General features: G+C 45.3%; 2 protein-coding genes across 5 annotated transcripts in view; both read left to right on the forward strand.

Moving 5' to 3' along the window:
- The first annotated feature begins 15,756 nt into the window (after positions 1-15,756).
- Positions 15,757-76,958, forward strand: ipo8 (importin 8). 3 transcript variants are annotated; one of them, XM_007898616.2, is made up of 25 exons: positions 15,757-15,997; positions 21,466-21,547; positions 23,058-23,214; positions 24,018-24,176; positions 26,042-26,198; positions 27,867-27,956; positions 28,766-28,860; positions 29,980-30,064; positions 33,632-33,766; positions 37,483-37,582; positions 39,108-39,184; positions 39,932-40,048; positions 40,877-40,966; positions 44,473-44,638; positions 50,513-50,673; positions 56,386-56,511; positions 58,024-58,090; positions 60,076-60,201; positions 61,384-61,481; positions 64,774-64,869; positions 66,775-66,995; positions 72,848-73,053; positions 73,514-73,723; positions 74,537-74,653; positions 75,982-76,958. In XM_007898616.2, the coding sequence occupies exons 1-25, from the start codon at positions 15,914-15,916 to the stop codon at positions 76,077-76,079; spliced, it is 3,120 nt and encodes a 1,039-aa protein (XP_007896807.1). In that variant the 5' UTR covers positions 15,757-15,913; the 3' UTR covers positions 76,080-76,958. The 3 variants fall into 3 exon arrangements, with proteins under 3 accessions (XP_007896807.1, XP_007896806.1, XP_007896808.1); XM_007898615.2 differs by having other exon boundaries at positions 15,758-15,997; positions 73,511-73,723; XM_007898617.1 differs by lacking the exon at positions 21,466-21,547 and having other exon boundaries at positions 15,949-15,997; positions 73,511-73,723.
- Positions 76,959-97,230: 20,272 nt separating this feature from the next.
- tmtc1 (transmembrane O-mannosyltransferase targeting cadherins 1) overlaps positions 97,231-144,179 on the forward strand; it is a 52,858-nt gene continuing 5,909 nt past the window's right edge. Inside the window, exons 1-15 of one of the 2 annotated variants that reach the window (XM_007898619.2) lie at positions 97,231-97,563; positions 112,244-112,421; positions 113,686-113,759; positions 114,137-114,313; positions 119,350-119,431; positions 120,295-120,398; positions 122,956-123,145; positions 127,708-127,829; positions 128,841-129,008; positions 131,175-131,288; positions 133,745-133,888; positions 135,978-136,086; positions 138,616-138,718; positions 140,368-140,503; positions 143,846-143,990. In XM_007898619.2, coding sequence (XP_007896810.2) covers positions 97,307-97,563; positions 112,244-112,421; positions 113,686-113,759; positions 114,137-114,313; positions 119,350-119,431; positions 120,295-120,398; positions 122,956-123,145; positions 127,708-127,829; positions 128,841-129,008; positions 131,175-131,288; positions 133,745-133,888; positions 135,978-136,086; positions 138,616-138,718; positions 140,368-140,503; positions 143,846-143,990 — 2,103 coding nt within the window. In that variant the 5' untranslated portion in view covers positions 97,231-97,306. The remainder of the gene's footprint in view (positions 97,564-112,243; positions 112,422-113,685; positions 113,760-114,136; positions 114,314-119,349; positions 119,432-120,294; positions 120,399-122,955; positions 123,146-127,707; positions 127,830-128,840; positions 129,009-131,174; positions 131,289-133,744; positions 133,889-135,977; positions 136,087-138,615; positions 138,719-140,367; positions 140,504-143,845; positions 143,991-144,179) is intronic. The other variant, XM_007898618.2, reaches the window with a different exon arrangement.

Genomic DNA, 144,179 nt, shown 5'->3' on the forward strand with positions numbered 1-144,179 from the left:
CTGGAGGCGAAGAACAACCCCAGGCTACTGTTTTCCACCACAATCCGACTCCTCCGTCCCCCCCGCCACCCCGCGCAGGTCATCTCCTCCAACCTTCACTGCGAGGAGATGCTGGATTTCCTTGAATCCAAGATCAAGGGAATCCGCTCCGCGGTCACTTCCCCTCCAACTTCCACCCACCACCCACCCCTTCCCTCCCACACTCCGACTCCTACCCATCCTCCCCTACACACCTTCGTACCCGTTTCCCCACCCTCTGTCACTGAACTCATCCTATCCCTAAAACCAACCACCTGCTCCCTTGACCCCATCCCCACTCCACTCCTTATCTCCCAGCTCCACTTTCTTGCCCCACATATCACTGACATCATAAACCTGTCCCTCTCCTCTGGCTCTGTCCCCATTCCATTAAAAACTGCCATCATCACGCCCACCCTGAAAAAACCCTCCCTTGATGCGTCGCAGCTATCAAGCTACCGGCCCATCTCCAACCTCCCCTTTCTCTCCAAGGTCTTGGAAAGAGTTGTCGCCTCCCAACTGCGCTCTTTCCTTTCCACCCATTCTCTTTTCGAACCCCTTCAGTCAGGTTTCCGTGCTGCCCATAGCACAGAAACTGCCCTGGTCAAGGTCACCAATGATATCCTGACCATCTGTGACCAGGGCTCCCTCTGTCTCCTCGTCCTCCTCGACCTATCGGCAGCATTCGATACGGTCGACCACGCTATCCTACTCCACCGCTTGTCCTCCCACCTCAACCTTCAAGGCACTGTCCTTGAATGGTTTAGGTCGTACCTTTCTCACCGTCTTCACTTTGTCTCGACGAATGGCTTCTCCTCCACCCCCCGCACTGTCTCATGTGGTGTCCCTCAGGGCTCTGTCCTCGGTCCCCTCCTCTTCACCCTCTATATGCTCCCCCTCGGTGACATCATCCGCAGACATGGAGTTAACTTCCACATGTATGCGGATGACACCCAACTCTACCTTTCCTCCTCTACTCTCAACTCCACGACCACCGATGTCCTGACAGCTGCCTGTCCGACATCGAGTCCTGGACGAGAGACAACTTTCTTCAGCTCAACGTGCGAAAAACCGAGGCCCTCCTGATTGGCTCACGTCAGCGCCTCCGCACCTCAGGCGCTGACACCATCAGCATCCAAGGCTGCACTCTCCACCTCTCAAAGCCAGTCAGGAACCTCGGCGTTTTGTTCGACCCTGAGCTGTCCTTTCTCCCTCACATCCGCACCACAACTGGCACCGCCTTCCATCACCTCCGGAACATCGCCAGACTACGGCACTACCTCACCCCTCACGCTGCTGAAACCCTGGTTCACGCCTTTGTCACCTCAAGGCTGGACTATGGGAACTCTCTCCTCGCCGGCCTTCCCGGCACCTCCCTCCACAAGCTGCAGGTCATTCAGAACTCTGCAGCTCGTGTACTGTCCCGCACCAGGCTTCGGGACCACATCACTCCCACCCTCGCTCGCCTCCACTGGCTCCCCATCCCCCAGAGGATTGATTTCAAGATCCTCATCCTCACCTACAAGGCCATTCACGGCCTTGCTCCCTCCTACCTCTCCAACCTACTATCCCCCTACCTACCTGCCCGTACCCTCCGTTCCTCTGGCTCCGGTCTGCTCCACGTCCCCCGCCCCAACCGCCCTACCATCGGTGGTCGGGCCTTCAGCCCCCAGGCTCTGGAACTCCATCCCCCAGTGCCTTCGCCTTGCTTCCTCCCTTTCCTCCTTCAAGGCCGGTCTCAAAACCTTTCTCTTTGACCGTGCCTTCAGCTCCCCTCTCGACTCTTCCCCCTCCTCGCTCCCTCCCTTCCCTCCCCTCACCCTGACCATTTCCCCCCTCCTCTCTCCCTCCCTTCCCTCCCCTCACCCTGACCATTTCCCCCCTGCTCGGGTCATGACCCAACTGACGTGAAAGGCGCTTTATAAATGGAATCTTGTTGTTGTTGTAGCAGTCCAGTTTATTTCTGCCATCAAATAATTGCAGCTGTTTTACCTTATGTCAGATGTGTGTTAAAACCAGGCCAAGTTCCACATAAACCAGCAACATATGGAAATTCCTGTGTCTAGAAATGGGATGTCACTTCCCATGAGGTTCAAACCCTGCTAACCAATTTCTAGTGTATTAAAATAATAATGCATTTGATATATTGTCTTATCACATCATTGTTGGAGTCTCAAAGGGCTTTACAGAAACCACCGTAAAATGATTGCCTGTGTATTTTGTGGGTGAAGTCAGTTTGCCCACATCAACATCCAACAAACACTCGTCTAAGAGAGTGAGAGAGAGAAACTTCTCTTTTCAAGTAGTGTCATGGGACCTTTATTCTCACCTGAATAGGCATTTGGGACTTCAGTTTAATGTCTCAGCCAAAGGATGACACCTTTGACAATGCCATTTTTTTGGTCAGCTAGATGTCTAACACATGTGGAATCCATTCTTAAGAGCATCCAAACCAAGCTGAGATTTCCATTCATCCCACCTACACCTGGAAATCCCAGAATAGATTGTTGGAATGTAATGCACACTCTCCCTGGAAGGATGCGTCCTGCTTACCTAATTCCAGAAAGTATTAGGCGCAGGTTGGCAAGAGCCAAGGCTTGGGGACCTCAGAATGTGTGTTGGGGTACTGCTGGAGACTAAACAGCTAAAACCACATAACTTGCCATTGATATTGCCGCAAGCTTTTCTACTGCTTGTCCAGCTAGGACCACCCTATCCGTTAGGCCTTTGGCTTGTAGGGTTTACAGGAGCTGAGTGGGATGACTCCCTGTCCCCAGTGACTGGTCTGCCCTTCGAGCTACTGCCAATAAGCTAGGCTGCCTGTGCTGTCATCAAGAGTGCCCTGGAATACTATGGATCTGCCTGGCTGAGGAACTGGACTAGCGAGACCCCCACAGAGCCATGGTTGGTTCGATTCTGACATTCCATCGCCAGGCATGTCACCTTGGAGCCAGTTCAGTGACTCAGAAACGAGAGCGTTTCCAATGAGGCAGGCTGACACACAGAATTGGTTGCAAGATGGGAGAACCAAGTCTTAGCGACCCGAGAGTAAGCATTGGTGTAATGTCACCTCATTCTAATAATATTTACTGTGTATAGACGGATTGTGTTAAAACAAACCGCTTCACTTTAAGCACAATTATGGTCCAGGACCAGAATATAATTTTAAACAGGCCCAGTCTTGATGACATAAAGTCTGTGACCTGGGTGACTTCCAACAGAAAATAATATGGGTATACATTAGGGCTGAGAAGTGTCACAGTACTGCTGGAGTCTAACCAGCTAAAATCGCATGACAACAACAACAACAAGATTCCATTTATAGAGCGCCTTTCATGTCGGGAGGACGTCCCAAAGCGATGGACAGTTGGGTCAGGACCCGAGCAGGGGGGAAATGGTCAGGGTGAGGGGAGGGAAGGGAGGGAGCGAGGAGGGGGAAAATGGTCAGAGTGAGGGAAGGGAGGGGGTGAGGAGGGGGTAGAGAGTTGAGAGGGGAGCTGAAGGCTCGGTCAAAGAGAAAGGTCTTGAGACCGGCCTTGAAGGAGGAAAGGGAGGAGGCGGCGAAGGCACTGGGGATAGAGTTCCAGAGCCTAGGGGCTGAGAGGCTGCAGTTGGGGCGGGGGATGTGGAGCAGACTGGAGCCAGAGGAACGGAGGGTACGGGCAGGTAAGTAAGGGGATAGTAGGTCGGAGAGGTAGGAGGGAGCAAGATCGTGAATGGCCTTGTAGGTGAGGATGAGGATCTTGAATTCGATCCTCTGGGGCATGGGGAGCCAGTGGAGGCGAGCGAGGGTGGGAGTGATGTGGTCGCGAAGCCTGGTGCGGGACAGTACACGAGCTGCAGAGTTCTGAATGACCTGCAGCTTGTGGAGGGAGGTGCCGGGAAGGCCGGCGAGGAGAGAGTTCCCATAGTCCAGCCTTGAGGTGATAAAGGCGTGGACCAGAGTTTCAGCAGCGTGACGAGTGAGGTAGTGCCGTAGTCCAGCGATGTTTCGGAGGTGATGGAAGGCAGTGCCAGTTGTGGCGCGGATATGAGGAAGAAAGGACAGCTCAGGTCGAACAGAACGCCGAGGTTCCTGACCGGCTTTGAGAGGTGGAGAGTGCAGCCTTGGATGCTGATGCTGTCAGCGCCTGAGGTGCGGAGGCGCTGACGTGAGCCAATCAGGAGGGCCTCAGTTTTACGCACGTTGAGCTGAAGAAAGTTGTCTCTCGTCCAGGACTCGATGTCGGACAGACAGACTGTCAGGACATCGGTGGTCGTGGAGTTGAGGGTAGAGGAGGAAAGGTAGAGTTGGGTGTCATCCGCATACATGTGGAAGTTAACCCCATGTCTGCGGATGATGTCACCAAGGGGGAGCATATATAGGGTGAAGAGGAGGGGACCGAGGACAGAGCCCTGAGGGACACTGTACGAGACAGTGCGGGGGCCGGAGGAAAAGCCGTTTGTGGAAACAAAATGAAGACGGTGGGAGAGGTATGACCTAAACCACTCAAGGACAGCGCCTTGACGGTTGAGGTGGGAGGACAAGCGGTGGTGGAGGATAGCGTGGTCGACCGTATCGAATGCTGCCGATAGGTCGAGGAGGACGAGGAGGCAGAGGGATCCCTCATCGCAGATGGTCAAGATGTCATTCGTGACCTTGACCAGGGCGGTTTCTGTGCTATGGGCAGCACGGAAACCCGACTGAAGGGGTTCGAATAATGCATGGGTGGAGAGGAAAGAGCGCAGCTGGGAGGCGACAACTCTTTCAAGGACCTTGGACAGGAAGGGGAGGTAAAAGATGAGGCGGTAGCTTGATAGCTGCGACGCATCAAGGGAGGGTTTTTTTAAAGTGGGAGTGATGATGGCAGTTTTTAGAGGAATGGGAACAGAGCCAGAGGAGAGGGACAGGTTGATGATGTCTGTGATATGTGGGGCAAGGAGGTGGAGCTGGGAGATAAGGAGTGGAGTGGGGATGGGGTCAAGGGAGCAGATGGTGGGTTTCAGGGATAGGATGAGTTTGGTAACATTGGGTGGGGAAGCAGGTACGAAGGTGTGCAAGGGAGGATGGGTAGGAGTCGGAGTGTGGGAGGGAGGGGGTGGGGGGTGGGTGGAAGTTGGAGGGGGAGTGACCGCGGAGCGGATTCCCTTGATTTTGGATTCAAGGAAATCCAGCATCTCCTCGCAGTGAAGGTTGGAGGAGATGACCTGCGCGTGGTGGCGGGGGGAACCGAGGAGTCGGGATGTGGTAGAAAACAGAAGCCTGGGGTTGTTCTTCGCCTCCAGCATTATCCTGGAGTAGAAGGACGACTTGGCCGAGGCTTGAGTGGAGCGGTAGATTTTGAGGAGGTCCAGCCAGATTTGTCGGTGGTCTGTTAGACCAGATTTGAGGCAGGTGCGTTCAGCGGCCCGCACCTGGCTCTTCAGTGAGCGGAGGTTGTTAGTGAATCAGGGGGAGGAGCGAGAGTAGGAGACAGTACGGGAGGTGATGGGGGCAAGAGTATCGAGGAGAGGGTGTTGTGGAGAAGAGGGGTCAGTGAGGGTTGAAGGCCAGAGGGAGAGGAGTTCAGAGGACTCCAAGGCAGCGGTTAGGGATTGCGGGGGTAACTTCTTCCAGGGGTGGTAGAAGATGGTGGTGGGTCTGGTGGAGGTGGGGAGGGGGTTGGAGGTGGTGAAGGAGATGAAGCGGTGATCGGAGACGGCCTTATCGGTAATGGTGAAGTGTCATTGAGAGCACTGTCTGGCAAGCTTGTCCATCTTGGACCACCTGACCAGTTAGGGCTTGGTTGCAGGGTTAACAGGAGCTGAGTGGAATGATTCCCAGTCTGGTCTGCCCTTCCAAGCTGATGAGCTAGGCTGGCTGTGCTGTCATTAGCAGATCCCTGGAGTACTGTGAACCAGCCTGGTTTCAGGAATCAGACTGGATGACTGGCTCGATTCCGACATTACATTACCAAAGAGACCCAAGCAGACTCTGCTTAAACTCCACCCCGCAATCACAACTGTTCTTTACCAACATGCTGATGGTGAGATGTGTCAGGGGTCGGTGGGGAGAACACGAAGCAAGCCAGCATTCATTGAATCAATCCACATAATTGGTCATTTCTAACACTGTTGGTCAAGGTTCGTTTGACATCTGACAAGCATCTAGGTTGAGCCCATGCTAGGTGGATGGTAGATACCAGGAGTTTCCTGCGAGCTTCCTTGTATTCCCTTGAGTTTAAAAGGTTGAGTGGTGATCAAATTGTGTTATTTAAAATGATAAATGGATTTGATAGAGTAGATACAGAGAAACTATTTAATCTGGTGGGGGAATCCAGAACAAGGGGACATAATCTTAAAATTACAGCTAGGCCAATTAGGAGTGAAAGGAAGAACTTCTTCACACTCTTCCCTCAAAAGGTTGTGGATGCTGGATTAATTAAAATTCTCCAAACTTTTGAGGCCTATAGATGTTTGTTAAGTAAGGGTATCAAGGATATGGAGCAAAGGCGGGTAAATGGAGCTGAGGTACAGATCAACCATGATCCCATAGAATGGTGGAACAGGCTCCAGGGACTGAATGGCTTACTCTTGTTCCTATGTTCATGGTCATGAGATGCTAAAGAACAGTGTGTCAAATAGGGACAAAAAGCTCAACCAAGAAAATAGGGCATTAACAAGTAGGGGAAATAATAAGAGGTCAAAATTAAGGGCGCTGTATCAGAATGCACAAGGCATTTGTAACAAGATAGACAAATTAAGTGCACAAATAGACATAAGTGGGCACGATCTAGTGGCTATTTTTGAGATGTGGTTACAGGGAGACCAAGGGTGGGAGCTAAACAAAGGTATTCGACATATAGGAAAGATAGGCAATGTGGAAAATGAGGTGGGGGGGTTGTAGCCCTGCTAATAAAGGATGAGATAAAAACAGTAGAGAGAAAGGATTTTAAATCAGGATGTAGAGTCAGTATGGGTGGAGGTAAGAAATAACAAGGGGCAGAAAACATTAGTGGGAGTAGTTTATAGACCCCCTGAACAGCAGTTACAGTATTAGGCAGGGTATTAATCAGGAAATTAGAGAAGCATATAGCAAGGGGAATACACTAATAGTGGGTATTTCAATCTTCATATAGGCTGGGAAAAATAAATTGGCCAAAATAAATTAGAGGATGATTTTATAAAATGCATTAGGGATAGTTTTCTAGAACAATATGCTGAGGAACCAACCAGGGAACAGGTAATCCTAGATCTTGTATTGTGTAATGAAATAGGGCTAATCAGCAATCTGGAAGTTAAGGCTCCTCTAGGGCAGAGTGACCATAACATGATGGAATTTAACATTAAGTTAGAGAATGATATAGTTGAATCCGAAGCAAGGGTCTTAAATCTAAATAAAACCAACTTTGCAGGTATGAGAGAAAATTTGGCTAAAATAGACTGTGGAATTAAAAATATGACGTTAGACCAGCAATGGCAAACGTTTAAAGATATAATACATAATTACCGGCGATCACATATTCCTTTAAAAAATAAAAATATCACGGGAACCTTGGCTAACTAGAGAAGTTAGGGAAAGTATAAAATTAAAAGAAGACGCCTATAATACTGCCAAAAAGAGTTGTAAATCTGAGTTTTGGGAGGGCTGTAGAGAACAGCAAAGGAAAACCAAGAAACTGATTAAGACGGAGAAAATGGAATATGAGGGTAAACTAGCTAGGAACATAAAGACAGGTGGTAAGAGTTTTTACAACTGCATAAAGAGAAAGAGACTATTAAAGGTGAATGTGGGTACATTGCAGGCAGAGACAGGAGAAATTATAATGGGGAATAAGGAAATGGCAGTCATTAAACAAATATTTTGCTTCTGTCTTTATGTTAAAATAGAGGGGAACCTGGAGGATAACGTTAGTGAGGAATTTAAAGAAATAAACATCAGTAAAGCAATAGTACTAGAGAAATTGATAGGATTAAAAACTGATCAATCCCCTGGCCTGCATCCTAGGATTTTAAAAGAGGTGGCTGCAGTGATAGTGGATGCTTTATTTTTGATCTTCCAAAATTCCCTGGATTCTGGAATGGTTCCCATTGATTGGAAGATCGCAAACGAAATGCCACTATTTAGGATGGGTGGGAGACAAAAAATGGGGAACTGTAGACCAGTTAGTCTGACATCGGTGGTAGGAAACATTCTAGAGTCCTTAATTAGGGATGTCGTTGTGGGGTACTTAGAAAATCATAAGATGATTAGGCAGAGTTAACATGGCTTTACAAAAGGGAAATCATGTTTAACAAATCTTATAGAGTTTTTTGAGGATATAACTAGCAGATTAGATAGGGGGGGACCAGTAGATGTGGTGTATTTGGATTTCCAGGAGGCATTCAACAAGGTGACACATAAATGGCTGTTGCATAATTAGAGCCCATAGAATTAAAGGTAATATATTAGCATGGATTGGAGAGTGGGTAATAGGAAGAAAACAGAAAGTAGGGATGAATGGGTCCTACAAGGAGTGCCATAGGGATCAGTGCTTGGGCCTCAATTATTTACACTCTATATCAATGATTTAGATGAGGAAATAGAACTTAACATATCTAAATTTGTGGACGTTATGAAGATAGGTGGGAGAGTAAGCTGTGAGGATGACACACAAAGAATACAAAGAAAAATAGACAGGCTAGGTGAGTGGGCAAGAAGGTGGCAGATGGAGTATAACGTGGGTAAGTGTGAAGTTATTCACTTAAGCAGTAAAAATAAAAAAGCGGATTATTTTCTAGAGGGGGAGAGATTAGGTAGCATTAGTGTTCAGAGGGATTTGGGTGTCCTTGTACACCAGTCAAAAAAGTTAGTATGCAGGTACACAAGCAACTAGGAAGGCTAATGCCATGTTGGCGTTTGCTGCAAAAGGGTTAGATTACAAGTGTAGGGAAGTCTTGCTGCAGTTGTATGTCTTGGTTAGACCACATCTAGAATATTGTGTGCAGTTTTCGTCTCCTTATTTAAGAAAGGACATACTCGCCTTTTAGGGAGTGCAGCATAGATACACGAGTCCTGTGGCTCAGTGGTTAGAGCACTCGCTTTGCAAGTGAGAGACCTGAGTTCAATTCCAGGCAGAGGGCGAAACCTTGGGCAAGTTTCCTTACTCCACACAGAGCCTAATAATAATCCCTCCAAAAGAAAACAATAATAAATTGGTCATTTTCAATCCATATGACTGTTTGTGGGAAATTGCTGTGCGCAATTGGCTGCCGCGTTCGCCCACAAATATACAGTCAATTCACTTTACAGTGTGTTCTGTGAAGTGCTTTGGGACGTCCTCCCGACGTGAAAAGCGCTGTATCAAATGCAACGATTATTATTATTATTGGTTCCTGGAATGAGGGAATTGACCTATGAGGATAGGTTGAGTAAACTAGGCCTATATTCTCTAGAATCTAGAAAAATTAGAGATAATCTTATAGAAATCTATAAGATTCTTAAGAGTCTTGACAGGGTAGAGGCTGTGAGACTGTTTCCCCTGGTTGGAGAACTAGGGACGTAGTCTCAAGATTAAGGTTCAGCTTTTTTGAACTGAGTTGAGGAAACATTTCTTCACTCAGAAGGTAGTGAATTTGTGGAATTCTCTACCCCAGAAGGCTGTGGATGTTCAGTCATTGAACATATTCAAGACTGAGGTTGATAGATTTCTAAAGGATAGAGGGATTAGGGGATTTGAGGATAGGGAGGGTAAATGGAATTAGGTTAGAAGATCAGCCATAATCTTATTAAATGGTGGTGCAGGCTTGAGGGGCTGAATGGCCTGGCCCTGCTCCTAAGTCTTATGGTGTTATGGTTTTAAACCAAGGTGCCGTCTGCCTGTTCAGGTGGATGTTAAAGATCCCATGGCACTATTCAAAGAGAGAAGGGCGATTCTCCTTGTGTCCTGGCCAACAAATCCCCCAAATGAAATTGGCCACTCACTCTATGGCTGTTGTTGGGACCATTTCTTTGTGCAATTGTGCTGCCGCACTTGCCTACCAATGCACAATCATTCCATTTCACACTAAATCCTGTAAAGGGATTTTGAGAGGTCTTTCATTATCATTATTATTAAGAATGAATCCTGTGAAATGCTTTGAAACTCCTCCAGACATGTAAGGTTCTTTGTCAACAACAACAAAATGACATTTACAGAGCGCCTTTTATGTCGGGAGGACGTCCCAAGGTGCTGGACAGTCAGGCATCAGGACCCGAGCATGGGGGAGTGATGGGGTAGGGGTGAGGGAAGGCAGAGAGGTGGGAGGGCGACTGAAGGCACGATCAAAGAGAAGGGTCTTGAGACCGGCCTTGAAGGAGGCAAGGGAAGAAGCGAGGTGAAGGTAACGATTCTTATTTTCAAATTGTCAGCCATAGATGCAGGTAAGTTGAGTTAATAATATTTCTTTGTACAGCGCCTTTCACGTCAGGAGGACACTTTAAAGCACTTCACATGATTTATTGTTCAGTGGAGTTACTATGTATTCTGTAGGCAAACGCGGCAGCCCAATTTAAGCACATCAGTGTCCCACAAACAGCCGTGCAATGAATGGCTAGTTAATTATTTGGGGGATTGTTGGCCAGGACACTGGGAAAGAGAAACTGCCTTCTCTTTGCTGCTTTCTGCTGCTCAGTGGTTCTCTTTGGTGGCTTGTGAATTTGGAACTGTTTCAGAGTGAATTATTTTGATGGAAGTTGTTAAGAGTGAATAAGGAGACCTCTGGACACCTCAGAGCTCAATTCCAGTGAGTTTTACCTCTATTCACTTGGATTTATTCAACGATGAGATTGCAAGCTACAGATTGTGTTGAGGAGTGGCTGTTGCCTGGATTAACCTTATTTGAACAGTACTGTATATGTACAGAACTGTATATGTACAGTCAGAAATAAAGTTCTGGAGATTTGAAAGGATTGAGTGTTTTGGTTTAATATTGCTGCTGATTTGACAAAAGTGTAAGTATTACATTGCTCTATATTATTGGAGGCACTGTTGCCTTTGAGTCAAAATGATGTGGGTTCAAGCCCCACATCGGGACTTGGAACCTAAATAGTCTAAACTGACAATCCAATGCAGTGCCATTCTTTGGATGAAACGTTAAACTGGACTGCCTGTCCAGGACATTTCAGGTTCTTTGGAGTGACAAAGGCAATGAGATTTGCAGTGGAATAGCGAGCTGTCATCCAAATGCCAAGGTTGGTTTACATCTTTATTCCCCACATTGCAAGCATCTAGGCCCCTTTGGGTGCATGCAGCTTTGAAACATGGAGGCTAGAAAAATGCAGGTTGAATTGCCTCTGACTTGGACATTCAGTGTGCGCGGGATATTACTGACAGTAGGTTGGAAGCCATGTTCAATCACCCTCCTTCCTCCCCCTTCCCTCAACTCTCCCCAATCCTGACCCTCAACTAGGGTCTGAAATACTGACTGTCCAGCTCCTTAGGATATCCTCCTGACGTGAAAGGCTCTATACAAATTTAATTTTGTTGTTGTTGTGTGATCCTTGTACAGTGAGTTATAAAAGCCTAGAGAAGACTAGTTTGTAAACTAACTAATTTTTATCTGTAAAATTGTTAACTTGAGCTTGTGTCCTGATTTATTCCTTTTTAATATATTTTGCCACATTAAACGTTTTATCAATGATTCTTATTCAAAGGCTTTATTTGCTTTTTAGTATATTTTAAGATTACAAGTTGCTAGTCTTGTCCAATGCTTCATTTTTTCCGTATTTATTCCCAAGTCTATCAGTTGAACTGTGCAAATGTTATCTTGGAAAGTATGTTATTCTTTATTCATTGACTGCATCTAAATATTGAATAAAGATAAGCAATTCAGCACTGATGTATGAACAAGGTTATGTAACTTTTGGGATATTTGATTAAAGACTATTGTTCATTTTGCTGTCTTATATCATGCCTTTTTCACTATTAAATGAACTTTGGGGTATATTCTCTATGATTAATTAATGAACAAGTTGAAGTAAGAAAATGTCCTCAGGAAATTGATCCCACCTACAAACATTTTTTCAATATTAAACAAACATTTCACAAAATTATCTAAAGTACAAGGTGGCATGCCCAAAACCTTATATTTTGAAGAAAAAGTCTTACTTGCAGAAAGAAAGGACAAAACATCTTTTATATATTACAAAGTAACCACAAGTAACTTGTGATCAGACACTATTTCAAATGCAAGGATTATTATTATTCTTCAAATGATATGGATTATTCAGGTGGACGTTAAACACCCTGTGACATTATTTGAAAACAGAATTTCCCTCTCCCGGTGTCCTGGCCAAATAAAACTCAGTCCATGCTGTTTGTGGGCGATTGCTGGGGGAAAATTAGCTGCTGTGTTTGCCTAGATAATACAGTCAATACATTTGACAGAAAATCTGTGAAACGCATTGAGACATTCATCTGATGTGAAAGGCAAAAACAATGGAAGGATTATTATTTATTATTAGATGAGTACAAAACCACAGGAGAGAAACGATTACCTGTACAAATTGGGACTGGCCCCATTACAAATAAGCAGACAGTGCAGATAGGTGAACATTACAGAAAATATATATTGACAATGTTGCGAACTAAAAAAAATTCTGCTGTTACTATTGTATAATAATAATAATCCTTGCATTTGATATAGTGCTTTTCACGTCGGGAGAACGTCCCAAAGCGCTTCACAGAACACACTGTAAAGTGAATTGACTGTATATTTGTGGGCGAACGCGGCAGCCAATTGCGTACAGCAATGTCCCACAAACAGTCATAGATTGAAAATGATCAATTTATTATTGCTTTTGGTTTTGGAGGGATTATTATTAGGCTCTGTGTGGAGTAAGGAAACTTGCCCAAGGTTTCGCCCTGCCTGGAATTGAACTCAGGTCTCTTGAGTTTGCAAAGCGAGTGCTCTGACCACTGAGCTACAGGACTCCAAATGGTACAAATGGTATCACGTGGTACAAATTCTCTCTCTGCCACTTTACAATCTTGCCTTTCTCTATTGTCTGTTTCAGTTTGCTTTTCTCTTGCTCTGTCTCACTCTTTTTCTTTCTCTCCCTTCTATCTCTACATTTGATCTCTTTCTAACTCAAACTCTACACTATGAAATACAGAGAATAAAGACTACCCCACGCAGCACTAACCTTTTTGCAATTGGAAAATACACCTGTTGTGGATATGTATGGATATGGCTGTGATTTCAAAGCATCTAGGTTATGTCTCTTGCAACCTCACATTTGCATGTACAATGGGATGGTTTTGCTTGAGGTGCCACCAATCTTCACCTTTATAATAATACGCAATTGGCTGCTGCATTTCGCCCACAAATATATAGTCAATTCATTCTACAATATATTCTGTGAAGCGTTTTGAGACGTCAAGAAGACATGAAAAGCATTATATCAAATGCAAGGGTTATTATTATGGCATCCTGGAGGCCCAAAATAACCGTACCACTCCCTCCTCCTTCCATTATTATTATTGTTACCACTCCCCCCTCCTTCCACTTCTTTGCCCCCATTTTTCCCTCCTCCCTCTCAACCACAATCACCCGCATGAAGTTCACCACCTGCTGCCTCAACCCGCTCCCCACCCAGCAGCTGGTCACTCAATCCCCCTTCTCTCCCCACTGCTGGCCGACACGGTCAAGCAAGCTCTCTCTTCAGGCTCTGTTCCACTCTCCCTGATACCACTGTTATCACACCAATCCTCAAAAAAACCCACCCTCAATCCCTCTAACCTCTCATACTGCCGTCCCATTTCCAACCTACCTTTCCTTGCCAAAGTCTTGGAACGCTTTGGTGTAGGTCAACTTCGGTCACACCTCTCCCTCCTCAAGACCCTGCAGTCTAGTTTTCGCCCTGCCCACAGCACAGAGACAGCGCTTATCAAAGTCACAAACTACGTCCTCTATCTGGGACGAAGGATCCCTCTGCCTCCTCATCCTCGCGGATCTCTCTGCCGCGTTCGACACAGTCAACAATTCCATCCTCTTCCACCGTCTTTCCTCCCTCATCCACCTTAACCAACCACCTCCATTTCATCTTGGCAAATGGTTCACCCATCTGGTCACCTGGGGGGTACCCAGTGCTCCATCCTTAGCCCTTTTCTTTTCCTCATCTATATGCTCCCTCTTGGCAGACATAGGGTAAACTTCACATGTATGCAGATGACACATAAATGCTATAGCTCAGCTCCTGTAGCTCAGTGGTTAGAGCACTTGTCTTGCAAGCGAGACACCTGGGTTCAATTCCAGCTGGGCGAAACTTGGGTAAGTTTCCTTACTCCACAAGCCTAATAATAATCCCTCCAAACCCCCCCCCAAAAAACCAATAAATTGGTCATTTTCAATCCACGACTGTTTGTGGAACACTGCTATGCGCAATTGGCTGCTGCGTTTTGCCTACAAATATACGGTCAATTCATTTTACAGCATATTCTGTGAAGCGCTTTGAGACATCTAGAAGACGTGAAAAGCGCTATATCAAATGCAAAGATTATTATAATTATTATTATTATTATGAATCTACTTTGCGTCCTCCAGTATCAATTGCAAATCCGCCGATGTTCTATCAGCTGGTCTGGCAGACATCAGAACCTGGATGAGGACAAGCTTCCTGCGGCTGAATGTGGACAAGACTGAAGCCATACTCCTTGGCTCTCATCAATGTCTTCACTCCTGCGGATCTGAGCTCCTCAACCTCCCTGGGGTTGGAGTCTCCCTCAGACGCACCGAACCAGGGCCCAATCTAGGTGTTCGGTTCGACCCGCAGCTGTCCTTCCTTCCCCACATTCGGTCCCGCCTTCCTCCACCTCCGCCACATTGCCAGCCTCCGACTGTATCTTACCCCAAATGCAGCCCAAACGCTCGTGCATGCATTTGTCACCTCCTGCCTGGATTACTCAAACTCACTCCTCGCCGGCCTTTCCAGCTCCACTATTCAAAACATCCAGCTCATTCAGAACTCTGGCGCCCGCGTACTCACCCGGCCCAAACTCCACACCCACATCTCACCAGCTCTGGCCGGGCTCCGCTGGCCCCCCATCACCGAACAGATCGACTTCAAGATCCTCAAACTCGTGTTCAAATCCCTTCACTCCCTGGCACCTCCCTATCTGTCCCACCTCCTCAATCCTCACTCCGACACCCGGTGCCTCCACTGGACTGGCACCCGCCGCCTGCTCGTCCCTCGTGCCCTTCACCCCACCATCGGAGGTTGCGCTTTCAGCCACCTCGCCCCAAAACTCTGGAACATTCTCGCTCAATCCCTCCACCTTGCCCCCTCTCTTCTCTTTTTCAAGTCCCATCTAAAAACCTTCCCTTTTGACCGCGCTTTAACCTTCCCCCCCACCCATGGGGCTCCGCCACTGTTAAGCACTCTGAGGTGATACCCCATGTGGAGAGTGCTATATAAGCGCAAGTGGTTCTTGTTGTTTTGACTGTTGGCAAAATACATATAATAAAACTGTTGAAGCGACATGAACCGTATTTTTATTGGGGTGAGTGAGTGGCCGATTACCTTTTTTTTTGCATTTTGCATTTGCTTTCCAATGATCAAAATTAAGCAGTTTTGCTGCTGTTGTTCTTTTTCTTGCCGTACAGAAACATGGAGGCGCCCTGGGGGGGGGGGGGCAGGTCGCTCTGTACGGTGCCTCGCCTTGGCTCTGTGGTTGACGCGCGGGCGGACGTGTCAGTTGTTTTATTTTGCACCGTACAGGAACATGGCGGCGCCTTGCGAGCACTCCGTTCCGTACGGCGCTCTGCCTTACATTGGCTGGACTCGACTCTGTGGTTGACGTGCGGGCGGCGTGCGGGAGGGCAGGGGAGAGGGAAAAAACCGCCGCCGCCGGCGCGAGGCCATCGAGAGAGAGAGAGAGAGAGAGGCAAAGGCGGCCTCGGGGCCGCTTTCCACAACATGGACCCGAACCGCATCGTCCAGGCGCTGAAAGGCACCATCGACCCCAACCTGAGGATAGCGGCGGAGAACGAGCTGAACCAGGTCAGGCCCGGGGTCAGGACGGGCTATAGGCTGTAGGCCAGGCCCGCGCTCCCGGCTTCTCTCACCCGGAGATCGAGGCCCAAGAGCAAGAGCAGCTCTCTCAGTGCATCATATTCCCCTCAGTATTATTATTATTATTATTATTATACAGTCAGGTCCATGTTGTTGAATGTTATCTCACAAGGACTGACTGACACGCGAGATTGCTTCAGGGATTCCCTTCCACCATCACTTACACAACTCCTTCCACAAACAAAGTTGAACCGTTGTAACAGGTCCTCCTCTCCCCCGGGGAGGACTTATAACATGTCCTTCCCCCCCAGAACCATCCAGTGGTGTAAGTTACTGGCTCACCCAGGCTTTGCTAGAAATTAAAAATCCTGTTTATAGTCACCGAATACTAACCCCCAGAGCAGCCCGATATCCTGCGAAACACTCTGTACTGCAACACTGGTAATACTTGCATTCAATGTCACGCCTTATCAGGTCATTGAGATGTTCTCGAAGCGCTTCACAGGGTAAACTGTAAAGTGGATTGACTGTATTTTGTGGGAGAAAGGCAGCAGCACAATTGTGCGGAGCAATGTCCCACAAACAGTCATGGAGTGAGTGAGCAATATTATTTGGGGGATTGCTGGCCACGGCACTTTGAGAGAGAAACTCTTCTCTTTTCAGATTGTGCCACAGGATGTTTAACATCCACCTTAACATGCAGGTAAGATCTTGGTTTAACGTCTCATCCGATGGACGGCACCTCTGACAGTGCAACACACGTAGAGTGCCATCTTAAACTATGTGATTCCCAGTCCCGACGTGGGACTTGTTGTGGGACAGCCTTCTGACTCAGAGGCGAGAGCTACCAATGAGCCAAGCTGATACACATGGGTAGCAGAGTGGCACGATTTTTAGGTTAGTGTTATTTTTAAACTGGATGAGAACAGGTCTTCAGCGACCAAAGCCTTTTTTTCATGCATGGTACAACAAACAAAACGCCCCAATTGGGACATAAACCCACCCAATCTGGCCACATTGGTTGCTGGCTGCATGATTGGGACAATAATAATTATATAATAATCCTTGCATTTGATATAGTACCTTATCACATTGTTGAGACGTCTCAAAGGGCTTCACAGCATTTAGTAAAACTCGCATAACTCGCCTTATCTTTATAAATCGTATAAACGTCCAAGTCGTACATTTCTCTTTGACCGAGCCTTCAGCTCCCCTCTCGACTCTCTTCCCCCTTCTCGCTCCCTCCCATCCCTCCCCTCACCCTGACCATTTCCCCCCTCCTCGCTCCCTCCCCTCACCCTGACCATTTCCCCCCTGCTCGGGTCATGACCCAACTGTGCAGCGCCTTGGGACGTCCTCCCGACGTGAAAGGCGCTCAATAAATGGAATCTTGTTGTTGTTGTACATCAGTTTCCTATCAAAACCACTAAGCTTTGTTAGCATTACTCGTTTTAATCACCTCCTAACCTGTAATGCCGCCCCCTGTCTTCCATTCCTCCTGCACTTACCAGCTGCATTGAATCACGGGAAGTGATGTCCTGACCCGTCGACACATGCGCGCTTACTAGCCCGTTACATTGAATCGTGGCAAACGTAGTCTTGATCCGTTGATGCAAAAGCAGAGAAACATTACTTCCAGGGATTTAATGTGATTCAGTGCTTGCCGGTAAGTTCCATGCGGTATTGGGTCAAGACGTATTGAATGGTGGAAAACGTCGTCTTGACCCCATGCCCACTTACCGGCTGCATTGAATTATACATGCGCGGTGTTGATTATTGATTAAATCGGATTTTACACAATCTATGCAAATTTGCCTGCATCTCGGACTTCATGTAAGTCATATTCAATGTTTTGAATGTCCCGACTGATATGACTTATGTGAGTTTTACAGTAAAGTGGATTGATTTTACAGGATTCACAATATTGCCAGATTGGGCGAGTTCACGCTCCAGTTGGGCAGGTTTTTTCTGTTGATCTGTGCCTTAAAAAGAGTTTGGGCCGGGTGCCTAATTAAAAAAAAATTAAGCCAGCCAACCGTTTCCCTCACAGCCACCCTTTTCTTACACAATTTCAAAAGCACTAACCTAAATCGGCCATTGCTATCCATATAGCAGGCGACCCATAACGTCGAGCTACTTTTGGGTTTGTGTTGGTGGATTTTGGCAACACATATTTTTAATTTCTGGTAACCCTGATTTGGGAGCGGTTTGGACACATATATCTTTCTTTCTCTTTGTCACACATACACACACACCTCTCGCTTCCTGTGTTTGTTGCTAATGTGTATTTTTTTGTGGGGGGCTGGAGGTAGTGGTTGTTGTGAGAGCTCAGCCGTAAAGCAGAGCCATGCTCAGAGAGCTGCTAATTACTTTGTGATTAGACTTATTATTATCATAATTCCTAGTGACATAACGATCACGAAGAGCGAAACCGCATCGAAACAAGCTGTTCGGACCATCTAGTCCTCGCCAGTGTGGTTTTAACACGCCACTTCACCTCGCCTTTTTCCTCTTAAATGCATGAATGCTCTTTGCTTCAACCTTAATTTCTGATAGTGATTGCCACTTTTTTGCCACTCTACTAACCCCTCTTAAATTCATCACCATCTTATATTTATGCCCTTCTCCGGAGCAACAAACAGAAAATGCTGAGGTGTTGCTTGCGTGAGCACTGGATGCCCTGCATGTTGTGCTTAGCGTGTCCACTGGGAAGATGCTAACCACAAGATCAATTGGTTGGATAACAGGATTGAAAGGAGAAAATGATTTTGATTGAAGATATGTGTTGATGTTATCTCATTTGAAGAGGACTGCAGTATTTTCACCTTTGAGATCACTCTGTCCTCTGTTGTCCTATAACCCCTGATACAACTGTTGATTATAATGGGCCTGAAGCTTCACCAGTTGCTCTCAGGCCTATTCCAGGGCGGTTGTACGGAGATTTACAAGAGTAATGCATTCAAGTGTTTTTCATTTACCGGGCAATCACCTTCCCTTATGACAACAACAACTTGCATTTATTTTAACACTCTTCAAGCAATGTAGCGTCTCGGAGTGCTTAAATATTGTGCTGTTGTTGCGATAGGTAACTGATTGCAGTTGTATCAAAATCCTTTCCACAGCTTGGTTGACAATGTCCCGTTGCCTTAACAGCAACAACAACAAACTACATTTGTATAGCACCTTTCACGTTAGGAGGACGATCCAAGGCATTGCCATCTGGTGCTCCTGGGAGTTAAGTTTCGTTGAAGACATTTCAGCCGGTTTATGGTTTGGACTAAGTTCTTTTTTTGAAACCGTTTCATCTACAACCTTCTGTTTCAGTTCAGAGGCTTTTGAGTTAGTTTGTAGGTATTTGTCAATATTTTCTTTGCATTTGTTTGTTTATGGAAACCTTTATGTTGCGCAGTGCCAAAGCTGTCTTGTGTATACATTAGCGAAAGAGTAACAAAGCAAGTTTATGAAAAATACGTGGTTGTTAAAACTTCAAAAAAGGAAATAAGCAGTGGCAGCTGGTGGACTGAGGTCTGTCTCAAGACTTTCCTCTTTGACTGCTCTTTCAAACATCTTTCCCTTCCCTATTTCCCTGGGAACACCCCTCCAGCTTACCCGGTCAACCAGTACTGTTAAGCATTTTGAGATGTCCTCCCAATGTGAAAGGTGTTATATAAATATTGTAATAAATAATCCTTGCGTTTGATACAGCACCTTATAATAATAATACTTGCATTTGATGTCTCAAAGCTCTTCACAGAATATATTGTAAAATGTAGTGACTGTGTATTTTGTCGGTGGAACGCAGCAGCCAATTGTGCACAGCAGTGTCCCACAAACAGTTGTGGATTGAGTGACCAATTTTTTTTTAAGCGCTTATTACCCCCCGGAAAGCAACCTGTCAATCGACTAACTGGGTTCCTACTTACTGCTAGGTAAACAGAGGCGTGTGGGGTAAAGAAACTTGTCTAAGGTTTTCTCTTTGACCGAGCCTTCAGCTCCCCTCTCGACTCTCTTCCCCCTTCTCGCTCCCTCCCATCCCTCCCCTCACCCTGACCATTTCCCCCCTTCTCGCTCCCTCCCCTCACCCTGACCATTTCCCCCCTGCTCGGGTCATGACCCAACTGTGCAGCGCCTTGGGACGTCCTCCTGACGTGAAAGGCGCTTTATAAATGGAATCTTGTTGTTGTTGTTGTTATGTAATTATAAATTTGTATTGGATGTGTTGCTGTCTTTGTGCATTATATGCCAGAAAGGGACACTTTAGATTCTTTATGTTTGTTAAATTGACTGTTTGGAAAGTCTTTCAATATGTAATGTTGGCCACAAAAATATTCGCTCATCTCCAGTATATGCTGGACAAAACAGAATGTGGAAATCTTTAGTGTTGAGTTTCTTCAAAACAAAGAATCTGAGACGATTGGATCCTTTAAACCTCGCAACAGATGGTCTGAGTACAATCTGTATTTTTTTTACATAAAAGATAAGCACAATTCTGTTGTCAGTCCAAGGTCTGTATTTCCATACACTATGGTGTATGTTGCTCTGTTTCTAAGTAAGAGTCAGCAAACCCTGGCAAGACCTGCCTTAAACTCAAGAAGGACTTGTAAAGACATTTACTTTGTTAATTGGTGCAAATCGACTCTCTGTTGCTTCAAAGCACAAAGCACAACCGAATCTGGTGCTGAGCTTGTCTCAGGTCAACTCTCAGCTTACCAATAAAGGAAATCTGCACCCAATAAAGGCCTCATTTGGAACCTGCACCAAGGAAAGCGCTCTGAGACATTCTCCCATGTAAATGCACTGAATAAATGCAATTTGTTGTTGAAAGTGCACAAAAACAACCCAGAAATCCCCCCAGAGGTCTCTCTCTCTCTCTCTCTCTCTCTCGATCTATCATTCTATTTCCCTTTCTGACATTCCACTTCTTTTTCCTCCTCCCCCCACAAGCACTTACATTTAAAACAGCAAAAAAACATGGGACCATTTCCATGCTAAATCATCCTTTACTACAGACTGTGAAAAGGTTTTGCCTTCCTTTGTTTTTCAGACATACAAGGAGCTGTTGAAAGCTCAGACTAATTGGGCCAAATGGCCTTGTCACTATGTAACTGTGAAAGCTTGGCATCATGATAACATTGCATTCCTTGTCTGGAGACTGACCGGTACCATTCCATTTGCCATCAGTATGATTTTAGAATAAGACAGATTTTATTGGGTCTTGATTTAAACACAGTTCCTTATACACATACAAGCTTCGAGTCGGTTCAACATACATTTGACTTTTTAAGCAACAGTGAGTATGTCAGCTCTGAGCTGCCTTTGAAGAGCTCGGGACTGCTTGCATTGAACCTTGGGCAATTGTCTTGTTCTGCAAATCCTTTTAATTTCTGCAGACAGTTGGTCGAACTTTTCTCTGCATTCATTTAAACTGGATTTCTCTTTTTCTTTCTCCTTTTCAGTCCTACAAGATCATTAACTTTGCTCCAACATTGCTTCAGATCATTGTGTCTGATCAGGTCGAATTTCCAGTCAGACAGGCAGGTATGTTCAGACTTTTGAAAATAAAATCTCTTGGCTGTCATTGTGGGAGATGTTCTCGAGGAGGATTGTGGACTTTTGTTCCACTTCATTGCTAATGTCAAGCTTTGTCACACACAAGCGATGTGGATAAAGCTTTCTCCATACTTTCCCCAGCAAAAACAATAATAATAATTGTTTTCTTTGAAATTTACCTATCCAAAGGTGTTGTGTCTCTAAGCACTTCAGAGGAAATTATCAAGCACAGTGACTAATTTTGTAGAAAAAGTGGCAGCCAGCTTTGAAAACAGGCCTGAATCCTCACACGTGTTCAAATCCCTTCACTCTGACACCTCCCTAACTCTCCGACCTCCTCACTCCCCAATCCACCATCTGGCACCTCCGCTCAACTGGAACCGGCCTCTTGCTCGTCCCTCGCACCCTCCGCTTCACCATCGGAGGTTGCGCTTTCAGCCACTACACCCCGAGACTCTGGATCACACTACCTCAATCCCTCCGCCTTGCCCCCTCCCCTTTTTCAAGTCGCACCTGAAAACCTAACTCTTCAACTGTGCTTACGGCCACCTCGCCCCACTCCCCGGCTCGGAGTCAGACTCCGCCACACTTAAGCACTCTGAATGCTACCCTACATGATATAAGTGCAAGTTGTTGTTGTTGAATTTAGTGATCAATTTATCTGGAGGAAAGCTTTGAATCGTGCCGTTTGGTCTTTAACATCCACCTGAACTGGGAGGCAAGACCTTGGTTTATCATCTCATCGAGAATACGGCGGGCAGATCTTGTTTTGTACAAAATGACTGCTGTGTTGGTCTACAAAATACACAGTCGCTACACATTTACGGCAGAATCCAGTGAAGCACTTTGAGACGTCCTCATAACATTGATGGGCTGTATGAAATGGAAAGATTATTATTATTTTCTTCTGAAATCCCACCCCCTTGCTACTCCTTTCCCATCAAAAGACATCTTACTTTGAGCTTTTAGCCACTTCCACCAGCTGATGTTACCACTATTTTTGTAAAGTGCTTTAAGATGAAATAAATGCTATATAAGCGTAACTTGTTTTTGCTGTTGGACGCTTTCAACTCTTGCCTGTCATTTCCACTGCTTCTGAGAGTGGCTTCTGAGAGTGGCTAAGTTATACAACAACTTGCATTTATATCTGGTTCTTCACTAGGGTAGTATTTCGGAGAGCTTTGCAGTTGTGGAGCATGATGCCGAGTCTAGGAGAGAGGGGAGGTGACTGAAGGCACAGTCAAAGAGGAAGGTCTTCAGATAGGATGTGGTGTGCACACACAAATAAACTTTTGAGCAGTGAGATGTGATGTGACATAAATGGTGAATTGTCCCTTTTTAGATTAAATCTAATAAGAAATGCATATTATGTATAAACAGTTTTACTTATGCATAAATTGTGAGAGATATAGTTGAATATCTCCAGACTGAGTATTGCGAGCTCTGCACATTTTCAACTGCTGCTTTGTCTATTTTTTTCTCTCCATTGATGGTGCAGCGGCCATCTATATGAAGAACATGGTGACTCAGTACTGGCCAGATCGGGAAGCACCCCCAGGGGAAGCTATGTTGCCTTTCAACATACACGAAAATGATCGGCAGCAAATCCGTGACAACATCGTAGAGGGAATCATCCACTCTCCTGATTTAATCAGGTATGGGATAGTCTAAAGAAGATTAGCTGAGCATTAGCATTTTTCTTTCGTGGAAAAAGTTTGTCTGCTGGCAGATAAGGTTTGTGTCGCTTCTTAAAGGATGTGAAATGCTTTATGGTGCAACGAGCCCTGGATGTGTGGATACACACAATTGGCAATTGGCTATGATGTACTCCACAGTCAAAAAACATGCTAACACACACTGTCCAGGCTCACAGATGAAGAAATAGTGATGTGCACGAGGTATACGAGCACTAATTCTTGTGAGCAGATTGCATATTAGCAAAAGAAAATAATAATAATAATCCTTGCATTTGATGTAGCACCTTATCACATCATTGAAACAACTCAAAGTGCTTCACAGAATATATTATAAAGTGGATTAACTGTGTATTTTGTGGGCGAATCGAGACAGTCAATTACGTGCAGCAGTGTCCTACAAACAGTCATTGATTGCTAGGTAAACAAAGACGTATGGAGTAAGGTGACTTGCCTAAGGTTCGATTCCCTGCTTGGGAACCGAACCCGGGTATCAGATCGGGATCTCTCACTTGCGAGGTTAGGGAGCGAACCATTACGCTATGGCACTAAAATAATATGAACTTGGTAGGAAATGAAGGGAATGTTGCCAATCCAGTGGGCATTGCATTTAATGTGGATAAGTTGGCGTGCTTGGAAATGTGACAGGAAATGTGTGTTTTTCACAATGCACTTTTTTTTGTGACTGGCCTATTTCTGTGGCACAATCTATCCAGGGGTCTGAAGCTTTTTTTTGATAAACATGATTTCTGTTGTTCTTGAAGGTCTCAGCTGGCCGTGTGTCTCCGTATTATCATAAAGTACGACTTTCCCGGACGTTGGACAACAGTTGTTGATAAAATTGGGTATTTCCTGCAAACTGCAAACAGTGGCAGCTGGCTTGGCAGTCTGCTTTGCCTGTATCAACTGGTCAGGACGTATGAGTGAGTATCAACTATTTATGGGTGTGACACTATTTTAAAAGTAGTCAACCCATTATGGCCATGTGAGTGGTGCGTGTGCGAGTTGTTTGTGTAAAGAAGGTGTGAGAGAACTTTGGAAACTTGTTATCTTCCACATTTCTCAAACTCCCCTGTTTATCCACTGAAGCCTCATACTGAGGTCTTCGCCTCTCCGCCCCCATCCTTTGGAACTCCATCCCACAATCCCTTCACCTCGCCCTCTCCCTTGCCTCCTTCAGGGGCCTCCTTAAGGCTCTCCTCTTCGGCTGCGCCTTTGCGTAGGTAGCGCCTTTCTCCTACCCCTATCCTCCTGCCCTCCACCCCTCCTTATCCCAAACCCCGCTCGGGTCCAAATCCCTGACTGTTCAGCGCCTTGGGATGACCTCCCGATTTGAAAGGCACTATACAAATGTATTTTGTTTTAATACACAGACATTAAAACCTGTTCCATGATCATTTTCCCAAATGCAATGACTAAGCTCTTTCACTTTGAATGATAGGAGGGGTTTGTTTGTTGCTTTCTGCACTGTGAAGAAAAAGTACCATTTTACTATGTTTTTTGCTAAGGATGAAGATTTTGAACTTTATTCTTTTGGGGAATGGGGAGCCAGTGGAGCCTTACGAGGATAGGGAAAATGGGGTCACGGAGCTTGGCGCAGGAGAGGACACGAGCTGCAGAGTTCTGACTGATCTGCAGCTTGTGCAGGGAAGAGTTGGGAAGACCAACAAGCAGGGAGTTAGTGTAGTCGAGCCTGGATGTGACAAATGTGTAGGTGAGGGGAGAGGCAGCGTTGGGGGAAGGCAGAGCGAGTCATGGCATGCATATGGGGCAGAAAGAACAGTTGAGGGTCAAACAAGACATCAGTGTTCTGGACTGGCTCAGTGAGTTGAAGAGCACATCCATGGATGATGCTGATGGAGGCACTGATGGGCGACAAGCAGGAAGGCCTCGGTCTCCTTTTCCAATGAAAGAATGAAAAGCTAATTTTTTGATTGGAAAACGAGGTGGCTTGGTGACAGGTGTATTTCTGTCAATTTGTGGAGACTGAAGGGATTTCCCTGTATTTTTCTGTCCTGGTAGGTTTGAGCTTGATCGTTTGTACCTATGTAATCAGAGCCTGCCAAAGAATAAGCTTGGAAGCATTGAATCTGAGTGGAGCTGAGATTCACAGTTGTGGAGCGGGGAGTTTGAGAGCATTTAGTAAAGGTGAGACAGATAATCGTAAATGGGTGACAGCTTTAGAGGAATTTATCGCTGGGTGGAAGGGAAAGTTTGTTTGTGGAGATTGAACATTTTTTACATCTTGAAGGAATATGAGTAGTGTGTAGAAAGAGAATAAATACCAAGACTCAGCAAAAGCCTTCTTATCAGCAACAGCTGGCTCTTTTGTAAGCAGAAGGAACACCAAAACCAGCTGAAGCCAGAAACATAGCACAGATATTCTTAGGCTGAATTCGCATTGGCGTCAGGCCTTTGGCGATAACGACTGCTTACAGGATTTCCTGTTGCGCATCACAGTGTATCACAACGAGTGGAATTTCGGCCAAGCTCTGATTTAATACATGGCTTGACTTGTTTGCTTCAGTCTTTAATATTGTTTCCACCTCAAAAAGAATTTTACAGGTTTCTGCTGCTTCTGCAGGACTTGTTTCATCCTGAGAAGCATCAGGGAGCTTTTGTTATATCTGGATGATGAAACGGTGATGATACAAAGTTTCACTCGTATCATCGCAGTGAGGCCTCCCCTTTAATTCACTTTTATCATTCACCGAACTTGATTTTGAAGGTCAGGTTGATTGACGCTTTGAACAGTTTTGCAGTGATGAAAATTATTTTTATTTTCTAGATTCAAGAAGGCAGAGGAACGGGATCCCCTGATTGCAGCCATGCAGATATTTCTGCCACGGATTCAGCAACATATTGTGCAGCTTTTGCCAGACGCATCACATTATTCAGTGCTGATTCAAAAACAAATCCTAAAGATCTTCTATGCACTTGTTCAGGTAAGAGGCAGCAGGGTTGATCAAATGCAGTTACGTTCTTGTTCAGAAGTAGCTTTTATATATTGTGCATCTCACCTGATTCAGTGGGAGACACAAATGAATGTGCGGCTTACAAGACGCTTACATTGGTAAGGTTTTGGAAGAATGAGAAAGAAAACCTTTTGATGGCAAAATGTGATTTATTTTTGTCTTCAGTTGTTTTGTCCTTATTTCTTACTGCACATCATGATCACTTTGATCATTCACCTCCTGCATCTCAGGAAAAGCACTGATTTAACAGAACATTCAAGATAAGGCCTTGTCTATCAGTTGTGTCCACCTGATCTGCATGATTCGGGAGCTTCCTGGGTGGGGCTGCCAATATCCTCACTGTTTCCAAGTCTTGTGTGTTGAGGCACATGTTCCCTTACTCCAAGTCTATCAGTTGAAGTTGAAGATTTGTGGTTGAGAGACCCCAGCCATCTCACAATTGTATATTACTACATTGTGTTAGCTTCCCAATGTAATGGCATTGTGATGAGCTCTGGTACAATCGTGGATTTACCATAGGCAGTTGTTTACCTTTTGCTGCCTCTTGCCAGAACTCTGCAGCCCGTGTCCTCTCCCGTACCAAACTCTATGACCGCATCTCCCCCATTCTCGCCCGGCTCCATTGGCTCCCTGTCCTTCAGAGGATCCAGTTCAAGATCCTGATCCTCACCTCCAAAGTCCTCCATGGCCTCAACCCACCCTACCTCTGTGACCTCCTAAACCCCTATCAACCCACCTGTTTCCTCTACTCAGCCGGCTCTGGCCTGATCCATGTCCCCCGACCTCCCTGCCCCACCATTGGCAGGAGAACCTTCAGCCACTCCGCCCCCAACCTCTGGAATTCCATCCCCCAATCACTCCACCTCGCTCCCTCCTTCAAGTCTCGCCTCAGGACCCTTCTCTTTGACCATGCCATCGGTCACCCGCCTTTCCCTCCCCTCCCTTCTCCCCCCCCTGAGCCCAGCCCGGGTCTGAAATGGTGTACACTGTCCAGCGCCTTGGGACGTCCTCCCGACGTGAAAGGCGCTATAAAAATGTAATCTTGTTATTGTTGTTGTTTGTCTTAGAGAGTGGGATGTTAGTCTGTCTTCAGCTGTTTGGGGGATCTCTGCTGCTTTTCCATTTTATTTTGCTTGTTTTGTAGTAGGATTGGCTCAGTTCTTTCTGACAGTGTTGCTTGGTTAGATGTGTTTCCAATCCAATGCACTGTGCTGATGAGTGGTTGGAAGCAGTTTTGCACCTTGACATGTTGTTGGAGGTGGAAACTGAAGGCAAGGAATTTCCTCACATTGAAGAGAAAATTTGAGCTCACTCACCCAACTCCTTGCTATTATTGTCTGGAGATGGTGGCTTGCCTTCCTGTCCCGGTCCAGGTTATGTGAAATTTTAGAGAGGGTTAAAAACAACTTACTCAAGAAAAAATCTTTTAAGTTCATCCTTTTAGCAGTTAGTAGTGGTGAGATTTTTGTTTGAATGAGTGAGAAGTTTGCCCTGCACTGTGTTATTCACCCCAAAACCCCACCATGATATTAACTTCAAAGCAGATGAGGTAACTGCATTTACAGTAAATGATATTTGTTTCATTTTCCTATTACCTGAGCAGCCTTCATCTGGGCGTCTCTTGTTTCTTTTTGCTAGTACACACTGCCTTTGCAACTAGTAAACAAGCAGACCATGACTCAGTGGATGGAGGTGTTTCGGTTGATCATTGATCGAGATGTTCCTCCTGTAAGTATTTTATTTTGCATAATCTCTGTCAGTTGTCAGTCAGGGAGTAGATGAGACTTGTGGGTGCCTTAGCCTCTGGTAATTTCATTGTACATTCTCTACAAGTTTCTACCTTTTGTGAATATTTGGCAACGAATAAAATAATAACAACATTTGTTGTAGCACTTTTCATGTCAGGTGGAAGTCTCAAAGTGCTTCACGGCAGTTAGAATAAATGATATTTCTTTCACTTTTCTATTTCCTGAGCAGTCTTCAATACATCAAAAGGACAACTCAGCTTTTTAAAAAAAATGTAATGGTCCTATTTTTGAACATTTAATCACTTAATTATTTAATTTCTTTCAATTTACAAGGGTCAGATCTCACCAACAAGGTCACTTCCTCCTCCCATTCCCAACTCCCTGGCTCAGTCTCTTGATACAGTCTCTTTGAAGTGCTCCGCGCGGTTATCCTACTTGAAGGGTATATATCATTTAAGTTGCTTTTAGTGCTTGGACGCATAATACAGCATTTTAATTGATACATGCTGTTTCACTCACAAGAACACACTTTATAATATATGCTGGGAAATGTGTTGAGATGTCCTCCCAATGTGAGGATTGTTATTATAAATGTATGTTATTTTTATTAGTCTTGTCTTCACTTGCCAGAAATGTAAAATAGTATGTGAAGCTGGTGACTTCTGTCTGGAGTAAAATATTACATGGGGGTTGTGTTTTGAAAACCAATTTCAGTTGTCCGTCTTATAGTTTTGTTCAGTGATTGGCTGCAGCTGGTGCATTCCTTAAACCTGACCTTGATACTTGCAGGAGACGTTGCAGGTGGATGAAGACGACCGGCCTGAACTGGTGTGGTGGAAATGCAAGAAGTGGGCTTTGCACATTGTTGTGCGACTCTTTGAAAGGTACTGTTCATTCTGATCTGTATGCTCCGCTCAGCGAACTCTGGCCTGCTCCATGTCCTCCACACTGCCTGCCTTCGGGCCTTCAGTCTTCTGCACCCATCTTTTCGAACTCCATCCCACAGTCCCTCTGCCTCGCCCCCTCTCTTGCCTCTTTCAAGGCCCGTCTCTTCGACCGTGCCTTCGGGTCACCCCCTACCCTCTCTGTCCTCCACCCCACCTGATCCCGATCCCCAGCTCGGGTCCAAGTCCCTGACTGCCCAGTGCTTTGGGACATCCTCCCAATGTGAAGGATGCTATACAAATATAATTTGTTGTTGTGAACTCACATTGATTAGGGATAAGTGTTAGGGACAAGAGAGCGGGAAGCACGCAGCAAAATACATCAGCCTGTTTTTCTCCTCCCTGGAACAGAGACTTTCTGTCTTTGACATTTGTGCAATTGCGAGCTTATTATCTCAGTTTAAACTTGCACTCTGGAAAAATTCCAGCTCCTGGTTATACCACATGCAATGAAAGATGATCTGACATTTTAGCCTGACTGCTTCCGGGATTTAACTCCTGTCCATTTTTCCAGCATGCGGATATGCTGTGTTCCACTGGTGGGGCAGGCGGTCCTTCAGCCTTTCTGCCCCACCCTCTGGAACTCCATCCACAGTCCCTCTGTCTCGCTCCCTCCTTTGCCTCCTTCACGACCCTCCTCTTCGACCGTGCCTTCGGTCACCATCCTACCCTTCTTGCCCTTCACCCTATCCAATCCCGACCCCAGATCGGTCCAAATCCCTGAGAGTCCAGTGCCTTGGGACGTCTTCCCGACATGAAAGGCATGATACAAATGTAATTTTGTATTGTAACTCGCCTGAGGATGTTTTGAGCCCTCAGGCAGTTCTCAAGAAGTGGTTCTTTGTGGCTGAATGTCCGAGTGTGGAAAATGAGGTGTCATCCTGCTCACATAAACTCCAGGGATCTTTCCAGTGAGCTATTGAATGATGACTGGAAAGAAGGTTTGGTACCGTTTGGAATTTTGTTTGTTGTGTGACAATGTGGGGTGACAATTAGAAAATGAAATGGAATAGGGAAAGCTCATCTCATTAGATCTTCTGTGTCTTGCTTTGTTTATAGGTATGGAAGCCCTGGAAATGTAACCAAGGAGTACATTGAATTTTCAGAATTCTTTTTCCAAACCTATGCTGTTGGTATTCAACAGGTGAGAGCACAAAGATTGACTTGCCAAGAGTATTTGGGATACTGTATTTCTCTCAGATGTGGAAAACTGGGTGTTCTTTGTCCAAGTGAAGCTCTGTTGAAGATCTTACCAAGTAGTAGTAATGTTAATAATAAACCTTGCATTTGCCTTATGGAGTCCTATAGCTCAGTGGTTAGAGCAATTGCCTTACAAGCTAGAGACTTGGGTTTGATTCCCGGCAGGGCGAAATGTTGGGCAAGTTTCCTTACTCCACACACCTCTGTTTACCCAGCAGTAAGTAGGAACCCGGTTGTTAGTCAATTAGCGGATCGCTTTTCCGGGGGTAATAATTCCTTCAAAAAAAAAAATTGGTCACTTCAAAACATGACATTGCTATGGGCAATTAGCTGTTGCGTTTCACCACAAAATGTACAGTCAATTCACTTTACAGTATATTCTGTAAAGTGTGTTGAGACTTCTTGAAGACATGGTAAGGCGTTATATCAAATGCAAGGATTATTGTCATTAAGATGTCTCACAGCGCTTCACAAAATATATTGAAATGACTATTTTGTAGATGAATTGCATCAGCAAATTGCACACAGCAGTGTCCCACAAACCGTCGTGGATTGAGTGATTTTTTTTGAGGGATTATTACCTCTGGAAAGCAATCTGCATAATGACTTAGCAATTGACTAATTTTCAGCAATAACAACAACAACTTTCATTTATATCCCACCCTTCAAGCAGGGTAGTGTCTTGGAACGCTTAACAATGACATAGTTTGACACCGAGCCATGGAGTAAGAGTGGTGAGTTTTGGAGAGCCACAGAGAAAGAGTGAAAGGAAAGTTTTCAGGTTCAATCTGAAGATGGGCAAAGAGGGGGCAAGGAAGAGGGATTGAGGCAGGGTGTTCCAGAGGTTCGGGTTATTGTGGCTGACAGCACATCTGCAAATGGTGGAGTGGTGGGGTCGAGGGACGCACTGAAGGCCGGGATTTTTTTTACATTTGTATTTGCAGACGTTTTATTCATAGAAAGCAGTTGCTTCATATCTTTGGGGCATTGTGATCATTGTGTTTTGATGAATGCAGTTTCCATAACTCGGTGGCTTTCTGTAAGATTTGGCTTTTGGGTTTCTGGAATGTAAACACAACACAACAATAGGGAAAAAAAGCACAATGTAAAACCAATATTAGCTGATCTCAAGTCACCAGAATTAATTATATAGTAATATAATAATCCTTGCATTTAATATTGTGCCTTATCAGGTCATTGAGACTTCTGAAAGAGCTTCATAGAATATGCAGTAAAGTGAATTGACTACATGTATTGTGGATGAGAAGACCAGGGCTTGTGCTTTTTTTTGGTTAGCCGGGTGTCTGACACATGCGGAAACCCATCACCATGTGTAAAAGTATCCAACCCAAGCTGCACCTACACATGGAAATCCCAGAGATAGATTGTTGGAATGGAATCCTCTTTCTGGAGGGACACATCCTGCTTATCTAATTCTAGGTATGCCTCTGCACCTCAGGCTCTGGCAGCATCAACCTCCATGGTTGTACACTTCAACTCACCAAGCCAGTGAGGAACCTAGGTGTCTTGTTCGACCCTCAACTGTCTTTTCTTCCCCATATCCAAGGCATGACCCGCTCTGTCTTCCCTCACCTCCGTAACATCGCCCGACTCCCCCACTATCTCACCCCTCAGGCCGCTGAAACTCTTGTTCATGCCTTCATCACCTCCAGGCTCGATTATGCAAACGCCCTGCTTGTCGGCCTTCCCAACTCCTCCCTCCACAGGCTGCAGATAATCCACAACTCTGCAACCCGTGTCCTCTCCCGCACAAAACTCTGTGACCCCATCTCCCCCATTCTCGCCCGACTCCATTGGCTCCCTCTCCTTCAGAGGATCTAGTTCAAAATCCTGGTCCTGACCTACAAAGCCCTAAATGGACTCGCCCCACCCTACCTCTGTGACCTCCTAACCCACTACCAACCCGCCCGCTCCCTCCACTCAGCCGGCTCCTTCCTGCTCCACGTCCCCTGACCCACCCGCCCTTCAGCCACTCTGCCCCCAACCTCTGGAACTCCATCCCCAATCACTCCGCCTTGCCCCCTCCTTAGCCTCCTTCAAGTCCTGCCTCAAAACCCGCCTCTTCGACCATGCCATTGGTCACCCCCCTTCCCCTCCCCTCCCTTCTCCCCCCTGACCCCAGCTCAGGTCTGAAATGCTGTCACTGTCCAGCGCCTCGGGACGTCCTCCTGACGTGAAAGGTGCTATACAAATGTAATCTTCTTGTTATTAGGCGAAGGTTGGCAAGAGCCAAGGCTTGGGGACCCCAGAGTGTGTGTTGGGGTACTGTTGGAGTCTTTCCAACTAAAACTGCATAGCTTGCCATTGATATTGCTGTCCGGCAAGCTTTCCCGCTGCTTGTCCAGCTAGGACCACCCTACCCTACATTTGAGCTTTGGCTTGCAGGGTTAATGGGCTGAGTGGGATGGTTTCCTTCCAGGTCCTGCCGATGAGCCAGGCTGGCTATGCTGTCATCAGCAGTTCCCTGGAATACTACGGACCCGCCTGGCCCAGGAACCGGACTAGTGAGACCGCCACAGAGGGCTGGCTCGATTCCGACATTCCATTGCTGGCATGTCACCTTGCTTCAGCTCTAAGAAGACGCTGCTTCCCTGGCCAAGACCGCTTTCCTCCACCTCCGGCACATTGTCCTCTTCCGTCTGTTCCTCACTCCAAAAGCTGTTGAAACCCTTCTTCATACTTCCATCACCTCTCATTTTGACTACTCAAATGCCCTACTCACTGGTCTCCCCTGCTCCACTATTCACAAATTTCAACTAATTCAAAGATCCGCCTCCTGCATTCTCACCTGCACTGAAATCCATAACTCCATTACCCCAGTCCTTGTCAAACTCCATTGGCTCCCTGTCACAGAGCGGATTGATTTCAAGATCCTCACTCTTGTATATAAGTCCCTTCACACCCTCCTATCTCTCCAACCTGCTCTCTCCCTACATTACTATCCGCTGCCTCCGCTCGACTGGCTCCGGCCTCTTTCCTTGGCCCTGGACCCTCCACTCCACCATCAGCCGCCACGCTATCAGCCACTACTCCTCAAAGCTGTGTAAATCTCTCCCTCAATCGCTTCGCCTTGCCCCCTCCCCATTTTCAGGTCGCGCCTGAAGACCTTCCTCTTCGACTGTGCCTACGTTCACCTTCCCCCTCCACTGGCTTGGCATCGGGCTCCTCCACTGTTAAGCGCTGTCCAGCGTGAAGTGCGCTATATAAATGTAAGTTGTTGTTGTAAGAGAATTTTGGTTAACCTCAGATGCCACTTAAGATAGACAAAACAGTTGGCTCTGAGGTGTCTGGCTTAAGCGGCTTCCATTGTAAATTTAAAAAATGTGTATGCTATAAAGGAAGCACAAGAAGACTTTATTACACAGTTTTACAGCTAACCACTAGGAGCACAGTTTTAGCTAGGATAAAATCCCAGCTTTAAACGAATTTATTTTGTGTGGCAAGTCCGTTCCAGTGCTATTATCATGTGTTGCTGTATCATTTGTTGTAGGTATTACTGAATTTAGTGGCTCATTTCCGACACAAGCAGTACGTTACCCCCCGTGTCCTGCAGCAGGCCCTCAACTACTTGAATCAGGGGGTTGGCCACTCTCTCACGTGGAAACAAATGAAACCACACATTCAGGTGAGTGCCGGAATACAACTTTACTGTGCTCTTTGCTTCAGTTTATTTTGTGATCAGAATTAACATCACAAAATACACACATCTGTGTGACCAGGGAGAGGGAGAGTCCGAGATGAAAACTGTTATTAACTCTGTCAGGGTTATTTTTCGGGTTTTCAAAGAGACATTGCAGACATGCCAAAAATACTGCTAATGACAGACTGAAAGGTCTCGAAGCTTCCTGGGAATTTGGGGTACGATGAGAGAGATTGGAGGGAATGTTGGGGAGAAAATGGAGTCGTCAGATGGTCAAGAACTTACACATTCCTAATATTTGATGCCTTCCATCATCTTACATGAAAGAGTCATTGCGTTTGAAAGGAAATTGGTTGTCATTTGTCATATTTTCAAACACGATTTGTTGTGGTAATTGCAATTTACCGTTTACCAAATTTGCAGCCAGCGAATCACAAAGGTTTTTCCAAATAGGTTTCCGTTCATTCATGAATTGAGGAAAGCAAGAGTAGGAAGTTTCTCAAATTGGACAGAGTATATTCCGAGCAACAACAATGACAACTTTCATTTATATAGCGACCCTTACATAGGGTAGCGTCTCAGAGTGCTTGACAGTGCAGGAATGTGATGGCGGGGGTCAGTGACCATAAGCACGAACGAAGAAGAAGGTCTTTGGGTGCATTGCTGTGATGTGGGAAGGAGAGAGCAAGGATGCATTGGGGAGAGAGTTCCAGAGTTTTGGGGCGTAGTAGCCGATGGTGGAACAAGGGACAAACAGGAATGTTGCTGCTCTGCCACTGATCTAACGACTGTGACTAATGACTGTGGGAATCATCGAGTTATTTGAAACTTTGTCTCCAGAAGTTGAGTAACTCTTTCTCATACCTGACAGATACTGTTGTTTCCAGCTCCAGACTTCTTATTACAATCGCATGTTTTACATATACAATTAGTGGTCAGGCTTTCAGCTGATATACGGACCTCCATCCAGAGTGGGGGCAGATCAGCTGAAAGCCTGACTGGAGGTATCAGCCTTTCAGCCTATCGCCCTCTGAGTCCCCTTCAAGACATAACTTTTTATCTGTGCTTTCGGTCATTTATCCCAAACCCAGCCTCCTTGGCTCCCAACCTAAATTGGGTGCCAAGCCAGTACATTCAAACGCCTTGGAACTTCCTCCCGAAGTGGGCGCTGTATAAATGTAACATTTGATTTATGTTTTCAGTTTCAAGAGGAAACAGTGGAATCATAAGTTTAGACATCACTGTAAAGTTTAACAAGTTCGCCCACAAATATACAGTCAATTCACTTTACCGTATATTCTGTGAAGCACTTTGAGAAATCTAGAAGAAGTGAAAAGGGCTATATCAAAATGCAAGAATTATTAACATTCACAATTTGGTTCTGGTGCTTCTAAATAAGGTTAATGGATCTGTCACCATTTTTCCCATCGCTATAATTTAGGGTAGGGTGGTCCAATCTTTTGGATGTCGAGGGCCGGATACCACATTTGAGAAACATTTGCGGGTCACATAAGCAATATTTTTCTTTTCCAGAAACTTAAAATAAACGTACAGAAATCCTATGTTTTAAATTGTGTGACTTTTACGTAATAATGATCATTGCAAATGGAAGTATATGCTTCAATTTTTTCAATAGATTAAAATCAAAACCACCAGATATCAACTCAGAGGTCAGAGAATGCTCAACAAAACCAAAACAGATTAATCCATAATTGCAAAACTAACTCTGAACTTCTTCAAGACAGATATTGCTTACAAGCAAACAAGGCAAACATTTTCCATTACTTTCAATAAACAAGTAATCCAACAGTGTAAAAAAACTTACACTGAAATCCGCTTGTTGGACAACCCTGATTTAGGCTATCAACCTGGCTCAGTTGTTAGGTCTGTTTCTTCTGAGTACTACGAAACAATTTATGTTTGAGCTCCAAGCTTCATCTTGGAAGTTTGCGCTTGCAGTGTAAGATGCCACTCCAGGGCAATGCTGGGGGAGTGCTGCATAGTCTGAAGTGTCAGCCTTTGGATGGGACATTAAACCTGTCTGTCTCCTGTCTGCCTGTCCAGGTGGACGTTAAAGATCCCATGAGACCAAAGAGAACAGTTTGTCCAGACCAAGAATTGCCCAGTTAAAATTCCATCCCAGAGCCTCTGCCTTGCTTTGCTTTTTTTCAAAACACACCTCAAGCCCTATCCATTTACCCGCCACTTGGGCCACTTTTCTTGGTGCTGGTCTCGCTCATGTCTGGTTACCAGCCATTGTTTGGTATGTCACACTTCAGACCTCAATGACAGTTTACAGAATATAGCGTTGAGTTGTAACCAAGTATTGGTTGAGGTTCCAATCCGTTCTTGAGCTGGCTCCCAAAGACTGTCCAACATCAAGCAACTTTATGTTGGTGTTCACTCATTGAGAAAGTTGCCAGAAACAGCTTACGGTGATGCAACTGGAGAGGAAAACATTTCAAAGAAATGTCAGCTCAGAGCTTTGCCAGTAGATGGCGGTGTTCTTTTGAAGCCTGGTTTGTGTTCACCATCATAGTGGGGAAATCATCGCTCTTAGATCTGCAGGACCTAACCATTACCCTGTTTTCCTTACATTTTCTTCCATTCTTCTTGTCTAGACATGCAGAAAGGAAAGTCAATGGTTACTTTTGTCTTCAGTGCCCGTATGGTGTTGAGATCCCTGCCATCAACAGTGTCAAATTGGGGTTATACTCTTCTTGTAAATGAAATGAAAAAGCTACATGTACTTCGGATATAGTAGAGAGAAGGGAATGTAAGGGTATCGGGGGAGGCAAAGGATGGGATTCACAGTCTTCATTTTGTTTTATCTCTTTTGCGTCTTGGGCATCATCCTGACATGAAAGCGCTATACAAATATAATTTTATATTTTGTATAGCTGGGAATCGAAAGAATAGAGCGTAGGTTTATGAGGAATCTTCCAGGGCTATCAGGTTACTGCTATCAGGCTGCACAGGTACAGAAAAACTCGTATAAGTCAAACCTTTATAATCGTATAATTGCCTAAGTCGTACATGCACCCGAGTCTCCTTCAGTTTCCTATTAAAAAACACTATTTCTTTGCGCTAATCGTATTTTATAAATCAGAAAAATGGCTAAATCATAAAGGTTTCTTGGTCCTAAACACATCCTAAATCCTTTGCAAATCCTCTCCTAACTCATAATGCTGCGAACGCACTTACTGGCTGCATTGAATCGCTGGAAACAAAATCTTGACCCATTGCTGCATACACGCTTACCAGGTGTATTGAAGTATGCATAGACTATTGATTTAAGTTGTATATTATTTGACTTATGCAAGTTTGCCTGTAACCCATAAATGTAAATCAAATTAAATGTTGTGGTCCCGACTGGTATGACTTAAGTATTCTGTACAAATGTAATTTTGTTGTTTATTGTTGTTTTACTGTATAGAGAGGAATAAGGGGATTTAAAAGACAGTTTAGGAGGAACTACTTTACACAGAGGATAGTGATATTGTAGAACCTGTTGCTTGAAATGGTGGTTGGATCAGATAGTATTGATGCTTTTAAGAGGAAGCTCGATGTTCACTTAAGGGAGAGGCGAATAGAAAGGTTGGGAGTGAGTAAGGAGTGGATGCAGACACATGCATGGACAGACCACGAATGGCCCCTTTCTGTGCTGTACATTCTTTGTAAATCTTTCTGTCTTTGTGCAGAGCATTTCTGAAGAGGTGATCTTCCCATTGATGTGTTACAAGGATGAAGATGAGGAGCTGTGGCAGGAGGATCCTTATGAGTACATTCGAATGAAATTTGGTGAGGTTTACAGCATTTCTCTAAACTTGAGATTTTGAAAGATCAAAGCAGCTTTTATTTTGTGACACTTGGATTTACTTAACCTCCTCCAACAAAAATTACATTTCAGTTGATGGTGAGGCCCAAATATTTTACCAGCAAAATATGCTCACTTCAATGCAGTTATTTTAAGTTGGGTGTGTACCTCATGATTGCTTGTAGAACATTGGGCAAAACAAAGTAAGCACCATGTTTGCCTGCAAATGCAATCTCTATATTTGGTATCAATCAAGTGCATTGAAATGTTTCAGCATTTTAGGCACTGCTGTATCTTATGTAGGGATTTTATTCTGAGAACTCTTATGTCACACAGAATAGTAAGTATATGGAATTCTCTGCCTGGGACCAGTGGTTGAGACAAGATCCATATTGGCCTTCAAGTGAGATGCCTTAACCAGAGTTAGCTACAGGGGTCTGGGGAAAATGCCATGCAAATGGACTGAAAGGATTGCTTTTGAGGGAGCTTTCACAGACATGATGGCCCAAATGGCCTGTGCCATAAATGTATATGCTTCTCCAAACCAGAATGTTATGGTTTAAAAGCTCCAGGTCAGCCAGAACTTATGGACTTGGCTAAAACAGTAGAGTGATGCATTGTTGGCGATGCTATCATTCTACTGATACTCTTGACTTCGGTCCCATCTGCTTGTTCAGATGGATGCTAAAGATTCCATGGCACTATTCGAAAAGAGAAAGGAGTTTTCTCCTAGGAGGAGAAAATTCTGATTGTTCTGGTCAACAATTCTCCCAGATAAAACTGTCATTTGCTTCATTTTTATTTGGTGAATTTGCTGTGAGCAGATTGGCTGCAAATTGACACCAATTACTCATCAAGTGCATCACGACATTTGAATGTTTAAGGTTCTGCATCAAATGTAAGTATTATTATACAATAACTGAGGTGGAATTGTAATCCTGACGCTATAGCATTTGGCTGTGAACAGTTTGAGACTTTTCAATGGTATATGCGCTTTACAACACAGTTTGTATTTTTTAGCGCCTTTCACATCAGGAGGATGTGTCAAAGTGCTTGACAAAGCTAGAGGGCACACATGGAGAGGGGCGGGACTGAGGATTGAGGAGGGGTTGGAGGCGTGGTGATCAAAAAGGTACATTCTGAGATGTGATTTCAACAAGGAAAGGAGGGAGAGAGTTGGAGGGGCTCGGGGATGAAGTTTCAGAGACCGGGGATGAATGGTTGAAAGCCCGCCTGGTGTGGCAGATCAGGTGGGGGACGTGAAGCAGGCTGGTATTTTCTGAGCGAGAAGACAGACTAGTAAGTATAGTTGAAGAAGGCTGCAGAGGTCGAGTGGGGCAAGTGCCCTGGAGGAATTTGAATGTGAGAACGAGGATCATGGCAAATACAAATTCACAAATGCAAACACAAGAAGAATTATTTCAAAACGAGGAATTGATCGGGTGTAAACTGTTCTTAATCTTCAGAGCTTCTGCTGTCTAATTCTGTGGTACTGCTTCAATGTTTCAGATGTGTTCGAGGACCATGTCTCACCAACCATTGCTGCCCAGAATTTTCTTTACACAGCAGCTAAGAAGAGGAAAGAGGTGAGATGAGCTTTTGAATTTAACTGCAGAGACCCAAACATTAAAATGCAGTGCTGTCAACACTTTGTTCAGTCTTTGTTCAGTTGTCCTGCACCAAGAACTTAAAGGAGAAACCAAAGGAGAACTCTCCATCTCCAAAACACTTCCAAACTGACCTCATTTACCGTGTCTTTGGTCATCTTTCTCCCCTTCCGCCACAACCTTCCCAACTTGTTTGGTGATCTGTACCATCCGTGTAATTTTTCCTCTGTAAGACTCGCTTTACGATGTCAAGTTGTTCCATTTAATGAATATAGGGTACAGGAGGGTGGAGGCTCATGTGGAGTTATATGGAGTAACCGGTACGGACTAATAGGGGCAAATAGCCTGTTTCCTTGCCATAACATTCTGCTAAGTTACTGTATATGTACATGTTTTGCATTTCATTCCGGACTCATGTGGGGACATGTGGAGTTCTCTTTTGTTTTGGGCTATTCTTAAGCATTATGCTGGGTTTCCAAGCATGTCCAATACCCAGCTAACCAAATAGATAAACTCTTGTCAGTTTGGCATAACAAGTAAAAATATTTTTTGTACATATATAAAGTAAAATTCCACTAGGCTGTGTCTGAGTCCCTCTTCACCGTTTCACATCAGTGAACCTTGTTTATCTTCAATTTATCTGGTACTGTGTTGAATTCAGGCAATGTGAAGTTACCTTGAAAATATCTGATGTGGTTCTATTCTGTTTGATGTGTTTCACGCTAGGTTTTACCCAAGATGATGAGCTTTTGTTACCATATCCTGACAGACCCTGGCACTGATCCACGGAAGAAGGATGGAGCACTGCATGTCATTGGTTCACTGGCAGAAATTCTACTGAAAGTATGTTTGATCGGGACTGATATGTTATATGTTACAATACAGTCAGACCCTGTTTATAACATGATGATGGGAGTCCATTAAATCAGACCCGTGGTATAGAGTTTCAGATTGTCAGTGATCCACTGCCAAAGTGGAGCCTTCATTGAGTTGGACTGGTATCAAAATAATGTTGGATCTTGGCCTCTCTTCAACCCTTGCCAAAGAAATTAAGCTGCAAGGTATTTAGTTCCTGGTTCCATTGGGATTCCACTCATGCAGGAATATCATTGCTTATCTGATGCTTGAAATTGCCATGTGTGAGAGATGTTTCATCTTATTGTCAGCTAGGAGCAGGCTTTTGTTAGCCCTTGGCCAGGACTGGACATCAAAAGAAGTGTGGGGATCGACAGCCTGATGTGATCATTGGAAGTGAAGTGAGCAATTCTGTTGAGATTGAGCTTGTTATTGACACATTGTGGTCACTGACTCGTGTCCAAACACAGCTATCAGCACAACTGAGAAAAATCAATCTACCAAATTTCATGTTGGTATTTCAAAAGTTATAGAGAATTATTCTCAAGTAACTTCATAGGCAATACTAATCCCAGTACTGTTGCTGAATTTATTGCAAGTTCACTTTCTAGGTGCTAGGTTGAAGACATTAAGTTATGTGGCAAACAAAATGAGGATTTGATCCATTAAGCTAGATTTTTGATTCTCTTGTCCTGGAATGTCACTTTTTTTAAAATTCCTGTTCACTGTCATCTTTGAAGATTGCACTGTTTCAGTTTTTATCATTGCTTCAAATGACTGTGCAAACGACAACTAAATTTGTATTTTTACCTACAGAAAAACGTGTACAAGGGTCAGATGGAGTTGATGCTGCAGAATTATGTGTTTCCCCTCTTTAACTCAAACCTGGGCTATCTTCGAGCCAGGGTAAGGAACACTGGTAAATTTTGTGATATAGCGATTCACTGGCTGACACTTCCTCTCTTTCTTCACTCTTTCTTAAGTGTTTGTTTAAAAGTGAGAACTGCAAAACTAACTTTAATGTGATTGATAGAATGAGCAGAGGAATGAGCATTATACATTTAAACACATGGGACCATTGCATTTAATATGACTTGCATGAAGTACGAATTACGGGCAGACTTATATCGGCCGTAAATACGACTTACGGAACATTAAGTTTGCCTTTTGTGACACAAAAGGGTGAAGACCTCATTTCCTGCGCTTGTTTCAAACAGTAAAGGTGCGCGTGGTGTACCTCATTAGTGCAGCTTCTAAATGCGCATGCAGTGATCGGTCAAAATCTGACCATGTTTCACACTCAGCACGTGGTACTGTGCATGCTGTACGGCAATGGACCATAAGTGGGTAGCAGCGATACGAGTTAGGAGAGGATTTAGGATTATTTAGGAAAATAAATCATCACAATTTAGCTGTTAATCCGACTTGTAAAATACGACTAGTGCAAAGAATTCTAAGTGGTTTATGGTCGGAAAATTAATGGGACTTGGGTGCATGTACGACTTAGGCATTTATCCGATTAATAACGAGACAACTTATGCGAGTTTGCCTCACATGATAAGTTATTCCATATCCCTGAGTCGAAAGAATTGGTACTTTCATTTCTGTTGTTGCTGGTCATTTGGGATATAAAGGGTTTGAACTGTTTGTAAGCTCGTTCTTTCGGCTTAAGAGTTTAATTCTTCTTTCTGACAAAACACTAATGAGATTTGATGTACCTACACCACACTGACAGTAAATCGTATAAAAAGCAATATGGAATCTACAGTACTAAAGTCATTCGGCCCAACTTGTCTGTCTGGAAATTTTTCGACACATGAGCCTCTTCTCATCCTAAATTCCCCCACCCCCTTCCCTAGCCTCCTTCATACCTCTCCATTCCCTACTGTCTCAAGTTTTCATGGGTTTTCTCTTAAATACATTGTTTTCTGCTCCAACCATGGCTTCCATCAATGAGTTCCACATTCTCACCACCCTCTCTGTTAATTTCCTCTCATATCCTCTTGTTAGGATTGTTTCTGCGTCTCTTATGTTAATGTTTCCTTGTTATTTCTCTTCAAACGGGATCTCCTCTCGCCCCTGCACAGTCACATATGGTTCTGTCCTTGGTCCTCTCCTCTTCAATATCTATATGCTCCCTTGCCAGCATCATCCGAGGACATATGGTTAACTCCCATGTGACCGCGGATGATAGCCACCTCAATCTCTCTGCCTGCACCCAGGGTCACTATTCTTCTGACTGACTGCTTGTTAAACATCAGGTCTTGGGTGAGCCTTCTTCAGTTGGATGTCACCAACACAGAAGCTCTCTTGTTTGGCTCCAATCAGTGCCTTTTTAACTCAGGGGCTGATAACATCAATCTTTATAGATACACAATCCACCTTGCAGAGCCAGTGCAGACCCTCAGTGTTTTATTTGACCTCCAACTGTTTCAAACCCCACCATCAGTTCTCTTTCCCACTCAGCTTCCGCTCACCTTTGATATATTACCTGCCTCCGCTATGATTGCCCCTTGGAATGCCGAGACCCTTATTCATATCTTATCACATTCAGGCTTGAATAACTTGAATAACCCAACACTCTGCTCGCTGGACTCCCCAATGCTTCTCTACAAAAACTGCAGTGTATGTAGAACTCTGTAGCCTGTGTCCCTTCCCACCATGGGTGGGCGGGCTTCTAGCCATTCTGCCCCTGCTCTATGCAATTTCATCAAGGAGTACCTCCGACTCCCACCACCCCCAACTAAAAATTCCTTCAAGGCATGTCTCAAAAAGTACCTCTTTCTGTCATCTATCCCCTTCACATCTCCCTTGGCTTGCACTCAAAGCTTGGGTGCCCAACCAGTGCTGTGAAGCATTTTGAGATGTCCTCCCAATATGAAAGGGGCTGTATAAATGTAAATTGTATTGGTTTACATTCACCTTTCTGTATCTTTTTTTGGCTGGCCTCGACAGCCTGATCTGATATTATTGAGAGAGGCAATGACTGCGTACCTGAGATTCTAATGTAACTTGATTCTCGTTTTTTTTAATCATTTCAATTCTGTGCAAAATTTTGTAGTTTGTAATTTACTTATTGATTATCATTACACAAAGAATTTGATAACTTTCCAGTGATAAAATATTCCTTGTGAAAATGATACCTGCATTGGTCACTTTGTACACCTGTGTGTCGTGGGGAGCTGGAGTGAAAATCTTTGTTAAATTTCATTGATATGAGCTTGCGTTGTTTGCGTTGTCAACAACTCCCAAAGACTTACGAATGAATTTTGGCCAAGAAATTTGGTAAAGAAAAATCACAAACTGAAATTTCCAACAATAATTTTTATCTGATATTTAGCACTTGGTATTTTTTCTCATTTTGAAATTTGCCCAAAGACACGTTAGTTTTCCTTTTCTCCCCCAAAATGTATTGTGCAGTTGTCAATTTCCCCTTTACAAAGGGAATCTGTTTGTTTCTTTGAACAGCGCTTCTTTTGCTTGTGTGAAATGTTTTTAAAATAATGTAATATTCCTTGCAGTTTTTCATATAGCACCTTATCACGTCGTTGAGACGTGTTAAAGGACTTCACAGAATATACTGTAAAGTGGATTGGCTGTGCATTTCGTAGACGAAACGCGACAGCCAATTACACACAACAATGTTCTACAAACGGTTGTGGATTGAGTGACCATTCTTTTTAGAGGGGGGATTATTATCCATGGAAACTGATCTGCTAATCACCGGGTTTCCTGATTGCCTCCCTTAGCAAAGCTGCCTTATTGGTGGGCAGTCAGTTTAATTTATTTTTCAAAATAAGCTACTATTGATATATGTTGGAGACTGATGCTTTTGAGATGCATTAATTGCAACAAAACCTTCTGAATCACTTCTGAATGCTTTTGAAATTAGTCATTCATCTAAATTTGGCACATCTTGATAACCTCTAAGGATGGAGTTTTTATTTGTATCTTGCATTTTTGGTTCCCGTTCAGCTAGCTAGCTCCTGGGAAGGAGCTTTTTTTTTTTATCTCTGCTATTGCCGCTACCACAGGCACCAACAAAACCATTCTCCCAAGTGTATGAAGTTTGTAGTGACATAGTTTGTCCGTCTCCCAGGGAATGTGTAAAAATGCACATTGACTAAGCTCAGGATAGCTTCAAAACAGCAATTTACATCAAATGCTTTTCTCCTTTCGTGTCCTTCATATCTGATGACAGGATAAGATTCAATCAACGAAATTGGTTTCTTACTCAATGCTCCGGTGGGAGATTCGTACATTATTGAAATATTCCAAAGTGAATCAGTTTTAATCACATGCACAGTGGAAACCAAGAGGGAAAAGATGCAGTGGTTATTGAGAAAGAGGAGGAAAATGGTTACTGACACCTTGGACTGATTTGTTTGTTGTGTCTGCCCTCATGCTTTTAGGCTTGTTGGGTCCTTCACTCCTTTTGCAATCTCAAGTTTGCAAATGACCTCAACCTAAGAAATGCAGTTGAATTGACCAAGAAAAGTTTAATTGAGGACAAAGAGATGCCTGTGAAAGTCGAAGCAGCCATTGCACTGCAGACACTAATAAGCAACCAGGATCAAGGTGAGTTCCAGGTCAGCAGTACTTGTGTGATAACCCACAATGATAACCATTGCAGTTGGCACCAATGAGGTCTGATTTAGTATTAGTTTGGAAATAACCCTCTCACCCCAAAAAATAATGATGGCCTTCTGTTCGTCCCTCAACGCCCTCTGCTCCACCTGAGTTGTGTCAATTGAGTTCTTGTTCAGTGGGTGGAGGTTAAGGAAGAGAGACAGTTACGCCATGGTGCAAAATTCGATGTCAGATGTCAGTGGGTTGCGATGAGAGAGGGAACCATAAAATTGTCAGCACGGAGCAATCCATTTAGCCCCATTAACCTGCCTATTCCCCATACTCCTGCTTTTAAAATATTTAGTTCCTTCGTACTGCCTGATCACCAAGCTGGAGATGGGAGCCAAGGGGAAAGATGAAGGAAAATGCAGTCAAAGAAATGTGTCTTGAGATGGGCCTTAAACGAAAGGAGGGAGAGAGAAAGCGAGTCAGGGATTCTGGGATGGAGTTGTAGAAGGGGCAGAATGACCGAAAACCCTCCCAACAATGGTGAGACAATAGGCAGGGTACATGAAGCAGGCCGATGCTTGCTGAGCAATCGGAGCAGCTCGGTCAGTGTGGTTGAAGGAGGTTGGGTGGAGGAAGGGAGTATTAGAGGGCATGCTGACAAAATACAGAGTCAGTCCACTTTACAGTATATTCTGTGAAGCACTTTGAGATGGCTTAACGAAGTGATGAGAAAATAAGCACATAAGAAATAGGAGCAGGAGTGCCTATTCGGCCCCTCAATCCTGCCCCGGTATTTAGTAAGATTATGGTTGATCTACTAACCTAATTGCATTTACCCGCCGTATCACCATATCCCTTAATCCCTTTAGTTTTTAAAAATCTATCAATCTCAGTCTTGATTATGTTCAATGACTGAGCATCCACAGCCTTCTGGGGTAGAGAACTCCATAAATTCACTATCCTCTGAGTGAAGAAATGTTTTCTCAACTTTTCTAAAGGGCTGACCTTTAATCCTGAGACTATGACCCCTAGTTTTAGATTCTCCAACCAGGGGAAGCAGTCACACTACTACCCTGTCAAGACCCTTAAGTATCTTATAGGTTTCTATAAGATCACCTCTAATTCTCTATATTCTAGAGAATATAGGCCTAGTCTCTTAACCTCTCCTCGTAGGTCAACCCCCTAACCCCAGGAACCAACCTAGTGAACCTGTGTTGCACTCCCTCTAAGGCGAGTATATCCTTTCTTAGATAAGGAGACCAAAACTGCACACAATATTCCAGGTTTGGTCTCACCAAGGGCCTATACAATTGCAGCAAGACTTCCCTAGACTCTTGTACTCTAACCCCTTTGCAATAAATATATAATAATAATAATAATAATAATATGCTAACATGCTATTAGCCTTCCTAATTGTTTGCTGTATCTGCATACTAACCTTCTGTGATTTGTGTGCAAGGACACCTAAATCCCTCCGAATACTAACACTAACTAGTCTCTCCCCCTCTAGAAAATAATCTGCTCTTCTATTTTTACCTAAGTGAATAACTTCACACTTCCCTGCATTATACTCCCATCTGCCACTTTCTTGCCCACTCACTTAACCTGTCTATATCCCTTTGCATCCTCCTTGTGTTCTCCTCACAGTTTACTTTCCCACCTAGCTTTGTATCGTGCACAAATTTAGATATATTAAGCTCTAATTCCTCATCTAAGTCATTGATGTAGGCTGTAAACAGTTGAGGCCCAAGCATTGTTCCTTGCGGCACTCCACTAGTCATAACCTGCCAATCTGAGAAGCACTAGTTTATCCCTACTCTGTTTTCTGCCTGTTAACCACTCTTCGGTCCATGCTAATATATTACCCTTAATTCCATGATCCCTAATCTTATGTAACAATCTTTTATGTAGCACCTTGTTGAATGCCTTCTGAAAATCCAAGAATACAATATCCACAGGTTCCCCCCATCTAACCTGGTAGTTACATCTTCTAAAAGATTTGTTAAACATGATTTCCCTTTCATAAAACTATGTTGACTCTGCCTAATATATTATGACTTTCTAAGTGCCCCCCGACGACATCCCTAATTATAGACTCTAGAATTTTCCCCACCACCGATGTCAGGCTAATTGATCTATAGCTCTCCATTTTCTCTCTTCCACCCTTCTTAAATAGCGATGTTACATTTGTGATCTTCCAATCAATGGGAACCATTCCAGAATCCAGGGAATTTTGGAAGATCAAAAATAATGCATCCACTATCCCTGCAGCCACCTCTTTTAAAACCCTAGGATGCAGGCCATCAGGTCCAGGGGATTTATCAGTTTTTAGTCCCATCAATTCCTCTGGTACTATTACTTTACTGATATTAATTTCTTTAAGTTCCTCACTAACATCAGTCTCTTGGTCCCCCACTATTTTTGGTAAGTTTTTAGTATCTTCCAACGTGAAGCCAGAAGCAAAGTATTTGTTTAGTGACTCTGCCATTTCTTTATTCCCCATTATAATTTCTCCCGTCTGTGCCTGCAAGGGACCCATATTTACTCTGCCCTAGAGGAGCCTTAACTTCAAGATTACTGATAATCTCTTTCTCATTATATACTTGTACAAGCTCTTACAATCTGACTTTATATCTCTAGCTAGTTTACTCTCATATTCCATTTTCTCCCTCTTAATCAGTCTTGGCTATCCTTTGCTGATCTCTAAAACTCTCCCAATCCTCAGGTTTTCAGCTCTTTTTGGCAATATTATAGGCCTCTTTTAATTTTATACTTTCCTTAACTTCTCTAGTTAGCCATGATTGAACCACTTTTCCCATGGAAATTTTATTTCTCAAGGGAATATGCATTTGCAGGGAATTATCTAATATATCTTTGAATGTTTGCCATTGCTTGTCTACCATCATATCTTTTAATCTGTTTTAGCCAAATTGTCCCTCATACCTGCAAAGTTGGCTTTATTTAAGTTTAAGACCCTTGTTTCGGACTTAACTACATCACTGTCAAACTTAATATTAAATTTCATCATAGTATGATCACTCTGCCCTAGAGGAGCCTTAACTTCAAGATTACTGATAAGCCCTGCTTCGTTACACAATACAAGAACAAGGATAGCCTGTTCCCTCGTTGGTTCCTTTGGATACTGTTCTAGAAAACTATCTCTACTGCATTCCATAAACTCATCCCCTAATTTACTTCTACCAATTTCCCAGCCTATATGAAGATTAAAATCACCCACTATTATTACCCTTGTTATATGCTACTCTAATTTCCTGATTAGTACTCTGCCCAATACTGTAACTGCTATTCAGGTCTATAAACTACTCCTACTAGTGTTTTCTGCCCCTTGTTATTTCTTAGCTCCACCCAATACCGATTCTACATCCTCATTTTCTGACTTAAGATCCTTCCTCTCTACTGTTTTTATCTCATCCCTTATTAATAGGACTACACCCCCCCATGTTTTCCATATTACCTATCCTTCCTATACATTAGGTACCCTGGAATGTTCAGCTCCAACCTTGGTCTCCCTGTACTCACGTCTCAGTAATGGCTACTAGATCATACCCGTTTATCTCTATTTGTGCCATTAATTCATCTACCTTGTTACGAATGCTTCGTGCATTCAGATATAGCGCCTTTAATTTTAACTTTTTACTATTTCCTCTACTCATTAATGCCCTATTTTCTTTGCTAAACTCTTTGTCCATACTTGACCCACTCTGTTCTTTATTTCCCAAGTCGCTACTCTGCTCTGCAGCCTTGACTTTTCTTATTCGCTTTGCGAGTTTACATTTAACCGTAACCCTCCCTCTCCCCCTTATCAGTTTAAAGCTCTGTCTACCTCCCTAGTTATTTGTTTTGCCAGGTGCTAAAAGGTACAATATTACTTGCAATTGATATAGCACATTATAAGGTGATATATCAATTGCAAGTAATATTATTATTATTTTGAATAGCTTTTGCCCCTCTTTGGAATTGTGAACTGTAAGTTCAACGGTTTGGTTGATAGAGTTGTGTCAGGCCATTTCATGGACTGCGGACTGCGACGAGATTTCTCAGCTGTGACGGTATGATGTTGGAAACCTTCCAATTGTTATTGAAAGTGACTTCCACACTCAGCTCGAAAATACAGATGATGTCAGTGTTGGTACTGAAAACAGTGTTAGCTTCTTTTAAAAGAAACTATGTCCTGTTTCCATGCACAAGTTGCTGATATGTTCACTGTTCTGATATCTTCGTTATATTGTGATATTTGTATCTTGTGAATTGAGCTGCCAGAAGGCAGAAATATTAACAAATGTTAGTGATCCCTTCTGTTTTCTGAGTACATGTACAGAAGCCTGGCCATGATATTATATCCTTGCAGTGACGCACAGCATGTGGCTTCAATGTGCACTTGTCACTGTCTCACTCAAGTACAGTAATACATTTGCTTTCAATCCCAAGGTTTCTCGCCTGGTGAGTTCCCATTGTTGGTCTGAGGGAAAATTGTAAGGAAGAATAAGCTGGTCTGATCTCGTGGCCGGTTACAGAATCGGTTGGTCAGAGATGGAGGAGCAGATTGCCATTCAGTGTGTACAGCTGGGTGGGCCAAACTGAGAAAACATAAAGAAAAAGATGCGTTTATATTGTGTATAGGTGTAGAAAAGGTCCTGGATTGAAGCACGGGATTTTCTTGTTAAGAACTTACATTGAAACTTCAGTCTCGAAAAATATTTTGAAGACGAAAGTTATTTTGAAAGTGTGTGGGGGAGGATGAAGAAGGGGATTGTTATATTCTCTCTCTCCTGGAGGGAGCGAGATATTGATGCAAATCTAAAAGCAGGCTAGAGACACGAGCCATGAAAAATCTTGTCAGCTGGAAACCCGCAGGTTGGATAATTCTTGGTCATTCTCTAGCTGATTGCTATTGATCTGAGTGAGAAGTGGCGCACACTTGCTCCTGTCTCTATATCAAAGATACAAACTGTAATGACAACTTTAGAATAAATTAATAATAATAATTATTTAATAATAATAATTCTTGCATTTCATATCGAGTCTTATCAAGTTGTCAAGACGTTTCAAAGCGCTCCACAGAATATATTGTAAAGTGGATTGACTTGTGGCTATTTGTGTACAGCAGTGTCCCATTGAGTATTGATAATTGAGTAGGGTGGTTGTAAGGGTGTCCGAAAGCAGGATCAGAGAGGGTCATGAAGGAGGCAAGGGATGGGGGGTGAAGTGGAGGGATTCTGGGATGGAGCTCCAGAGGGTGGAGGCAGGAAAGTTGAAGACCCGATAGCTAATGGTGGGACATGGAGCAGGCCAGTTTTGATGTAACCAGAATGTATTTTTATAAGATTCTCAGTGGAGATGCTGGACAGATGATGTAAATAGTGCCACATTTATGAGACCCTCCCTGCCCTTTTCTATGAGATGTACTTTACTTTTAGGTGTCTGGTGTTCCATTATAATAATAATAATAATCCTTGCATTTGATATAGCGCTTTTCACGTTGGGAGGACGTCCCAAAGCGCTTCACAGAACACACTGTAAAGTGAATTGACTGTATATTTGTGGGCGAACGCGGCAGCCAATTGCGCACAGCAATGTCCCACAAACAGTCGTAGATTGAAAATGACCAATTTATTATTGGTTTTGGGTTTTGGAGGGATTATTATTAGGCTCTGTGTGGAGTAAAGAAACTTGCCCAAGGTTTCGCCCTCTGCCTGGAATTGAACTCAGGTCTCTCGCTTGCAAAGCGAGTGCTCTAACCACTGAGCTACAGGACTCCACTGTAGCTCCATTGTACAGCTGTATCAAATATCTGAAAAAAAGAAGAAATTGTGAAGCAATTTTGAAACTGAGTGTTTGATATTTGCTCCACAGCTAAGGAATACATAAAGCCATCTGTCAGGCCAGTGATGCAAGAGCTACTACATATTGTCAGAGAAACCGAAAATGACGACTTGACCAATGTCGTTCAAAAGATGATCTGTGAATACAGTGACGAGATGACCACCATTGCCGTTGACATGACGCAGCATTTGGTAAGTGATTGTCACACCTGAGCAGTTGGTGATATTATGATAATAGTCCTTACATTTGGTGTGACGTCCTTCATGGCAAACGGATCTATCAAAGCAGTTCACAGTGTATACTGTAAGGTGGAGTAACTTTGTAGGTGAAAGCTGACCCTTACGGGTCATGACCCAACTGTGCAGCGCCTTGGGACGTCCTCCTGACGTGAAAGGCGCTTTATAAATGGAATCTTGTTGTTGTTGTTGTTGTTGCAGCAAATCTGCACCCAGCAATGTTCCTCCCACAAACAATCATGAAAGGTGGCCAATTTTATTTAGGGCAGCGTGGTCCAACGGTCTGCGGGCCACATCAGGCCCAGCAGGTGATTTTATCCACCCCAATACCATTTCTAACATTCCAACTTCTGCTCCCTTCCTCCCTGGCGAACATATCCCCAGAGCAGTGACAGGAGCTGGTAGTTGGGAGGAAGCAGCAAGGAAAGTGAAAATAATGGCAGCCGTTACTATAGTCTGTTAAGAAGGCAAGCATGTCTCTTACCAAACACGTCCTTAGCGACCAACCCCTGGCTTCTTTCACTGCAGATAGTGACCGGAGCGGTTGATTAGAAGAGAGAGGGATTGAGAGGGGGTAAGAGGGGAGGGAGGGAAGGAAGGAAGGAAGGAAGGAAGGAAGAGAGTGGGAGAGAGAGAGACTGTGAGAGGGGAGGAGAGAGGGAGAGAGAGAGGGAGTGGAGTGAATATGAGGGAGAGGGGGAGAGAAAGAAACAGAGAAAAAGTGATTGAGAGAGAATTTGAGAGGGCATAGAGAGTGTGCGCGGGAGAGATGGGGAGTGAGATTATTTGAGAGAGGGGGAGAGAGAGGAGGAGAGTGGGGAGAGAGTGATTGAGGGGAGATGGAATGTGGGGAGTGAGAGATTATTTGAGAGAGGGGGAGAGAGAGGAAGAGAGTGGGGAGAGAGTGATTGAGGGGAGATGGAATGTGAGAGGGAAGAGAGGGTGTGAAAAGGGGAGTGAGAGAGTGTGAGAAGAAGAGGGAGTGTGCATTAGAGAGTGCATGAGAGGGGCTAGAGAGAGCGATTGAGGGAGAGAGAGAGAAACAAAAAGAGCGAGAGAGTAGAGAGAGGTAGGAGAATTGAGGCAGCGTTTCGTGGTTCACTGTCAAGTCAGACGATCGCAACTTCTTTTGGCCACCGCTGGGGGACTCAGAGGACTGCCGTGCAGTTTACTCACAGAAAGCTCCCTCTTTCCAGTGAAAAACTCCTCTATGTCCTTCATTCCACCTCCATCCCATCCTGCCTAGGTGATCTCCGGTCGTTCCCTTTTGCAGAGCAATTGCTTCAGCTTCCTTCATGCCCCCCACCCCATTTGCCCCACAATCGCCATTTTGCCCCAGCTCTCTGGAGTTTAATTTCTGGAGTCCCTCCAACTCGCTCCCTGCCTCCCCTCATTCAAGGCGCGTCAGGATCTTACTCTTTGGTCATCTTATCCTCTCCACGTGGGATCTTCAACATCCACCTGAACAGGTAGACAGGTTCTCGGTTTAACGTTTCATTCAAAGCACAGCACCTCCAATAATGAGGCAAACTCCCAGCACTGCATTAGATTGTGCTTTACACTATGTGGGTTCCAAGTCTTGATGTAGGGCTTGAATCCACAATCTTCGGACTCAGGAGAGATCTTTCAATTATTTGACTCTTCTACTGACCGGTTTTGATTGTGATCCAACTGTGGTAAACTTGTCTTTTGTCTCATGTGGCTGATTATGCTGAGTTAACCTTGGAAATATACAGCACAGAGGGCCATTGGGCTAACATGTGGGTGCTGATCTTTGAAAGAGCAATTCATTCACTCCCAATTGCCTGCCTTTTCACAATACTCCTCCCTATTTAAGATGGGTGGGAGACAAAAAATGGGGAACTATAGACCAGTTAGTCTGATATCGGTGGTAGGGAAAATTCTAGAGTCCTTAATTAGGGATGTCGTTGTGCGGTACTTAGAAAATCATAACATGATTAGGCAGAGTCAACATAGCTTTATGGAAGGGAAATCATGTTTAACATATCTTTTAGAGTTTATTGAAGATGTAACTAGCATAGATACGGGGGAACCAGTAGTTGTGGTGTATTTGGATTTCCAGAAGGCTTTCGACAAGGTGCCACATAAAAGGCTGTTGCATAAGAATAGAGCCCATGGAATTAAAGGTAATATATTAGCATGGATTGGAGAGTGGCTAACGGGAAGAAAACAGAGAGTAGGGATAAATGGGTCCTTCTCAGATTGGCAGGATGTGACTAGTGGAGTGCCACAAGGATCAGTGCTTGGGCCTCAATTATTTACAGTCTATATCAATGATTTAGATGAGGAAATAGAACTTAACATATCTAAATTCACGGATGATGCGAAGCTAGGTGGGAGAGTAAGCTGTGAGGATGACACAAGAAGAATGCAAAGGGAAATAGACAGGCTAGGTGAGTGGGCAAGAAGGTAGCAGATGGAGTATAACATGGGGAAGTGTGAAGTTATTCACCTAGATAGTAAAAAGAAAAAGCAGATTATTTTCTAGAGGGGGAGAGATTAGATAGTGTTAGTTTTCAAAGAATTTTGGGTGTCCTTGTACACCAGTTACAAAAAGGTAGTATGCAGGTACAGCAAGCAACTAGGAAGGCTAATGCCATGTTAGAGTACAAGAGTAGGGAAGTCTTCCTGCAGTTGTATAAGGCCTTGGTGAGACCGCACCTAGAATATTGTGTGCAGTTTTGGTCTCTTTATTTAAGAAAGGACATACTCGCCTTAGAGGAGGTGCAGCGTAGACACTGGGTTGGTTCCTGGGATTCTAGTTCCTCTAGAATCTAGAAGAATTCAAGGTGATCTTATAGAAACCTATAAGATTCTTAAGGGTCTTGACAGGGTAGATGCTGTAAGACTGTTTCCCCTGGTTGGAGAATCTAAGACTAGGGAACATAGTCTCAAGATTAAGGGTCAGCCTTTTTGAACTGAGTTGAGGAAACATTTCTTCACTCAGAGGGTAGTGAATTTGTGGAATTCTCTACCCCAGAAGGCTATGGATGCTCAGTCCTTTAACATATTCAAGACTGAGTTTGATAAATTTCTAAAGGATAGAGGGATTACGGATATGGGGGTAAATGGAATTAGGTTAGAAGATCAGCCATGATCTTATTAAATGGCAGGGCAGGCTCGAGGGGCTGAATGGGCTACTCCTGCTCCTACATCTCATTATCTTATGGTCCAAGTGACTTCTTTTTAGATATCTGTCTCGTTCCCTCTTGAAAGCTAATATGGGCCCTGCCTCAAACTCCATATCGATCAGGACATTCCGCATCCTCACAACTTTCTGTGTAAAGAAATTCCTCTTCATCTCCTCCTTTGATACTGATCTTAAATTGATGTCTTTAAGTCACTGACTCACTGACCACTGAAACTACAGTAATTTATCTCGATCAAGGCCCCTGAGCATTTTAAAGACCCCAGTTCAGTCTTCTATCAATCTGATTTGTTCGAATGAAAAAAGGCCCAGTTCCCCTATCCTCTGCTTATAGGTCAAACCACTTCTTTCTGGGTATGATTGCAGTTGGGTACTCAGCCAGTGTTTTCAGACGTGCTCCCAATGTGAAAGGCATTATATAAAATATAAATGTAAATTTGCATTATTTTGGTTTGATTAGTATAAATGGATGAAGAACCTTGACTCTTGCCATCCTGTGCCTAATTCTCTCTGGAATTCAGGAAGCCAGGCAGAGAGTGTGTATTCCAGGCCAAATAAAGAAATTTCCATGTGGAGGAAGCATACACAAATGGAACTCTCGGTCTGCTTTAGATGCTCTGAAGCATAATGATGAGTTTCCACGTGTGTCAGGCACCTGGCTGACCAAATATGATTCTTCTTTCAATGTATCTCCGGTTGATTTGTTAAGATGTTATCATGTAAAGCCTTTACTGTGGCCCTGTAGTCCTACAGGCGATAAAACGTGGCTGGGAGAAATTCTGCACTCGTCTGTAATGTTTTGCCATTGCTTCTAGCAAATACACTCAACAGTGGGTAGAACCAAGGTCTATCGTGATGTTTGTGCACAATGATGATGGGATGCAAAACTTAAAAAAATGTGCTTGAACTGTTTGTATTGAAGCAAGACAAAAGCGTGGAACGGTTGCTTTTGTTGCACAAATGTCAGGGGAGAGTTAGAGGAAGCTTGAAGGTCACACCGAATTTCCTTTTACACTCTCCTTCTCTTTCCCACCGGTGAAATCTTGTAGCTCAGTGTTTAGAGTACTTGCCTCGCAAGCAAGAGACCTGGGTTTGATTCCCGGCAGGGTGAAACATTGGCAAGTTTCGTTATTCCAAACGCCTCTGTTTACCTAGCAGTATGTAGGAACCCAGTTGTTTGTCGATTGGCGGATCTCATTTCCGGGCTTTATAATTCCTTCAAAAAAAAATCGGTCACTCAGTCAATGACTGTTTGAGGGACATTGCTGTGCGTAATTGGCTACTGCGTTTGTCCACAAAATATATTTCACTTTACAGTATATTCTGTGAAGCGCTTTGAGATGTCTTGAAGATGTGATAAAGCGCTATATCAGATGCAAGGATTATTATTATTTAATCTTAATATTACAGTGCAATACATTTTTAATTTCTCTTCCCTAGTCCCTCTATATTTTCATATTTTTCAACTTGTTCCCATCTATCAGTCTATCCTGATCTTGGAACTTGGGTAAGCTCAAGAGCAGATTTCCCTTCATTGTCTTTGGTATTGTGCCTTTATTTGGGGATTTCAGGACTCTCTAGGAGAGAGAAACTTCCTTCCCTTTGGATAATGCCATGGAATCTTTAAAGTCCACCCGCACTGGCCAACGTTACCTCGGTTTAATGTCTGATAATGCAGCGCTACCTCTGCGCTGCATAGAAGTATCAGCTTAGACTCACGGGCTGATTACATTTGCTTCCCCCCATTCTCTATTTCGTCTGGCCCAACCACTGCCTCCATAACCAGGAAAGGTTATCTTATGATTCTGGAAGGGAAACACAAAAATATTGCTTATGTGGCCAGTGAACGTTTCTCAAATAGGGCATCCAGCCTTCAAGGGCCAAAAGGTTGGACTACCGTGTTCTATAATAAGTTCCAAGCCCACGGACATGGGGTTTGAACCACCAACCTTCTGACTCAAAGGTGAGAGTGCTAAACCAGGCTCGCACTATTATTTCTCAGATAGACACTCACTACCTTCTGCTGTGCACCCCTGCTGAATCTGCTGAATAGGCAGTAAATTGATTGTGATAATTTCGGAGCCCACTGCTCAACCTGTGCACTGAAGCACCACTGAGGGCTTCCGATATTTTTGTTTGTTACACAAGTTAATTCTTGTTCACGTTATAATATTCCAACCAATCTCTCATATCCATTTTGCCTACAAAATAGTCACAGTCACACCACTTTAACAGTATATCCTGAGAAACACTGAGACATCTGGACGGCGTGAGGAGGCACTGCTATCAAATAATAATAATAATCCTTACCTTTGGTTTAGCGCCTTATCTCATCAAGATGTCTCAAAGCGGTTCACAGGATACAATGTAAAATGGAGTGACTGCATTTTGTGGGTGAAACGTGGCAGCCAAATTCCAAGGATTAATGTTATTATATTATTTAAATGACTCAGCGGGGTCAGCATTACACTATTGTCTAATTTTGTTTTTCTTCTCAGGCTATGACATTCAGTAAGGTTCTTCAGAGTGATGCTTATGAAGAGATTGAGGACAAGACTGTGATGGCCATGGGCGTCCTGAACACAATCGACACCATCCTAACAGTGGTGGAGGACCACAAGGAGGTGAGTGACAGTTTGCCTTGGTTATTCCTGTGCCGTGGTCATTCTCAGCTTGATGGGTTCTTCGAATGTGTCTTCGCCACATTCGGTGATGCTGCCATTTATTGGAAGCAGGCTGTTGTGATAAGGCCTGTTATTTAATCATAATAATCCTTGCATTTGATATAGTCCGTTGTCACATTGATGAGACGTCTCAAAACACTTCACAGGATAGACGGTAAATTGGATTGACTGTATTTTGTGGACGAAACATGGCAGCCAGTTGCGCACTGTAGTGTCTCACAAACAGTCGTGGAAGACCAATTTTATTTGGTGGGGGATTGTTGGCGAGGACACCGGGAGAGAAACTCCTTTCTCTTCTCAAATAGTGCCATGGGAATCTTTTAACACCTACCTGAATAGGCAAACGGTACCCTGGTTTAATATATCATCTGAAGGAAGGATTGGGAAGGATCTTACAAAAGGGGTGAAAAACGGGATCATGACTCAAAACATTCCACTAGAAATGCTAGACCCCGATGTCATAGAAACAGCTGTAGGCCATTCAGTCCCTTGAGCCTGTTCACTATTTATGAGATCATGGGTGATCTGTATCTCAAAATCTATTAATCTCAGTCTTGAAAATTTCAATTGATCCAGATAGATGAGACTTCGGTTTTTATTGCCTCATCTGAAGTACTCACCTATGACAATGTAGCATATCCTCAGCACTGCATTGAAGTGTCAGTTTGGGAAAAATGAATTCCAGGTACCAGCATGGAGCTTGAACCCACAACCTTCTGACTCAGGCTGAATGAGCCTGAGTATGACCGACTGAACCAGACTGCACTGCACAATCATCAGTATGTCAGGGATGTGCAGTGCTCCAGAAGCTGCTCTCCACCCCCATCCCTGTCATCACCCTCCAGGGGTTGGATGTGATGCTGGAAGCTTCAGCTCTTTGTGTGAAGTACCCATTCAGGGCTTCAAACATGCTTCAGATTACTACATACAAAAGTGTGGTTCCCAAATGAAAGTTACAAAACAGAATAATGCAAATTACATTTATACAGCGTCTTTATGTCAAGAGAATATCCCAAATAATAATATAGTTAACAATCCTTGCATTCAGTATAGAGCCTTCCATGTCAGGAGAATGCCCATGTCCCAAAGTGCTTCACATGAATTACTGTCAAGGGCAGTAAGTGCAGTGAAAACGTGATTGTGTGTTTTGCGGGCAAATGTGCAAGTGTTTAACAGAGCTGTCTGGGTATGTGAGCTTCGGATGGGAGCTTAGCGAGTTGGGGTGGGAAAGAAGACCAAATGCATGATCAAAGAGGTTGGACTTGCGTTGAAATTTTTGTCAGCTATTAACTGAGATTTCCAGTTTTGTATTGGTAATGTTTATAATGTACAACTGCTTATTTCCAGCTCCTCGGGATGTCCTCCCGATGTTAAAGGCGCTATACAAATATAATTTTGTTGTTTTATTTGCTTCAGAGTAACTGGGTATTTTTCCTTCCCCCTCCCACCCAGATAACTCAGCAGCTCGAAGGCATCTGCTTGCAGGTCATTGGGCTTGTTCTACAGAAACGCGTGATAGGTAGGGGCTTATCTCTCTAATGAACGTAAAGTGAAATCATGTTGAAATTGTTCAGCCTTTAACAATTTAGATGAACCTTTTGTATCTATCGGCCTGTGATATACCAAAATAATTTGGTGGATTAATTGGATTTCCTTCCATGTATTCTGTTTTGTCATGTCAGTGTGAAGCGGTTGTTAGGGTTACATTTTAATTATCCTTGTCGCATCTCAGGAACCATTGAGTTTCTGAGCAGCATTTTCTCCGGATGATTGATGATATAACACAAACAGATTATCGTTCCATCAGGAATAGAAATACAGAGGGAGGTTTCAGCTACAGCAAGCGACAGGTTTGATCCCAGGTCTGTGCTGGCATGGCCGACTTCAGCCTCGGTATCTCAGTGAGACCATGGTGGTTGGTTCCCTTCTCCCTGGACCATTGATCAACTGCAGCTATATGAAGGATCCATGAAAAGTGGATCAGCCTTCATGTTCCTTCCCTTTCCCCCCCAACCCCGATCAAACTCACTCACTCACTCACTCACTCATTCTCTCCCTCCCTTCCTCCCTCCCTCCCTCCCTCCCTCCCTCCCTTCCTCTCTCTCCTTCCTTCCTTCCTTCCTTCCTTTAAGTGCTTTGAGTGACCAGTCATGTTTGAAGACTGGTCACTCAAATCAAATGGCAGGGGCTGCTGGTATCCATGTTCCAACATATGTTCCCACATTTAGAGGAGGCAGCGAGAAAGTTGACAACAGAGTGGCTTTGGCCAAGGTTTATGTTAGAGTCTGATTTTGTTTATTGCCACGTTGGAGGATGCCTTCTCTTGTACTTTGTCCAAGTGATCCCTCTTTGTTTAAGCCTGGGATGTTGTGTTAGCAACTTATTGTGTAGTGGCTGGAATAATAGCTAAGATCACTTGATATCAAACATTCCAGCTGAAATCATCTCATCAAAACAGGCCGTCTTCTGACTGGCGAACATTCCCTTGCTTCGTTTTGTGCTACACCAGGTCCCTGTGGGGATGTTGAGTACGGAGAGAATCTGACTCGAATGAGGCTCATCCACAGACCAACAGCCTTTGAATGCTCACTTGTTGAAGATCGCGCACGATTCATAGTCAGTTGAATGAGGTACTGGAGAACATATGAGGAGCTGTACCTCACGGCAAGGAGAAAGGAATCTTGTTTTCCGGAGAGAGAAAAAACAGAGGCGCAAAGTGCAGGGTAAAGTGACTTTAAAATCAGAACAGGACGAGAATAAGAAAGGAAGATAAGATCATCTTTTTTTAATCTGCCCCTTTGCCTGTTTAATAAGATGACGCTGAGATGTTGGTAACTTTCTTGTCTTAATAGCTTCTTGCATCATTCACGTCCCCGCACTGCCAGCTCCACCATTCTGCCTCCACCCTCCCTGCCCTCCACCCTTCCTGATCCCAACCCCTAGTTCGGGTACAAATCCTTGACTGTCCAGGTTCTTGGGACGTCCTCCCGACGTGAAAGACGTTATACAAATGCAGATGTAAGTTGATGTGGGAGAAGAAGATTTAAAAAAAAAAAACCCACCAGCTTGGGAAGCTTGAGGTCCTTTGTACCAAATATCACCCACCACCGATCACTCATCTCTGGATCAATGTAGACTTCATGTAAATTCAACATTGATCTGGACACAGCATGATGAATGGACCTAGCAGAACGGGCTGGCTTTACACATCCCCTTTTATCCTGCCCTTCTGGGAAGCATCATATCTCTGCTGCTCCTGTTGCTTTCCCTTCCTGACAGCGCAACTGAAATAGCTCATTGTATGAGAAGGGTGTCAGATCTCATTAGTTTGTGGGCTGTAATTGAAAAGACTAACTTAATGAAACAACCTCAAAAATCTTTATTTTGATGCAACTACTTTGCCAGTATTCAGTTGATGAAATAAGTGTTTTTCTTACAGGTTCTCCCAGTTCTGCTCTCAAATAACTTGTAACCATTGTCTCTCTCCCCCCCCCCCCACCCCAGAGTTTTATGAAGAGGTTCTCTCTTTGGCATACAGCTTAACATGTCAAATCATCTCTCCCAACATGTGGCAGCTCTTGGGTGTTTTATTTGAGGTCTTCCAGCAAGACTGCTTTGAATACTTCACAGGTATTTCCAGGCAATTAAACCTTAAAGTGTTAAAAATGTGACCTGCTACAGATTTAAAATTTTAAATTTAAATTTTGCTATACGAATGTAATCTTGTTGTTGTTGTTTTCCAAACTTCAGTTTCTCTCCAAACTTATTTTCAGTTTGCATATGTTTAACATTTATAGGGCAAATTTGAAACCACACTCTTGCGTTGGTTTGCCTGTTGTCACCTACAAGCAACAGTTACTGCACATTATAGTAAATCCTGGGAACTGCTTTGAGATGTCCTGCCCAAGTCGAAGGCATGAAGCAATACTGAATTCAAGGATTGTTTTATTTTTATAAATGTTTGGGCCAAACGTCTGCTCCTGGTCTTTTGACGACAACAACAACTTGCATTTCTATAATTCCCTTCACATGGGGTATATGACAGTGGGCGTATCTAATTGCCTGACAAACCTCAATCTCACAAACTGAAATATTGTCATACAGCCTTGGCCCTTACAAAATAATTTTGTTGTGCAGGTCTCAAGTGCATACATTCAGTTTATGCCACAACCCATCTCTGTAACCTTCTCAAATCTGCTGCTTCCTCCGCTCAGCAGGCACCATCCTTCCTCATATCCCCCGCTCGAGCAATGGCGATTGGGCTTTCAGCCTTCTTATTTCGCCCATGCCCCTTCCCTTGCCTCATTCAACATCTGCCTCAAGACCTTCCTCTCACCCCGCATTAGGTCATCTTTCGCTCCCACCCCCATGTTGAATGCAAACCCAGTGCCATGGGACGTTCTCCTGATGTGAAAGACACCGTACAAATATACATTTGTTGTTGATGTGTATATATACATACAGGTGTGTGCACAAGGTCGTTTGTTATAATAAATAATAAACCTTGCATTTGATATAGCGCCTTATCATGTCTTTGAGACATCTCAAAGCACTTCACAGAATATACTGTAAAGTGTAGTGACTGTATATTTTATTGTTTGAAGCTTTCCTTTGTGTAATTATTCCTTTAACTTCCCGCCCACTACAGCAAAGAGAAAGATTTACATTGTATTCGGTGGTTACTTTGCAAACAGAATTGTTGGTGTCTTCATTTGAGAATTGAAGACTATTTAATGTGACTGTACAGTAGCAATATTCTCATTGTGAAATGTTTGTGCTGTTGCCATTCCTTTGTATTTTCCTGTCTTTCAGATATGATGCCAGTTTTACACAATTATGTGACCGTAGACACAGATGCATTTCTGTCCAATCCGAAAAACGTGGAGATCGTTTATAACATGTGCAAGAAGGTATGCTATTAATAATAATAATCCTTGCATTTGATATAGCGCTTTTCACGTCGGGAGGACGTCCCAAAGAGCTTCACAGAATACACTGTAAAGTGAATTGACTGTATATTTGTGGGCGAATGTGGCAGCCAATTGCGCACAGCAATGTCCCACAAACAGTCGTAGATTGAAAATGACCAATTTATTATTGTTTTTGGTTTTGGAGGGATTATTATTAGGCTCTGTGTGGAGTAAGGAAACTTGCCCAAGGTTTCGCCCTCTGCCTGGAATTGAACTCAGGTCTCTCGCTTGCAAAGCGAGTGCTCTAATCACTGAGCTACAGGACTCTTTAATGTCTGCAGGGGGAAAGCCCGATAGGTGAATAAGGCGTTTTTTCGATGTCGTGCTCCATTAATATTTTGTGTTCCCATCATTGTGCGCCATCATTGTCAGGTGGGCCTTAAGTACTCTGGAGCTCCATCCAAGAGTCCCTCTGACTCGATCCCTCCTTCACCTCATTGAAGTTTCGAATCAAGACCTACATCTTTATTGGGTTTCGGTCATCTTTTCCTCTCCCCGCCCCCTCACTTCCACTCTGAGCTCGGGTGCCCAGCTAGTATTGTTAATTGCCTTGGGATGACGTCCTGACATGAAAGGCACTGTATAAATAAATGTACATTTGCATTGTATTGTATTGCTCAAATTGGCCACCTACAGCTCAGGCATAGAAGTAGCCTAATTTAATCTCCACTCTGCTGTTACACTTGACACAATTCCACCGAACTTCAGAGGATGACCTTTCAATGCTTCAGTCTGCAGTATTTTTTGCCTTATTTGTTGGTGTTGTGAATTAACACCAAGGGTAGGCTATTTTATTTTGTAAGCTAATTCCTCACTAGAACCGAGTCAGACGTACTTCACAGGGACACTTTACAACCATTAAGGAATCAACACTTACATGCCACTAGTCTGGGCTGGATTGCCTTGACGTTAAAATAAAGAAAGAGAGAATCAAGCAACTTGATCTGTTACACTCCCATCCACAGCAATGTTGCAACTCACTGAACTCTCATTGCCACTCGAGTCACTTTTGTGGCTAAAAGGGGAATATTCTGTTTCAAATCTTCTTTTCTTCAGTCTCAACACATATTCCAATATCTGGATTTCGGAAGACATTTCATGTTTTACACCTTTAAATTAACATATTTGTTTTTCTTCATTGATGTTTCTTAAGTAGGTGATTGTGTGGGGTGTGTCGGGGGGTTGGGGTGGGCACTGTGAACGTACTGTGAATGTTTGGTGAAGGGGGGAATCTCATGCAGATGAAAGGCATCAGTGTTAGAATTTTAAGTGCACCAAGAGTACATTGCGTTCAGCACACATACAGACACCTCCCTCTGTAGCTATTGATGCTTTATCCTCCTGACTTTCTTTTGCTTTATAATATTTTCATGACCTGCCCTTTTCAGATCCAGTCACAACACTGATATTGTTTGAGATGTCAAGATAATTCCACGGTTATTAATGACACAGTAAATAATCCCTGGTGGTGAGTGACATGTTTTTAGTCAATTCGTGAGAAAGCTTCACACTCCATATAGCAACAGGTTCCCCTTCAGAAAGATTCCAACACTCATTTGAAGGGAAATAAAAACTCACATAACCTCTTCTAAAATCTTAGCTTGAAATAGTTTGAATAGCAAAATTGCTAACAAACTAGTGCATTATCAGAGGTGCTGTCATTTTGATGAAACATTAAACGGAGGTGTCGTTTGTACCGGTCCAGGGGGATGTTAAAGATCACACACTACGGCTCAAAAAGATAGGGGACTTTTTCCTGATCTCTTGGCCAATAATCCCCAGACAAAATTGGTCACTTGCTCCAAGACGGTTTCAGTTTGTGGGACACTGCTTTGTGCAATTGGCTGCGTTGTTTCGCCCATAAAATATGTGCTGCTGCATTTGCCCACAAACTTCATAGTCCCAGCACTTTACAGTTTATCCTGTGAAGCCTCAGCGTTGTAATAAGCGCTATATCGAATAGGATTATTACTATTATATAGTTCTCAGCAACAGGAAACCAGCACATTTGGTGATTCGAGAAGAGAAGGAAAATACAAGAAAACTTCCCTTTTGATTAGTTAGTTTTCAAATACAATAAAGCAAGACAGTGTGTGACTATCTTTCTTTCTGCCATGCAATTGGAAGCCTGAGTCTATATGAAAACTATTTTATTTATTCACCCACTCCTGCCATGTTTACTGCAGATTGATCTTGTTCTAAATCTCATACCTGATGGAAATACCTTTGCCTCTGCTTGAAGAAAGCACTCTCCCTCTACCTGAGGGGCTTCCAGCACTGATGCATTGTGGCATTCCTGAGTGAGTCAAATTAATGTCTTCAATAGAACTGCTGGGGAGTCCATCAGTGTGTGCATTCACTGGTTTCAGAAGTGTTCTCCAGTTTCCAGTCATTTTCTCAGATTTGTTATTCATTTAGTCTCTTCTGCATTTTTAGATAAAGAAATTAAAAAAAAGTTTTTTTCCTTTTAATTTGTCACTCAATCCACGACTATTTGTGGAACAATGCTGTATGCAATTGGCTGCCTCGTTTCGTCCATAAAATATTCAGTCAATTCACTTTACAGTATATTATGTGAAGCACATTGAGACATCTCGAAGACGTGATAAGGCGCTATATCAAATGCCAGGATTATTATTATTATTTTAACTGGTACATGACGCGGCACATTTGCAGCTATTAGTCACTTTTCAGTCTGACTCATTTGGTTGCACCCTCACTTCTTGAATCAGAAGATTGTGGGTTCAAACCCCACATCGGACTTGGAATTTAGGTTGTGTAAGATGACACTTCTACAGTGAAAGGGAGTGTGCTGCAGTATCGGAAATGACATCCTTCAGATGAAATATTAACCTGAGGCCCCATCTGCTTGTTCAAGTGGACATTAAAGTTCCCATGGCAATGTTCAAAAAGAGAAGGGAATTTCTTTTGGTGTCCTGGCCAACAATTTCCCAAATACAATACAAAATTACATTTGTATAGCACTTTTCATGTCAGGAGGACAGCTGGGCGCTGGGCAATAAAATTGGTCACTCATTCCATTGCTGTTTGTTGGACATTGCTGTGCGCTGCGATCGCCACAAAACAGTCACTCCGTTTACAATGCAGTATATCCCGTGAAGCACTTTGGGATTTTGTCCCAATGTGAAAGGGGCTGTAAATGTAAGGCTTACTATTTCTAATGAAGCCTACTGATTCATGCAGCGTGTAACTCTGTGGTGTCTGCTTTCAGGTCCTGGCAGGAGATGCAGGAGAGGATGCCGAGTGCCATGCAGCTAAATTGCTTGAAGTCATCATCCTTCAGTGTCAAGGGAAGGGAATTGATCAGGTATTGTGGTGAACTTGCACACAATCCCAGAGATAAAATCGGGAGTTTTAATTTTCACAGTGAAATCAGGTCAGATATTTTGCCTGTAATTGGACCGCCTGGAAATTTTACACATGATTTATCTCTGTGGGAGTGGAGATTTTTTCTGCCTGATGTTTGCATGTTGCTGTGTGAGGACCTGAACACATAGATGAACTAACTATTTGATCAGCCATTTGATCAGATTGTTTTGAATCCATTCTGTTTGGTTGCTCCCCTTTACCGACCTTAAACTAACTTTTTTCTTGTTATTTAGGTAATGTATGTAAACACACACACATACTAACATTACTTGTGTCAGCTTGGCTCACTCGCCTGTGAAGATTGTGGGTTCAAGTCCGAAGTCGGGACTTGAACTCACATAGTCTAAACTTACACTCCAATACAATGGTGGGGGGACGTTCCATTGTCAGAGGTGCCGTCCGTTGAATCAGATGATAAACCGAGGTCCCATCTGCCAATTCAGGTGAAAGTTTAGGATCCCAAGGCTCATTTGGAAAAGAGAAGGGAGTTTCTCTCTCCTGGTGTTCTGGCCAATGAATCGCACAGACAAAATTGGCCATTTATTTAATAGCTGTTTGTTGGACATTGCTGTGCGCAATTGTTTAGCACAAATTGTGAATGAGCTATCACAGTGTGTTCAAAATATCATCCTCATACAGCTTAGAGCTCGGTTGAAGGCTGTCAAAAGATGGAATAGGAACATAGGAATTGCTAGATAAAAAAACACCATGGTCCATCTTGTCTGCTCTTTACAATTATGGTAGTTGCATGCTACATTATTGGAGATGTTGATGGCAATTAATTCTGTACGAATTAGTCTACCATCACAGTAGAAAACTTTGCAAACCTTAGATCCAAGGTTGCCTAGTACTTCTAAGCATACTACATTAATCATGTCTCAAATTACTCATATACTGTATCCCAAAATATTATTTTCTAAAATAAATCTATCTTATCCATTTGAATGAATTGACATTTTCTGCTTCCACGATTTCCCTAGAGAGCCTCTTCCATAAATTTACCACTCTCACTGAAATAGTGTTTCCGCAGATTTGTTTTGAATTTACTCCTCTTCAATCGTAGGCCATGTCAGTCCTCTGGTTCTACTGTTCTGTCCCTTTAGGTTCTTAAAAATAGTAATCATATCACATCTAAACTTTTTCTTTGTGAACATGCCTAGTTTACTTAATCGCTCCTCATAATCCAGTCCTTCTATCCCTTCAATCATTTTGGTTGCCCTTCCCTGTATCCTCTTGATCCCTGCAATATCCTTTTTATACTGCAGCGACTAGAACTGCACAAGTATTCCAAGTTGCACCAATGATTTATTGGTGAGAATATCTGGCAAGTTGGATGAATCTCACCTGGGTTAAATGCCAGTAGCCTATTCTCTTCTTGGAAACGAACATCAATGTTTCACATAGAATTCAGTATTGCTTGAAGCCACCAGTTGCCTGTTAATTCCCATTAATCATTCCAGTGGCATTTCTGCATTGGATTTTCAATTTTCTCTAGGATATATCATTAAATTTCTTCTGTATGTGGTGCAGCTCATCCATCTCTCCTTGTGTTATAAAAACTGAGCTATTTTTCAGAGGTTTTGAAAGAGCCCCCATCGTTATTAGTGAAGATGCAAACCAGCCCTCATTCTTTACACTAAAAACTTATTTCACAAAATTGCATTGATATTGCAGGAGATTTGCGGTGATGGAACTGAGTGCATAAGATTATGTAATGTTACTGTTCAGTTGTTGTTATTACTTTAAGATTGTGCCTTGTTGAAATTAGTGCAGTTCAGAATGAGTTCAGTTTCACTTCAGGAATGTGGACCAGAATATATATTGCTTTTTTTCCTTTTATTAGTGTATTCCACTGTTTGTCGAAGCCGTTCTGGAACGTTTGACGCGAGGGGTTAAGACAAGTGAACTCCGTACAATGTGTCTTCAGGTGGCCATTGCAGCATTATACTACAGCCCCAGCCTGCTTGTGAACACTTTGGAAAATATTCATTTCTCACACAGTTCAGAGCCCATAACTGCACAGTTCATTAACCAGTGGATGAATGACACGGATTGTTTCCTTGGGTAAGTGAACACTGTGCTCTTGATAACTTTTTAAGCTTGTTTGGTGCATCAGAGCATCTTCTGTGAAAGCAAACATAAAAAGTTCACCTTGGGCTGACAAAAAGCTCAAATTCACCATGATGGCTGAATGTAAAAGAATTTAACAGCTGATGATAGCTTAAAGTATTGGCCTCATTGTTATCACTTGCCAGATGTCAAATGTGACATAAACTGAACCGAAATGTTGTCATTTTGTCAAAAGCTATATTGTGGTAAAGCAAATCCTGTCTTTCTTGTGTCAAAATTATTAAATGTCTTTTTACCTTTGACACGCATCGCTGGCACTCAGCGGTAGGAACGTTAGTGTGTTTAGGATGTCTTGTCATCAAAATGAAGGGTAAAGTGTGTGGGGTCAAAGGTGATGAATTGAGTGAAACTTTTTCTTGAGAAGACACAAATTGAAGCTTCAGATTCTTCTTAAGATCATTGAAAATAAAAACAAAAATCATAATAATCCTGTCTTCTGAAATAGCTCTTTATCATGCCAACATAGTCTCAAAGGGCTTCCTAGAATTTTACTGTTAAGAGTTGTGTCTGTATATTTGTAAGTGAAAATGGCAGCTATTTTGTGCCCAGTAATGTCTCACCAACCTGCTGAGGGGAGTGAATCATCCCACTCAGAGGGTAGGGAATCTGCGTCGCAGCTATCAAGCTACCGGCCCATCTCCAAGCTCCCCTTCCTATCCAAGGTCCTGGAACGAGTTGTCGCCTCCCAGCTGCGCTCTTTCCTCTCCAACCATTCACTATTCGAACCCCTTCAATCGGGTTTCCGTGCTGCCCATAGCACAGAAACTGCCCTGGTCAAGGTCACCAATGACATCCTGACCATCTGTGACCAGGGCTCCCTCTGCCTCCTCGTCCTCCTCGACCTATCGGCAGCATTCAATACGGTCGACCACTCTATCCTCCTCCACCGCTTGTCCTCCCACCTAAACCTTCAAGGCCCTGTCCTTGAGTGGTTTAGGTCGTACCTCTCCCACCGTCTTCACTTTCTCTCCTCAAATTGTTTTTCCTCCACCCCCCGCACTGTCTCGTGCGGTGTCCCTCAAGGCTCTGTCCTCGGTCCCCTCCTCTTCACCCTCTACATGCTCCCCCTTGGTGACATCATCCGCAGACATGGGGTTAACTTCCACATGTATGCGGATGACACCCAACTCTACCTTTCCTCCTCTACCCTCAACTCCACGACCACCGATGTCCTGACAGCCTGCCTGTCCGACATCGAGTCCTGGACGAGAGATAACTTTCTCCAGCTCAACGTGCGCAAAACTGAGGCCCTCCTGATTGGCTCACGTCAGCGCCTCCGCACCTCAGGCGCTGACAGCATCAGCATCCAAGGCTGCACTCTCCACCTCTCAAAGCCAATCAGGAACCTCGGGGTTCTGTTCGACCCTGAGCTGTCCTTTCTTCCTCATATCTGCGCCACAACTGGCACCGCCTTCCATCACCTCCGGAATGTCGCAAGACTACCGCACTACCTCACCCCTCATGCTGCTGAAACTCTGGTCCACGCCTTCATCACCTCAAGGCTGGACTATGGGAACTCTCTCCTCGCCGGCCTTCCCGGCACCTCCCTCCACAAGCTGCAGGTCATTCAGAACTCTGCAGCTCGTGTACTGTCCCGCACCAGGCTTCGCGACCACATCACTCCCACCCTCGCTCGCCTCCACTGGCTCCCCATCCCCCAGAGGATCAAATTCAAGATCCTCACCCTCACCTACAAGGCCATTCACGGCCTTGCTCCCTCCTACCTCTCCAACCTACTATCCCCCTACCTACCCGCCCGTACCCTCCGTTCCTCTGGTTCCGGTCTGCTCCACATCCCCCGCCCTAACCGCCCTACTATCGGTGGCCGGGCCTTCAGCCTCTCAGCCCCTAGGCTCTGGAACTCCATCCCCCAGTGCCTTCGCCGCCTCCTCCCTTTCCTCCTTCAAGGCCGGTCTCAAGACCTTTCTCTTTGACCGTGCCTTCAGCTCCCCTCTCGACTCTCTACCCCCTCCTCGCTCCCTCCCTTCCCTCCCCTCACCCTGACCATTTCCCCCTTGCTCGGGTCCTGACCCAACTGTACAGCGCCTTGGGACGTCCTCCCGACGTGAAAGGCGCTCAATAAATGGAATCTTGTTGTTGTTGTTGTAGGGAATCAATCCACTCGGCTCCTGTTAACCCTGCTACCCAAAGCCCTAACAGGTGGGCTGGTCCTTGCTAGTCAAGCAGCGAGAATGTTTGCCAGACAGGGATATCAATGGCAAGCTGTGCGGTTTAAGCTGGTTAGACTCCAGCAGTACCCTAATGCACACTCTGGTATCCCCAAGGCTTGGCTCTTGCCAACCTGCACCAAATACTTTCCGGAATTAGGTAAGCAGGATGCATCCGTCCAGAGAGAGCGTGCATTCCATTCCACTAAGTATCTCAGGAATTTACATGTGTTGGTGGGATGTACAGAATTCTAAATTTGGTTTGAATAATCTTAAGCATGATGATGGGTTTCTGCATGTGTCAGACACCTGGCTGACCCTACCAAAAAAACTGCTGAGATTCGTGAGCAATTGGTTGAACCCAGATTATACCGTGCAGCTGGTTGCTACATGAACACTCAAAATGGCTTGCTGAGGGCCTTTATAATCCATTGCAGGTCCTGTTATATCAACATGACCGTTTTGCAACTCACAGTGTTCCTGAGAACAGACCTTGAGATTTGAGGATAAGGTCTTTGTTTGCCTGGCAGTGGAGGGGTGTGTGGGAAAGTCTGGAAACCCAGTTCAGAAATCCTTTTAAAGGAGGATACTTAAAGCTTTTTGCATGTGATCAATCCGTTGCGTGCTGAGTATTTATACTCGTGTCATTAAGGTTCCCTTTTGAGCCTAACTCTGCTTTCGCCCACAAAATATACATTATATTCTGTGAAGCGCTTTGATTTCTCACTCTGGTTTGCTACCCCGTGTGAAGGGTACTATATGAATGAAAGTTTTTATTGTTATCAATGATGTGATAAGGTGCTGTATCAAATGCAAGGATTATTGTGACTGGTTAGACCAGACTAGTTAAACTATGTCCTCTCCCTCTGTGACCTCCACCTTCATCCTACTGGACCTTTCCACTGCACTTGACAGTAGACCACCCCATCCTCATCCACCGCCTCTCCTCCCTCATCCACTTTAGTGGGACCGCACTAGCCTGGTTGAAGTCCTACCTAACAAACCAGTTCACATGGGACAAAGTTACACATGTATGCGGGTGACAGACAAATCTACTTTTCCTCCTCCAGCAGAGACTCCAGGTCTGCTGATGTTCTCTCGGCTTGTCTGGCGAACATCAGGGCCTGGATGAGCGAAAACTTCCTACAACTGAATGTTGACAAGACAGAAGCAATACTCATTGGCTCCCGTCAACATCCTCTATCCTGCGGCTCTGACCTTCTCAACCTCCCTGGCCTATCACTCAGACTTATTGAACCAGTGCGCAACTTTGAAGTCCTTCCTTCCCCACATCCAATCCATGACCAGGACCGCCATCCTCCACGTCCGTCCGATTGCTCACCTCCGACTGTACCTTACCCCAGACACAACCAAAACACTTGTCCATGTGTTCGTCACCTCCCAACTTGACTTCTCAAATGCCCTTTTTGCCGGTCTCCTCAACTCCACCGTGCGCAAGATCCAGTTGATCCAAAATTCCATTGCCTGAAGACCTTCCTATTTAACCGTGCCTATGGTTGCCTCCCCCTCCCCCCCAGCTTGGCATTGTGCTCTGTCAAGGTCAAGCACTCTGGGACGCTACCCTGCATGAGGAGTCACGGAGAAGCCACCCAGCAGTTCTGATCTCCATCCCTAGCATCATAATAATAATAATCCTTGCATTTGGTATAGCACCTTAGCACGTCTTTGAGACGTCTCAAAGTGCTTCACAGAATAAAGTGAATTGACTGTATATTTTGTGGGCGAAACGTTGCAGCCAATTGAGCACTGCAGTGTCCCACAAACAGCTGTAGATTGACGTGACCAATTTATTATTATTTTTTTGAAGGAATTATAATAAATTGGTCATTTTCAATCCACGACTGTTTGTGGGACACTGCTGTGTGCAATTGGCTGCCGCATTTTGCCCACAAATATACGGTCAATTCACTTTACAGCATATTCTGTGAAGCGCTTTGAGATGTCGAGAAGACGTGAAAAGCGCTATACCAAATGCAAGGATTATTATTATTATCCCCAAAAAAGCGTTCCCCCAATCGACTAACAACTAAGTTGTTACTTACTGCTAGCTAAACAGGGGTTTAGAGTAAGGAAACTTGCCCAACATTTTGCCCTGCTGGGAATTGAACCCGGGTCTCTCACTTGTGAGGCGAGTGTTCTAACCACTGAGCTGCAGGACTCCACCATGATAAAACAAAAGACCTCCAAGAAGCACTGAGAATAAAATGCACCTTTTCTCCTGTAGGTTTCTCTGTTTGTGGTAAGGTTCTGCCAGGAACATAATTCAGATGAAATGCTCCTGATCAAATTTTGAATGCGGCCTTTTATGTGAGTGGATGGCACTTGCTTTTGGAGACGCGTAGCGTGCAATACGTCATCTGTGTTCCGTTTATAGATTTGAGTGGGTATTAGAGATCACAAACAACAACAACTTACATTTATATATTAATTTGTGCCAGTTTGCTCAACTGAAAAACTGTCGACTCAGTGTAGTTAGACTCATGAACCGTCAGCAATTCTTTTAACATTGTAAAATGCTATTGTGCAGTTATGCATTGTCGTACAGACCAGTCATAGTCCTCACAATTCAGCTTCCGGTAACATCATTCAGCAGCTCAGGAGAGCAGGAAATTCTTGATGGTTACTGAAGGCAAAGCAGTTTAATTTGTCAGTATTTTGTGTGAGTTCAGGAAATTCGTGACCTTTGACAAGGATTTTAATAGTTGGTTTTGGGTTTCATTTTCAGGACTGATATTGCATTGTGGATGTCAATGTTGTCTGCCAATGCCAATGGTATTGTTCTGGGGTAGCAGTCAATGCTGTCGAGTTCAAACCCGATGTGGGGGTGGACTCAAAACCTTCTTATTCAGAAATACAGTCAGTCCACTTGAGTGTTAGCGCTGACACCCATGACATACATGTTTGCTAAGGTCCTTATTGCTTCTTTGATTAACCCTTTCCCAATACACAGGGGTGGACTGAGGGAATGAGCAGAGGCTGTAGATCAGAAATCAAATTGGTGATTTGTTTCATGTGGGACAATACGCAATTGACCTGCATCATTCACCTCGCATACACAGCCATTGCACTTTGCAGTAAACCCTGTGCTTTTAGACATCCTCCCAATGAGATAGGTACTTTTCCAAATGCAAGGTTTATTGCTCGATCAATGAAGACTAAAAGAAAATGGGAAGGATGTGGACTGGGAGGGATTCTTGTATCCTGATTGGCAGAGAACATCACTGTTGCCGTGAAGTCAGCCATCAACACCAGGAATGTGTTTTTTTCACACAATAATGTTATCTGGTACGAGAATAGAACGATCATAATTTCACAGCAAAAACAAGATAATCAGCTGCTCTGGTTTGAATCTCATGGAAATGAGAGCACATATGCAGTATAAGTTCATTGCCAGTTGTGCTATATAAAAATAAATTGCTGAAATTGGAATAAATAAAAACCAAAGTAATTAAAACCTCAGTTATCCTTTCAAATTCACTATTGCTCCACGAGAGCTAAAATTCCTCGCCTCTTTTTAAACGGTAGTCGCAGAGAAAACAGTTTGTCTGATCAGCACTTCTCTTGAACGTCTTTTGGATTTTGTGCTTGTGTTGGTAGGCTCCACGACCGCAAGGTGTGTATTCTTGGACTAAGCACACTGATGCAAATGCAGAACAGGCCAGAAGCGGTAGGCGCAGTGGCTGACCAGATCCTTCCATCACTCCTACTTCTCTTCCTGGGACTAAAGCGAGCGTATGCTAGCAGGGCTCCTACTGACCAAGGCGACAACAGAGAGGAGAAAATTGAGGAAGCTGAAGAAAATGGTACAGGGCATTTTATGTTTCCATTACAATCCCTTTTCTCATCATGTTTGTTGAGTTCTAGGTCTTGATAGAAATTGAGCTATAAATGTTCGTTGTCTGTAACATATTGGTTAGAGAACTCGCCTCACAAGCGTGAGGACCCGGGTTCAATTCCTGAGCAATGCAAAATCTCAGGCAAGTTTCCTTACTCCACAAGTCTCTGTTTACCTAGCACTAAGTAGGAACCCAGTTGTTAGTCGATTGGCGGATCACCTTCCAGGGGTAATAATCTCTAATTTTTAATAAAAAAAATTGTCAATCACTGGGACACTGCTGTGCGCAAATGGCTGTCGCGTTTCACCTACGAAATACAGTCAATTCACTTTACACTGTATTCTGTGAAGCGCTTTGGGATGTCTCAATGGCGCCATAAGGCACAAGTACAAAGAATATTATTAATTATCATTTGTACTTTTAGAAGAGATCCCAAGCGATGAAGATGATGTCAAAGAAGCGGGCCAGCAGTACCTAGAGATGCTGGAGCAACACCAGGCTGAGGAAGAGGACGAGGAAGAAGATGATGACTGGGATGAAGATGGTTTAGAAGAGACTGCTCTGGAGGGCTTCTCCACACCGCTCGATGAAGACAACAGCGTTGACGAATATCAGATTTTCACATTAGCACTCCTAAGTATGTCTAGAGTGTGTGTTTCTAAAACATTTACTGTAAATTTAATATACCACTGTGAGTATATTAATAATCGTGCTTACTCAAATCTCCTCTTTATTTTTATACATTTATTTAATAAATAATATTAGTCCTCACATTTTATATTGCACCTTATCACTTTGTCACATGCACTTTAGGGCTGCAGCGACCTCTGTGAGCCTGGCTCACCTCTGTGGTGGCACTCTCACCTCTGAGCCAGAAGGTTGTTGCATTGTTGAAGGTGGGATCTTTTGGATGAGATATTGTCCCAACCTCGCTTCAAAGTGCTTCACAGAACAGGAATAATCCTTACACTTGATACAGTGCTTTTCATGTTGGGAGGATTTAAGCATTTAAGGGGTAGACGGTAAAATGGATTGACTTTGTGTAATTTGGAGCCAATTTGTGCAAAGCAAAGTCCCACAAACTGTCGTTAAGTGAGTGTCTAGTTTTATTTGGGGGATTATCAACCGGAAAAAACTCCGTTTTCAAATCCTGCCATGGGATCTTTAACATCCAATTGAACAGGCAGATGGAGTGTTGGAGAAGTAATGCTGAGGTCACAACATTTGGGTTTGGTGTCACCAGGTCTAGGCTAAAAATCAATAGGTTTCCCCCTCTTAATGGTGACACCTGTTGGAGCGCGCATAGATATGGCCTGTTTGTGGGAGTGGATTGTGCATGGTTTCCTACAGTCAGCGGGAAGTTGCGATGATGTCTTCTGGCAGCAGAAGCCAGTGTTTAAAGCTGACGAATACTTTGCTAATACGCCTGTGGGCTTATCTGTTTTGTCAGACGTGCAAAACACAGACTCTGCCTGGTACCAGGTACTAACTGCTCCACTCAGTGAAGACCAGAAAAAGCAGTTGCAGGAGATCTTTGTGCTGACAGAAGAGAGGAAAAATGCAGCAGGTGAGTTATAATAATAATTCTGACATTTGAGTATATTCTGTGAAGCACTTTGAAACACCTCAACAACGTGATAAGGCGCTTCACGACTTATCACGTTGTTGAGATGTCTCAAAGCGCTTTACAGAATGTACTATAAAGTACTTTGTGGCCAAAACACGGCAGTCAATTGCACACAGCAGTGTCCCACAAACAGTCATGGATTGAGTGACCAATTTTTTTTGAGGGATTATTTCCCCTAGAAAGTGATCCGACAACTGACTAACAACCGTGTTCCTACTTACTGATAGGTAAACAGAGGTGTGTGCAGTAAGGAGATTGCTTAAGATTTTGCCCCACCTGGGAATCGAATCTGAATCCTCTCAATTGCGAGGCGAGCCATTAACCACTATACTACAAGACTGTAATGTCCAGCACAGGCCTGGGTTTAAAATAAAGGGCAGGTCGGCACAGGTTGTGGACGGGTTCAATTTCTCTCTTCCCGACCCTGACCAAGCCAAAGAGTTTCCCAGGGGTCTTTGTTTTGTTGCCTGTAGGCAAATTCTGCACCTCCTGGACTGACTGCACCCGTGAACCTTTTGAGCTACATTTCAGGACCAAAACAGCACCCTGAGAATCGAATGCTTTTTTGCTTCTGTGCAATTATTTTGAGTTTTGAATGAATACTACAGACTTGCAAGTAATGTGCACTGTAGTAGTGTATAATTTATTGTGTGACGAAAAGCTATTTAACAGACACTATAAATGTATACATTTATATAATTTATTTATTATTTATGTAATGGCCCATATAGAGCAAATGGGTGCAATATAAATAATGGTGCATCACAGTACAGATATTTGGAGCTGTATCTGGTTAGATATCGTCAATATTTATTATTTAAAAAAATGTTTCCAACATTGGGGTTAATTTTCAATCAACAAGTAATCTTCTTAGTCCAATTTAAATTCAGCTGTTAATCTATCACTCAAACCTTTAACCTGTTTAATTTCTTAAATTGCAAACATTTTTATAAACTTCTCTAAGAAGCAGATGCTCTATCATGCGCATCCAGGTAAAATGCAGAGGTTACATAAGGAAAAAAATCTAAAGAGAGGCATTTCAACCCACTTTATCTCATATTTCCAGAACACACACACTGCTGTCTTCCCATCACAGCAGCAAGCTGTGTTTTTAAACAAGTCCAGCATCCTGGCTCCAACCCTTGCAACCTTTTCCAGTCATTAATTGCCCTTTGGTCTGGGTGAAGAAATGCTTCATGATTTGTCCTGAAATTCTGTAACACCAGTTTCTATTTTCCACTGAATTTTTTTGGTATTTGTTTCCTTAGAATCTAAGAAAATTCGAGACCAGGGCGGTTACAAGTTTGATATGAGTGCATCAATTCCAGCATCATTCAATTTTGGAGCGACTCCAGGGGGCAACTAAATGACAGAGAAGTGTTTCTGAAACTTCAGGGTAACATGAAAAAATCTTCCATCCATCAGCATGACTGAAGCTCAAGGCATTTGGGACTGGCATTGAACCGTTTCCATGCTGCGTTGCAACGTGGTATCATTTGAGAGTTTATCAGTATTTTCTTTCCCCTCAAGTGGACTGAGTGAACATCGTTTGCCCTCCCTACCTTCCTTCCCCCTTAATAGGCACTAAGGGTAAAGGTTTGGTTAACCGCCACCTCTCAGGTTCCTGACCATAGGCATTTGACGGGTTTTTATGGCTACATAGTGCCTTTTGTTGCACATGGGTTGCTTCGGATTTTAGTTTGGAAAGAAGTGATATCATGAAAAAAAACTTCAACCTTGTTTTGTAATGTTTATCAGAGAATTTTAAAAAGTACCGTTTATTGCTGCTCTGCTATTTTTGAAGTTCTGTGTGGTAACTATTTTAACATTTTAAAATTTTAAACTACTCGGGCAAATGCCCTTGGTTTCTGTGATTTGTGATAGCGTAGGAAGAAGAAAAAGCTGTAACTCCGTGTAAGATAATGTGGAAATTCACAAGTCTGTCTTGGTGGACAGTAACCATTCCTTTTTTCTGAAAGGGAGACAAATTTTAAAAAAAACTACGCACAATACAAATGTAAATTCTGTGATGGTAAGTCCAGTGAATGGTGATCAGACAATTTGAGACTCAGAATATAAAATATTTTCTTGTTCATATATTATATAAGGTGGAAATTGCCCTTATGTGGTATCACAAGAATAGTTCTTGATCAGTTTCTGTACCAGTGAATTGGTTCTTTGAGAGAGCTTGTGAGTTTTCATTCTCAGCTATTAAGTGCCTCAATAAAGCCTTTAGTTGAGCAAATTTTCGTGTGAATGCCTTTATTTCCTTGAAGCTGAAGGAGGAAGGTTTGGAGCCTGGGATAACTGACCTGAGAAGCTACAAACACTGAAGCACTGATCAACCACAAAACACAAACAGGTGCACAGTGCAGGAGAAGATAGAGTGAAGTCAGATCGCTGCATGTCCGGAGTTTTTATATCACGAATATATCAAGGCTCCCGCTTCTGAAAACGTACAGGTCTTCGCTTCGAATTCCATAGAATACAGCATTGAAACAGGCTATTCAGCACAACTTGTTTGTGCCTGTTTTTATCGTTTGCCTTTGTGAATACATTCGCCCTCTTGCATTGAATTTCCTTTCAATAAATAGCCAATTGAGGATTCCGCCCAGTTTGACTCCAGAGCTGAATGTTGAAAATAACTTAAAATTATAGATAAAGTAGGACGTTCTCAGCGCTGTGTTTGGTTAAAACCACTGTGAAGCACTCCAAAGACATCTTGCGTGAAAGGTGCGATATAAATTGAAGTGTTTTTTGCCTATCTGGTCTGGTCTCTGGCCTTACCTCGTTTGGCCTGGTCTCTAGCCTCATCTGGTCAGGTCTCTGGTCTGGTGAGAGCAGCAAGGCCCAAAGTGCCCGGATCCAATAACAAATTCTAAACGTTAACTCCAGGGCTTCTGATGATTCTATCAGCACCAGGTCAGTGTCCAAATCCATGAAAAGGAAGCTCAAGGATCTTATTTCCTGACGTAACGTTGAATTCTGGTTTTCAGGTGATCAAATACCCAAAGTTCCAAACCGATCATTTTGTCAGCTGGGTGTTTGATCATGCTTTGAAGTATCTAAAGCAGAATAAGAGTTCCACACACACACATGCCACTTCTCAATGGAAATTTCCCCTATGTCTGGAATGGAATGCACACCCCCTCCCTCCACCGCTAACCCAGAAAGGGATGCATGCTGCTTAGCAAATTCTGGAGAGTATTTGGCACAGGTTGGCAGAGCCAAAGTTTGGGCCTACAGTGTGCATTGGTGCTTATCCAGTTAGAATCACGAAATGTCTTCCCTTACTGACTGGTATTGCTCCCTTAAGTCCTGAGGATGAGCTAGGCAGGAACCTGGCTCATCGGCAAGACTTAGAGAACAAGGATGCCTGTCATCAGCAGTGCCCTTGAGTATCACAGACCCGCCTCTCCCTGGAATCAGACTACAAACAGTCACAGAGGAGGGTGGACTCTATTTGAAATAAGGGCAGGAAGTTATCCCACTCAGCTCCTGTTAACCCTACAGGCCAAAGCCCTAACAGGTGGGGTGGTCCTATCTGGACAAGCAGCGGGAACACTTGCCAGACAGCGATATCAATGGCAAACTGCGGTTTTAGCTGGTTTAGGCTCCAGCATTACCCCAACGCACACTCTGGGATTCCCAGGCCTTAGCTCTTGCCAACCGGCGTCTAATACTTTCAAGAATTAGGTAAGCAGGATGTGTCCCTTCAAGGAGAGAATGCTACTCTATTCCAACAATCTATCTCTGGCATTTCCATGTGTAGATGGGATATATGGAATTTCCAGTTTGGTTTGGATGCTCTTAAGCATGGTGATTGGTTTCCAAATGGGTCAGAGACCCCCAAAAATAAAAATTTGGGGGGGCTGACCCCCAAAAATCACCTTGCTGTGGTAAGGCACCAGGTGTTGTGGAGTCCTATAGCTTAGTGGTTAGTGCACTTGCCTCATAAGCGAGAGGAGCCGTGTTTGATTCCCGGGCAGGGCGAAACCTTAGGCAAGTTTGTTTACTCCACACGCCTCCGGTTACTTAGCATTAAGTAGGAACCCGGTTGTTAGTCATTGGTGGATCTCTTTCTGGGGGTGGTAATCTGTCAAAGAAAATTGGGCACTCACTCAATCCATGACTGTTTGGGACATTGCTGTGGGACACTGTTGTGTGCAATTGACTGAGATTACAGTACATAAATGAGGCTCAGGAGAAACCCTCCAACATTATCTTTATTGAAAGGCTTTTGACCTTGTATCTCATGATGCCCAGATGAAGAAGCTGGAGGCTATAGGAAGACTTAGCTAAGATTTAGCTAATGGGTCCATCATTGGATGTCATCAAGGGGGACAAATTTAAACTCAGTTTGAATTTAAACGCTACATTTTCTGTACATTTATCAAATTGGCAGACAATAGTATAATTTTACAATGCTATAAAATGCTGATTGACTTGCCATTTTCTAAATCCTAACCTTTTACATTTTCCTATTGTATCCCATGCTTTAAAATAATCATTAGGTTTTTGGAATTCAGATATTTAATGGAGGATAACATCAATATACATAATTCAGAGATTACCTGCTTAAAATTTCAGTTATGTTCTCGAACGCTTTCACTGCCCCAGAAATGATTAAATGTTAACCCGTTCCTGCCTCTGTGGAATCAAGATTATACAAAGCTTCCTGAGCTGCTCAGCTGGTATTCCTCTTCACTAACTATCTATATCTTTTAAATGTTACCTTAGCTATGCTTTGTGGTAGAGAACCTCTCTGCGTATGAGTAGTTTTATAACCTATCCATTTCCTTTTGTGATTGACTTAAATGTGTGCTGTTGAACTTTGCAATAAGAATTCTGACATTTTCAGGACTGGGTAAAACATGTCCAGAATAAGTGACATGAATTTGGGACAATCGCACAACTACTTTGAGAATAAATTATTACAATGACTATCATAACCCTCTTGGATCTTGAAGAGCTTTATCAGGTCCATTAATCTTTTCTGCTCTGATGGGAAATAACAACAACAAAAAATCCTTGCATTTGATATAGTGAAGCTGACACTTCCTGAAATAAGTCTTAACTTTTCAAATCTTTCTTCATATTTGATGGGCTGATAGGCTGAGTGACTTTATTCTTAGTCCACACTGAATTGTGAGTCACTTTGCTGCAAGAAGTGTGACATCTTCAGGTTGTCTCTCTCTCTAAAACACGTCTATATTTTAAAAAATTACATTCTGTCCATTTGTGACCAGGGCCCCCTCTGTCTCCTCGTACCCTTCGACCTCTCTGCTGCCTTTGATCCTGTGTCCCACTCTACCCTCCTCCACCATCTCTCCTCTCACCTTAACCTTCAAGGTTCTGTCCTTGAATGGTTCAGATCCTATCCTTTCTACAGTTGAAACTCAGCAAGAACAAGGGTCTCCTGATTGGCTCGCGCCAGCGCCTCCACACCCCAGGCACTGGCAGCATCAGCATCCACGGATGCACACTCCACCAAGTCAGTCAGGAACCTTGGCGTCTCATTCGACCCTCAACTGTTGCTTCCCCACATCCATGCCATGACCCACTCTGCCTTGCCCCACCTCTGCAACATTGCCCACCTCCGCAACATTACCCAACTCCGCCAGTGCCTTACCCCTCAGGCTGCCGAAACCCTCATACATGACTTCATTACAATCAGGCTCGACTATGCCAACGCCAACGCCCAGCTTGTTGGCCTTCCCAACTCTTCCCTCCACAAGCTGCAGATCATCCAGAACTCTGCAGCTTGTGTCCTCTTCCGCACCAGGCTCCGTGAGCCCATCACACCCACCCTTGCTCGCCTCTACCAGCTCCCCATCCCTCAGAAGATCGAGTTCAAAATTCTTGTCCTCACCTTCAAGGCCCTCCATGGCCTTGCCCCCTCTTACTTTTCCGACCTGCTAACCACTTATCAACCTGTCTCTCTCCAGCCTGCTCCATATCCCCCGCCCAGCCCACCCACTATCGGCGGTCAGCCTCTCTGCCCCCACCCTCTGGAACACCATCCCATCTTCCCTTCGCCTCACTCCCCGGGGTAAAGCGTTCTTTTGGGAACAGATTTTGAGCGAGGCCTCTGGAGAGAAATTTCTTGATAGAATTCTCACCTCTGAAACAGAGATTGTGGTTACAAGCCACAGTTCAGGGACTTTGAACTTAATATTTTGGCAATGTACAATCAGTGTAAAGCAGTGCTGGGATTACTCTGCATTGTCACACGTGCCTTCCTTTGAATGAGATGTTAAACTGAGGTCCTATCTGCCTGTTCAGGTAGATGTTGACGATCCCATGACACTATTCAAAGAGAGAAGAGAATATCTTTCAGAACCCTGGTCGACATTGTCCCGGATAAAATTGGTGTTTCACTTCTTGGCTGTTTGTGGGAATCGCTGTATGCAGATTGATTGCCATGTTCATGCACAAAACACATCCAAACACTTTACAGTATATCCTATGAAGCGCTTTGAGGTGTCTTCCTGACTTGAAAGGGATGTAGAGATTATTAAAATTTCAAATCAAATCTTTTAAAAGCGTTTGTCCCTTTATTCCGTCACAGCCAAAGATTAAATGCCAAATCGAATGACGTGGATTAAACCACAATTTAGGCATGAATCGGCCTTAAACTTGTCTACGTTGCATTGCTGGTGCAAAGGTGCATTAAACGTCAGGTGTGTAAGTCATTTGTAGCAGCGTTTTAATGAGCTAACTGCTATCCTAAAATAAAAAGGGGGAAAAAGTCTTGGTGAATGTGTGTAAACATATTCCGAGGGGTTAATAATGACAGCATTACTGCTACAGAAATTATACAGTCACACAGTGTTCCTCACGGATGTGATGTTCAGTGCTGTTCAATTGCTGCCTATGAGAAATACAGTGTTTCTAAAGAGCAGTTTGAGGAGTGGACTCGTGAATAATACAATTATATCTGGATAATCAATCATCACATGTTAAGTCCCCAAAGCGGCAGTGTTATGGGATGTTCTGCCGCACCACCATCAACTGCTTGAAGGATAATGGCTGTTGGAGGTGATGAATTTTTCACCCTGGTGTGCTCTGGTTAGATGATCAGCTCTGTGGAATTATGCTGAACACCACATTGCCTTTTTTCCCCTCAACTTTTCAATATTTCCATTTATCAGCACCAACGGGCACATTGAAAATGCAGTCACGCGATGTTCCTTGATGTTAATGTTCAGCATGTTATTCACATTAGCATGGACTTCACTCCAATAACTGAGAGGAGGGGAGACTGACGGAGGGATACAAACATGTTTAAAAATTGTATTGTACCCGTTGACATGACTTTGGTTTTCAGCGAAGAAAATACAGTATAATTTGTTGTCACAGGACTCCTTGGCGGATTTTATCCATATTCTTAGCCATCTACTTCCACAATGAACAGTATTCCCAATTGCTGTGTCCTGTGTGTCTGAAGAGCCTGTGCCTTTGTACTTACAGCTCATCCACTGAGGTTAATCAAATCTGATGACCAGTCGTGGCTGAGCTTTGAACTTGTGACCTTACTTTTTACGAGTGCACTGGTTGACATCTGTAAATACTGAGGCCTCAGTGGCTGCTTGTTTCATACCGCATGACAAGTTCCTCTCCAAGGAATTGTGTCTGTTGCTTAATCAATTGCAGAATTTTTAGCTGTTAATATAAAAAATGATTAGGCTCATATAATACAGGCCCATAATATAGAATCTATGCAAATACAGTTATGCACCAGAGAACACAGGGTGTAAGAAACCAGGTAAAGCGTTCTTTTGGGAACAGATTTTGAGCGAGGCCTCTGGAGAGAAATTTCTTGATTTTTTTTGTCATCGGGATGTTCATTGATCCAAAACTCCACATTTTCGAATGGTCTATGGCAAACAAGTTGCCCCCACACCCAGATAAAATTGATTGTTCACTTCGAGCTGTTTGTGGGTCATTGCTATGCACAAATTGTTATTTACCTACAAAATAGAGTTGTTACACTTTACAGTAAATCCTTTGAACATTTTGAATCATTTCCATAATCTGATATAATCAAATGCAAGAATTATTTTCATGTATGCAATAAACAAGCCACCCCGAATTAAAAATCCTCACTTTTAAAGTGCTCCATGGTCTTGCTCCACACAACCTCTGCGCCCTTCTAAAACCTTATCTATCTGTCCGCTTCTTCCGCTCAGTGGGCACTGGCTTGCTCCATGTCCCCAAAGAGTTAACGTCATCCCAACGTTATATAAATGCAATTTTTTGTTGTTCACCAGAGGCATTCTTTGTAGGAAGACATGGAAAATTGCCCTTGTAACCTTCTTGCACAGCAGCTGAGTGGGAGAGGCTTGAAATCAGGTAAGATACCTTTTGGTGACTTTCCATGTGCTGTTAAATAGCCGGTTCTTCATTCCACGGGTTTTGTGAAAAATGAAAGTTTGAGAGGTTCCAATCTGATCATCTTCTGAGAAACTTGTCAGAATAACCAATATTGTATTGTTTGCTTCACTCAATAAATCCTTGTTAATAGGTCAAGAGGAATGTTTCTCTTATAATCACCTGGCTTGGAATAAGTTTTGATTGTATAAATTATCCTAATGAAACATGCCCAAAATGATAATAATTATCCTTACATTTGATATCATGTTGTCGAGACATCTCAAAGTGCTTCACAGGATATATTATAAAGTGGTTTTGACTGTGGTTTTGTGTGTTGTAGGCAAAATGCCTCATGAAACCCATTGATTAATGTCCGATCTCCTCAGCAACTGGAGAGATTGCACTAAATGATAGTTTGTAAAATCAATATCCCCCACGTACTGCCTACCTTAAGAACCTCCGGACCTCGTTTTGCTGTTGTATCATCCCCGTGAGTTCACAGGCATTAGCCTTGCTTGGCTGGTCACACTCTCATCTCTAAATCAGAAGGTTGTGGGTTCAAGCTTCAAGACAGGACTTTGAACTAACAGTCTACGACGACACGACAGCACTCACTGGAGATGAGTGTTCCACTTTGTGTAAAGCTGTCATCTTTCAAGTGAGATGTTAAACTGAGGCCCTGTCCACCTGTTCAGATTGATGTTAAAGATCCCTCGGCTCTATGTAATAAGAGAAGGCAGTTCCTCCAAGTGGATGCTTATGTTTACATATACACATGGCTTGTTGCCTTTTGTTGGGTGCTGTGGTAAAGTGATCCAGCAGATGGTGCTCTTATCCAATGGAGGGTACACTTGGGCTGCCTTTTGGAATGAAGAGCTTGAAATACTTCATTGGAGCCTTCGTCACATCATTACTTTCTCCTTTGTGGACAACCTCAGATTGGACAAGCAGGCTTCCATCTGTCAGTACTTATATTTTGTGTTGCATTTGATGTGTTCACTTGTTGAGGTCTTTTAAGAAAATAAATATTATGAATAATAATAAAAATGAGCTTTACACTTGACGCCTTTCACGTCAAAAGGATACCCCAGAACGCATCACAGGATTTTCTGTAAAGTGAAGTTTTGTGTGTGATTACTGTCTTGGACCAAATGATTACATTAATGTACAGCAAACCATTCGAATGAGCCTTCCTCCCCCTGAAGAGGGAGCAAATTAGTTGTTAGTTATCCTCCTGTTCTTGTAACAAATTTCTGGATATGCTCAGAGGAAGTAATTATAATTCCTGCGTTGTGTTTATAGTTGCTCATGTGGAACCGGATGCAATATTGATTTTAGTGGAATGCCTGAGACCATGGCGGATATTTAGTTTCCCTCACAGTAAATAAAATCCTACGCAACACGAGCTCTTATGCTCCGCAATCCAATTCTTCAACAAATTACAAATTCATTCACTTTTGACACCATCTGCATCCCTGTGCAGCCATTTCCTGTAGCCTAATGGAAATCGATGAACATAATAATGCTTGCATTTGATACAGCACCTTTCACATCAAGTGCATGTCTCAAAGCATTTTACAGGATGTACTCTAAAGTGATTGAATTCTGTATTTTGCAAACAAATGCAGCAGCCAATTTGTGCACAGCAACTTCGCACAAACAACCATGAAGTGAATAACTGGGGGATTGTCAGCCAGGACACTTGGAGAAAAATTAATCTAGTTTTTTAATCTATTTTTTAAACTTCAACCCACAACCTTCTGATTTAGAGATTTATTAATAATGCCACTGATATTAGTCTTTAACGTCCACATGAACAGGCAGATGGGACCTTGGTTTAAAGTCTTATCGCCAACAAAGCAGCACCACCCCAGCATTTCATTGGAGTGTCAGTCGACACTGTATAACTTCCAAATCACGCTGTGGGGCTTGAATCCACAGTGTGCTGTTTCAGAGATGAGAGCGGTACCAGCTGAGTTGGGCTCACACACAAATGCACACACAAATCATAGAATTATACAGCACAGAAGGAGGCCATTCAGTCCATGCCGGCTCATTGAAAGAGCTGTCCAAATTAATCCCACTCCTCCGCGCTCTCCCTATAGCCCTGCAAATTTTTCCTCCCCAAATATCTATCTACTTCTCTCTTGAAAGTTATCGAATTGGCTTTCAAATTGGCAAATTGATATCTTATAGGTCTTATTTTGTGACGCACACAAATAAACTGCAGAGGCAGTCCAGTTCAGTAGAATAGTTGCTTTCCTTTCGTCCAGCATTTCAGTGTTATACAACAGTTGTAATTGGCTCTTCCACAAGCATGTTAAATAGACAGAGCAAGGAGAATGAACACATGTCTCATCACAGGCTAAAGAACCATACAAATCTACAACAAAGGAGGAGACCATTAGATGAGTTGTATATTTTGTAGTCAGTCATATACAAAAAATAATCACCATTCTCAAGCAATATCCATACCAAACAGAGTGTGTATGCCACCTACACATGGAAATTCCTGTGTTTTGGAATGGAATGCGCACACTTTTCTCTTTCCGGAAAGTATTCGAGGTTGACTGGCGAGAACCAGGTTTGGGGACCCCAGAGAATTTGTTGGGAATTCTAACCAGCTAAATACACACAGTTTCCCACTGCTTATCCAACTCGGACCACCCTACCAGTTTGGGCTTTGACTTGCATGGTTAACAGGAGCCGAGTGGGAAGAGTCTCTGCCCCAGTGACTGGTCTGCCCTTCCAAGACTGATGTGCCATCATCAGCAGTGCCTTGGAGTACTGCGGACCCACCTAGCTCAGGAACCGGACTATCCAGACTGGTGGTGGCCAACCATTGCCATGCTGTGGCACTACACTACACATATTATGACTGGAGGGTGCTGCTTCCAGACTTCCTGTACCGAGGTCACCAGGAGCCGTGTAAGGCTCAGGATAGTGATGTAGGCCAGGCCGCAGAGGCGACAGCAGTTTTACACGTGCAGCCAGCCCCAGGGGTTGACTCCGGCTCCCCACTCTCAGTGCCACACCTTCCTGTGGTTCAGCGGGAGGTGGGGGAGTAGGGGAGGCCCCACGAGGCAGCATCACAGGGAGCTATGGAGGGGAGAAGGAACCGTAACTCCCCGCATTCGTGATTATTACACGTCCCTTCAGGAAACGTGAGAGAGTGTGACTGTGTTTGTGTGTGTGTCCCGAATACCTGACATACAGAGAGGCTGACATTTTGCTGTATTTGCAAAGCACCACTTGTATCTTGCACTGTATAAACCTTGTTTTTTCACTTCTGATGTATATTAATAATAATAATAATAACCCTCAGCACAACTCCTTTCACCCCAGATATCAACAACAACAAATTACACTTTCCCTTCATTTTGGAAAGATGTCCCAGGAACTGGACAGTCTTTTTTGTTGCACCTGATCTGGGGTTAGGAGGTTTGGAGGGCGATGGGGATGGGGGTGGGAGAGTGGCTGAAGGCATGGTCGAAGAGCAAGGTCTTTAGACGGGATTTGAAGGAGACAAGAGAGGGGAGAAGGCGAAGTGATTGTGGGATAGAGTTAGAGAATGTGGGGGCAGAGATGCTGAATGTCTGACCACCAATGGTGGGGGAGGAAGTGCGGGGGACCTGGAACAGGCTGAGTGGAAGGAGCAGATAGCTGTTACGGGGTTATGAGGTCGGAGAGCAAGAACAGGGGATTGTGGATCCTGGTGCGGGAGAGGACACAAAGCTGCAGAGTTCTAAATAATCTGCAGCTTGTGGAGGGAAGAGTTGGGAAGTCCAGCGAGCAGGCAGTTGGCACAGTCAAGACGTCTCCAAGCGTTTCACAAGGTTCTGCTGTAAAATGTAGTGACTGTGTGATCTTCTGGCAGCCGATTTTGAACACAGCGATGTCTTCACAAACAGCTGCTCAGTTAGGACACCAAGAGAGAGAGAGAGAAAAAACTTCTTTCCCTTTTCCCTGACAGTGCTGTGTGAGATCCTTAATCTCCGCCCTGAACAAAGCACGGATGGGGAGTGAGGTTTAACGGTTCCTGCAATGTGGCGCTCTCTCACCTCAGCTGGAGAGAGAGAGAGCGCCAGGGTTAGGAGGTTTGGGGTGCGAGCTCAAAGTTCCATCAACTTGTGAGGGGCTCAAACCCACAACTTTCTGACTTGGAGGCAAGTGCGAGTGACTGAACCACCGGCTGACATGTTGGCCACCACTGACCTTCACAGAGGGTTAACTTGATTTTGATGTTACCTTTGAGCCAGTTGGGCTCCGAAGAGACCCTCCACAACCCCCCAGGAAAGTGATTTGTTGATCAGAATTAGTATAAATTTAACAAAAGTCCATTCCAACTTCCTGTTATTAAGCTGTGAATGTAATGAATGTAATGAGCACAGGACAAAGGCTGTACTCAACCAATAAATGCCTCTGTGCTGTAAGGGTGGGGTTATTCCAGTGCACTGTAAAGCCATTTGTTAAGGGTTGTATTAGTTTGTATTTGTGTTGTTTTTTTGCTCTTCCAATGAAGTAATCTGTCCCAATTCCCTGCTTTGCTCTCTGCTATTTCCCTTCAATAGCCATCCTCTTTGCATCCCTTTCTCATTCCCTTTTAAATCCAGCTCCAATCCAGTTTGCTCCGGCAGGCCACTCTTTCTTTCATTCAGTCCACATTCTCACAACACTGTGAAAGCCCCCCAAAATTGCTGGAAGATGCGGTGGCGACTTTAATTCCCACACATTGTGACAGACAGAAATACCCGAGTCTGACATCTCATTGCCGGCATCTCCTCGTTTCAGCTTCCCATCTTGCATTGTCTGCTCTCTGATCGGGGGGTGTGTTGGCTGTTCTGCCCGTGTGAAGGAGCCACAGCTGTCCAGCTCTGACATCGCTGCTTTACACAAATGGCTTTCATCCAAAGTGCAGTGGAATAACTCCACCCCCGATCCATTCAACAGCTGCTCGCCGCACTCCTGTGCTGCGTTCATTACACTCACAGCATCACAACAGGAAGTTCAAATAGCCTTTGACGGTCAAAGGTGAAAGTAGGTGTCTGCTCCACTGAATTTGTGGCACACTTCATTTCACTCCTGTTTACTCTGAGGGGCCATTTTCACTTCCTGCTCTGATGCTGGAAAACAGTGTGAGTTGGATGCAATACCCAGAGGCTAATCTGAAAAGAAATTCAAACCAGTCTCACTTCACCATTTCACTTCTTGAGGAATTCATGCCATATTTTTGACAGAAACTATCAGCGGTGCCGGCTGTCTTTATCTTTTATTGGTGTAAAACCTCGCTGTGCTTATTGCATTCTCTAAAACTCAATGGGTATAAGTAAAATGATTGTTCACGCCTTGGTTAATTGTGGAGTTGGTAAAGGGCAATTTCAGGACAGATACCAGAAAGTTTTTGTTATGGAAAAGGTGATCAACAATAAGACCAGGTTGCCAGGAGAGGTGGTAGAGGCCAGGTCACTGGACTCATTTAAAAAGCAGCTTTGTGCAGTGCTGTAGGGTGGGTGTTCTGGAGGGATGCGCTTGGATGGGCTGAGGGGCCTTCTTCATTTGGATTGATCTTATGATGTTACAATAACTCACACCATCACCCCATTCTCTATTACTGCAGCAGTATATCTGTGAGGGCCAGCTGCAAGCATCCATTGACGGAATACAAATTCCACAGTGGGATGGATTCCTTGTTTAAATCAGGAGAGACTTTGCTGACTTCTCAAGTTTAGGAATTGGAAGGGGAAACCGAGACATCTCTGGTTTCATGGACTTTACCTGAACACTTGTTGGTTTTTCCTGTACCAATACAGATAGCACTTCACAAGATCACCAGAGAGTATGAAAAAGGCCTTTAAGCACATTTAATCTATCCTTCCAGAACACCCACACAACTGCTTCCCATCACAGTATCAAGCTGCTATTTAAATGAGTCTAGTGTGCTGGCATCAACGACCCTTCCTGGTAACCTGTTCCATTTGTGAATTACCCTCTGGGTAAATAAATATTTTCTGGTCTGAAATTGCCCTGTTCTCCAAAAGTGCTTTTCTGGATGTATTTTATCAATCCTATTTAAAATCTTAAGTACTTCAAAGAGGTCCCGACTAAATTGTCCCTTTATAAATAGAGTTTACGCTCCGGGATACTGCCCAGCATCAAGGGCGCTATTATAAATGCAAGTTATTGAAGTTGTTATTGTAGAGCAGTAAACAACAGCTTCGAAGTTCATCAGAATTAAGCAAATGTACTGGCAACATAGTCCATTGGGGCCTGCGCTTTGTCATCTATTTAAATCGCAAAGCATTGGGTCATTTGTACAGCTCTCAACATCTGCCTGCCTATACTGCTTCTGAATTTCATCAGGGATTTTCTGGACACAGTCAGGTGCTGCAGCAGCTGTTGTTGGACATACAGCCTGTTGTACATTTTAGGTCATGGCTTCCCTTGCTGAAAGACATATAGTTCTGTTCACGTTAGAGGTGCAGTCGGGTCTAATTTGCCTTGCAGTCAATGTAACTTTCTGTCACATTTTTCAGTACCTGCATGTGGGTCAGAGTCCTGTTGTACTCCAATACTGCTGGCACTACAAAGAAGTTTGTCTGCTGCATTTACGCTGTTGAGATTCAGAAGGTGCAGTAATGCTCAGGCCCCAGTGAGAAAAGACAGCATAGACTGACAGTACAATTGAATTGACTGACCTTAATCCCTTCGTGAGAAGGACACTTGGCAGAGCAGTCTGTAAACAGATGACCGATATTCTTCCTGGCCTCTCTGTGCTGCAATTATTAGTTCTGCATTATGACAGAAGATATTCAGTAGTATTAAATCGCAAACCTAATCTTGCAGTGATCAAAGCCCTTTCTACATTCACTACACCTTGTTCAAACCCTCCGATCAATCTTTGAAGGGAACCTTACCATAGCTTTTTTTGGCCCCCCTCTCATTCTGCTTGTCGCTTGAATTTCTGATCTCTCAAATTTCTAATCTCTTCTGTTTCTTGTTAAAACGTTGCTTGAAATGCCATGACTTTTTCCAGTTGGGCTTTCACCACCAGGACGTGAGGAGTGCTGAGTTCCTGAACTGAGAGAAGTGAGTGTGATTCATCAAAGAAACCAAACAGTGCCAGAATCAGATGCGTCCGATTTCGTGAGCAGCAATCTTGTGAATTGAGTGCTTCTTCCTCCCTTCAATTTTATAAAAATAATAATGCATTTGATACAGTGCCTTATCATGTTGTCGAGACGTTTTAAAGTGATATACTGGAAAATGTTTTTTGACTGTATTTTTTGGGTGAAATGCAGCAGCCAGTTCGTGCACAGTAAGCTTAGCTTAGCTTAGCTGAATAGTGCTCAGCAATGTTCAGCTTAGACCATGTGATTCCAAGTCCCCGATTTGGGACTTGAATCCACAACCTTCTGACTCCGAGGCGATAGTGTTACCAACTGAGCCAAGCTGATTTTCCGAATTTCACTCCCTCATCTCCTTTTTACTTTTTCGGAGGTAGGGTTCCATGGGGGAACTTGTACAAATAGCCTTGATGGCAGCCATGGAGTTATCAGAGCTGATCCCAAACCTGGTCTTACCTCACGTCCACTCAGCATTGCCGACTTGCTCCTTTTCTGTATAATCAGGAGCAAAGAACAGAGTCGGGTCCTCTTCTGAACAGATAGACAATGTTTTCCTACATAATACACAGCCCGGTTTAAAGTAAATCCATTGAAGCACTTTGAGATGGCCTCTCGACATGAAAGCTGTATCAAATGCAAGGATTATTATTATTATTTTTGTCTGATTTTCACCTCTCAATCAGAGGGCAACTCCATCAATGCAGTGCTTTCTCCAGGCCTGCACTGGAGTGTCAGCCTGGATTGTGCACTCAAATGTCTGCTTGCAATCTGACAATTGACTCTGCCCTTTTGTTGTCTTTGCTGGGTGTATTCCTGGTGATGCTGTGTTATCCTCGTGGCTGGAGAATTGGCTGGGATACCCTTCTTTTCTTCAGGATTTTCTTGCCACCCGCCCACCCAGTGATTCGCTGTTAATGACCATGTTTCTTGTGAAAGCACTAGCCTCGTATTTACATTTCTCACACTCATTCCCCATGGTGTTTTTGTTCTTTGAGGAACAATGTGAGCCTTGTAGTGTCTTTGTTCCCAGTCATCTACCACGTTCTTCTCCCTCCCCACCACTCCCCCCCCCCCCCACCAACCTCCTCCTCACTCTGTTAGGCATGTGGTGCTAACATCTAGACACATTACTCTGCCTCAGACTGGTTCTTTCCCATGCAGAGGGAGTTCCCTGCTTTCTTCAGTCTCTTCCAATCTGCAACCTTTTAAAACCCAAGCTTGACAGTCAGCTAACCACTCCTCCTTTCATCATGTTACTCTATCACAGTCTTTTCAACTTCCGCAATATGTTCTGTATTATGGGTTTTGACCCTTCATGAAAGCAAAACTCTCTGCCCAGAATTTGCTGTGTTGATACCGTTAATACAGTAAATACCCACCACGGTGCTCAGTCTTTGGGTGTGTACAACTACAACTTGAATTGATTTAGCGCCCTTCACATGGGTAATATCTCGGAGTGCTTGAACATCCCGATGGTGGCAATTATCAATTGGTGTGAAAATATTTTTGATCACCTGCCTTGTCTTGATCAAGTGCCCTCAGCTGCTCCTCTCTCAGTTACTACAAATCTCAGCTGCACCCGATTTCACTCCTTCTGAGCTTATGCTGCGTTGTGCACTGATAACATAGGTACAAATGTTCAAGCTCAGACTAACCCGGGCTAACAATAAAACACCAGGAAATTGCTCTACAGTCTCCAAAAAATAGGAGAATTAAATTTATTATCATAGATTTATGTAGACTGTTGAGCACGGAAATAGGCTATTTGGCCCAACCAGTCAATGACAGGGTTTGGCTCTCGTGAGACAATTTTCTAATTAAAATACAAGCTTTAAATTTCTAAATCTTAAATGGTTTTAAATTAACTGTTTGTGTGTGTTTGTATATATATATATATATGTGTGTACAAACACAGATCTTAAAAGCCTTAAGTAAAGGAATTCAAGAAAATAGTAAAAATGAAAAGTTTTATCGGCAATCTGTTTTCCGACAATACCTCACTTCACAAGCTGCCAAAATCCTTGTCCACGCCTTCGTCACCTCTCAGCTGACTACTCAATTTAATTGCTGGTCTCCCCTCCTCCACTTTTCACAAAACTCAACTCATACAAAACTCCGCTGCCTGCATTTTCACCCACACTAAACTCCGCACCCCAATTACCCCAGTGCTTACCCAACCCCACTGGCTCCCTGTCACAGAGATCACTTCACGATTCTCACTCTAGTGTTTAAATCCCTCCACACCTGGGAACCCCCATATCTCTCCATTCTCCTCACAGCAGTACCCGCTGCCTCCACTCTACTGACTCTGGCCTCCTCCTTGTCCCTTGAATCCTCTGCTCCACAGTCAGTGACCGTGCCTTCAGCTTCTACACCCCGAAGCTATGGAGGTCCCTCCCTCAATCCTTTTGCCTCGACCTTCTTTCCCCATTTTCAGGGTGTGCCTGAAGACCTTCCTCTTCGACCACACCTACGGTCACCTTCCCCTCCCTCTGGCTCGGCATTGGGTCCACCAATGCTAAGTGCTCTGGGATGTCGCCCGTCATGGAGGGCGCTATATAAATGCAAGTTGTTTTTGGTGTTGCTTAGTGAAATGGTACTTACAATACAAGATCTATCGTTCAAGATCTGTGTCAAGACCTACCTCTTTGATCTCCCTCCATCGTCCAGACCTATGCTGATACTGATGCTGGTACTGATTTCCTAAGCGAAACAGTTTGCCGATAAGCATTTTTACTAGTATTTTGTTTTATTTTACTTGCAACAAACTTTCTAACTTCTAACAAGGATATATCATAGCCCAAATCTCGGCCATTCCATGCAGACTTGGGTACCTGCCGCTGGCTGTTTTCTGATGTCTGCGTACATTAATTGTATGGCTTTGGCACATGGACCAGGTTTCTTGATACATTTTGAGCAAAGTCTCTTTGCTTCACACTGAGCTTCATCCATTAACAGCAAAGCTGTGTTGCTTTCATTCACCATTGCTTCTTCTGTTGATTTGTTCATGTTGGTCTGGCTCGTACTGTACGCAATTTTGAGCAGTCAGTAGAGAAGCTGTGTTCACAGACTGCCTGCCTGGACTGCCCACCCAACCATTCTTAATAATAATAATACTTGCACTTGATATAGCATCTTATCATGCCGTTGATATGTCTCAAAGTGATTCACATAAGAAACAGTATTGTAAAGTGTATTTTGTAAGGTGACTGTGTATTTTGGGGCAAAACAGAATGAGGTTTTCTGCACCGAAAACAAGACTATGCTCACTGTTGGCATGTCCAGATAAAGGTTACAGTGAAATAACACCAAGCATCTGAGATTTGCTGTTGGTCTTATTTTAAAGATATTGATCCTGTAGCCTGTGTCTGACTCTCACTCTATTGCCCTGTGGGTCCCCATCCAGTGTGTTGTGTCAATGCCCGGTGTCTTGCCCAGTGTGGTATCTCACTGCCCGGTGTGTTGCCCAGTGTGGTATCTCACTGCCCAGTGTGTTGCCCAGTGTGTTGTCTCACTGCCCAGTGTGTTGTCTCACTGCCCAGTGTGTTGTGTCACTGCCCAGTGTGGTGTCTCACTGCCCAGTGTGTTGCCCAGTGTGTTGTCTCACTGCCAAGTGTGTTGCCCAGTGTGTTGTCTCACTGCCCAGTGTGTTGTCTCACTGCCCAGTGTGTTGTCTCACTGCCCAGTGTGTTGTGTCACTGCCCAGTGTGTTGCTCAGTGTGCTGTCTCACTGCCCAGTGTGTTACCAGTGTGGTGTCTCACTACTCGGTGCGTTGCCAGTGTGGTGTCTCACTGCCCGGTGTGTTGCCAGTGTGGTGTCTCACTGCCCAGTGTGTTGCCCAGTGTAGTGTCTCACTGGCCGGTGTGTTGCCAGTGTGGTGTCTCACTGCCCGGTGTGCTGCCGGTGTGGTGTCTCATTGCCCAGTGTGTTGCCCAGTGTAGTGTCTCACTGCCCAGTGTGTTGCCCAGTGTGTTGTGTCACTGCCCGGTGTGTTGCCCAGTGTGGTATCTCACTGCTCAGTGTGTTGCCCACTGTTGTATCTCACTGCCCAGTGTGTTGTGTCACTGCCCAGTGTGTTGCCCAGTGTGTTGTGTCACTGCCCGGTGTGTTGCCCAGTGTGGTATCTCACTGCCCAGTGTGTTGCCCAGTGTGTTGTCTCACTGCCCAGTGTGTTGTCTCACTGCCCAGTGTGGTGTCTCACTGCCAAGTGTGTTGCCCAGTGTGTTGTCTCACTGCCCAGTGTGTTACCAGTGTGGTGTCTCACTACCCAGTGTGTTGCCAGTGTGGTGTCTCACTGCCCGGTGTGTTGCCAGTGTGGTGTCTCACTGCCCAGTGTGTTGTCTCACTGCCCAGTGTGGTGTCTCACTGCCAAGTGTGTTGCCCAGTGTGTTGTCTCACTGCCCAGTGTGTTGCTCAGTGTGTTGTCTCACTGCCCGGTGTGTTGCCAGTGTGGTGTCTCACTGCCCGGTATGTTGCCAGTGTAGTGTCTCACTGCCCAGTGTGTTGCCCAGTGTAGTGTCTCACTGCCCAGTGTGTTGCCCAGTGTAGTGTCTCACTGCCCAGTGTGTTGTGTCACTGCCCAGTGTGTTGCCCAGTGTGGTATCTCACTGCCCAGTGTGTTGCCCAGTGTAGTGTCTCACTGCCCAGTGTGTTGCCGGTGTGTTGGTGCTGTGGTAGTCGGGCTGTGGGCTGTGGCTGTGCTGTGGGGCTGAGCTGCTGTGGCTGTGCTGTGGGGCTGAGCCGCTGAGCTGCTGTGGCTGTGCTGTGGGGCTGAGCCGCTGTGGCTGTGGGGCTGAGCCGCTGTGGCTGTGCTGTGCTGTGGGGCTGAGCCGCTGTGGCTGTGCTGAGCCGCTGTGGCTGTGGGGCTGAGCCGCTGTGGCTGTGGGGCTGAGCCGCTGTGGCTGTGGCTGTGGGGCTGAGCCGCTGTGGCTGTGCTGTGGGGCTGAACCGCTGTGGCTGTGCTGTGGGGCTGAGCCGCTGTGGCTGTGGGGCTGAGCCGCTGTGGCTGTGCTGTGGGGCTGAGCCGCTGTGGCTGTGCTGTGGGGCTGAGCCGCTGTGGCTGTGCTGTGGGGCTGAGCCGCTGTGGCTGTGCTGTGGCTGTGGGGCTGAGCTGCTGTGGCTGTGCTGTGCTGTGGGGCTGAGCCGCTGTGGCTGTGCTGTGCTGTGGGGCTGAGCCGCTGTGGCTGTGCTGTGGCTGTGGGGCTGAGCCGCTGTGGCTGTGGGGCTGAGCCGCTGTGGCTGTGCTGTGGCTGTGGGGCTGAGCCGCTGTGGCTGTGCTGTGGGGCTGAGCCGCTGTGGGGCTGAGCCGCTGTGGCTGTGGGGCTGAGCCGCTGTGGCTGTGCTGTGCTGTGGGGCTGAGCCGCTGTGGCTGTGCTGTGCTGTGGGGCTGAGCCGCTGTGGCTGTGCTGTGCTGTGGGCTGAGCCGCTGTGGCTGTGCTGTGCTGTGGGGCTGAGCCGCTGTGCTGTGGCTGTGGGGCTGAGTCGCTGTGGCTGTGCTGTGCTGTGGGGCAGAGGTGGGGCTGAGCCGCTGTGGCTGTGGGGCTGAGCCGCTGTGGCTGTGCTGTGCTGTGGGGCTGAGCCGCTGTGGCTGTGGGGCTGAGCCGCTGTGGCTGTGCTGTGGGGCTGAGCCGCTGTGGGCTGAGCCGCTGTGGCTGTGGGGCTGAGCCGCTGTGGCTGTGCTGTGCTGTGGGGCTGAGCCGCTGTGGCTGTGCTGTGCTGTGGGGCTGAGCCGCTGTGGCTGTGCTGTGCTGTGGGGCTGAGCCGCTGTGGCTGTGCTGTGCTGTGGGGCTGAGCCGCTGTGCTGTGGCTGTGGGGCTGAGTCGCTGTGGCTGTGCTGTGCTGTGGGGCTGAGGTGGGGCTGAGCCGCTGTGGCTGTGGGGCTGAGCCGCTGTGGCTGTGCTGTGCTGTGGGGCTGAGCCGCTGTGGCTGTGGGGCTGAGCCGCTGTGGCTGTGGGGCTGAGCCGCTGTGGCTGTGGGGCTGAGCCGCTGTGGCTGTGCTGTGCTGTGGGGCTGAGCCGCTGTGGCTGTGCTGTGCTGTGGGGCTGAGCCGCTGTGGCTGTGCTGTGCTGTGGGGCTGAGCCGCTGTGGCTGTGCTGTGGGGCTGAGCCGCTGTGGCTGTGCTGTGGGGCTGAGCCGCTGTGCTGTGCTGTGGGGCTGAGCCGCTGTGGCTGTGCTGTGCTGTGGGGCTGAGCCGCTGTGGCTGTGCTGTGGCTGTGGGGCTGAGCCGCTGTGCTGTGCTGTGGGGCTGAGCCGCTGTGGCTGTGCTGTGCTGTGGGGCTGAGCCGCTGTGGCTGTGCTGTGGCTGTGGGGCTGAGCCGCTGTGGCTGTGCTGTGGGGCTGAGCCGCTGTGGCTGTGCTGTGGCTGTGGGGCTGAGCCGCTGTGGCTGTGCTGTGGGGCTGAGCCGCTGTGGGGCTGAGCCGCTGTGGCTGTGGGGCTGAGCCGCTGTGGCTGTGCTGTGGCTGTGGGGCTGAGCCGCTGTGGCTGTGCTGTGCTGTGGGGCTGAGCTGCTGTGGCTGTGCTGTGGGGCTGAGCCGCTGTGGCTGTGCTGTGCTGTGGGGCTGAGCCGCTGTGCTGTGCTGTGGGGCTGAGCTGCTGTGGCTGTGCTGTGCTGTGGGGCTGAGCCGCTGTGGCTGTGCTGTGCTGTGGGGCTGAGCCGCTGTGGCTGTGCTGTGGGGCTGAGCCGCTGTGGCTGTGCTGTGGGGCTGAGCCGCTGTGGCTGTGCTGTGGGGCTGAGCCGCTGTGGCTGTGCTGTGGGGCTGAGCCGCTGTGGCTGTGCTGTGGGGCTGAGCCGCTGTGGCTGTGCTGTGGGGCTGAGCCGCTGTGCTGTGGGGCTGAGCCGCTGTGGCTGTGCTGTGCTGTGGGGCTGAGCCGCTGTGGCTGTGCTGTGGGGCTGAGCCGCTGTGGCTGTGCTGTGGGGCTGAGCCGCTGTGGCTGTGCTGTGCTGTGGGGCTGAGGTGGGGCTGAGCCGCTGTGGCTCCGCCCGGGGACGTGTCTGTGGGTGTGGGTGGGTGTGGGTGTGGGTTGGGCTGTGCGGAGCCGCCGCTGTGCTCTCACTGTCAGTGCAGTTCTCGGGATGCGGGAGCCGCGAGGACATGACATTGGGAGCGGAGGGAAGCGCTGTGCGGCACTGCCTGTGTCACGGGCTCTGTGTGGCGCTGTGCGCCGCCGCCTACTGGAACGGACTGCCCGGGGACCTGGTCCACGACGACGTGTGGGCGATCGTCAACAACCCGGACGTGCGGACCCACAGCCCCACCACCGGAGCCTTCAGCAACGACTTCTGGGGCAAGAAGCTCACTGACAGCAGCAGCCACAAGTCCTACCGTCCCCTCTGCATCCTCAGCTTCAAGTGAGGGCTGTCTGTACACTGCTGTGTGTGTGTGTACACTGCTGTGTGTGTGTGTGTGTACACTGCTGTGTGTGTGTGTGTGTGTACACTGCTGTGTGTGTGTGTACACTGCTGTGTGTGTGTACTCTGCTGTGTGTGTGTGTAAGCTGGTGTGTATTTGTGTGTGTAAACTGGTGTGTGTATGTGTGTTTGTGTGTAAACTGGTGTGTGTATGTGTGTGTAAGCTTGTGTGTCTGAGCTTGTGTGTGTGTCTGTAAACTGGTGTGTGTGTGTGTGTCTGTAAGCTTGTGTATGTGTGTGTATGTGTCTGTAAGCTTGTGTGTGTGTGTCTGTAAGCTTGTGTGTGTGTCTGTAAGCTTGTGTGTGTGTGTGTGTCTGTAAGCTTGTGTGTGTGTGTGTTTGTGTGTGTTGGTGTAAGCTTGTTTGTGTGTGTGTTGGTGTAAGCTTGTGTGTATGTGTGTGTGTCTGTAAGCTTTTGTGTGTGTGTGTGTTTCTGTAAGCTTGTGTGTGTATTTTTGTAAGCTTGCGTGTATTTGTGTAAGCTTGTATGTGTGTCTGTAAGCTTGTGTGTTTCTGTAAGCTTCTGTGTGTGTGTGTTTGTGTGTGTTGGTGTAAGCTTGTTTGTGTGTGTGTTGGTGTAAGCTTGTGTGTGTTTCTGCAAGCTTGTGTGTGTGTGTTTCTGCAAGCTTGTGTGTGTGTGTTTCTGCAAGCTTGTGTGTGTGTGTTTCTGCAAGCTTGTGTGTGTGTGTTTCTGCAAGCTTTGTGTGTGTGTTTCTGCAAGCTTGTGTGTGTGTGTTTCTGCAAGCTTGTGTGTGTGTTTGTGTGTGTGTTGGTGTAAGCATGTGTGTGTTTCTGCAAGCTTGTGTGTGTGTGTTTCTGTAAACGTGTTTCTGGAAGCTTGTATGTGTGTGTTTCTGGAAGCTGCATGTGTTAGTGTGTTTCTGTATGCTTGTGTGCGTTTCTATAAGCTTGTCCATGTATATTTCTGTCACCTTGTGTGTGTGTGTGTTTCTGTAAGTGTACTTGCGAGTTCATAATAACAAAACTTGCATTGATATAGTGTCCCTCACACAAGTTAGCGTTTCAGAGCGTGTGGGGAGGGAGCAAGAGAGCGTTGGATTTGTGGTATTGTTTGTCACAGTCTCAAACGTGGAGATGAGGTAGGTTAGCCAGAGGGACTCTCAAGATGTGCGGTGCTTGAGCTGTGCTAAAGTACATTTTTGTTCGTGTGAAAAAAAATGTTTATTTTCTAAGCTGTTGCAAAAAAAATGGACACAAGCGAGGTTCCATGTGTTTCTAACATTGAAATGGAAATAGCGTCACATTTTCCCTCGGAGGAATGTGTCTGAACTGTGGACAAAGGCTTTTTTTCCCCCTTCTGCTTTGACCATACCTTCGGTCACCCTCCCAAACCTAGACCCCTCTTGATTCCAACCCCCAGCTCGGGTGCAAACCCTTGACTGTCCAGCGCCTTGGGATAAAAGTGTTATACAAATGCACTTTGTTGTTGTTAATTTCTGTCTGCTTTGTGATTCTCCTGTTACTGTTTTAAAGACGTGTTAGGTCTTTCACAGAATCATAGAACCATAGAATTATACCACACAGAAGGCGGCCATTCGGCCCATCGTGTCTGTGTCGGCTCTTTGAAAAGAGCTATCCAATTCAATCCCAATCCCCCATTCTCTCCCCAAAGCCCCGCAAACTTGTCATTTGTCCTCCCCAAATAATTATCTACTTCTCTCTTAAAAGTTGTTATCGAATCGGCTTCCGCCGCCTTTTCAGGCAATGCATTCCAGATCCGAACAACTTGCTGTGTGAAAAAATGTCTCCTCACCTCTCCTCTGTTTCTTTTAACAACTATTTTAAATCGGTGTCCTCGGGTTATCGACCCACCGGCCAGTGGAAATAGTTTCTCCTTGTTCACCCTATCGAATCCCCTCAGAATTTTGAAAACTTCTATTAAGTCTCCTCTTAACCTTCTCTGCCCCAAGGAGAATAATCCCAGCGTCTCTAGCCTCTCCTCATAACTGAAGTCCCTCATTCCTGGTAAATCTCCTTTGCACCCTCTCCAATGCCTTGTCATCCTTCCTAAAGTGTGAGGCCCAGAACTGAACACAGTACTCCAGCTGAGGCCTAACCAGTGCTTTTGTCTGGTTATACTGGTTTATTTTTCACTCTGAATCTAAATTTACCTTCAAATTTAAATGGATTGGTTGTTTGCCTCATTATTGCTTGTGGGATGTTGCTGGTGCATAATCACTACTGCGTTTGGGACTAGACAAGATTCAGCAATGACGAGACAAACCTGGGCTCTTCAGTCTTGAGAGAAGACGACTCAGAGGGGTCTCATAGAGGTGTATAAAATTTTAAATGGGTTAAAAAAAGCAAATCCAGATCAATACTTCAGGATGGATTGTGACAGTAGAATAAGAGGACATGGATTTAGAGTTGTAAAGGGCGGTTTCAGGACAGATACCAGGAAGATTTCTTTACACAGAATAAACAATAATAATAAACAATTGTAACAATTGTAATTGCCAGGAAGGATGGCCTCAACCAGTATCCTGGGATTTGATGCTGTGATGTGGGTGCTGGTTCGGGTGATCTGGATGGAAGAGATGAGATGGTCCTTCTTCATCCAGACCGATCTTGTGATTTCCTATCAGTTATACTTTGTTAATATGAAAAAGCACTGTAACTTGAAAAATACAAGTTATTGTTGTTATCTTGGTGTTTAATAGAAATTCTGTGCATTTCTCGGCTTTGTGAATTGAAGCAATGGAATGCCTTCATCTTAAAGAACTTGTGTTATCAGTTTGTTACCGTTTGGTTTGGATCTCCCGCAGGTTAAATGTATGAGGAGCTAAAATGACCTGCTTCTTGCTGGAGAAAACAAATGTGGTGGTATTGTACTGTAGGTTCTGAGTCAAATACAATATCCGCAAATCCCATTGCAGGTTGAATTTTTTGCCTGTCCTGAGTTAACTGATCTCAGTCCAAGAAAAGAAATAGTTGAGAGTCAGGGATAGAAAAATTCCTGAAGTCCTGTCTAGTTGAATGTGAGGACCACCAAGAGTGTGAGAGAGCGAGAGAGAGCAAGGGAAAATAAAAAGCAACATCAGAAGAAAAATGTGCGCACCATCTGCCCAAAGTGATCTTGTTTATTGTTTAATCTATCTATCCATGTATTATGTATGATACCTACCAGTGCTTTTGTGATAGTATTTCCGGATTGGTTCAGGTAATTGAAATAAACTATTGAAGCTTTGTGTTCTCGGTCTGCAATGGCATCAGAACTGGTTTTCTGTCTGCTTACAGAATATGAATTTTCTATTGACGAAGCTAACTGTGGTTTACGTACTCTAATGAATGAATGCACCGCTTTCCTGTTCAGAATCGCAAGCTCAAAGAAGCTCTGACGATCTGCATTTTGAACGATTTGCAAAAGATCAGAGATTGAGACGTGTGCAGACAGTTTACTTAACTCTCCCTTAACAGCTCCTTCTCTACTGCACACAGGATTATAAAATCTCACATTGACCTTACGTACAGGAAAAGCAGCAATACAAATAGAACACTTGACGTAACCAGTCTGTAGATGAAGTCAGCACCTCTACTCAGAATCATCATCACTGCAAACCGAAATTACATGTTTTGTCTGCTTGTAGCCTCCATGTGCATGACCTTAATATCTCCAGCAACAATTTAAGATGCCCTGCCCTCTGTCCTGTACCTTGGTAAAGGTTTGCCTCTCACAAGGCAGTTGTGGCTTCCTTTTAAAAGGGTTAAGCTGAAGCCACAAATTCAAGGCCTGTTGGATTGTTCACTGTAAAATTGATGTTGGTGCCAGAGAGCCCATTTTGGTCTTGCATCTCATTACTGTGTTACTGGTGCACATCAGCTGTTGCATAATTCTTGAAAGGAGCTCATTGTGGTTTGCACTTTGAGATGTGATGAGGAGGTTTGCCAAGTACAAGCATTTTAGCACCTTGGGATGTCCTCCGGACATGAAAGGTACTCTATAAATGTAATGTTGTTGTTGTTGTATTTAATAGTGGGATGATAGGGGAATGATGTGTCTGACAATCCGCAGTGTCTGTGATTTAAAAAAAAACTGATTTGCAGTAATTTTTTTGCCAGTTTTGATTGCACCTGTTTCTCCTCCCTCCTGACCTCTCTAAAGGTACAGACTTGTGCTAATGTCCAGTCTTACGTGTGCAAGTTGCTTTTCCTTACCTTATGCAATTGGGCATCTCACCCACACAGTGATGCCCAAGTGCCCATTATTCTCAACCCAATTCACACACTGGTTGGTGCTGGTGTCTTTTGTCAGTTGGGTCCAGGTTTGCTGAGTCAATTAATCCTAACAAGAAAGAACTGATTTATGAACCTGGATGAAAAGAGTGTTTGATGCAGGGGTGGGTGTATTGCTGATTATCCTTACATTTGATCCAGGGCCTTTCTCGTTGGGAGGATGTCTCCAAGTCCATCACTGGATTTATTGGAAAGTGTAGTGACTGTATTTGTAGGCTCATGCGGCAGTCAATTTGCACCCAGCATTTTGTAGACTGAGGTAAGTATGTTACGCTGTCCTGCTGAAGTCAGGCATTGGGAGAAAAAGTGTGGTGGAGAGAAGAGCCCAGGATTCAATCTGGAGATGCAGGGATAGGTTAATATTCTGGAGGCTATGCTCAATTGCTCTTGGAGATCGGGCAGCATCAATGCCAAACTTTTCACCCAGAAAATCGAGGGATTGAACCCTGTTCCTGTGTTCCTTGCATTGTTATGTTTCTTGCGTTCTGTATACCTTATCAGAATCTTTTGAGCTAAAGCTCGAGGTGGGGCTGTTGAGATGTGGCAGAAACCACCTGTACCTGTGACTTCCATCCTTGTCTGTGAGGCTGGGGTCTCGCTGAATGGAAGCACCCATGAATAGAGAAAAACTGCTGTGAGAGGGTGGATGTCACTCTGTGTCAATCTCTGGCACCTCCTGACTGCATTCTGGGATCAGCATCGGTAGAGTGTGGGAGTGACTGTCTGCAGGTCCTGTTCGTGGGTGGGGGTGGGGGGGACATGGGGGAGGAATCGGGACAGGACGAGGTCATTTGATGCATTGAGCCTGCACTGCTCCCTGGGGATTGAATTCCACACTCCCACCACCCGCTGTGTGAAAAAATGTTTCCTTATTTCACTTTTAAACGGTTTAGCCTCAAGTTTAAGACTGTGGCCTCGAGTCCTCAATTCTCTCACCAGAGGAAACACTTGTTCACTGTTCACTGTCAGATCACTTTTATAATCTTTACCCACCTCAATCAGATCATCCCTTAACTTCCTGATCTTGAGGGAATATGATCCTTTTTCCATCCTTTCATCATCAGAATGGTACGAGGGTTTGGAATAGAACTGAAAATTGCAGGAAAGTGAGATGGGGAGGAAAAAAAGAAAGCCTGCCTTCTTCCGTGCAGTGTGAAAGGACGAAGCTTAATTCAAACAGACTGCTGCTCCTCACATCAAAGAGATTCCTTGTCCAGCACAAAACTGACAGTGAGAGGCTGATGGAAAGTGGTGCAGAATCCCAACCGTCCCAGTCACGTGGTGCAGCTGAAGCTAACCACTCCGGACAATGGGCTGGAGTTCATTCCCAGGAACCATTAACTTCCACAGCACACGTCTCTGTGGTTGTCAGATACAAAGTATTAAATGATAATGAACCTTATACTTGAATCATGCCTCCTCACATAATAATGCATCAAAGACTTTTACACAGAGGTGTTCTGTGTTGTGGCTGTTTGTGGGTGAATAGCTAATTTGCGCTTAGCAATGTCGCACAAATAGTCATGGAGCAAGTGACCGATTTTATCTGGGGAATTGTTGACCAGCACACTGGGAGGGAGAAACTCGCTTCTCTTTTTCAGTGGTATTGCAGGATTCTAACGGTCGACTTGAATATGTTTAATGCTCATCTGAATTCAATTAACATCACCTTTGATAATGCAGTGCTCCTGAGCATTGCACTGGAATGTCAGTACAGCATTGCACTGGCTGTGAGCAGATTTTGTGATTGCTTGCTTTGTCAAAGGCTGCTTTACAGCAGTGGTATGTAAAAGAGGTTATATTTTATCACAACGAAAGGTTTGAAACCTCTATGAAACCTTAATGCACTTCTTGTGTCTGATATTTCTGCTTTTTTGAATTACTCAGATCATCTACTTATCGTTTTCTTAATAATAATCCTTGCATTTTATATAGCGCCTTATCACATTGTTCAGGCATCTCAAAGTGCTTCGCAGAATATGTTTTAAAGTAGATTGACTGTGGGCAAAATGCAGCCTCCAATTGTGCACAGCAATGACCCACAAACAATTGTGGATTGAGTGACCAAATTATTATTATTCTTGGAAAGCGATCCAGCTATCGATTAACAACCGGGTTCCTACTTGATGCTCAGTAGATAGAGGCGCATTGAGTAAAGAAACTTGCATAGGGTATCGCCCTGCCCAGGAATCGAACCCGGGTCCTCTCGCTTGCGAGGCGAGTGCTCCCGTGCTAGTTGTTCTTGTCTTTCAGTGAGTTATCAGGGCCAGTTGTCTTCCAGTTGTGCTGAAGTTGGCAGGGTAACAAGGACATTATTTGAGGCGCAAACAATTCCAGCTTGACAATTTGTGGGCTTTTTCTGCTTGGGGAAAGGCACGAAGAAAGATATTTTTCAAAGACTGTGAAGGGAGAATCTGAAGACAAAAAAACTCTTGAAGTTTATTGAGAAAAATATATTTAAATGTAATGCCAGAATTTATCTTTATCTCCATGTTTCCAGCACATAACTATTTAATGCTGCAACTGTAGGCTCTCGTTTAAAGCTCAGATGCTGCCCAGGCAGATAATAGACATCGGATGTTTGACCGGATTTTAATTGGCTTTCCAAGAACTTTTGAGGTGTCGCCACTTCGCCCATCTGCACTTCATTTAAACAGCAGCATTTGCACAAATTGGAGCAGGCTGCTCGGTGGCTGTAATGTCTGAGACTGGTGTTGAGACCGACTTCAAATGCAGAGATCCCAGGTTTGAGACGTTATAATAACATTAATAATCCTTAGATTTGATATAGCCCCTTATCACGTCGTTGAGACGTCTCAAAGTTCTTCACACGATATATTGTAAAGTGTTTTTTTAAACTGTATTTTGTAGGTGATACGTGGTAGTCAGTCGCGCACATTGGTGTCCCACAAACCGCCGTGGAGTGAGTGACTGATTTATTTGGGGGATTGTTGACCAGGACACTGGGAGAAACTCCCTTTTTTCAAATACTGCCGTGAGATCTTGGAGTGTCATCTTAGACAATGCGGTTCCAAACCCCAAAGTGGGGCATGAACACACAAACTTCTGACACAGAAGCGCGAATGTTACCACTGGGCCAGGTGACACACACACACTGTGAGTGTGAGGGCTTTCTTTTCCACTGAAACAGGAAATCGAGAGGGGTATTGAACATTCTGAAGGAGCGCAATAAGGGAAATGGAGAAAAACAATTTCATTTAGTTGGGGAATTAGTGATAGGAGAGGATTGTTTTAGGATTGTGAGCAGAAAAATAAGGGGAGAGGTGAGAAGGAATCTCTTCCCTCAGAGGCTTGTCAGGGTTTGCAATTCATTCCTCATGTTGACTGCTAAGACTGGATCAGTTGAATAATTTCAAAAATAACTGGATAATCACCTGAAAGGCAAACATTTACAGAGTGTGTGCGCGGTGTATGTGAATGAAGCATCTTGTGTTCCAGTTAACTCGTGAATGGGTGAAGGGTGTCTTTTTGAATAGCAGTGATGCAAAGGGCATTCAGCAAGTAAGTATAATAATAATCCTTGCATTTTGATATAGAGCCTTATCACGTTGTTCAGAAGCCTCAAAGTGCTTCACGGAATACATTGGAAAGTGAATTGACTGTGTATTTTATGGGCCGATTGAGTATTAAGTGCATATTCATACCCTCTCGACGTGGAAGGCGCTATATTAATATAACTTTGCATTATATATGAGTGACATTTTTGCTGTTTGCTGAAGGAGCAACCCCTCCAACCCCTCGGGTTTCCATGCTGCGCACAGGAAATTGCTCTGGTCAAGGTCACTAACGACATCCTGACCATGTGCGACCAGGGGTCCCTCTGCCTCCTCATCCTCCTCGACCTCTCCTCTGCCTTTGACATCATGGAGTACTCAATCCTCCTCCACCACCTCTCTTCCCACCTCAACCTTCAAGGTTCTGTCCTTGACTGGTTCAGGTCCTACCTTTCACACCGCCTCCATTTTGTCGCAGCAAACGGCTTCTCCTCCAGCCTCCGCACCCTCTCGTGCGGTGTTCCTCAGGGCTCTGTCCTCCTCTTCACCCTCTACATGCTCTCCCTTGGTGACATCATCTGCAGGCATGGGGTAAATTTCCACATGTATGCGGATGACACCCAACTGTATCGCAGTTCATCCAAAACTTTGCAGCTCGTATACTGTGTACTCTCGCGAACCAGTCTCGTGACCCCATCACTCTCACCCTCGCCTGACTCCACTGGCTCCCCATCCCCCAGACATCCTCGTTTAAGATCCTTGTCCTCACTTTCAAGGCCATCCATGGCCTTGCCCACTCTTACCTCTCTGACCTGCTGACTCTCTACCAACCTGCCCGCTCCCTTCGTTCAGCGGGCTCTGGTCTGCTCCATGTCCCCAACCTGACCTCCCTACCATCGCTGGCCGGGTTTTCAGTCTCTCTGCCCGCACACTCTGGAACTCTATCCCACGGTCCCTTCGCCTCGCTTCCTCCTTTGCCTCCTTCAAGGCTGGTCTCAAGACCCTTCTCTTCGATTGTGCCTTCGGTCTCTCTCCCACCTCTCTCTGCCTTCCCTCACTCCTACACCACCCCTCCCCCATGTTCGGGCCCCGACATCTAACTGTTCAGCGCTTTGGGACGTCCTCCCAACGTGAAAGGCGCTCTATAAATGTAATTTTGTTGTTGTTGTTGTTGGAGGTTTTAATGTTGACATGATTGTGTCATTCCTTCAGCTCTCTTGGAGTGTTAGGAATTTTGTTTAGGGAGTGACTGTGTGCAGCTCTGCTCTGCCAAATCCATATGGGTGCAGGTGAGCAATGTGTCTCAGGGTGTCATGTCTGTATAGTATGGTGACATGTTGCCGGCAGTCCCTGGCATAGTTTAATAAGCGAGCCTCAAATCTGTGTCAGGCATGTCCAATGGCGATGGTCACGGGAGGGAGGCTTATGTCATTTTGGTGGTGTTGTTTTGTGAAATTAAAATGGGGTGTCTCACTTAGCTTGCCCTGAAGTGACCATCAGCTCATTCCAGAGAGAACCGTGAAAGGCTGCTCCTCCTATTTATTCCTAATCTCAGGCAAATTTAAGATTTCCTTTCATGTTAGTCAGCTTTAGAAGCCACATTTTTTAATTGGACGCAGACTTTATCTTCACAACATGGCTTACCTCCACCCCCCACCCACCAGGGAATTGAATTCACGTCCTCGCATTCAAATCCCTCCAAAGCTTGGCCCTCCAAACTTGGTCTACCCATCCTCGTGATCTCCTGCAACCCTATGACCCCGGCCTCTCCCTCTACCGGCTTCCTTCCTGTCTCCCACCCTATCTGCCCCATCATTGGTGCATGAGCTTTCTGTTTCTGCTTTCTGGAACGCCATCCCTGAGTGCCTACAGTTCCCTTCCTCCCCACCTTTAAAGCCCGAGATCTGGGTTTTTTTCAGCCACGCTCTCAATCCCTGCCCCCCACACTCCAGATTCCCAGAAGTGCTTTGAAACGTCCTCTCAATGTGAAAGGTGCTCCAAAAATGTAAATCACTATACTCTTGGAATGAAGAAAGCCATGAAGCCATTCCTGCTTCCCAATTCCCATTCTGATATCTTCTCATTGCAGCATCAATGTGTTTTCTTTAATAAGTCCAGCGTCTTTCTGTCATTGACCATCCTTCCTGGGTCACCTGTTGCCATTTTCAACTGCATCTGTGTGTAAGATATACTTTCTGGTGACAGTCCTGAAATTGCTCTTAACACCCTGACCTGTGCCCTCTTGTCTTGTTGTTTACGACGCCTGGTAGCATTGGGGGTTGATCTTCTCAATCCCGCTCAGCACCTTCAGGCTCTCTGTAAGGCTCCTCTGCACCATCCCCTTCACAAGCTCTCACTCCGTGCTGCTGACAGGAAGCTGAGGGGCTTTCCTCCATAGTCACTTAAACTGCTCCTGCGTTAATAGCCTGAGGGCAGCTTTCGGTCAATGACAGTGCGGCACGGAGCTGAGGGATTTGGAGAAAAGACTATCTTTTAGTGGAACAGGAAGTGGAATGCCCAGGTAGGGGGGAGGTGACAACGACTCCTGGGGTTCAGTTTACTAAATCTGGCTATTTTCTTCCGAGGGTTGGTACAACCTCAATAGCGAAGTAAACTGTTGATCATCTGTTTACGTACGTGTAATCAGGTTAACAGCAGCCTGAGTGTAAACGTCCATCAGTCCCAACTGGGGGTGGGGGGTTGGGGCTTGTAGATTCCCTGTGGATCTTTGCCAGTCCTGTTTAGTTTTGTTGGAGACAGGATTAGGCAGGTTAATACTCGACTCTAAAACAGTGCAATGGCTCAGAGAACACACAGCAAAGCAGCGAGGATCACAAAGGAGTTTGGCAAATGAGATTCAGATCATTCCTTAAACAAAGGCCGAGGCTCCAGGGGTCATTGCCATGATCTGATTCCGGGAGTTATGTTGTACTGGCAGACTGGTGGCTGGTGTGCCCTATTATGTGATGCCTCGATAAATTTTCTTAGGCTGCAATTGATGTCACTGAGGTGTCAGCCTGGCTCAGCTGATAGTACTCTGCCTTTGAGTCAGAAGGTTGTGTGTTCAAGCATAATACATGCAGGACTTTGCAGCTCACAGTCCAGGCTGATGGTCCAGTGCATTGCCAGAGGTGTCTTTCTTTGAATGAGATGTTAAACTCGACTGCAGCACCCATTTGATTGATCGGAGGTAACCGATTATTGACCGTGTAGATCTTGAGAATCCTCCTCGAGCCCAGAGTAATTGATTCCTGGTGCTGATGGTGTGACAGTCTACTCCTATCATCCTGGTCCCTTACCTACAGTTCACCCTCCTTTCTCCCCCCCCCACCCCCCACCGATCTCCTCCCTGCCCCTGTCCTGAGTACGCTCTGCGGGGAGTATTTGTTCCACAAGCATTTCCTGCCAGTGAGGCCCCCTGTTCCATTTCAGAGCCCAATGGACACAATCTAAAGTCTGCTGTCAAAATCAGAGCAAGGGCAGCTACAGGAAATTACATTTTCTGTTTATAGAATTAGTTTCCATTCAAAATACTGCTCCCTGCGGTTCCTCATATTTCCATTCCCAGACAGACTGGATCAAGCCCGCAGTGCGGGGGGGAGGGGGGGTTGTCCCTTTAAGAATGCGGCTGTGTGTTTGTGTGTGTGTGGAAGTGATATATAGTAATTGACAGCAGATGTGGAGAAGTGGGACAGTTTTTTTTAAACGTTGCTCTGGGAAGAAGGAGAGGTGATTGGAAGGGGGCAGGGGAGAGAGGGAAGCTGTGTCGTGCGATTAATTGAACAGAACTGCCAGAGTTGTCTTCTGAGAGGAGAAGAGTCAATCTGTGATGTTCTTTTATTGTGGTCCTTGCATTTAATAATAATACTGGCACTTTATAGCTCCAAGGTCATGGTTGATAGCTGGTCATCTCTTTGCACTCACTCAGTCTGGAAATAATGCTGGTGGGGGGCAGGAGGGATGGAACAGAAGAAAGGAAGGAGAGATCGGGAAGAAACCTTTTTTTTAAAAAAATGCTCTTGCAAATTGCTGTGAGTGAAATCGCTTTGAAGCACATTGCCTCAATTGAATAGCATGAAAGTACTAAGTTATGTTAAAGCCTTGAGAGCACACGTAAGTTCAGGCTCACAGACCATGTTGGCACCAGTTAGACACCTGTAGATCAACACACAATTGATGTATTTGTTCAATCTTATTTTGCTGCCTTCTTTGGAAAAGTCACCGATTTTCAGACACCCCGTAATTGATATCCAGATTAAAACTTGTGCATTTTAATGGTGCTGTTAATTGTGTGAAGTTCAAGAACAAATTCCAACTTTCTTTTAGTCAGCCAACCAATACGGTCAGTCTGACACATGTAGAAATCCACCCCCATGCTTAAGAGTATCCAAACCAAGCAGAGTTTCATGCATCCCACCTCTGTGTGGAAATTCCAGAGATGTTTGTTGGAATGGAATGCGCAGTCTCTCCGTGGAGGGACCATCTCGCTTATCTAATTCCAGAAAGTATTAGATACAAGAGCCAAGGCTTGAGGACCCCAGAGTGTTCGATAGGGTACTGCTGAAGGCTAACCAGTTAAAACTGCAGAGCTTGCCATTGATTGCACTGTCAGGCAAGCTTTTCCGCTACTTGCCCAGCGAGGACCACCCTACGCGTTAGGGATTTGGCTTGCAGGGTTAATAGGAGTCGAGTGGCAAGAATCTCTGCCCCAGTGACTGGTCTGTCCTTCCATGTTGTGTTGATGAGACAGGCTGTCTGGGTTCTTATCAGCAGTGCCCTGGAGAACTGCAGACGTGCCTGGATCTGGATTAAGTCTGTCTTTGGAGGTCACAGGGAATATTTTGGAGGCTGCTGTTCCCCAGGGGAGCATGGAGCGATGCAGGCCTGTTCCAGAGAAAGAAAATGAGCTGCGCTTAGCATGGACGTTTAACCCCTTAACCGCTTGACTACTTTTGCATCTTGTTGCAAAGAAAAAATGAAATAATATTTTTCCGTGAATACAATTTTTTTTTAGCAAGGTGGGAGTTGCTGGACAACATCCACTTCAGAAGCATAGAAACTATTCATATTAATGTATCTGTATACATTTATAGTATAATAAAAAATATTCGGCTACAAAACACTGTCGCTGCACTTTACAGTATATCCTGTGAAGCACATCGGGAAGTCCTCCCGACATGAAAGGCACTGTACCAAATGCAAGGATTATTCTCATTATAAACTAGAAATCATCCGCACAGAAGGAGACCATTTGTCTGTTGCCTGCGTTCCACATCACACTTACTTACTCCTTGTATGGGTCTCACTGTCCAACTCTCTGCTGATATCCCGTTTCATTTTGACTGTTTGACTGCTTGTCTGTTTCCCTATTGAAGGATTCTCTTGACTGATCTTGCATAGCCACTTGTGGCAATAAATTTCCAGAGTGTATTGCTTTACAGGCTGGTTTCTTGTCCAAATGGTCTCTTCATGTGCCAGCCAAGGCAGAGTGCTGTTGGCAGCAGGTTAGTTTTACTGTGGGCGGGTATCAGAGCCAAGCCTGATCAGCTGTATTTTGTACCCTTGTGACAGCACTTTGGCTCTGTGACTCTGGAGAAACCCTGGCTCAGCCTTGGATGTGATGAGGCTGATCACAAGCCCCCCCCCCCGCCCCCCCCCCGCGTGTTCCTGCGTGTGTCTGCACGCGTGTGCCCCTGCGTGCGACTGCCAGGTGGTACAGCTGTGATGTAATTATTTTTCTTGTTCTTGGAGGCTGATAGAAGCTTTATACACACACAACACAACTGGTTCGGTGGTGAAGTGAGAGGGCTGTGCAATTGTCAAACCACAAGGAAGCTGTAGAGAGTTGAGGGTTCAGACTGGATGTGAAATGAACTGCCCTGACAAATGGCTCTGAGAGCTCTGCATTGTCGGAGGTGCCGCCCTTCGGATGACACGTTAAACTGAGGTCCTGTCTGCCTGTTCAGGTTGACATTAAAAATCCAAGGCACTATTCGAAAAGAGAAGACTTTCTCTCTCCTGGTGTCCTGGCCAACAATCCTCCAAAGAAAATTGATCATTCATTTCATGGCTATTTGTGGGACATTGTTGTGTGCAAATTGGTTTCTGTGTCTGCCTAAGAATACACAATATACAATACACAGACGAACTAGTAACTATTCTATTGGGGGGGGAACCACGTTGATCTTGGTTGTCAAATCCCTGAGCCAGGCGGGTCCGCAGTGCTCCAGGGCACACCTGATAATGGCACAGCCAGCCTGGCTCATCAGCAGGACTTGGAGTGGCAGATCAGGGACTCTTCCCACTCAACTCCTGCTAACCCTGCAAGCCAAAGCCTGAACTGGTAAGGCAGCCCTAGCTGGAGAAACAGCGAGAAAGCTTGCCAGGCAGTTCATTCAATGGTAAACTATGTGATTTTAGCTGGTTGGACTCCAGCAGTTACCCCAACACACACTCTGGGGTCCACAAGCCTCGGCTCTTGCCAACCTGTGCCTAATATTCCCTAAATTGGGCAAGCAGGATGACTGGGCTTTCCATTCTGATTTCATGGAAATTTCCATGTGTAGGAGGAATGTGTGGAATTCTGTTTTTTGGATATTTATAATACCTGTGATGTGTTTGCACACGTGTCAGCCACCCGGCCATCCAAACAAAAAGACAAGAGTTAATACACTTGACACTAAGTCTAAGATGTTTTGACAACATGATAAGGCACTAGATGAAATGCAACATGATTATTATATGCTACATTGAGTAGAGGGATTATCTTATGTGCTGCATCTCTGCACTGTCGTTATTGATGTGTGATCTGTAATTCTGTCTCTTCTCCCTTTTGCTGCTGTGCCTCTCAGGTTGAACGTGTTGCTGGGTGGTATGACTCCCCTTCACTTCCATGTGGTTAATGTGCTGCTGCACTGTGCTGTGACTTCACTGCTGCTCTACACGTGTGACAAGGCTGTCTTTGGGGATTGTCACCTTGCCTTCCTCACTGCCCTGCTCTTCTCCGTCCACCCTGTGCACACGGAAGCCGTAAGTATCCCTCTTACAACAAATCACACTTATCTAGCCTTCACTCGGGGCAGGGTCTCGGAGTGCTTAACAGTTATGGAACCTGATGCCGAATGGGGCGGTAGGGAGGAGGTGACCTTAAGCACGGTCGAAGAGCAAGGTATTCAGTGTAATCTCAAAGAGAGGAAGCAGGGGGCGAGGTGAATAGATTGATGGAGTGAGTTCCAAAGCTTCAGAGCTTTTTGTAGACCAGTGAGAGGATCTTGAAATCGATTCGTTCTATGATAGAGTGCCAGTGGAGTCTGTCGATGGCTGGTGTGATGGGGGTATGGATTTTAGTGTGGCTGAGTATGTAGGCAGTGGAGTTCTGAATCAGATGTAGTTTGTGGGTATTGGAGCTGAGGAGAATGGCGAGGAGGGCATTGGAATCAAGGCCTCTTAAATTGAAAAGGCTCTTTTGTTGCATTGACACAACAGGAGCAGGAACTACGGAAAAGATGCAGCACATAATCGGAAAAGAAACAAACGTGTTTTGACAAAGGCTTTCTTTGACCACAGGACTTTCCTTTCACACTCGCATTAAATTTCTGCCAATTTTTGGCACAGATTTTCACCCATCAGTTTCATAAATCACAGAACACTTAAGTGTAATAATAATAATAATGATAATAATAATCCTTACATTTATATAGCGCCATGTCACCTCATTGAGACGTCTCAAAGCATTTCACAGAATATATTGTAAAGTGGATTGACTGTATATTTTGGGGGCGAAAAGCAGCAGCCAGTAGTGGATTGAGTGACCAAATTATCATCATTTTTTTGGGACGGATTATTACCCTTGGAAAGTGATTCACCACTCAACTAACAACCTACTTCCTGCTAGATAAGCAGAGGCGTATGGAGTAAGGTTTCCCTCTAACGGAGAATCAAACCCGGGTTCTTGCTTGCGAGGCGAGTGAGCTAACTAATACTCTGTGGGACTCCGAAGTGTAGAAGGAGTTATTCGGCCCAACATGCCTGTGCTGGCGCTCGGTAAGAATGGAACCTTAGATGCCTAGACTGTAAAGTACCTTGGAACATCCTCTCGATGTGATAGGTGCTGTAGGAATGTAGAGTTGTGTTGTAAGGACCGTACAAATGTAAGGAGCCCCATCTCCATCTCATTGTTTGCTCCTTCAAAGTGGAGAAAACAGGAGAGGGAGAGGAGGGTGTGAAACTGCCAGTTTTACACTGAGATTCCTGCTGGAGGCTGGAGCCCTTTAACTTTCTGTTCTTTCTCCAGGTGACGGGGATTGTCGGCCGAGCAGATGTGTTGGCTTGCCTCTTCTTCCTTTTGGCTTTTCTCTCCTACATTAGGTGTGTACAGCTCCACTCTCTCACCTACAGTCAGACTGTACAGCTCCACTCTCTCACCTACAGTCAGACTGTACAGCTCCACTCTCTCACCTACAGTCAGACTGTACAACGCCACTCCCTGACCTACAGTCAGAGTGTGCAACTCTACTCTCTCACCTACAGTCACACTGTACAACTCCACTCTCTCACCTACAGTCAGAATGTACAGCTCCACTTTCTCACCTAAAGTCGGTGTACAACTCTACTCTCTCACTGACATTCCGACTGTACGGCTCCACTCTCACTTACAGTCAGTGAGTAATGTCTGACTCGGTCACAGTCAGAGACAGGTGGTATAAATTAATCCATGTTCTAATTGTGGTTATTCCTCTTTCCAGGAGTGTGGACAGCCGACGTTCGGGAGAATATTTTGCTCCCACCACCTCTCCCATCTTCCTGCTGTTCAGTCTGTTGCTGGGAACCTGTGCAATGTTGGTGAAGGAGACTGGTGTAACCGTCTTTGGAGTGTGCGTTATCTACGACCTTCTCATTTTGTGCCCTCGAAGACCTTTACTGTAAGTCTGCGCCAATGGCACAGGCCTTTTTGCTGTTGAACCTTGTGAAAGAGCCACAGTTGTCACTTTTTAGCCATGTGGTGTACGGTGAACATCATAATAATAAAATAATAATCCTTGCATTTGATATAGTGCCTTATCACGCTTCACAGAATATACTGTAAAGTGAGTTGACTGTATATTTTGTGAGTGAAACAGGGCAGCCAATTGCGCACAGCAGTGTCCCACAAACAATTGTGGATTGAAGTGACCAATTTATTATTTTTATTATTTTTTGAAAGAAAGTGATCTACCAATCGACTAAATGTTCCTACTTACTGCTATGTAAACAGTAGTATGGAGTCAGGAAACCTTGCTAGGGTTTCCCCGGCCTGGGAATTGGACCCAGATCCTCTCGCTGGCGAAGCGAACGTGCTAACCACTACACTATGGGATTCCATGCTGTACTGTGTAAGATGGGAAAGTTAGTGTTGCTGTATAGTCACAATTCTTACAGCAGCTGTAGATGCCACCTCCAGGTCAGCTGCTCTGTTGAGGTCTCGTCTCCACTGATTTTCTGTCTGTCTATGGCACCAGCCTGTGCTCTGCAGGACAACTCCATGCAGAATGGACAGGTCTAGGGTCCACATTACCGGGAGTTTGAATAGGGACTGCGATTGTGCACAGTGGAATGGAGGAGATGATGCCTTTGTCTGAATCACACCTGCTCTGACTCAGGGTCGGGGTCTTTGAGCTAACAGTCCAGACTGATGCTCTAGTGCAGTGCTGGTGACAGCACTCATTGTCACAGGTGCTGCCCTTTCAACCGCTTCTCTGCCGCCCCCTCCCTCCCACTGCTCAGCCAACACAGGGCTGCTCCACATCCACCACACCTCCGTGCCTCCACTGGTGACTGTGCCTTCAGCGGCTACACTCCTAATCTCTGGAACTCCCTGCCTCAATCCCTCCACCTCGCCCTCTTTTTATTTACCTTAAAATCCCATCTTAAGACCTTTCTCGGTGACTGCGCCAAGGATCACTTCCCCTTCCCACTTCTTCGCTTGCCGTCCAACTAGGCTAGGAGTCCAGCCTCAGCACTAAGACAGGTGTAAATGTGAAGGGGCTGATGAGCTAGGGAGTGGGGCTGTTCCTGTCTCGCTAATGTTTAGGATATCCACTACGCCAACTCCCTCATGTCTCTCAGTTCTGCAGGTGACATAATGCCGCACACTTTCGTGACTTGCAGTGCAGTTGTGCGGTTTGTAGGGCTTCCTTCATCATGGTCTGACCTTTGAGAGCAGCTTAGCCTGTATCAAATTTTAATTTCAACCCCTGTGAATGCGGAATCACATCCCCAGGCTGGCAGTGCCCCAGAATCAAGTGCGGCATTTAACAAAGCTCATCAGATGATCTTTGACTGGGAAGCAAAAACCGTTGATGCATTTGAAAGTGCTCCCCTCTACCCAAATCTGATTGCTTCCATTTGCAGCCGCAAGACACTTGCAAAACAATTGAATGTAGTCCATACTTTTGCTAATTTCCCCAGGGTAGATGGATGTCATTGCATTCTTGTATTATTATTATAATAACCTGGGTTCAATTCCAGGCAGGGCGAAACCTTGGGCACGTTTCCTTACTCCACACGCCTAATAATAATCCCCCCAAAACAAAACAATAATAAATTGGTCAATTTAAATCCATGACTGTTTGTGGGACAGTGCTGTGCGCAATTGGCTGCCGTGTTTCGCCCACACATATACGGTTAATTCACGTTACAGCATATTCTGTGAAGCACTTTGAAACATCTAGAAAACATGAAAAACGCTATATCAAATGTAAGGATTATTATTATTGTTGCATTTTATATCGCGCTGTATCACATCGTCAAGACATCTCAAAGCGCTTCACAGGGTATGCCATGTATTTTCTGGTCAAACTAGGTTTTAAAGGTAAAGTTATGCCTGCTGATATGTTTCCCACAGCCTGCCTGCATTTGCCCTTGCCCCTTTTTATTGCAATATATTCTGTGAAGCGCTTTGCGACTTCTCAATAACGTGATATGACACTATATCAAATGTATAATTATTATTATTCTCTTGCCCAGTCTGCCTTTTCCACATCCCAGTCTGCCCTTTCCATGGCCCAGTCTGCCTTTTCTACGGCCCTGACTGCCCTTTTTATGGCCCTGCCCTGTTGCCTGCTATTCAGGCACTAGTTCACTTTTGTGTACCATTGTTGGCCATTGTCTTTCTTTATGTAACTCCCAGGTTATTGCAGACTGTGCTTTTGCTTCCTGTTGCAGACCAGCCCTACACAAAGTCTAATGAAAGCATTCACCTCACTCAGGTGCTGGTGTGACCTCACCTGAGTCCAGGGGACAGACAAGCTTTTGAGGAGCGAGGATGAATTGTTTATAAGTTGCAGTGCTCCTGCAAGGCTTTACAAAGAGGCTTCTGGAATGAAAGCCTTTTGTGTGCTCCATGACCAGAACTTTGTAAAGACTAACTTTCAGTGTTAATACAATGAATTTCTGTGACTCAGCTCAAAGCACAAGGCACCATTCAACGGAAAGCAAACTTTTTTTAGGGCCAGTGCAGTTCCCAGAGCCACCTCACTGTACACTCTTCCTGGTCTGTCCTAGAAATTGAGTCCCATAGGTGAGTGGTTAGCGACTCCTTGCAGCGAGAGGTCCAGGGTTCGATTCCCGTGCGGGGAGAAACCAATCCACAACTGTTTGTAGGACACTTGTGCGCAATTGGCAGCTGTGTTTCACCCATAAAATATACAGTCAATTCACTTTGCAGTATATTCTTTGAAGCGCTTTGAAACGTCTCGACGACGTGGTAAGGCGCTATATGAAATGCAAGCATTATTATTATTATAAATAAGCTGAGCTGCCAAGCTTGAGGTGACAGGTTGTCCTGTTTGTAGATGGGCTGGGGGGTGTAACTGAGGTCTGCGGTGTTGACTGACTGCAGCCTCAGGAAGCCAGCGTTCGTTCTGTTGCTGGTTTTCAAAGCTGCTGCACGCAAGCTTTTGTCACGAATGCAATCTGGGAGCCTGAGAGACATAGTTCTGAATGCTTCAATGCTCTGTCAACAACAACAACAACTTGGATTTATATAGCGCCCTCCACGCCGGACGGTGACTCAGAGCGCTTTACAGTAACGGATCCCGGGACCGAGCCAGGGGGAGCAGGTGGAAGGTGACCAAAGGCGCGGTCAAAAAGAAAGGTCTTCATCAGAGACCTGAAAATGGGAAGGGAGGGGGCGAGATGAAGGGAGTGAGGAAGGGAGTTCCAGAGCCTCGGGGCATAGTGTGGCTGGAGGCACGGCCGCTGAGGGTGGAGTGGAGGACTCGGGGAAGGAGGAGGAGGCCAGACCCAGAGGAACGAAGGCAACGGGTACTGTTTTGAGGAGAGAGGAGGTCAGAGAGGTAGTGGGGTGCAGAGGAGTGCAGGTACTTGAATACAAGGGTGAGGATCTTGAAATCGATCCTCTCTGGGATAGGCAACCAGTGCAGTCTGGCAAGGACTGGGATGATCGGAGAGCAGAGTTTTGTGCGGGTGAGAATGCCTGCGGCAGAGTTTCGAATGATCTGGATTTTATGAATGGTAGTGGATGGGAGACCGGCGAGGAGGGCATTAGAGAAGTCCAGCTGAGAGGTGACAAAGGCATGGACCAGGGTTTCAGCGGCTTTTGGGGAGAGCTATTGGCGGAGACGGGCGATGTGTTGGAGGTGGAAGAAGGCAGTGCTAGTGCTGACTTGTCACTTCTGCGTGAGATATTGTCTGCGGTCTCTCTGCTTACAAATACACAGTCACTACATTCACCAGCAATTCCTAAGGAAACAACCAATACTGCATGCCAGTGTGACAGACCTTGTCTGTAAGTGATAAATGTGCTGTTCGTCCACACTCATTCAAACTTAGGCTGCGTTCATTTCATACCGGACTCTTAACCCGGTGTCAGAGAGAGGAATTTTCATCCATTAGCCTCGGCTGCATTTTGAGCTCAGAAGCACAGATCACGGGTTATTGTGCCAACACTTGTTCCCGCAGGCCAGGAGCGCTCTGCTGCCTCGTGTGGCAAGGGCTGGCAATCCTTGCAATTCAATATAGCTCCTTATCCTGGTGTCTCAAAGTGCTTCACAGGTTATGTTGTAAAAGTGGAGCACTTGTATATTTTGTCGGCGAGTTGTACACAAAAATGGAGTGAGTGACCAATTTTTAAATTTTTGTTGGGATTGTTGGTCGGGACTCCAGGAGAAATTCCCTTCTCGAATTGTGCCCTGGGATCTTTAACATCCAGCTGAACAGGTAGACGGGACTTTGGTTTAACATCTCATCCGAAGGACGGCACCTCCGACAATGCAACATTCCCCCCCCCCCAGTGCTGCCCATTTTTGACTATGTGATTTCAAATCCCGACATGGGGAATAACCTTCTGACTTAGAGACTAGAACTACCACTGATCCAGACTGACACACTGAGATCCAGGATTGATGATGATAATAATAATAATTCTTGCATTTGATATAGTGCATTATCACGTCTTTGAGATGTCTTAAAGCGCTTCACAGAATATACTGTAAATTGTCTCTATATTTTGTGGGTGAAATACGGAAGGCAATTGCGCACAGCAGTGTCCCACAAACAGTCGTGGATTGAGTGACCAAATTCTTCTTATTTATTTGTTCCGTTTTTGGAAGGGATTATTACTGCCAGAAAAACGATCCGCCGATCGACTAACAACCAGGTTCCTACTTACTACTAGCTAAACTGAGGCATGTGGAGTAAGGAAACATACCCAATGTTTTGCCCTGCCGGGAATCGAATCCAGGTCCTCTCGCTGACGAGGCGAGTGCCCTAACCACCAAGCTACGGGACTCCACAATAGCTGCCTTGCTGTGGATAGTTCCAAGTGTAACTTTCCTGGCATCCACTGTCTTCAATCCAGGTTTGTTTTCCGAATCTCTTACCTTGGAGAAAGGTAGCAGCCCCAGATCAGACACTTATTTTGTCTGGCTTTAATCAGGAGCTTGTTTTCTCACCGCAGTAACCCATCTTCCCATAAGATCAGAGGACTTGTAAAAGCGGGAACGCCTTTTCTGAAGAGAGCAGCATTTGTCACCATTTACGTGAGTATCTGAGAAATTCAGGGACTATGAATAGGAGATTATTAACGTTCGCTCCCTGGTCTTAATGGGACTGCTGACAATTCTGAGTTATAGATTAGAACACCAGACCTGCTGGAGTTAGGGTGGGGAACAGGGAAGGCCACAGCAGAGATTTTAGGGTTCCGTCTGGTGTTAGATGCGTTAGCGACGACTGCCCGTCATTGCCAAGAAGAATAGTGGCAAATAAGTCACAAGTCACCACCGAACTTGTGATGGGAAAAGTTGCCCGCAAGAGTTCAACTAGCAGCAGATGAAACATGACAGGCAGTGGGGGAGTGACTGGACAGGCAGTGGGGGAGTGACTGGACAGGCAGTGGGGGAGTGACTGGACAGGTAGTGGGGGAGTGACTGGACAGGCAGTGGGGGAGTGGGCCATTCTCCACACATTTATAACCTTTCTGCGCAAGTGTCCAATTCACACTGGCTGGACAGCAACACAAGTTTACAGTCCTGAGCATCAATACCAGGTCAGAATCAGTGTGGGTTCCCTTCCACTCAGCGCATTGTATTCGTTGCCTCTCTGTGACCAGGACCAGGATTAACTTTTCATGGGCGGAGCCCAAAAAGATTTGTGGACTCGTTTTTCACTTGCTCTGTTTAAACGTAATGGGCCCAGTAGCAGACTGTCTCCTGATCGAGCCTGGGATTGTGCGGTAAAATAAGGGTGGAGATTCGTGAGTGGGGGGGGCACTTGGAAAATTTCCCAAATTTCCTGCATAGCCAACGACTGTTAGTGCCATTGTTAATCCTCCGCGGCCTGTGACCATTGTGAACCGCAAGATAATGGTGCTTTTCCGACTGATCCTTTGCTTCTTTTCCTGAAGGTGGTTGCCATTTTGTTTTTCCGAGTGTGGATCATGGGAGGGTCAATGCCCAACTTCTCCGAACAGGACAATCCAGCCTCATTCTCACCTCACCTGCTGACCAGGTAAGCTGCTTCTGGAAGGCTGTGTGTTGCCCGTCTGTATAGGACTCACCGCAGAGCAAGTCCTGTCCTGTGTGCAGTTCGCTGACTTGATTCCTGTGCTTGGTTTGCTGGTTTTCATGTGTCAGCCTGCTCAGTTTGTAGAACTCTTGCCTCTGGGTTGGAAAGATTGTGGGTTGAAGCCCCACGTCAGAACTCACAATCTAGGTTGAAGCCAGGTGGCATTGTCAGAGGCACTGTCCTTCAGATGAGACCTTAAACCAAGGTCCCATCTGCCCGTTCGGGTGGATGTTAAAGATCCTGTGCTATGATTTGAAAAGAAAAGAGTTTCCCCTGTGCCCTGGCCAAAATTGGTCATTCTCTTTATTGCTCTTTGTGGGAACATTGCTGTGCATATTAGATATCGTATTGGCCTAGAAATATAGTTACTACTCTTCACAGAAAATCCTGTACAGCCTGAGATCTTGGGACGTTAAAATAATTCCTGCCTGCCAGTTCAGGTCGACATTAAAGATCGCACGGCTCTATTTGAAAAGAGAATGGAGTCCTGCCCCCAAATAAAATCACTCACTTCATGGAGGAGATCCTAGACTTTTTTGTGTCAAAGATTGAAAATATCCACTTGGCTACATCCTCTTCCTCTACTTCCCCTTCTGCACCCCCAGACCATCTACACCACCCCCTCCTTCCATCACAGCCCCTACCACTCCCCCCTCCCTACATCCCCTTGCCCCTATTACTCCCTCCCTCAGAACAATCATCTTCCAGATGAAGCCCAGCACCTGCTGCTTAGACCCCTTCCCCACCCAGCTGCTGGTCACCCAACTCCCCCTCCTCTCCCCGCTGTTGGCCGAAACAGTCAACCAGCTGCTCTCTTCAGGTTCTGTTCCTCTCCCCCTTAAAAGAGCTGTCATCATTCCGTTCCTCAAAAAAAAATCCGTGACCCTTCTAACCTAAAAAATTGCTGATTTCCAACCTGCCTTTCCTTGCCAAAGCTCTGGAATGCGTTGTCGCTAACCAGCTTTGCTCTTCCCTCCCTCCTTGAGCCCCTCCAGTCTGGTTTCTGCCCTGCCCATAGCACAGAGCCAGCGCTTGTCAAGGTCACAAGTGACATCCTCTCTCTGTGTGACCAGGGCTCTCTATGCCTCATTATCTCTTGGACCTCTGTAGCATTCAATACAGTCGATCACGCCATCCTTATCCACTGCCTGTCCTCCCTCATCCACCTCAGTGGAACCACATCAGCCTAGTTCGAGTCCTACCAAACAGACGGCCTTCACTTTATCTCCTCAAACAGTTTCTCTTCCTGCCCCCACCCGTCACCTGTACCCCAGGGCTCCATTCTTCATCCTGGCAATTTCATCTGCATACATGGGGTAAACTTCCATATATATGTGGATGACACACAAATCTGCTTCTCCAGCGGCGACTCCGGGTCTGCCGATGTTCTGTCAGTGTGTCTGGTGGACATCAGGGCCTGAATGAGTGAAATGTTGTCAAGATGAAAGCTATACTCATTGGCTCCCGTCAACGTCTTCTATCTTGCGGCTCTGATCTCCTCAACCTCTCTGGCTTATTCTTCAGAATTACTGGACCAGTGCACAACCTAGGCGTCAGGTTCGACCCACAGCTGTCCTTCCTTTCTCACATTCGGTCCCTGACCAGGACCACTTTTCTTCACCTCTGCCACATTGCCCACCTCCAACCGTACCTTACCCCAGATACAGCCAAAACACTCGTCCATGCGTTCATCACCTCCCGACTCGACTTCTCAAATGCCCTTTTGCCGGTCTCCCCAGCTACACCATGCACAGGATCTAACTGATCCAAAAGTCAGCCACACGCATAATCACCTGTACTAAATACCATATCACCATCACACCAGTTCTAACCACGCTCCCCATCATCGAATGGATCAAGTTCAAGATCCTCACACCCGTTTTCAAATCCCTTCATGCCCTGGTACCTCTCCAACCTCTTACCCCCCAAATCCGCTGCCTCCGCTCGACTAACTTCTGCACGTTCCTCGTGCCCTCCGTTCCACCATCAGTGGCCGTGTTTTCAGCTACGGTGCCCTGAATGCTGTTCCTGTTTCTCTCCACCTTGCCCCTTCCTTCTCCAACTTCAGTTCACGCCTGAAGACCTTCCTATTTGATCGTGCCTCCCCAGGCCCCTGGTTTGGCGTTGTGCTTCGCCACTATCAAGCGCTCTGGGACACTACCCGGTGTGAGGAACGCTATATAAATGCATGTTGTTGCTGTGGGACATTGCTGTTTGCAGACTGGCTGCTGCATTTCACCCACAAAACACACAGTCACTTCACTTAACACTCTATCCTGTGAAGTGCTTTGAGACTTCTTGACAACGTGATAAGACTCTATATAAAATACAAGAATTATTATTACTAATGATAGTCCTTACATTTGGTTTAGCAACTTTTGTGTCGGGAGGATAACTTGAAGCGTTTCACAGGATATGAAGTAAGGTGGAATGACTGTGAGTTTTGAACAGCTTATAGGAGGCTTGTTCTAATTAAATATTTTTGCCGTTTGTCCTGCAGATTTCTCACATACTCCTACCTGCTGGTCTTTAACGCATGGTTGCTATTAGCGCCGATAACCCTGTGCTACGATTGGCAAGTGGGGAGCATTCCTCTGGTGGAGTCCTTGTGGGACGCACGAAACGTGGCCACAGCAGCATTTGTCCTGGGCATTCTCCTGCTGACCTTCACCTGCCTTCTGTCTGCCCAGGTCAGTGTGGGAGGCTTTGCAGGTTAGGGGAAAGATAGATGGTTCAAGTCCTTTTGGTCCAAAAGCCTTCGTAAGGGATTGAGGAAGAGAGTTTCGGTGGGTTGTGGCTGAAAGCGTGGCCACCAATGGTGGAGGGGCGAGGGACAAACAGGAGGCCAGAGCCAGCCAAGCGGAGAAAGTGGATGGTGAAGTGGGGGATAAGTAGATCGGATAATTTAGGGAGGTGCAAGGGCATGAAGGGAATTGAAAACAAGTGAGAGGATCTTGAAATTGATCAGTTCGGTAACTGGGAACCAGTGGAGCCTAGCAAGGACTGGTTTGATGGGGGGTCCATAGTTTTGTGTGGGTGAGTATCCAGGTGGTGGAGTTTTGGATTACTTGAATTTTGTGTATGGTGAAGCGGGGGAGACCAGTGAGCAGGGCATTGAAATAGTCCAGCTGGGAAGTGACGAAGGCGTAGAGCAAGGGTTTTGGTTGCGTTGGTTGTGAGGTACTGACGGAGGCGGGCAAAGTGATAGAGGTGGAAAAAAGCGGTCCTGGTCAGGTAATGGATGTAGGGTAGAAAAGAAAGTTGGGGATCGAACCCGACGGCTAATTTGCGCACGGGTTTGGAGAGTCTGAGGGACAGCCCAGGGAGAATGAGGAGTTCAGACCTGCAGGAGAGAAGGCGTTGACGGGAGTCAAAGAGTGTGCCTTCCGTCTAGCTGGCATTCAGCTGCAGGAAATTTACACTCCTCCAGGCCTTGATGTCCATCAAACACGCTGACAGAACATCAGCAGGTTGGAAGTTGCAGCTGGAGGAGGAGAAGTAGATTTGGGTGTCATCTGCATACATCTAGAAGTGGACCCTATGTCTGCGGATGACATTGGCAAGAGAGAGCCTTTAGATAAGGAAAAGAAGGGGACCAAAGGTGGAACCTTGAGGTACCCCGCAGGTGACCGGACGGAGGTGGGAGGAAAAAACATCTGCTGGGATGTATTGTTGGCAGTTTATTAAGTAGGACTCGAACCACGCAAATAGGGCCCCACTGAGATGGATGAGGGAGGCAGTGGAGGAAGATGGTGTGATCGACTGTGTTGGAAAGGTCCAGGGGAACGAGGAGGCAGAGGTAGCCCTGGTCACAGAGAGAGAGAGGATGTCATGATAATCCTCACATTCGTGCCATGTCACATCGTCGAAACTGTTTACAGAGCTTCCAAGAGGTTTTACTGTGAAGTACGGTGACTGTTTTATAGGCAAACGTGGTTTAACCTCTCATTTGTGAGCCCTGTCTTGTGGCATATTGTGGCCTTTCAGCATTAATAAGAATATTCCGTGCATTTGGTAGAGCACTATTAACATCAAGAGATGGCGCAGAGCACTTCACAGGATTTACTGTAAAGTGTAATACCTGCATTTATAAGCGAGCACAGGAGCCAATTTGCACACAGGAATGTCCCATATACAGCTATTGAGTGAGTCACCAATGTTATCTGGGGGATTATTGAGTCAGGACACTTAGAGAGACTTCCTTGACTTTTTGAATAGTGCTATCTGAATAGGCAGATAGGAACTCAGCTTAACATCTTAACATCTCATAGTAACTCCCAACAATGCAGCACTGGAGTGCCAGCCTTGACTGAGCTCAAAGTCCCGCTGTGAGCCTTAAACTCACAACTATGTGGACTGGAGGGGAGAATGCTCCTTGCTGAGCGAGGCTGGAGACCAGCTTCTAAGTGCAGGTGGCATTCACATCAGAAACATTTTGTCAGTTTGGAAAGTGGAAAAAAAATCATTGGATGGAAACCATCTGGAAATGTCTTGTTTGAAAGAGTTCCACTAACATTCCTCTTCACTGCCTCCAGTCACATTTCTGTCAAGCTCCACCACTGCTGAGCGCTCCAAGTTGCTACCCCCAAGTGAAACGTGCTATATCAGTGGAAGCTGTTGTTGTTGATATTGGAGACATTAACTGGGAGAGTCCTTGTAAACCCATTCACTGGACTGTTGACTCCGTTGAGCTGATAGTCTAGGCTGACACTCTAGAGCAAGAGCTCCCGTCTCTTTCGGTTGAGATGTCAAACGGAGTAAAATCTTGTCTGACTGTTACGCAGACGCGACCAGTGAGTGCTGGGAGCACGGGACTAGCGGGCAGTGACTGGCACGAGGGTCAAAGGCTCGCTTGACAAAAGAGGGGGTGCGAGGTAGGCCACGGGCGGGCACCGGCGGGGTGAGGCAGGCCATGGGCAGAGCAGGGCCACTTGCTTGTCCAGACGTGGAGACGGAATTTCAAATCTGAACCACGGGAAACGAGCGACCGCCGAGATCACATGGGAGCGAGTGACCGCCGAGGCTACGGGTGGATGAATGCTGACCTCGTGCTTCCGGTCTCTGCGTGCGCATTTTGGCTGCTGCCCCGAACTGAGCCACTCCCTCTGAAAATATTCCTCCGAAAGGCAAATATCCCTTCCCCCTCACTCAGCCATACCCTCTTCAACTCTCCCCTCACCTCAACAACAATCATTTCTCCCCCACGACCCCAAATCCACCCTATAACTCCCCACCCCACCTCCCCACCTACCAGCAAACCTATAAGCATTTTCCTCCAAAATGTCCGCTCCCTTTCCAATAAAGCCCTTACTATCCCTGACCTCCTCCTGACATTGATATTCTTGGGTTTACAGAAACCTGGCTCACCCTGGTGACCTCGTCCCCCTCGTTGAAGCCTCCCCTCGTGGCTACACTTTTCACCACACTCCAAACAACGTGACAGCAGGATGCCCTCATCTCCCAAGCTTCCCTTGGCCTCTCCCCCTATTCCTGTGGCTATTTCTCCTCCTTTGAGCACCTCACCCTCTGTTGAAGACGGTAGCTTTGGTCTACATCGCTGTACCCCCATCTCACCAGTTCTGGCCAGGCTCCACTGGCTCCCCATTACTGAACTGATCGACTTCAAGATCCTCACACTCGTGATCAAATCCATTCACTCCCTGGCACCTCCCTACCTCTCCCACCTCCTCACTCCCCAATCCAGCACCCGGTGCCTCTAATTGACTGGCTGTTTGTGGGACATTGCTGTGCACAAATTGACTCTAGCTTTGGCCTACAAAATACGCAGTCACTAATTCTGTAGTGAATCCTGTAAAGCGCTTTGAATCACGTGATATTGCGCTGTAGGTGTGTCAGCCTGACTCAGTGATAGCACTCTTGCCTGAGTCAGAAGGTTACGGGTTCGAGACATACGTCAGAACTTGGAATCACACAGTCCAAGCTGACACTCCAATGATTGGAGTGCTGGAGGTGTGTTGCATTGTCAGAAGTGCCATTCTTCAGATGAGACGTTAACCGAGGTCTTGTCTATCTTTTCAGATAGACATTAAAGATCCCACTTTTGAAAAGAAATGGGAGTTTCTCTCTCTTTCGGTGTCCTGGCCTTTTCGAGTAGTGCCAGGGCATCTTTAACATCCACTGGAACAGTGAGACGGGACCTCGCTTTAACATCTCATTCGAAAAACAGATAGATATTCAATCAAGAAACGTTTATTTCGTAGGTTGGCCACCGCAGCTGTATTTAATTGTGTTCTTCAATGGAATTGTCACGCTGTTATGCACTTCCCCCACCCATGATCTGTTCCCACTTCACCAGGATTCCCTTCCTCCTCCACGGGGCCGGTCTCCAATTCCAGCCATTCCCAAGAAACAGAGAGTCCGACGGAACAAATCCATGACAATGATCCAGAAAAGTCATGAGATCTCGTAGCTTGAATGGGAACTTGTATTCCTTGACACTGAAGAAATTAATCACAGTCTCATTAAGTCTTGTTGCTTACAAAGAGATCTCGGTCGCTCACTTGTATTTAATAAGAAGGGCGCTCCAGGCTACCTATCTTCTATCAGCCAGCCACTCAATTACTGAGAAATATTCTTTAGCAAATTACATTTCACATGCCTGCCTTTTTCCTGACTTCTTATTAATAATTCTCATTCTTGCTCTCACTGGATTCTTTGCCTGATGTTGGAAGAGTTTCTCAATAACTACTTCAAGGTTTTTCTTTAAGTGCTCCAAACGCTTAGAATGAGACAGGAAACCGAGGTCCCGTCTGCCAGTTCACATGGATGTTAAGTGCTCCGGGATGCTACTCGAGTGAAAGGTGCTATATAAATGCAAGTTGTTGCTGTTTTTGTTGTTGTTAAAGATCCCCTGGTGTTATTCAAAAAGAGACTTATTCAAGGCTGAGACTGATAGATTTTTAAAAAATAGAGGGATTGGGGGATATGGGGAGAGGGCAGGAAATTAGAATTAGGTCAGAAGATCAGCTATGATCTTATCGAATGGCAAGGCAGGCTCGAGGGGGCGAATGGCCTACTCGTGCTCCTAATTCTTATGTTCTTAGAAGGGAGTTTCTCCTGGTGTCCTGGCTAAAAATTCCTCCAAATAAAATATCGTCACTCACTCCATAGCTGTTTGTGGGACATTGCTGTGTGTGCAAGTTGTTGTTAAATCTGGGGATGCAGTGAGGCGCAGGATTCAGTCAGACCATGTCTCATCTGGTGTTGACTCCCTGTTCTTTCTCTTCCTCAGAGGCTGGAACACAGGGAGATTCTGGTTGGTTTGCTGTTCCTGGCACTGCCTTTTGTACCCGCCAGCAATCTGTTTTTCAGGGTGGGTTTTGTGGTAGCTGAAAGGGTTCTGTACATGCCCAGGTAAGAAACTTTGGACTATCTAATGTGGATTCTGGTAGCGTAGTGGTTAGTGAGCTCGTCTCACAAACGAGAGTACCTGGGTTTGATTCCCGAATGAGGCAAAACTTTAGGGTAGTTTCCTTACTCCACACATCTGTTTATTTAGCAGTAAGAAAGACCCTGTAGTTCATTGATTCAGTCAATCCACTTGACAATATATCCTGTGAAGATCTTTGAGACATTGCAATGGCATGATAAAGTGCTATATCATACACAAGGATTATTATCAGTTCCATTGGAGTTGTTTACGCTGCCTGTCGTTCTGCCCCAGGGAGCAGAGCTGAACTCAGTGGTGGCTGGTAGGGTGGAGAGCAGCCAAACCCTTGGCCTTTCAGTTGCATCAGAATTATTGTGAGAGAGCCTCAAGTGGACAGTAGGAGGCTGGGCCTTTTACAGGAATCCGCAGGCTGAGGTTCAGCGATGGCTTTTCAGTCATTTGTTGGTCAACTGCTCACTGTCTGGCGCAGAAACAATCAGAAGAACGCAACGAGTCTCCAAATCGTCGCTAGTTATTGAAAGACAACCACAGTGACAGCTCAGCTGCCTAGGGGTTCCTTGGCCTTCCAATGCCCCTCACCCCGCCAGCACTGAATGGTGCACCGCAGCCGGACAGGCTATCAATAGAGGGAAACATTAGGCGGGAGCACATTTTACTGTATGTGTGTTCGGTCCAGTCCAGAACCCGATACCAATTTTAGGGGGATGGTAGTCGATTGGGGTCTCTTGGTACTCGGCTTTCCTTCCCTGTTCCCATTCACGATTCCATTCACATTCGCTGCGTCGCTTGTGTTCTAAGATTCAATTCTGATCCTGAAGTTTTTAGTGTGTGATTTTGCCTAACAGAGGCAGGGACGAGCGAACGAGGGAGGGAGGGAGAGAGCAGCTTCTGCATTAAACCCGGGTGGTTGATAAGATGTGTGTTCCGGTGCGGGAAGAAAGTGTTTTGTTTCATATGTCTGCCTTTCACTCCAGCATGGGCTACTGTATCCTGGTGGTGCATGGAGTGAAGCGGTTGTGTGCGGTGCTCAGTAAGTGGGGAGCCTCTATCGTGATGCTGTCCACCTTGCTCCTACTGGGGCTATTTTTCTGGAAGACAGTGAGACAGAATGAGGTGTGGCTGTCCAGGGAGTCCCTCTTCAGGTGAGATGAGACTGTTAAAATTCAGGACCTATCACTCGCAGAGGTGGTTAAAACGTTACTCTAGCACACATTGACACACACATTCACGTACAACAAACTCTTGATAACTTGTCACTCCCAGCAGAAAGGGCTCAGCGACAAGTTATCCAGAGTGCAGGTTAAGTATGTGTGTAAATAAATGCGGCCAGGACATTGACAGTATGATGACTGAAGTGGTAGGGGGGAAGGAGAGTGATTGAAGACATGTCGAAGAGGAGGGTCTTGAGATAGATCTTGAAGGAGGCAAGGGAGGGGACGGAGCAGAGGGACTGTGGGATGGAGTTCCAGAGGGTGGGGCAGAGTGGCCCGACTGCTGTTGGTGGGATAAGTGAGACAGAGACTTGAAGCAGGCCGGAGCCCACTGAGCAGAGGGAGAAGGCAGGTTGGTAGGGTTTAAGGAGGTCACAGAGGTAGGGGGAGCAAAGCCATGGAGGACTTTGAAGGTGAGGACCAGGATCTTGAACTGTATCCTATGTGGGAAGCTAGTGGAGTTGGGTGAGGATGGGGGTGATAGAGTTGCGGAGCCTGGCACGGGCTGCAGAGTTTTAGCTGATCTGCAGCCTATGGAGAAATGATTGGGGAGGCCGACAAGCAAGGAGTTTGCATAGTCAAACCTGGAGGTTATGAATGCATGTATGAGGGTTTCGGTGGCCTTTGGTGTCAGACAATGGCAGAGCTGTGCGACGTTGCGAAGTGGGGTAAGCAGAGTGGGTCATGGCTTGGATATGGGGTAGAAAGGATAGTCATACAAGACAGCAAGGTTCTGGACTGGCTTAGTAAGATGGAGTGTGCATCCTTGGATGGTGATGCTGTCAGTGCCTGAGGTGTGGAGAGGCTGACAGGAGCCAATCAGAAGGGTCTGGGTCTTGTTGACGTTCAACAGAAGAAAGTTAGCTCTCATCCAGGTCTTGATGTCTGACAGACATTCTGTCAGGACAGCAGTGGTCCTGGAGTCAAGTTTGGAGGCAGAGAGGTACAGTTTGGTGTCATCCGCATACATGTGGAACTTGACCCCATGTCTATAGATGATGTCGCCAAGAAGGAGCAGATAGATATTGAAGAGGAGGGGACTAAGGACAGAGCCCTGAGGAATGCTGCACAAAATAGTGCGGGGGCTAGAGTAGAAGCCGTTCGTGGAGATGAAGTGGAGACGGGGTGAGAGATAGTATCTGAACCATTCAAGGACAGAGCCATGAAGGTTGAGGTTAGCGAAGAGGCGGTTGTCAACAGCATCGAAGGCAGCAGAGAGGTCAGGGAGGATGAGGAGGCAGAGGGTGCCCTGGTTGCACATAAACAAAATGTTCATCACTTTGACCAAAGCCTTTTCTGTGTTGTGTTCATTTACATGCACATAAATGCACACGCATTCACGAGGTAAACATGCTCATGCATGCAAGTATGCACATACACATGCATAAATTGCACACAAATGTACACCTATGTGGATGCATCCACATTCCCATATAAACACAAGCACATATAAATATATACACAAACACACATGCAGATATGCAGACATGCATACATGCACATTCATAAGGATGCAGACACAAACACGCATGCATGCACCACATAGATAAGCATATACACAAGCACCTGCATATGTGCCAACACAGGTGTATGCACATGTGAACACACATACATGTGCACGTACGCTGAACCATCTACACACTTGTGTGTAAGCATACGCATGCACACAAATAGGAATATGCACACACGTGCATGCACAAATTGCATCCATGCACATAATGATTCACACAAACGTGTGCATGCACAAACTTGTGGACACATCTGTACATGGTTACACATATGCTAATGATGTGCCCTGATTTAGCTGTTGAGAACCCAGGGGAGAGCTGGGCTCTCCCACTCACACAATGTCTTTACCGTCCGGACGATCGAGTGTGAACTAGCACCACGATGGCTGGTGGATTTTGTGTAAAAGCTGAGTGACACTGTGGGAAATAATTGCAGATGTTGTTGAGTGCAACACAAGAAAGAAACTTGCACTCATTGGTGAATGGAAAAGTTAATTCAAACTTGGCCTGGCGTTGTCATTGTGACACTCTCTCTCTCTCTCTCTCCTTTTCCCTCTCCCCCCCCCCACCCCTCTCTCTAATTTGTAAGGGCTGGAGTTCAGACACTGCCACTCAATGCCAAGGTGCACTATAATTACGCTAACTTCCTGAAGGACCAAGGCCGCCAGAGTGAAGCAATATATCATTATAAGACAGCCCTCAAGTAAGTGTGTGAGATGTGAGCACCGTGAGACTGGCTTGTCTTTTCTTTTGAGCTGAAACATCTCTCTGTAACAAAGGGAGTCTGTGTGTGACTAAGACCCTGTGTGAGCCAAAGAGGTGTGTCTCTGATCAGAGTCTGCAGGCCCAAAGCAATTTCTCGGCCACTCGCCAGAACTTTGTATGCCCTCCTGATAGGGAACATAAAAGTAACCGTGGCGACACCCTTCTTTCCCCATTTACAAGGGAGGAGTTCTTCCAACCTTCAAGCCGGTTCAGACCAAGGCAATGTGTCGCTTGCTTGTGGAGTGCTGTAGCATAGTGGTTAGTTAGCGTGCTCGCCTTGCAAGTGAGATGACTCCTGGTCAAAACAAAACCTTGGACAAGTCTCCTTGCACCACATGCCTCTGTTTACCCAGGAGTAAGTAGGAACCCGGTTGTTAGATGATTGGCGAATCGCTTTCTGGGGGGTAATAATCCCTACAAAAAAAACCGACTTTGTGGAACACTGCTGTGTGGAATTGGCTGCCATGTTTTGCCCACAAAATACAGTCAATCCACTTCACATATAAATGACGTGATAAGGCACCATATCAAATGAAAGGAATATTATTATCACCCTCTTTTCACTTTGCGATATCAAATGCTGTCTTTGATACATCACCTCTAACGACAACAACAATGTGCATTTATGTTGGGCCGTTTATAGAGTCTCAGAGCGCTTAACAGGGGTGGAGCTTGATGCCAAGCTGGGGAGAGGAGGAAGGTGACCTTAAGCACAGTTGAAGAGGAAAGTCTTCAGATGCGATCTGAAGACACACATCGAAGTGGAGGGATGAGTCAGGGAAAGTCTCAAAGTGCATCACTACCTTTCTGTAATATGTAGAGACCCCATGTTTCACAGACAAACCCTGCAGCCAGTTCAAACAGCTGCAGAAAGAATGACCAATATCGTTGTTGAGTGTCTGGACGCTCCCCATACTGGGTGTCAGACTGCGACCATCACCCTGAATGTGTCAGGGAGGCCGGTCAGAGTGTTGCTTCCCCCCCCCCCCACCAAACCCATCTAAACTCAGCCAGATTCCCCATTAATCTGCCCTCGGAATGACAAATGAAGGCAGCCTTGGTTTCCCAGCATAATATCGTGGAGTCCTGTAGCTCAGTGGTTAGAGCACTCGCTTTGCAAGTGAGAGACCTGAGTTCAATTCCAGGCAGGGCGAAACCTTGGGCAAGTTTCCTTACTCCACACGCCTAATAATAATCCCTCCAAAAAAACAAAAACAATAATAAATTGGTCATTTTCAATCTACGACTGTTTGTGGGACATTGCTGTGCGCAATTGGCTGCCGCGTTCACCCACAAATATACAGTCAATTCACTTTACAGTGTGTTCTGTGAAGCGCTTTGGGACGTCCTCCCGACGTGAAAAGCGCTATATCAAATACAAGGATTATTATTATTATTATTAATATAATAATAATAAACTTAATAATTTAGTGAATTGTCAACGGACTCTGTTAAAACCTGGTTGATTCTTCCTAAACTTAGCCGCTCAGAAAGCTGAGCAGCCCAATGTCTCTATCCCCCCCTTTAATAACACAGAGGCCTTCTCCCACAATTTTAGTCCCTGAATGCAGATGGTGTACGTGCATGTTCACTGTGACAGTTTATTGTAGCTGTCTCCTTGACATCAGGCTTATGAAATCCCTTGTCACTCAACTACATCCTTCCTCACCACAAATCTACCCCACCCCTGTGCTCGCCCCCTGTGCACAGCTAACTCAGACCTGCTGCACCTCCTCACCACCATCACAGGCCAAGCCTTCAGCAACTGTGTGCCTATCCTTGGGAAATCCTTTCCTCCATCCTTCCGTCTTGCCCGCTCTGTCTGTTTAAGTTCCACTGAAAACTGTACCTCTTCAACTTCGCCTATCATCACCTGCCATGATGAGTGCATTGGACTGAGGCATCTGTCTAACCTGGTCTTTGTGAAGCGCTCTGACGTGAAAGGTGCAATATAGTAACAATCATAAACCTTGTATTTGGTATAACGCCTTAGCACATCATTGAAGTGTCTCAAAGTGCTTCAGAGTATATTGTAAAGTGGACTAACTGTATTTTGTGGGTGAAACGCAGCAGCCGTTTGCACACAGCGGCATCCCACTCTCATGTATTGAATGATGATTTTTTTGGATGGATTATTACCCCGATAAAGCAATCCGCCAAGCAACAATCATGTTCTTATTTATTGCTAGGCAAACAGTGGAGTAAGGAAAGTTGTCTGAGGTTTTGCCCCACCTGGGAATCGAACCCAGATCCTCTCGCTTGCAAGGCGAATACGCAAACCACAATGCTATGGGACTCCAATGCAAGTTATCGCGTCACCATTTGTAAGACAGTGTGTGTCAGCGGTGGAGCGTGCTGAACAGGCGCGATGCTAACCCTTTCTTCTCTTGGCAGGTTGTACCCACGTCACCCCAGCGCACTCAACAACCTTGGCACTTTGACCAGAAACGTATCGGAGGCTGAGATTCACTACAGACAGGCCCTGAAGCTGAACCCCCAACACAATCGGGCTCTCTTCAATCTAGGAAACCTTTACAAGTAAATATCTTGTTGCTGACTCAGTGGCAAAAGTGCAACTGACTGAGCCAGACTGACATGGTTGTGGGTAGTTTCGCTCTGAAGGACTGGGTGAGGGTTCATTGGCAGCATTCTAAAATGATTATAATCCTTATCACCTCAAAAGCTATCAAAGCTTGTCAGACTTTTCTGTAAGGTGCAATGACTGTGTATTTTGCGGGTAGATGTGGCAGCCAACTGCAGACTTCACTGATCCTGCCTTTCTTCAGCGGAGTCCACCAATTTCCACCGTTGCTTCCAATCTCATTACATCTTGCTCAAACCCATTGCTCTGTACTTGGGGTCTCAGTCACACAACTTTGATGCAAATCACTCTCCCTGCTGGTGTGTGTTTGTGTGTGGATGTGGGGCTTATTGAACTGGCTCCAGTATGATGACATGCTTGGTAACAGAATGTCAGATTTACCCCAGTAATAATTCAGTAAAATATTTGTCTACCTGTTTCTCTTTCTCTCCCTCTCTTTCTCTCCCAAACATACACTCACTCTGTCTTTCTCTAACACCTCTTGCTCACTCATAACTGGAGTCCTGGCTCCTGGACAAGAGCCAACTTCCTCCAGTTCAATGTTGCAAGACAGAGGCCCTCCTGCTTGGCTCCTGGCAATGCTTCATCACCTCAGCCGCTGACACTATCACCATTCATGGCCGCATTCGTGCCGTGACCCGTTCTGCTTTTCCACATCTCCGCAACATTGCCCACCTCTGCTACGGCCTCTCACCGGAGGCCGCCGAGACCCTGATCCATGCTTTCTTTACGTCCCGGCTTGACTGTGCCAACTGTCTGCTCTCTGAACTTTCCAACTCTTCCCTCCACAAGCTGCAGATTATTCAGAACTCTGCAGCTCGTGTCCTCTCCCTCATCAGGTTCCGGGAACCTATCACCCTGCTCTTGCCCAGCTTCATTGGCTCCCCAACCCTCAGAAAATCGAGTACAAAACCCTCATTATTCCCTTTAAAGCCCTCCAGTCTTGCTCCCCTCTTCCTCTCCGACCACATAATCCCATATCAGCCTGTCCGCACCCTCTGCTCGTGGCACACTGGTCTGCTTCAGGTTCTCCACACTTCCCACCCCACCATTGGTAGTCAGGCATTCAACATCTCTGTCCCCGAACTCTATCCCGCAGTCTCTCCACCTCACTCCCTCCTTCGAATCCCATCTGATAACCTTCCTATTCGATCATGCCTTTGGCCACCCTCCCACCCCCACTACTCCTGACCTCCTCCCGTTCTGACCCCAACTCCCAGCTCGGGTCCAAAACCCCTGATTGTCCAGCACCCTGGGCCGTCTATCCGACATGAAAGTCACTATACAAGTGTAATTTGTTGTTTTTGTCTTATAGCTTTCTAAAGGGTTAACATTGCGCCTGTTAGGACACTCCCTTCGTAAGTAAGAGAACTTGGGTTCCTGAATCAGTGGGTCTACAATACTTGGAAGGACAGACCAGCCACTGGGACAGGGAATCATCCCAATAGGCTCCTGTTAACCCTGCAAAGTCAAAGCCCTACCGGTAGGGTGGTTCTAGCAAGATATGCGGTTTTAGCTGGTTAGACTCCAGCAGTGCCCCAACGCACACTCTGGGGTCCCCAAGCCTTGGCTCTTGCCAACCTGTGCCAAATACTTTCTGAAATTATGTAAGAATGATGTGTCGCTCTATTCCAACAATCTATCGGATTTCCATATGTTGGTGAAATATATGAAATTCTCAGCTTGGTTTGGATACTCTTAAACATGGTGATGCATTTCTGCATTTGTCACACCCGGCTGACCCCCAAAAAATCTGTCTCACTCACCGTCAGTCTCTCTTTAACACTCTCTCTCATGCTCACTCACACTCTTGAGTCTCGATGTTTGTTTCTGTGCAGAACGGCAACACGTGAGATATTTCGCCCATAAAATTTACAGTCGATTCACTTTACAGTATATTCTGTGAGGCGCTTTGAGACATTTCGAAGACGTGATAAGGCGCTATATCAAATGCAAGGATTATTATCATCATTTCACGCAGCGAGAGCATCTCCAGTAACCGCGGCTTCCTGTTTGGTTGTGCAGATCCCAGAGGAGATGGGCAGAGGCAGAGCACTTACTGAGGGACTCCATCTCGTATGGCCCCCAGTTCGGAGACGCCTTCTCCAGCCTCGCAGCCCTGCTGATTGAGCAGGTGAGTACCAGAGCGTTCCCCCACCACAGTGCATATGCAGATCGTTTGTGTCTGGGCATCATATGGTATACGATCAATATAGCACCTAGTAGCAGTGGTACAAATACAGCGTAGGTTTCCTCAAATAACACCAGGGCAGGCAGGTAATAGACTTTAGGATAGATTGGCTAGGTTTTACTGGACATTTAAGAGGGAACCTAAACAAGGGTTTGATAACGTTAGCGTAAAATCTCTGTTGGTGGGGAGTCTGTAACCAGGATACACAAGTATAAAATAGTGACTTAGGGGAACTCAGAGAAAATTTAGGACAAACTTCTTCACGCAGAGAGTAGTGAACTTGTGGAACTCACTGCCCAATAAAATCCCTTATAAAAGAAAAGAATGTGGTCACTCAATCCACGACTGTTTTGGGACCTTGTATTGTCACATCTTTGTCCATCATGGTCTCTGTGCTATCACGTATATATCTGCCAACAAGAGAATATTTAAAAAGTATTTATAGAATTTCAGGCCCAATGCTTAATATTCACCACACTGAGAGTTTGCGTTTCAGTTTGTACGGTTGTGTGTATGGGAGAAGGAGCGCTGTCAAAGTCTCAAATTTGCACTTTACTTTCAAAGTTCTGTAAGTTCTTATTTCTTTACTCTGGACACATTTAAGCGTACCCTTTCCAATTTCATGCCACAACCTTGTGTAAAATGCGTTCCGGAGGCAGCATGCTGCTGTGAGATTTTAAGGGGGTGGATTGTGTTTAAGAAGACCGCCCGGAGCATTGAGATCTAATGAGTTGTGATGATGAAGTGGTGTGCAACAGAGCCATTGACTAACTCTCTGCATTACACTACATATGTGCTGGCCAGTTTCGCATTGTTTCAATATTTCATATTATAATATTTATAAAATATTTTTAAAATATTTATAACTATCATAAATACCAATTATTGAAACAATGGGAAATATTTATAAAAAGATTTTATAAATATTGGAATATTCTCCTGCGGTGAAAGGTGCTATGTATAGTAAATGCAATTTGTTATCGTTGTATCATTAACTGGGCCTCACAATTCCCTCAGTTTACCTGGCCTGTCTCACTCTTATATGAGTGTTTAAACCACTCCAACCCACACAGCACAGCTCAGGTGCAAACTCTTGACTGTTCAGCACCCTGGTACAACTTCCCGATGCGAAAGGCTCTGTATAAATGCAATTTGCTCTTCTTGTTGTTGCACCACGCTGCATAGGGCTTTGGTTTGCAGGGTTAACGGGAGCCGAGTGGAAAGAGTCCCTGCCCCAGTGAGCTGCAGGTTTCGACCTCACGTCACTCTGGCCCTGAGCAACACAAAATGTCCCAGCTCCAAAGTTTCACTTCATCTTGCCTGTGGGAACAATTTTTCTTACAATTTTAATATCAGAATTGTGGAAATTTCTTATAGGCTGCTCCCATGGCCTTCTGTGGGAACTGCCTATATCACAAGATCTGAAAATTTTGGACCAAATGTTCTCACAGATTAAGACCAGGAGAAATTTCGGGTCTCGAGACTCTGGAATGGAACAAACTCTGGATAAAGGCAGACAGGTTTCAGACCTCACTGGTCATAGAGGCCAGGATTGCCTCTGAGGGTTGTCTCCTTTCAACTCTACCAGGTGGAGACAGCATCTCGAATTCCCCTCAACAATTAACATTTATTTAAGGCCTTTCACATTGGAGGATGTCTCAGAATGCTCCATACAACGGCCTGGGAGTCCGAGCTTGGGCGTGGGGGAAGGGGAGCATTTCCAAAGCCCTGGAGGCTGATGTGATTTATCTCAGAGGCATCGAGAATTGCCTTGAGAACTCCGACTTGCACAACAACTATGGCGTCTTCCTGGTTGTCAAAGGCGAGTGGCAGGATCAGCTTCTCAGTCACAAGCACCACGATAAATTACACATCGGTTTAGGTGTAATGCAGAACATAGGAAATGCTAGACGAATAAAGACCAAGGTCCATCCAGTTCGCCTTCCAAATGCTGGCAGTTGCCTGCACGTGTCAAGTCCTGAACTACTCATATACTGTTTCCCAAAATACTATTTCGAAAAGAAATCTATACAATTTACATTTGAGTGAATTGATACTGTCTTCTTCCACCATCTCTCTAGGGAGCCTGTTCCATGGGTTTACCACTCGCTCACTGAAATAGTGTTTCCACAGATTTGTTTTGAATTTACCCGATTCAATCGTAGGCCATGTGTCCACGTGTGCGAGTGTGAATGTTTGCAGAGGTGTGTATGCTTGTGAGTTCGCAACTGTGTGTAGCTGCATGTGTATGCATGAGCGTGTACGTGCGCCTGGGCAAGCACCTGTACTTGCATGTGTGCATGTGCGTTTATGTGTCTGTGTATGCGTGAGTGTTCGGGGTGGGGCGGGATGTTGAAAGCTTCGCACACAATGAGCCAGAATGAGAATACTATGGTTTCATTTGAGAGGTCTTTGAATTTACAGTCTCCTGACTTCCCAAATTTGTTGTGTTCTTTCCCCCTCTCTGTGAAGGGCCGGCTCCAGGAGGCTGATGTGATCTATCTCAGAGGCATCGAGAATTGCCTCGAGAACTCCGACTTGCACAACAACTATGGTGTCTTCCTGGTTGACAAAGGTGAGTGGCAGGACCAGGTATTGAGGACCTGCTGTGAGCATCCGAAAAGCCGAGACCTGTTATTGGGATTATAATTGTGTTCTAAAGGCCCAGGTGTGTCCTGGGGACTGAAAAAGACCTAAGTTGGAACAAGCTATTACCTTGGTAGCGCTCTTGCCTGTGAGTCTGGAGGCTGTGGGTTCAAGTCCCTTGTTGGGATTTTCAGCTATAGTTCAGGCAGAGACTCCAGTGCAGTGCTCGGGGGCAGTGGGGTGGTTGCTCTGCATTGGAAAAATGTGACACTGGGCTGAGATTTTAAACCAAGACCATGTTTCCGTGTTTTCAGGTGGATGTTAAATATCCTGAAGCATTATTGAGCCGTTTCATCTCCCACACACTCTGGGTGGTGAAAGCTGGCCAGCCTTGAGATAGACCTCACCGTGCTTCTAGCCACTATGCTCCGAGATTCTGGAGTTATCTGCCTGAATCCCTCTTTACCCTTCCTCTTCAACTGTTCCTAAGTCACCTCCCGCTCCCTCGGCTTGGCATCAGGCCACAACTAAGTGTTCTGAAATACTACGCCACATGAAGGGCACTGCGTAAACGCAAATTATTGTTTTTATTTGACTTTTCTGCCTGCTCCCAGAAGAGGGGGAAGGCCGAGCGAGCAAACATGGAGGTTTCCAGAGCAAGTGCACTGTGTGCTGTGTTATTGTTTTACAGAATAAATCTCCTGTGTATTAGCATGGCTCAGTGGTAGCGATCTCGCCTCTGATTCAGAAAGTTGTAGGTTCAAGCCCCACGTAGGGACTTGGAATCACAAAGTCTAAGCTGACACATTAAAGCAGTGCAGCATTGTCGAAAATGCCGTCCTTCGGATGAGACGTTAAACCGAGGTCCCAGCAGCCTGTTCACGTGAACATTAAAGATCCCATGGCACGAGAAGAGAGGGGAGTTTCTCTCTCCCAGTGTCCTGGCCAACAAACTCCCAAATAAAATTGGTCACTCACACCATGGCTGTTTTTAGGACAGTGCTGTGCACAACTGGCTGCCGCGTTTGTCTGCAAATTCACAGTAAATCCTGTGAAATGTTTTGAGATGTCCTTCTGGTGTGATCAGGCTCGATACCAAATGCAAGGGTTATTACTATGTTATTACAGTTTAAATCATTCTGTAGAAGTCATTTCTGGTTTTCAGTGATGGGTGAGCCAGACCAACAACACTGCCACTTTTCTCTTACTTTTCTTAGTATGTTTGAACTTCCTAAAATAGCTACTTTTTGCAAAAGGTTGATATTTTGTTCATCAGGTATTTTGTCAAGCCACTTCTAAATAGTCTTATTAACAGTCCCAATTGCACTGATGATTATAGGAACTATGTTCGTTTCACATTGCCACGTATGTCCGCATTCAACTTGTAGATTGATATACTGTATATCCTGATTTTCTCTGCTTCCTTATTTTGTATGTTATAATCACCTGGATAACTACATCAATACTACAACATCTATTTAGTTCTTTATGATAATATCTGGTTGGTTACAGATTACTGTTCTATCTGCATGTACTTGTGAATCCCAGGTTATTGTGATGTAATTTTTCAATGTCACTTTTGCTGGTTGATGTTCATACCAGTTAGTCTTTACATCAATATCATTATTATTATCACAGGAGATGTGGATGGAGCGACCAGGCATTACCTGAGAGCCATTGGCCTGAATCCCAAGCATCATGTTGCGATGGTGAACCTGGGCCGTCTACTCCGCTCATCTGACAAGAACGAAGAAGCCGAATCCTGGTACAAACGGTGAGCACCGAGACCTTCACTACTGACAGGTCCTGAGCTCGCTCAGTCTAGGCCAGGGGTCGCCAACCGATCAATGGCTACCAGGTGGCGCTGTGGTAGATAATCAAAAAACACAAGAGGATGAAGCAATAGAACTGCGTCGTGATTGAGACAAATTGAAAACAGAGCCAGATGTACAAAGTATTTTATACATCTGGAACTAAAAATATAAACCTTAATGTTAAAACTGTGGTAAATATCGCTCCTGCCTCTTGTTTTTATTGAGCATGTGTGAGACGCCACCTTGTGACAATGGTCCGGTTGGAGAGCCCTGGTCTGGGTTGAGGCTGGAGTAAGGCACAGGCTGAGCTCTGTGCTGCTGGAACATAAGAATTTGCTTAGTGAAAGATCCATCTAGTTCGCCTTCCACCATTCCTGGTAGTCGCTTGACATGTTGTCTCCCAAACTACATATTGGATCCCGGGATATTATTTTCTAGCTGCAATCTTATCTAAATTGATCTTGAAACAAACAAAACTTTCTGCTTCCAACGTCTCCCTAGGGAGCCTGTACCATAAGTTTACTGCTCGGTCACTGAAGTAATGTCTCTGCAGATTTGTTCTGAATTTAGCACCCTACAATTGCAGGTCATGTCTTCTGGTTCTACTGTTCAGTACAACATAAATCAGCTTATCATGGTCTACATTGTCTAGTCCCTTCAGAATCTTAGAAAGACAATAATCATATCTCCCCTCGACCTTCTCTTCTCCAGCGTGAACATGCCCAGCTTACCTAATCACTCCTCCCAGTCCAGCCCCTCCATCCCCTCAATCATTTTGGTTGCCCTCTTCTGTATCCTCTCAATCGCTGCAATATCCTTTTTATAATGCGGTGATCTGAACTGCACACAGTATTCCAACTGCGGTCGCACCAGTGATTTATAAAGCAGCAGAATTACCTTACTTTTTTGGCTCAATATTGTCCTTTTGATACAGCCTAGCATCTGGTTTGCCTTATTCACTGCCATCGAGCACTGTTTCAATAGCTTCAATTTATTCTCAATTAGGAACCCCAGGTCCTTTTCATTTTCCGTACAGATTATTTTCTTCCCATTTAATTAATAATCCCTTCCTGGATTTTTTGTCCCCATGTGAAGCACTTTGCATTCCCTACATTAAATTGCATCTGCCATCGATCTACTCAATTCCAAGTAAGTTCAAGTGCTCCTGTAATCTATTCTGTTCAGCTGTGCGCAATTGGCTGCTGCATTTCGCCCACAAAATATAGTCAATTCACTTTGCAGTATATTCTGTGAAACGCTTTGAGACGTCTCAAAGACGTGATAAGGTGCTATATCAAATCCAAGGATTATTATTACTATTATCTTTGCAGTCTACTACTTTCAGTAGCTTGGTGTTGTCTGCAAATTTAGGCACAAGTGCTTATGACTTCTATCTCCTGATCATTTATGAAGATATTAAATAAAAGAGGTCTTAAAAGTCCTCCAATCGGATTTCCGCCCACAGCACAGAAACAACTTTGGTCAAAGTCACTAATGATATTCTATCTCCTCATCCTCCTTGATCACTCTATCCTCCTTCACCACCTCTCTCACCTCAACCTTCATTGGAGTCCTGCAGCTCAGTGGTTAGAGCGCTCGCTTTGCAAGCGAGAGACCTGAGTTCAATTCCAGGGAGGGCGAAACCTTGGGCAAGTTTACTTACTCCACACGCCTAATAATAATCCCTCCAAAACCAAAAAAAACAATAATAAATTGGTCATTTTCAATCTACGACTGTTTGTGGGACATTGCTGTGCGCAATTGGCTGCCGCGTTCGCCCACAAATATACAGTCAATTCACTTTACAGTGTGTTCTGTGAAGCACTTTGGGACGTCCTCCCAACGTGAAAAGCGCTATATCAAATGCAAGGATTATTATTATTATTATTAATAAAAGAATCCCAGCCTGATGACATTCCAAAGACACACAGTCAAATAAAACCAGTAAATTAATTTGCAGGATTTCCCCTTCATGAACCGATATTGGCTATCTTTTATCATTTTTTNATGACGCCAGAGTGAGAAGCGGGGGCCGTTTACTCAACTATCGAGTTTCATCCGGAGCTTGCTGGCTGAATGACTGTACTGCTACTCTCCCCATCATGGGTGGACCCTGAGTCAGGGAAAACCATTGATAAAAGACTCCAAACTGAGTAGCAATGAGATTACCCCACCCAACCCTCACCTGAGTCTTGATTTACTGCATTAATATTTCAGAGAGTCTAAAATTCGTCAAAGCCAGGTGTGCGTTCACAGATTGTCACGCCCCGTGGCACCCTGCTTGGCATCCCAGCCAGCTCGAGGTTAGCCGTGTTTACACTGAACATGAGGTGTAGTTACGCAGTGACACACACCGTTCGGCCCAACAAATCCATGGTGTTTATATCTTCTCTCTTGTGTGGCTGAGGCCACCACCTGGACTCCAGATAATATAAATAAATAATATTAATCATTGCATTTGATACAGCGCCTTATCACATCTGCGAGACGTCTTAAAGCACTTCACAAAATACACTGTAGAGTGAATTGACTGTATATTAAGAAATGGCTTGAACTCAGCAGGAAAACACTGGGATGGCTGTTCTGGAATGATATGATTAGATGGGCAGAAGGGCCTTCTTTATCCAAACCTCACACAGGGCAGCTGGGTGAGAAGGCAGATGCGTGCCTTCATGTTCTGGAGTTGTGATTCAGAGTGTGGCAGAATGACTGAATGTCTGTGCGTGTCTTTGTGTTGATTTATTTTGTTTGTTGACCTGTGTTACAACTCCCTGCTCGCCAACTCTTCCCTACACAAGTGGCAGATTATTCAGAACTCTGCAGCTCATGTCTTCACTCTTGCACCAAACTCTGTGAACCGATCACCCCCATCTTTGCCCGTGGGGGATTGAGATCAAGACCTTGCTTTTATAGCCCTCCATTGTCTTGCTCCTCCGTATCTCTGCAACCCGCTAAAACCTTACCTACCTGCCTGCTCCCTCTGCTTGGCACGCACTGGCCTGCTCCACATCCTCTGTCCTGTCCACTCTTCTATCAGCGGTTGGACCTTCAGCCTTTCTGCCCTTGACCTCCATCCCGGGGCCCCTCTGCCTCGACCCCTTCCTTGCCTCCTTCAAGGCCCATCTCAAGACCTTCCTCTTCGACTGTGCCTTCGGCTGTCTTTCCACCTCCACTCTTGACTTCAACCATCAGTTCAGGTTGAACTGATTTTTCAGCTTCTAGGGATGTCCTCCTTATGTGAAAGATGTTATACAGATGTCATTTGTGGTTGTTGACGAGGTGTGTGTTGCTTTGATTTGCAGAGCTCTGCAGATGACCAGGGATGTAGATATCCTTTCTCCCCTGGGGGCTCTGTACTACAACACAGGGAGATACGAGCAGGCACTACGCGTTTACAGTGAGGCCATAGGCATCCAACCCAGTAACACTGACCTTCAACTGGCGATGGTGAGTGCACCGCTAAACCACAGCAACTCAAGCGATGGTGGGAGAGGCCAGCTTGACACTGTGTCCTACAAACAGTGGCGGATTGAGTGGCCAAGTAGTTCCTAAGCAAGTCGTTTGCAAAAGGGAGGAACAGATAATCACGTAAAGATTTAAAGCCAAGGTTCAAAAATTCTTTACGTGTAGGGTGGT

Source organism: Callorhinchus milii, unplaced genomic scaffold (assembly GCF_018977255.1).
Source record: "Callorhinchus milii isolate IMCB2004 unplaced genomic scaffold, IMCB_Cmil_1.0 Scaffold5, whole genome shotgun sequence".
NCBI classification, from domain to species: domain Eukaryota; kingdom Metazoa; phylum Chordata; class Chondrichthyes; order Chimaeriformes; family Callorhinchidae; genus Callorhinchus; species Callorhinchus milii.

Bases quoted from the DNA above. Each gene is read 5' to 3' on its own strand.
- ipo8 (XM_007898615.2), top strand. From the start codon at position 15,914: ATGGACCCGAACCGCATCGTCCAGGCGCTGAAAGGCACCATCGACCCC. The intron at 64,870-66,774 runs GTATTGTGGTGA...TCCTTTTATTAG, and splicing joins AAGGGAAGGGAATTGATCAG to TGTATTCCACTGTTTGTCGA. The intron at 74,654-75,981 runs GTGAGTTATAAT...TTGTTTCCTTAG, and splicing joins AGAGAGGAAAAATGCAGCAG to AATCTAAGAAAATTCGAGAC.